This window comes from Vipera berus (assembly GCF_964194415.1).
Source record: "Vipera berus genome assembly, chromosome: 5".
In the NCBI taxonomy this organism is placed as follows: Eukaryota; Metazoa; Chordata; class Lepidosauria; order Squamata; family Viperidae; genus Vipera; species Vipera berus.
This window is the reverse complement of record NC_138207.1, coordinates 1,457,305-1,601,072: the sequence shown is the minus strand read 5'-3', so window position 1 is coordinate 1,601,072 and position 143,768 is coordinate 1,457,305. Positions and strand designations below refer to the sequence as shown.

At 47.6% G+C, this 143,768-nt stretch overlaps 1 protein-coding gene across 2 annotated transcripts; it reads left to right on the top strand.

Moving 5' to 3' along the window:
• Window positions 1-29,458: 29,458 nt before the first annotated feature.
• Window positions 29,459-121,871, top strand: IL1RAP (interleukin 1 receptor accessory protein; the record flags this gene model as incomplete). 2 transcript variants are annotated; one of them, XM_081329449.1, is made up of 12 exons in its annotated part: window positions 29,459-29,488; window positions 29,744-29,823; window positions 63,027-63,097; window positions 72,182-72,467; window positions 76,736-76,928; window positions 84,222-84,390; window positions 89,725-89,796; window positions 92,685-92,814; window positions 94,155-94,303; window positions 95,498-95,647; window positions 102,088-102,231; window positions 121,147-121,871. In XM_081329449.1, exons 3-12 carry the CDS (start codon window positions 63,028-63,030, stop codon window positions 121,869-121,871), a joined length of 2,088 nt encoding a protein of 695 aa, XP_081185575.1. In that variant the 5' UTR covers window positions 29,459-29,488; window positions 29,744-29,823; window position 63,027. The 2 variants fall into 2 exon arrangements, with proteins under 2 accessions (XP_081185575.1, XP_081185576.1); XM_081329450.1 differs by lacking the exons at window positions 29,459-29,488; window positions 121,147-121,871 and adding an exon at window positions 105,465-109,964 and having other exon boundaries at window positions 29,683-29,823.
• Between the last annotated feature and the right edge of the window lie 21,897 nt (window positions 121,872-143,768).

Here is a 143,768-nt window from a genome sequence, read left to right as displayed (position 1 = left end):
TCTCTCTCTCTCTCTCTCTCTCTCTCTCTCTCTCTCTCTCTCTCTCTCTCTCTCTCCATCCATCCATCTGTCTATCCATCTGTCTGTCTGTCTGTCTGTCTATCTATCTATCCATATCTATATCTATCTATAAATCTATCTATCATCTCTTTCTTGCTAAGTATCTCTCTCTCTCTTTCTGTCATCTGTCTACCTATTGTCTTGTCCTGTCTATCATATCTATTTATCTATCTCATAGAATCATAGGGCTGGAAGGGACCTTGGAGGTCTTCTAGTCTAATCCCTTGCTCAAGCAGGAGTCCTTATACCATCCCAGACAAATAGCTAAAGTTGGCTACCACCCTTACAAAGCGAAGACTCTGGGAACTATTGGGGAGGAGCCGTCTTTACCCTCTTTCTACCACACAAACTCTCTGAGCTGAGTTGTCTCTTGCCCCTCCCTCTCTCCCTCCCTCCCTCCTGGGAATCCAGGCTACAACTTACTCCTGATTCACACTTCTTGGTGCACCTTACTTATTTTTATTTTGTACTTTGATAAAAACCTGGAATGTTTAAGCCTCCAAGAAATTTTTTAAAAAAATCAGAGAGGGAGAGAGAGAGAGAGAGAGAGAGACAGAGAGAAGGAGATAGAGAAAGAGAAAGAGAGACAGAAAGAGTGAGACACACAGAGAGACAGAAAGACACACACACAGAGAGAAAGAGAGAGACAGAAAGAGAGATAGATAAAAAGAGTGAGACACAGACAGAGAGAAAGACAGAAAGAGACATAGAGAGACAGACAGAAATAGAGAGAAAGACAGATACACAGAGAAAGACACACACACACACACACACACACAGAGAGAGAGAGAGAGAGAGAGAGAGAGAGAGAGAGAGAGAGAGAGATGTGTATCCCTCTCCAATACAAAACATTCAGATGGAAAAAAAATATGCTCTATTATTATTTTATTAAAAATTTGCACCAACCAGCTCCCAGTGACTGTGTGTTTACCCCTAAAGGAACATGGATCTGGGTTTAACACATAAAAACTCAACCACCAAAGAAACTTCAGATGGAAAAACAAATCCTTCTTGTGTTGCTGTGTATTCCATGCTCCACTGAGTGACCGCAATTCTGTTTCAAAGGTAAAAAATAGTTTGAAAGAGATGCGGGAGTTTCTTTGCTTCTTCTGACCTTGCAAGGCTGAAAATCACCGCGCAAAGCCCACTCGCCACTGCCCCAATCGGCCCCAGGTCCTTCTGCAAAAAGAACACAAAAAAAGGCAAGCGGATTCCCACCTGCCCCCGTCATGAAAGTGGAAACTAACATTCTTTGCTGGCAAATGCAGAGAGAGAGAGAGAGAGATCCCTATGCACCCTGCTGACTTCAGGGCATGGCGTATTTCCCCAGCCAGGTGCAAAATGGGCAGACTACTAGACCTTGTGTGCCGGGTGCCTGCACATAAAGGCACCCCAAACAGTGCAATTCCTGGTGCGCAAAAGAGATTTTTGCAGATTGGTGTGGATAGATGAGTAGTTTTGCCGCAAAGGGGGAAAAAAATCCAAAGATGCAGAATAGACACGTCTGGCGTTTTGTCTGCCGTCCACCGTAGGTTGATGCTCCAAGCTTTCGTTCCCACGGTTACCACGTCAATAGATCGAGACCAGACGTGAGCTTACATCAGGACATCCTCACGTTGTGAATTGTGGCTCCCAGCCTCGCCAGCTGCAGCCTTGGTGCCCTGAGAGGGGGCTGCAAAGCCCTCAAGGCACCATTCTTCTTGGGAGACCCAGAAGAGGCCAGGAGACGGGATGAGAGGAGGGGAGGGGGCTGTATATGGAGATCCTCAGTCCTCCAGATCCACGGTTGATCCCAAAGGTGCTGTTGACGCGGCTAACATCAGATGTTTTTTGCATTGACAACAGATGGAAATGTAGCCATCTTTTTCCCCTTTCGCTTTGAAAGTTAGATGATGATGGGATGTGAACGAGAGTCCAGCCTTCCATCCTTCCGAGGTAGGTAAAATGAGGACCCAGATTGTTGGGGGCAATTAAGCTGACTTTGTAATAATGCCGCTTGGGTGTGTGTGTGAAAGCCCTAATAAGCAGGCATATACATAGAATGAAGGCTACTGCTAAGCTTGTAAGCCGCCCTGACTCTTTGGAGAAGGGCGGGATATAAATGGTATTAAAATAAAATAAAAATAAATAACAACACTAAACTTGGCTCGGGAATCAAGGTTACTGAGACCAGAGCTGATAAAGAATTGGCGGGCTGGAGAGCTGGAGAGGAAGCTGGCGCTTCAAGCTAATTGGGGAATGTGATTTATGACCGTTAATTGGAGGAGGGAATTGTGCTTTGATACTATGTGCCTGGGGGGGGATTCAGTTTTTGGCTTTAAGTATGTAATGCCGATACTTTGTTTCTCGAATAAAAGATCCTTTAAGGTAAACAATGCCTCAAAGTTCTTTTGAAGAGTTTCATCTGTCGGAACCAGGACAGCTGCTTTTTCTTTTGTTTTTTTCTATGAAGACGTTTCAGCTCTCAGCTTCTTCAGCTCCGACCGGATGGTGGAGAATGGAAGGATTTATACTCCTTGCAGACAGCTGGGCGTTTGCCTTCTTTTTAGGGAGTCGTTGAGGCCACTTGAAAATTATCTGTGTCCTGGTTTGAAAGAGGGGGTCAAAGAGGCCATCTGAGTCAAAATTGAACAGAGGGGGAGGGATACGAGGTCATCCATCTCCAGTCTACAACACGGTCCTTTCAGCGGGTCCAAGAAGGCTCCAGACCCCCATGCCCCACCCAGGTGACCCCGAGGACACAGGTCGACTTCCAGGTGGCCTCAATGACTCTCAGAAAGAGTGCAAACGACCAGCCTTCTGCAAGGAGTATAAGTCCTCCCATTCCCCACCATCCAGTCAGAACTGAAGAAGCTTCTTGGAGGAGAAGTGAAATGCCTTCAAAGGAAAACAGAGGAAGTCCAGCTGTCTGGTGAAAAAGCATCTTTTGGAGGGGAGGGGGCTGCAAATAGTGTAGCTGCCACATTTTGGAATGAGAAGAGCTGACTTTTGGAAGATGCTGCAGCCAAGCCAGAAAATAACGGGCTCAGTTCCACAAGGTGGATCACACACTTCGTTTTTATTGTCAGTGCCGAGTCCTTGAGTTCGGACGCCCCCGGCCTTGTTTGTCGATGGGAGGAACGGTGCGCCTGGGCGTCAGAGAGGGAAGTTGCCGCAAAGTCCCATCAGCCCAAACACAGACATGGAAAAATAGAATCTTAGAATTAGAAAAGCAGAGTTGGAAGGGACCTCGTCGGTCATCTAGTCCAACCCGCCGCCCAAGCAGGAGATAATAATAATAAGTTGGAAGGGACCTTGGAGGTCATCTAGTCCAAACCCCTGCTCAGGCAGGAAACCCTATACCATTTCAGGCAAATGGCTGTACTTTTGGAAGATGCTGCAGCACCATTTACTACACCATTTCTTCCTGAAAGACTGTCAGGCATTTAGAAGGAATGTTTAAAACAAAACTCGTACAGGTCGTCTTACAAGAAGAGTGACAAGTTCAAAATGACATAGGCACTGACCATTTTTCACACTGGCGACCATTGCAGCCTCCTTTGGTCACGTGATCCACGGCTTTCCGTTGACTCTGCTGGTCAGAAGGTCGCAAAAGGGGATTGTGGGATTCTCTGGGACACTGCAACCATCATAAGTACAGTTGCCAAACTTACGCCGCCTCCCCACGGTCACGTGATCCAAATTCAGACGGTCCCAGCGTCCCGTGGGTCACGTGATCCCCTTTTGCCAAAGGGGGAAAGCCGGATTCACTTAACAGCCGGGTTATTCACTTAACGGCTGCAGGGACTCACTTAGTAACTGTGGCAAGCAAGGTTGTAAAACGGAGCAAAACTGTGGCCGTAAGTCGAGGACTCTCTGTAGAAAAAGAGAAGCCGAGAAAGCTGAATATCAAGAGACGAGAACGAGGGAGTCAAAAGAGGATCTGGATTTAGGAACCTTTTTTAAAATTTTCCTCCGAGAAGAGAGCAATGGGGCTGACCACCTTTTGCAAACGGGGCTTGTTTTTCATTTTCACAAGCAACGCACCCAGTTTGTGGCTTTCTCCCGTCGCGGCCTGGGCCTCCCTTGCCAATCAAGCAGGCGAAGACAGCAAATGCTGCTGAATTATTATCTGCCTTTGGAAGAAGCCCGCTCATCCTAAACAGATTCCAGATGGATTCTCCTTTCTTTTCTTTTTTTCTTTTTTCCTTTTTCAATTATTTCTCTGCATGCTGTGTCTTCTAATGGCCATCTGGAATGCCAGTCACAGAATCGTAGAATAACAGAGCTGGAAGGCACTTTGAAGATCATCTAGTCCAACCTCCCTTGTTAAAGCAGGGGACCCTATTCGGTTCTGGACAAATGACCGTCTGGTCTCTTCTTGAAACCTTCCAGTGTTGGAGCATTCACAGCTTCCGGAGGCAGGTTGTTCCACTGGTTCATTGTTCTGACTGTCAGGAAGTTTCTCCTTAGTTCTAGGTTGCTTCTCTCCTTGATGTGTTTCCATCCGTTGCTTCTTGTCCTGCCTTCAGGCGCTTTGGAGACTAGCTTGACTCACTCTTCTTTGGGGCAGCCCCTGAGAAACTGGAACACTGCTATCATGTCATCCCCTCGTCCTTCTCTTCATTAAACTGGACATACCCAATTCCTGCAACCGTTCCTTATATGTTATATGTAACACCAGCTGCCTGCAATTAGTGCAGGTTCGCATCCCACCAGGCTCAAGGTTGACTCAGCCTTCCATCCTTCCGAGGTAGGTAAAATGAGGACCCAGATTGTTGGGGGCAATTAAGCTGACTTTGTAATAATGCCGCTTGGGGTGTGTGTGAAAGCCCTAACAAGCAGGCATATACAGAGAATGAAGGCTACTGCTAAGCTTGTAAGCCGCCCTGAGTCTTCGGAGAAGGGCGGGATATAAATGGAATTAAAATAAATAAATAAATAAATGTTTTAGCCCCCAGTCCCCTGATCATCTTTGTTGCTCTTCTCTGCACTCTTTCCAGAGTCTCAACATCTTTTTGCATCGTAGTGACCAAAACTGGATGCAGGATTCCAGATGACCAATTTGGCTAGTTCCCAAAAAGGGACAGAGCACTTCATGAAAATCCTGCGTATCAGTGGCTCTTCTAATAGCATGGGGCTTCCTCTGAAGGTCATCTGCTCGGAGATGAGTGGACTTCCTCGGGTCGCTGGAAGAACTGGCTGCTGGACTAGATGGGCCGGGGATGTGTGTCTCCCCCAGCAGAGAGAGCATAGCTGATGTTCTGATGAGACTTAACGAGACTTCAAGATTTCATGGTCTCATGTCAACTGCTGATATTCCCGTCTGTTCAGAATAGAATAGAGCTGAAAGGGACCTTGGAGGTCTTCTAGTCCAATCTCCTGCCCAAGATCATAAACTCATAGAAAGATAGGGCTGGAAGGGACCTTGGAGGTCTTCTAGCCCAACCCAACCCCCCCCCCCGTTTGAGTAGGAGACCTTATTCCATTTCAGACAAATGGTTCTCCAATATCTTCTTGAAAACCTCCATTGTTGGAGCATCCACAACTTCTGGAGGCAAGGAGTTCCACTGGTTAATTGTCCTCATCGTCAGGAAATTCCTCCTTAGTTCCAGGTTGCTTCTCTCCTTGACTAGTTTCCATCCGTGGCTTCTTGTCCTGTTGCTTCTATCATATCACCCCTGGTCCTTCTTTTCATTAGACTAGGCCAGGGGTAGGCAACCTTGGCTCTTTGATGACTCGTGGACTTCAACTCCCAGAATTCCTGAGCCAGCACGGCTCAGTTTGGAAACCTGTCCCTTTCCCCTCAGCATGGCTGGCTCAGGAATTCTGGGAGTGGAAGTCCACGAGTCATAAAGCAGTATAGGCCTAGGCCAGGGGTAGGCCACCTTGGCTCTTTGATGACTCGTGGACTTCAACTTTGATGACTCGTGGACTTCAACTTTAAGGAGCCTTGGTGGCGCAGTGGGCTAACGCCTCCTTAAGTAACACCAGCTGCCTGCAATTAGTGCAGGTTCGCGTCCCACCAGGCTCAAGGTTGACTCAGCCTTCCATCCTTCCGAGGTAGGTAAAATGAGGACCCAGATTGTTGGGGGCAATTAAGCTGACTTTGTAATAATTTATTTATTTATTTATTTGTTTTATATACCGCCCTTCTCCCGAAGGACTCGGGGCGGTGTACATAGTAAGGTAAGTATACAGTAAAGCAATAGTAAAACAAGTGAAACCCCAAAATCTATCAGGCCAGGCCGGCTTGCTGGAATAGGTAGGTTTTTAAGTCACGCCGGAAGGTGCGAAGGTCGGGGGCCATCCGGATTTCGGCTGGCAAGCAGTTCCAAAGGGTTGGCGCACCCACCGAGAATGCTCTCCCCCTGGGGGCCACCAGCCAGCATTCTCTGACCGGTGGCACCCTGAGGAGGCCCTCTCTGTAGGAGCGCACAGGACGGAGGGGTGTTGACGCTGGCAGTAGGTGCTCCCGTAGGTAATCCGGACCCACGCCATGTAGGGCTTTGTATGTCATCACCAGCACCTTGAATTTCACCCGGAAGGCAACTGGAAGCCAGTGCAGCTCACGGAGGAGAGGTGTAATATGGGAGTATCGGGAAGCCCCCAAAACTGTTCGTGCAGCTGCACTCTGTACCAGCTGAAGCTTCCGAGTGATTCTCAAGGGCAGCCCCATGTAAAGAGCGTTGCCGCTTGGGGGGGGGTGAAAGCCCTAATAAGCAGGCATATACATAGAATGAAGGCTACTGCTAAGCTTGTAAGCCGCCCTGAGTCTTCGGAGAAGGGCGGGATATAAATGGGATTAAAATAATAAATAAATAAATAAATAACTCCCAGAATTCCTCAGCCAGCCTGGCTCAGCTTGGAAACCTCTCCCTTTCCCCTCAGCGTGGCTGGCTCAGGAATTCTGGGAGTTGAGGTCCACGAGTCATAAAAGAGCCAAGGTGGCCTAGCCCTGGCCTAGACATACCCAGTTCCTGCAACCGTTCTTCATATGTTTTAGCCTCCAGCCCCCTAATCGTCATTCATGGATTCATGGAGGCTTTCACGGATGTGTTATTTCCGTGAAGCTCCAGCAGTCCTTTCAAAGGCCGGATTCATGGAGAGATGGTGGGAAGCTTTCTTCAGCTAATGAAAATATCGGCTGGTCAACTTCCAGTTCTCCTTGGTCCTTAGCCTGGAAGAGTCATTTCTCTCTCGCTTGCTCAATCAATGCCTGTATCTAAGCTCCAGATGGCTGCCTTCAGATTTTCAAGCTACTCTCAAAGTTGAATTCCAAATGTGATGTCTGAAACGGTTTCAAATTTAGCCCTGTGAAGTTTGGCTGGATGTCAGGGAACTCAAGCACAATGGCGCCTCTGAATATGGGGCAATCTGCTTGACGGTTTTGAATGAGATCTTTGTATAAAAGTCTGGATGTCATCACCTGAATTTGTCACCACGAAGATGGCGATCCCGTAGGCCAGCTTGGAAAACAGCCATTCGTTTAACACAGGGGTCTTCAAACTTGGCCCCTTTTATGACTTGTGGACTTCAGCTCCCAGAATTCCTCAGCCAGTGTGACATGCTGGCTGAGGAATTCTGGGAGTTGAAGTCCACAAGCAGGGATCTTCAAACCTGGCCCTTTTATGACTTGTGGACTTCAGCTCCCAGAATTCCTCAGCCAGTGTAACATGCTGGCTGAGGAATTCTGGGAGTTGAAGTCCACAAGCAGGGGTCTTCAAACTTGGCCCCTTTCATGACTTGTGGACTAGATGGCAGCAAGAAGATATATTCACTCTGAAGACTTTGCTAGCAAGGGTGACCATCCGGATTTTCGCAGCCTCAAGTTCCAGGCCAGAAAAGCATTGTCAGGAGGTACGGACCGTCTTTATTTATCAATAAATTTAGACATTGCCCATAAGCGACACTGGATAATATTCAGATAAATTTACACTTTTGTCGTGTGTGATGTTTGAGACTCCGAAACTCAAACGCAATGCAAATTCTGAGGTTTCCAAAATAGCTTCTCCGGAAAAACCGTCCTGCCTACTCAGAGTCTGTAGCGTCGCCTTTTCGCAGCCGTTTGCAGAAGATTGATCCGTCTGTCTGCTGTCATCGCTCTTCTCACCGGGGACGTTCAGATAGCGTGTGTGTGTGTGTGTGTGTGTGTGTAGTGGGGTGGGGGGAGCTGCAGACTCACAGAGCATCAGGAGCCCAGAGGATGAGAGGAGAAAGATGGAAGAGAAGCTTTGTAGCACAGGATTGGACTGTGCGGCCCTTGTGGGGTTTGCTCCCTTTTTCTGTACAATATAACCCCACTCCGTTTAGCCCTGATGATGTTGCCTAGTGGGGTCATGAAACGTCTGCAAGAAAACCACCAAGCTCAGAGAGCACCAAGGACCCCACAGTCCTAGTCCTCCTCCTCCTCCTCCTCCTCCTCCTCCTCCTCCTCCTCCTCCTCCTCCTCTTCCTCCTCCTCCTCTTCTCCACTCACCTCATTCCATTCTAGCCCTGATGATGTTGCCTAGTGGGGTCATGAAACGTCCACAAGAAAACCACCCAGCTCAGAGAGCATCAAGGACCCCACAGTCCTCCTCCTCCTCCTCCTCCTCCTCCTCCTCCTCCTCCTCCTCTTCTCCACTCACCTCATTCCATTCTAGCCCTGATGATGTTGCCTAGTGGGGTCATGAAACGTCCACAAGAAAACCACCCAGCTCAGAGAGCATCAAGGACCCCACAGTCCTCCTCCTCCTCCTCCTCCTCCTCCTCCTCCTCTTCTCCACTCACCTCATTCCATTCTAGCCCTGATGATGTTGCCTAGTGGGGTCATGAAACGTCCGCAAGAAAACCACCCAGCTCAGAGAGCATCAAGGACCCCACAGTCCTCCTCCTCCTCCTCCTCCTCCTCCTCTTCTCCACTCACCTCATTCCATTCTAGCCCTGATGATGTTCCCTACTTGGGTCATGAAACATCTGCAAGGAAACCACCAAGCTCAGAGAGCACCAAGGACCCCACAGTCCTCTTCCTCCTCTTCCTCCTCCTCCTCTCCCTTCTAGCACTGATGATGTTCCCTAGTTGGGTCATGAAACGTCTGAAAGGAAACAGCCAAGCTCAGAGGCACCAAGGACCCCACAGTCCTAGTCGTCGTCCTCCTCCTCCTCCTCCTCTCTGCAAACCCCATTCCCTTCCATCACTGATGATGTTAGCCCATTTGGTAATGAAAACGTCTGCAAGAAAACAAAAGAGTTCAGAGAGCATCAAGGACTCCACCGTCTCCCCCCCCTCCCTTTTAGCACTGATGATGTTACCTAGTTTGGTAATGCAACCTTTGTGAGAAAACCACCCAGGTCAGAAAGCACCAAGGGCCCCACAATCAAAGAGACTAACCAGCTGCTGCCCAACTTAGCAACACAATTAATAACGCAAGAACTAGGTTATAAACTGAAACCAAACCAAGATCAGATGCCAAAAAGGGGGATGGAAATTAAGTAAATGATTTGCTGAAATGCTTAGCCACCTAGAAAATTTCAAAGCCGGTCAGCTGAAAAATGGAAAAACAAAAAGTGTGAAAAAGGGACACAATTGGGATCACAAAGTGATTGAAGAAGTGGTAAAATTGGGCTGGTGACTTTTAAGAAAATTTGTAGGACGTGGATGTGGGATCAAGGAATCTCAAGCAAACAGGCAATTTTTTAAAAAAAAATCAATGTTGGGGTTTAAAAAAAAAGTTTAATTAAAGACACCACACTAATTGAACCTCTAAACATAAGGAAGAATTATTGTAATTTTGGGGGAAAAAATCATTTGGGATAACCAGACCAAACTCATAGATACAAAAAGAGAAGCAGTGTTTATACACATGCAAAATACTATACTTAAACGCAGGAAGGGCTGAAGAGCAAACTGTGAAAAGGAAAAAAAAAGAATTGGACGGCGGCAGGAAAACGTGAGCATGGTTGATTTGATTTCATTTAAATGTTTCTTTTGAGTATTGCAAATCATTTCAATCAAACGTGGCAGCAAGATTTAATAAGATGGCTGGCTTACTGTGGTTCAATGTTTCATGGAAAAGTATAAAGAAAGGACAACATGTTGTCATTTTACAATATTCAAACCCTTGACAACAATCATTGTCAATAATAATTTCTACCAACCCCTGATCTCAGCTTTGGAGCCAAAAGAGAATTTCAAACATTGCAGAGATTTAAAAAGAGAAAAAAAGGGGAGAGGGACTTTTAAGTGATAAAACAATCTTCAAAAAAGGGGAAAAAAACAGATCCAGGAAACTACAGACCTATCAGCCTGACCTCAATACCTGGGAAGATTCTGGAAAAGATAATCAAACAACAAATCAGCGAACACCTTGATGCGAACAAAGTTATCACTAAAAGCCAACATGGGTTTGTCAAAAACAGATCATGCCAGACAAACCTTATTGCATTCTTTGACCAAGTGACAAAACTAGTGGACCAGAGGAATGCTGTAGATTTAATTTACTTGGATTTCAGTAAGGCATTTGATAAAGTAGATCACAACCTACTACTTGATAAGATAGAAAAATGTGGGTTAGACAGCATCACCACCAGATGGATTCGTAGCTGGCTGACAGGCTGTACTCAGCGTGTGGTCCTCAATGGAACCGCATCTACATGGAAGGAAGTGTGTAGTGGGGTACCCCAGGGCTCTGTTCTGGGCCCAGTGCTCTTCAACATCTTCATCAACGATTTGGACGAGGGGATAGATGGGGAACTCATCAAATTTGCAGACGACACCAAGCTGGCAGGAATAGCCAATACTCCAGAAGATAGGCTTAAGATACAGGAGGATCTGGACAGACTTGAACACTGGGCACTATCTAACAAAATGAAATTCAAGGGTGAAAAAAGTAAGGCTCTACATTTAGGCAGGAAAAATCAAATGCATGGGTATAGTATAGGTGGTACCTTGCTCGATAGTAGTAACTGTGAGAAAGATCTCGGAGTCCTAGTGGACAATCACTTCAATAGGAGCCAGCCGTGGGCTGCAGCTGCCAAAAAAGCCAACACAGTGCTAGGCTGCATTAACAGAGGGATAGAATCAAGATCAAGTGAAGTGCTAATACCACTTTACAATGCTTTGTAATTCCACACCTGGAATACTGCATCCAGTTTTGGTCACCACGATGTAAAAAAGATGTCGAGACTCTAGAAAGAGTGCAGAGAAGAGCAACAAAGATGATTGGGGGACTGGAGGCTAAAACATATAGGGAATGGTTGCTGGAATTGGGTATGTGTAGTTTAATGAAGAGAAGGGTGAGGGGTGGCATGATAGCAGTGTTCCAGTATCTCAGGGGCTGCCCCAAAGAAGAGGGAGTCAAGCTATTCTCCAAAGCCCCTGAAGGCAGGACAAGAAGCAACGGATGGAAACTAATCCCTGTGAACCGCCCTGAGTCCCTAGGGAGAAGGGCGGTATACAAATCAAATAAAAACTAAAAAAAAAAAACTAAAACTAATCAAGGAGAGAAGCAACCTGGAATTAAGGAGAAACTTCCTGACAGTTAGAACAATTAACCAGCGGAACAACCTGCCTCCAGAAGCTGTGAATGCTCCAACACTGGAAGTTTTTATGAAGAGACTGGACAGCCACTTGTCCGAAATGGTAGAGGGTTTCCTACCTGAGCAGGGGGTTGGACTAGATGACCTCCAAGGTCCCTTCCGACATCATCATCATCATTATTATTATTATTATTATTATTATTATTATTATTATTATTATTATTATTATTATTATTATTATTATTATTATTATTATTATTATTATTATAAAAAACTACAAAAGGAGAAGAAAAAAACCACCCTTTATACATCCTGTATTAATGACAAAAAAGCATTTGATTGTCTACCCCATAACTGGATTAAAAGGAACGTGTAATTAAACTTAAAATTAAGAATTTTTTTAAAAAACCCCTGAAAGCAGCACAGATGTAAATGAAGGAGAACTTGGAGGAATCGGAAGAAGATTGAGGTTTTTTTATGGGAATTTTTTTTGTTTTTATTGCTTTTTAATATGCCTGGGATTCCACTGACAATAGTTTTGAATAAAATGTTGCCGGGCTATGAATTATTCAAGCCAGGGAACGATGTTTCACACGGGCTTACATGGATGATTTGACACTAGAAACAAAATCGTCTAGAGGCATAAAATTGGTTTTAGATACAGTTCAAACCTTGGGGGACGACATTAAAACAGAATGGGATCCGTGCGCAATCAAAATGGAAAAAATTGAACACTTAAAGTGGAATTGAGCTGTGGAATGCGAAAATCAAAGCCCTGATAAATGGAGAGGAGGCGCAAACAGCTGGCATAACTTTTAACAACTGAGAATATTTTGAACGACCAAGTGGAAAACTGGATGTGTAAAACAAGTTTGCAACAGAAGCTAAATTTCGACAATAAGAACAACACAATGCACACTTGAGTTGGCTCTGCAAAGCAGTCCCCAACTTATGATTGGTCACTCAGTGACATTAGAAGTTGTGACAGACCTCACAACCGGGATCATATAGCAACAATAACCTTGTGAGGTGGGCTGGAAGAGAGACCCAAGGTAACCCAGCCGGCTTTCATGCCTAAGGCAGGACTAGAACTCCCCGTCTCCTGGTGATTGGCCCAGAGTCACCCAGCCAGGTTTCGTGCCTAAGGTGGGACTAGAACTCACCGTCTCCTGGTGATTGGCCCAGAGTCACCCAACCAGGTTTCGTGCCTAAGGTGGGACTAGAACTCACCGTCTCCTGGTGATTGGCCCAGAGTCACCCAGCCAGGTTTCGTGCCTAAGGCAGGACTAGAACTCCCCGTCTCCTGGTGATTGGCCCAGAGTCACCCAGCCAGGTTTCGTGCCTAAGGTGGGACTAGAACTCACCGTCTCCTGGTGATTGGCCCAGAGTCACCCAGCCGGCTTTCGTGCCTAAGGTGGGACTAGAACTCCCCGTCTCCTGGTGATTGGCCCAAAGTCACCCAGCTGTTCATGCCTAAGGCGGGACTAGAACTCCCCGTCTCCTGGTGATTGGCCCAAAATCACCTCACTGGCTTTCATGCCTAACGAGGGACTAGAACTCGTGGTCCACATTTTACGATGTTTTTGCCGAAAAGCAGCATCTGCGTCTGATTGTCAGCAAAACCAGCCCGTAGCTAACACTTGGCTCACTTTAAAACTGCTGCGTTCGCTTAACAACCCCTGGGAAACCGGTCACAAAGTCGGTCAGGTGGCTGACCCATTTTATGACCGTCACAACGCACCGAGCATGGGCCGCTTCCATAAGGGTTGAAAGTTCAGGATTATCCGACCTGCGCTCCTTCCGACGTGACCTAAAAACCTATTTATTTGAACAAGCCGGCCTGGTCTGATGGGTTGAGGGTTTTAATGACTGTTTTTAAGTAATTTATTTATTGTATTTGGGCACTAGGGTTTAATCTGTTTTTAATTTTTGTATTCTGTATTTGGTATTTATTGCCCTGTACACTGCCCTGAGTCCTTCGGGAGAAGGGCGGTATACAAATAAAATAAAATAAAATAAATAAATAAATCTGCCAGAAGTTCTCCACAGCAGAGATGCTTGACTAAGCCCAAGTGGAATTAACTCCTTTCGGTTGCCAGACCAGGAAATTTATGATCGCGCGCCGTGTGCTGCACAGATTGTTCCTCCCGAGACGCAGCGAGGGTTGTGTGTGTTTGGTGGCAAGGGAAGCAGAAGGCGGAGGATACAATCCGAGGCCAAAACGAGTCCATAAAAGCCAGCAAAGAAACGAGGCTGATAAATGGTGCATGGAGAACGTTTGGGAGAAAATCAAGGCTGGCCGTCAAAATTGGGACAGTTACAGTCCCTAATGAAACCTTGGAAGAGGGACAGGTAAATAGAGAAGCCCCCGGCTTCAGAATGGCAGAGTTGGAAGGGACCTCGGAGGACATCTAGTCCAGCCCCCTGCTCAAGCAGGAGACCCTATTCCATTGCAGACAAAGGGTTGTCCAGTCTCTTCTTGAAAACCCCCAGGGATGGAGCACCCACAATTTCTGGAGGCAAGTCGTTCCACTGGTTAATTGTTCCCCTGTCAGGAAGTTTCTCCTTAGTTCCCCCTCTGACGTAACCCCTAGAATTCCCCAGCCAGCATGCTTTAAGATGGCTGAATATAGAATCCTATGGGCTAGAAGGGACCTTGGAGGTCTTCTAGTCCAACCCTTTGCTCAAGCAGGAGACTGTTGCAAGAAAAGTCTTCATCAGGGTCCAGTCCAATCTGGGAAGAAACAACATGGAGACCGCTTTAAAAAGAAGGTTGCAGTTTATTGAAGAGGAGAGCCAGACAGGAAGATGGCTCTGGGGAAAAACCTGACCACATGTAGTAGGGAGTGGTGGGTTTTTATCCCTGCTTGGGCTTTTGTTTGGAGTTGTTCCTGTGGCACGAACTTTGACCTGAGTCTGAGTCTGCCTTTCTGGTATTCTGATGGCGGTGGGTTAATCCTATTATGTCCCCAAAGGTCATATCCTGCTGCCCTGGGGCTGGGGCTGATGACGGTTGGATTTTTGTTGTGAGGGATTGTTGATTCTAGGGCTCTTTGTCTTTCTAATCCCAGCCTTTTTAATATTTCCCAAAATATTTCTTTCTCTGGATTCTTCCCACAAGACCCTACCTAGACCATTTCACACGAATGGTTGTCCAGTCTCTTCTTAAAAACTTCCAGTGTTGGAGCATTAACAGCTTCTGGAGGCAGGTGGTTCCACTGGTTAATTGTTCTAACTGTCAGGAGGTTTCTCCTTAATTCCAGGTTGCTTCTCTCCTTGATAAGTTTCCATCCGTTGCTTCTTGTCCTGCCTTCAGGTACTTTGGAGAATGGCTTGACTCCCTCTTCTTTGGGGAAGCCCCTGAGATATTGGAACGCCGCTATCATGTCTCATCTTGTCCTTCTTTTCTCTAGCCATATCCAAATCTTGCAACTGTTCTCCGTACGTTTTATTCTCCAGCCCCCTGATCATCTTTGTTGCTCTTCTCTGCACTCTTTCCAGAGTCTCAACATCTTTTTTATGTTGTGGTGACCAAAATTGGATGCCGTATTCCAGGTGTGGCCTTACCAAGGCCTTGTAAAGTGGTTTTTTTTTTAAAATCCTATTTATTAATCCCGTTTAATTACATTTATATGTATTAAGACTTCACGTGATCTTGATTCTCTCCCTCTGTTCATGCAGGCTAGGATTGTGTTGGCTTTTTCGGCAGCTGCAGCACACTTGCTGGTTCAGCCCTTGCAGTAGCTATAAAAAGCATGATAGGCTTTGGAGTCTCGAGGGCACTTGCTACGAGAAAGAAATCATTAAAATGGTCTACCCTTTGCCTGCCTTCTCTTCTCCAGACAGCTGTGCCCATTTTTCTGTCTCTGGAAGATCATCCCCTTCCCTCCCCCATCCCTCTTTCTCCCCTTTGAACCTTCCCCTTTTCCTCGGGAACATATCAAAGCCTGCAAAACCTAATATTTTTGTCCTTTATTCAACTTACTATGTCCCCGCAGGGATCTGCTTCCACCTTTGTCTCTCTCCTTTGCTGCTGCTTTGATTTTCCCCCAAATTAATCTGCATCTCGGGGGGTCTGTGGGCAGCAGAAAAGCCCCCCGACTTATGTAAATGCACCCCTCCCCGCCGCCCCTTTTGCTTCCATTACCTGCCCAGCAAAAATAATAATAATAATAATAATAATGCAGCCCCGCTGAGCTCTCCAAGGGAAAAAAACAGGCCGGTTTGAAAACAGGTTGCAAACCCCTTAAAAGCGACCAAGTTGGCAAGGAGGCCCCTTTCTTAAGCTCCTCGGCCGCACAAAAGTGGCCGTTGCGAGGAATTACGCTGACTGCTTGACCCAAAAGCCATTTTGCACTTTCTATTAAGTGTGCATTTGGGCCATGGAGCTCTTAAGGCTTTTCGCTTCCCAGAGGTTGAGCCCCTCCCCCCAAAAAGAGCCTGCAAAATTAATCTCTTTGAATGTATTTTTTTTAATTTTATTTTATTTTTGCAGGGGCTATTAATGGCTTATGTTTTTAGCAACCCTGTGGGGGGCGGGAGGCGGGGAGATTTGCTAATTGAAGGTCAGGAGCCCCCTCTTGCTAGATGGCCGTTGGGTCCTTTGAGCGGAGGGAGGGGACTCTGGAGCCCTTTGGAGAGCCGGGGGGGGGGGCAGAAGGTTGAAACCCGGGGGGGGGGAACAGTAGGAAACTTTGGGGTTAGGTTTGGATGGTCGAAAGGGATTTTTTGCAGTGGTGGAAAAATGGCTTGGCACGCAAAGTCCCGGAGGTTGAGGCCGTCTTGCCTTTCCTTCCCTTCTTCCGTCAACGCACTTTTCCCTCCTGTTCGCCTAATGTTTGTATTTTTTAAATCTCTAACGAAACTCAATAAAAATTTATGATTTTTAAAAAGAGAGTTCAGAGGGATAGGGGTGCTTCCTCCCCCTCCCCCTCCCCCCCCAAAAAAAAGTGGGGAGGGAGGCCTCGCAAGGTCACCCCAGCGGCCTCCCCAAAGGAACCGGAGTATCTCCAGGAGAGCCAAGATGGCAGCCACAGAGCAGCAAGGGAAGCGCATCAAAACAGGCGCTTCTGCTTCCCTCCTTCCTTCCTTCCTTCCTTCCTTCCTTCCTTCCCTTCCTTCCGTTTTCTGCCTCACTTCCTCCCTCCCTTTTTCTATCTTCCTTTCTGCCTGCCTGCCTGCATGCCTATCTATCTATCTATCTATCTATCTATCTATCTATCTATCTATCTATCTATCTATCTATCTATCTATCTATCCATCCTTCTCTCTATCTATCTATCTATCTATCTATCTATCTATCTATCCATCTATCCATCTATCCATCCTTCTGTCTATCTGTTTGCCTATCTATCTATCTATCATCTATCTATCTATCTATCTATCTATCTATCTATCTATCTATCTATCTATCCATCTATCCATCCTTCTGTCTATCTGTCTGCCTATCTATCTATCTATCTATCTATCTATCTATCTATCTATCTATCTATCTATCTATCTATCTATCTATCTATCTATCTATCTATCCATCCATCCATCCATCCATCCATCCATCCTTCTGTCTATCTGTCTGTCTGTCTATCTATCTATCTATCTATCTATCTATCTATCTATCTATCTATCTATCTATCTATCATCTATCTATCTATCTATCTATCTATCTATCTATCTACATCTGTCTATCTATCTATCTATCTATCTATCTATCTATCTATCCATCCATCCTTCTGTCTATCTGTCTGTCTGTCTGTCTGTATCTATCTATCTATCTATCTATCTATCTATCTATCTATCTATCATCTATCTATCTATCTATCTATCTATCTATCTATCCATCCTTCTCTCTCTCTCTCTCTCTCTCTCTCTCTCTATCTATCTATCTATCTATCTATCTATCTATCTATCTATCTATCTATCTATCCATCTATCCATCCTTCTGTCTATCTGTCTGTCTATCTATCTATCTATCTATCTATCTATCTATCTATCTATCTATCTATCCATCCATCCATCCATCCTTCTGTCTATCTGTCTGTCTGTCTATCTATCATCTATCTATCTATCTATCTATCTATCTATCTATCTATCTATCTATCTATCTATCTATCTATCTATCATCTATCTATCTATCTATCTATCTATCTACATCTGTCTATCTATCTATCTATCTATCTATCTATCTATCTATCTATCTATCCCTTTGAGTCCCTTTGGGAGAAGGGCGGTATACAAATCTCAATAAATTAAATTAAATTAAATTATCCATCCTATCTATCCATCTATCTATCTATCTATCTATCTATCTATCTATCTATCTATCTATCTATCTATCTATCTATCTATCTATCTATCTATCTATCTATCCATCCTTCTGTCTATCTGTCTGTCTATCTATCTATCTATCTATCTATCTATCTATCTATCTATCTATCTATCTATCTATCTATCATCCAACCATCCTTCTGTCTATATGTCTGTCTGTCTATCTATCTATCTATCTATCTATCTATCTACATCTGTCTATCTATCCATCCTTCTGTCTATCTGTCTGCCTATCTATCTATCTATCTATCTATCTATCTATCTATCTATCTATCTATCTATCTATCTATGTCTGTATCTATTTATCTCTGTATCTATCAATCCATCTATCTTCATCTGTCTATCCATCTTTCTGTCTATCTATATCTGTCTATCTATCCATCTGTCTGTCTATCTATCCCTTTCTATCTATATCCATCTATCTGTCCATCTATCTGTCTATCATCTATCTAATCTATCTAATCTATCTAATCTCTCTCTCTCTCTCTCTCTCTCTCTCTATCTGTCTATCTATCTATCTCTTTCTATTTATATCCATCTATCTATCCATCTATCTATCTGTCTGTCTGTCTGTCTGTCTGTCTGTCTGTCTATCTATCTATCTATCTATCTATCTATCTATCTATCTATCTATCTATCTATCTATCTATCTATCTCTGTTTTTCACAGTTACGACCTTTGCAGAATTGGTCACGTGATCAAAATTTGGACGCTGACTCTTATTTATGATGGTCACATTGTCTAGGGATGTGTGTGTGTGTGGGTGTGTGTGTGTGTGTCACAAGATCCCCCTTTGCAACCTTCTGACAAGCAAAGTCCACGGGGGAAGCCAGATTCGCTTAATGACGGTGTTAATAACTTAACAACAGCAGCGATTCACTTAATAACTGTGGCACGAAAGGTCGTAAAATGGGGCAAAACTCGCTTAACAACTGTCTTGCTTAGCAATGGAGATTTTGGGCTCGATTATGGTCGTAAGTTGAGGACTTCCTGTTACAAAGCATGTGTTTCTCGACAAGGTCTCTGTGGGGAGGGTCTTTCGGGGCTGAATTGGAGGAAAACCTGAAAGGATCCACAGGGAACAGGCGCTCAGCCAGCGGAACCCATTAATTAGCACATAAATATTGAAATGGCCTTTTTGATGCAAGGGGACGCTAAGAAGGACAGCCAAGTTTGGGGTTTTGGGGGGGGTTGTTTTAAGTCCTGCTTGAAAAGTACATCCTCCTTCAGTCCAAATGTTATTTCCATTCACCGGGAACTGGAGGCGATCCGGAGCCAGCCTTTGTTCCCGAGCGGAGCAGGAGGGCAGAGGAGGCATTGCAACTGGCCTGGTGCAGCTTTGCAGCAGTGTAAGGAGAGGGCAAGCGTGTCCATCGGTTGCGGTCAAAATGGAAGGGGATGCACAAAAGTACAATAGTAACAGCATAACAAGGTTGGAAGGGACCTGAAGCAGGAGGCCCTGTGCCATTCCAGACAAATGGCGGACCAGTCTCCTCTTGAAAGCCTCCATTGTTGGGCACCCGCAACCTCTGCTGGCAAACGGTTTTTATTGATGAATTGTTCTCACTGTTGGGAAATTTATCCTTAGTTCTAGATTGGATGTCTCTCTGAGAAGTTTCCACTCATCGTCCTTCCTTCCTTCCTTCCCTCATTCTATTCTATTCTATTCTATTCTATTCTATTCTATTCTATTCTATTCTATTCTATTCTATTCTATTCTATTCTATTCTATTCTATTCTATTCTATTCTATTCTATTCTATTCTATTCTATTCTATTCTATTCTACTCTACTCTACTCTACTCTACTCTACTCTACTCTTTGGCCCTAGCCAGCTAAAGCTTCTTGGCTGCCGTTCAAATCCGGGTGGATGAGTCCACGTAGTCCTTGACTTGCAACCATTCATTTAGTCACCAAACAGCACTCCAAGAAGTTACATATGTCTGGTCCTCGCACTTACGTCTGTTGCAGCATCCCTAACGCCACAGGATCAAAGTTTGGGTGCTTTGCCTACTGACATGTATGTGTGAGGGTTGTGGTGTCCTGTGGTCACCATTTTTTTAAAATCCCATTTTATATCCCACCCTTCTCCGAAGACTCAGGGCGGCTTACAATTTAAAGCACAACTCAATGTGCTTAGCAATAGCCTTCATTCTATGTATATGCCTGCTTATTATTAGGGCTTTCGCCCCCCCCAGTGGCATTATTACAAAGTCAGCTTAATTGCCCCCAACAATCTGGGTCCTCATTTTACCTACCTCAGAAGGATGGAAGGCTTGAGCCTGGTGGGACTCGAACCTGCACTAACTGCAGGCAGCTGGTGTTACTTAAGGAGGCATTAGCCCACTGCTCCACCAAGGCTCCACCATTTGCCACCTTCCCACAATAATAAGAGTTGGAAGGGACCCGGGAGGTCATCTAGTCCAGCCCCCTGCTCAGGCAGGAAACCCTCTACCATCTCAGACAAATGGCTGTCCAGTCTCTTCTTAAAAACGTCCAGTGTTGGAGCCTTCACAACTTCTGGAGGCAAGGAGTTCCACTGGTTAATTGTTCTAGAATAGTTGGTAAGTGACTTTTGCCCCATTTTACGACCTTTCTCATCACAGTTGCTAAGTGAATCACTGCAGTTGTTAAGTTAGTAACCAGGTTGTTAAGTGAAATCTGGTTTCCCCCCCCCCCCGTTGACTTTGCTTGTCAGAAAGTCACATGACCACGGGATGCTGCACCGGTCCTAAGTACATGCCAAGCCTCTGAATTTGGATCACATGACCATGGGGATGCTGCAACGGCCGTAAGTGATAAAAACGGCCGTCAGTCACTTTTTCCAGTGCCAGTGGAACTTTTAATGGCCACTCAGCAAACTGTTGTAAACTGAACCCTAACTGTACTTAGTGTGTGTGGGGGGGGGGAAAGCAGGCCTTGGACACTAGAGGGCGCCATCGCCTCTGAAAGCGTCTCATTCCCCTCCCTTTCTTTTCCCCATTCCAGAAATATGTAATATAAATTGTGCTAAAAATTATGCTTTCTCAGGCTTGTTGCTTGTCATTAAGCTCTTTAATAAAATTATTCCCGGGATGGGGGAGAAGAGGGAGCCGGGCTAGATGACCTCCAAGGTCCCTTCCAGCTCTATTCTATTCTATTCTATTCTATTCTATTCTATTCTATTCTATTCTATTCTATTCTATTTCATTATTCTATTCTATTCTATTCTATTCTATTCTATTCTATTCTATTCTATTCTATTCTATTCTATTCTATTCTATTCTATTCTATTCTATTCTATTCTATTCTATTCTAATTCTATTCCATATTCTATTCTATTCTAAATAGATCTTCCAACGGGACTCCCAACAGTACTGTGCTTATTCAAACATCGAATGAGAATTTAGACCATTATGCAGTTAATGCAGGCTTAATATGTTTTTGGCCTTGTAACATTAACTTTTTTCTGCATTTCTGTTACCTTTCTGTCAGTTCCCAACCCAGTAATATATATATATTATATATATGGTGATAAATCTTAGGAAAGAAAATTAAGATGGAAGAGTTTTTGGGATGCAGCTTGTGTCTCATTTCTCAAAAACAAAACAAAGCAAAAAAATAACCCCCCAAAGACAATCAGAGCAGTCAACAGATCCCAGCATTGAGCTGAGAATAAGCTGCGGTGTCCTTTTTCTGAACTATGAACTGCCTGTATTACAAAAAGAGGAGGAACATTTGCACAAAATGCTCCCAAGAAACGCTGCCTAAAAAGGGCACCGGATCACAGATCTGCCCACATTCCCAGGATATTCCGAAGACTTTATTCTCTTCTATTTGTTTTCTAGATATTTTTTTTAATGTTTTATTTATAATTGATTTGGGTAGGGTTCTGATGGCTTGGTAACGGGAGTATGGAAAGCTACCCAGACTCATTGGTTAGTAGCTACAGAAATTGACTGAAATAAATCGATGGCTTTTGAAGAGCAAAGTCCCTCTCTCTCTCACTCAGCCCAACCTACCTCACAGGGTTGTTGTTATGGGGGAAAAAAGGAGGAGGAAGCGGTTTTGGGTATGTTCGCTGCCTTGGACTACGAGCACAATTCAGCCCAAAATTTCTGTTGCTAAATGGGACAGTTCTTAAGTGAGTTTTGGCCCATTTGATGACCATCCCAGCCACAGTAGTTCAGTGAATCCCTGCCGTCTCACACACACACATACACACACACAAAACACACACCCCTGGGACACTGCAACTGTCACGAGTCATTTGCCAAGCGTCCAAATTTTGATAACATGACCAGGAGGAGCTGCAACGGTCATAAGTGTGAAAAATGGACTTAAAGCCACCGTTTTCAGTGCTGTTGTAACTTCAATCACTAAACAAAGCATTGTAAGTCCAGAACCACCTATAAAGGCAGGATAAATCTAAATGATGATGATGAAGAAGAAGAAGAACAAACAGATATGGAGCTTTGATTGGTGTCTTTTTTCTGACCACCGTTTGTCGGAAATGGAACAGGGTCTGCTGCGCAGGGGGTTGGACTAGATGACCTCCAAGGCCCCTTCCAACTCTGTTATTTCTTATTTTTTTTTCCCCTGCGGCAAAACCTCGCCTTGTTTCCATTTTCTTCTTTAATCATACTCTTCCATTTAAAGCATTTGGGCATTCAAAGGTGGTGGTGGGGGGGGAAACAACAACAACCACCCACAAGCTGGACGTTGAATTTTGCTGCTGCTTAAAAACTGCTCCTGAATCCGTTGAAATCCCGGATTTATTTCTGCTGTTCCTGACAGTGGGAGAATTTAGCTTCTTTTCATGCAGGACTGGAAGACCGTATCTCTGGCGTATCTAAGGCGCCTTTTTTTTTATAAAGGTGCAGCTCATTAGTGGATTCATCAAAGCACCGAGTACAAAGTGAGTCTTCTGCCGGAAAATCAGAAGTTGGGAATCTCGAGGCCACAATTTATTTATTTATTTCAATTTCTCTGCTGGCGAGAGGCACTTGTTGTTTAATTTAAAATAACGTGAGCTCCTCCGGTTTCCTCCTGGCAGTTATCTCCGCAGGAGCGCCGAAAGGAGAAAGCGGAGTAAATCACGGATGGGCTTTTAATTGCCTTGATTTCCCATTCTTTAATTTAATACTTTGCATGAGGGAAGCCATAGAGGTTGACAACCAGCATCCAGCTCGCTCCAAGGAGAGGGAGGGGGGGACACCCAAGGCTGGATTGAGTTGCAATTTTGCACCACCTCTTTAAAGAGGGGATCGGTAGCTGGGCCAAATGACCCTTCCTGAACTTGAGGAAGGGTCATTTTGCTAAAATGGGGCGCCCAATCAGCAATCCTGGGAGGGAGACCCCCAAATCCATGAATACATGCCTCTCAGTCGCTCCTGTGTTGGGATTTTTAAGGAGAGGATGAGGAATATTTAATATAGGTAGTTCCCTCAGCTACAAGCATTAGAATAGAATAGAATAGAATAGAATAGAATAGAATAGAATAGAATAGAATAGAATAGAATAGAATAGAATAGAATAGAATAGAATAGAATAGAATAGAAAATATGAATGGAATAGAATAGAATAGAATAGAATAGAATAGAATAGAATAGAATAGAATAGAATAGAATAGAATAGAATAGAATAGAATAATAGAATAGAATAGAAAATATGAATGGAATAGAATAGAATAGAATAGAATAGAATAGAATAGAATAGAATAGAATAGAATAGAATAGAATAGAATAGAAAATATGAATGGAATAGAATAGAAAATATGAATAGAATAGAATAGAATAGAATAGAATAGAATAGAATAGAATAGAATAGAATAGAATAGAATAGAATAGAATAGAATAGAAAATATGAATGGAATAGAATAGAATAGAATAGAATAGAATAGAATAGAATAGAATAGAATAGAATAGAATAGAATAGAATAGAATAGAATAGAATAGAAAATATGAATGGAATAGAATAGAATAGAATAGAATAGAATAGAATAGAATAGAATAGAATAGAATAGAATAGAATAGAATAGAATAGAATAGAATAGAATAGAAAATATGAATGGAATAGAATAGAATAGAATAGAATAGAATAGAATAGAATAGAATAGAATAGAATAGAAAATATGAATGGAATAGAATAGAATAGAATAGAATAGAATAGAATAGAATAGAATAGAATAGAATAGAATAGAATAGAATAGAAAATAGGAGAAAGAATAGAATAGAATAGAATAGAATAGAATAGAATAGAATAGAATAGAATAGAATAGAATAGAAAATATGAATAGAATAGAATAGAATAGAATAGAATAGAATAGAATAGAATAGAATAGAATAGAATAGAATAGAATAGAATAGAATAGAATAGAATAGAATAGAATAGAATAGAAAATATGAATGGAATAGAATAGAATAGAATAGAATAGAATAGAATAGAATAGAATAGAATAGAATAGAATAGAATAGAATAGAATAGAATAGAATAGAATAGAATAGAAAATATGAATAGAATAGAATAGAATAGAATAGAATAGAATAGAATAGAATAGAATAGAATAGAATAGAATAGAATAGAATAGAAAATATGAATGGAATAGAATAGAATAGAATAGAATAGAATAGAATAGAATAGAATAGAATAGAATAGAATAGAATAGAAAATAGGAGAAAGAATAGAATAGAATAGAATAGAATAGAATAGAATAGAATAGAATAGAATAGAATAGAATAGAATAGAATAGAAAATATGAATAGAATAGAATAGAATAGAATAGAATAGAATAGAATAGAATAGAATAGAATAGAATAGAATAGAAAATATGAATGGAATAGAATAGAATAGAATAGAATAGAATAGAATAGAATAGAATAGAATAGAATAGAATAGAATAGAATAGAAAATATGAATAGAATAGAATAGAATAGAATAGAATAGAATAGAATAGAATAGAATAGAATAGAATAGAAAATATGAATAGAATAGAATAGAATAGAATAGAATAGAATAGAATAGAATAGAATAGAAAATAGGAGAAAGAATAGAATAGAATAGAATAGAATAGAATAGAATAGAATAGAATAGAATAGAATAGAATAGAATAGAATAGAATAGAATAGAAAATATGAATGGAATAGAATAGAATAGAAGCTGGAAGGGACCTTGGAGGTCTTCTAGTCCAACCCCCTGCTCAAGCAGGAGAACCATCCTATACCATTTCAGACAGCTGACTGTCTAGCCCCTTCTTAAAAATCTCCAGTGACCGTTTGAACTTACACCACCACTGAAGAAAGTGGACCTACGACCAGTCCTCTCACTTATGACCATTGCTGCATTCCACCCCCCCTCATGGTCACGTGGTTCAAATTCGGACACTTGTCAACTGACTCGTATTTATGACTGTTGCAGCATCCTGGGGTTTAGGGATCACCATCTGCAATCTTCCCAGCCGGCTTCTGACTTGTTTAACAACTGAGCAATTCACTTAAGGGCGGCGTTTTGCTTAACCGCCGTGAAATGGGCCGTGATTGACTTAGTGACGGCCTTGCTTAGCAACGGAAATTCTGCTTGGAATTTGAGGCCGTAAATCGTCGGGCTACCTGGGCATATACAGCCTATAAGGAGAGAGAGAATCGAAACGTTGAAATATATTAAGGGTGTGAATAAGGCTGCAGAGGAAAGCAGCATTTTCAATTATTAAGCAAAATTCAAGAAAAAACAGGCAGAACCAGGAAGTTCAAAAGCCATAAATAATGTCATAAATATTATTTTCGTAACTGCAGAAGGTCACTAAATGAATGGAAAGTTTGGATGTTTGGATGATTAATATCAGGCAAATTATGACCGATAAGAATTATTTGAATATTAAGGGGAAACAAAGCTTAAATAAGAACTAGGGTAATAGGATATATGGTGAACTAAATAAGACGAGTTTTAGAAAAACAACACAAGTTGATAAGAAAATATGTCATACGCGGACGTTATTATTATCTGTACGAACCTGGAAAAAAATATTTATATTTAACCATTGATGCATTGAAAATATTAAGAAGGAGATTTGTTTAAAGTTGAAGAAGGAGAATATTACTGGGAGAAGGGAAGATCAGAGAAATATACTATTAATTGACATGCTAATTATGGAATTACAAAAATTATCATTGACTGTTAATTAACTACTCTTGACTGTTTTCACACACACACACACCCAAATATATGAACCAAGACAACACACTGTACACTTAGGCACTAAGGATTTTTATTGTAAAAAATCAATAAAACATTCCTTTTTTTAAAATTGAAAAGTTTTATAAAAGTTACAATATTATCCCATCCCCAACCCACCCCTAAACCCCCCCTCCCCCTCCCCCACTTCCCAAAGCTGATTACAGGGTTACAAATATAAAATAATCATAATCTAACTAACATTAAACAACTATATAAATAACCAAATACATAATGCACTTTAACCCGTCTATAACATAATTACAAACATAACAATCTAAAATTTACTCATAAGCTAACATTCCTATTAAAAAAAAACAAAAAACAAAAAAATGAACCGTTGTCCGTTAAGGACTGCCCATTGTGGAAGCTTGGAGCCATCGTCAAAAATTAAACTACAATTAAAAATAAATAAATAAATAGAAAAACATGATCACTTCCCTGTTTGTTGTCTCCTTTCTTCGAGTGAGTTTTCCCCTGGCTTGCCTGCCCTGCCAGACGTCTGTCACGAGGACAGAATCACACGATGTGAAAGCGGGAAGGTTCCCCAGAGACCATCTAGTCTGACCCTTTGCCAGGGCAGCCATCCGATCCTGGCAGAGGCCCGTCCAGTTTCTCCTTCCATCCTTCTGGCAAGGAGAGCCAGCTCCCTCCACGGGGATTTTCCCGAGACCTTCCCACGATCCAGCTGGAATCTACTTCCTTGTGATTTAAGATGATCAGGGGACTGGAGGCTAAACCACACGAAGGACGGTTGCTGGAATTGGGGGTGTCCAGTTTAATGAAAAGAAGGACGAGGGGGGACACGACAGCAGCCTTCCAATATTTGGGGGCTGCCCCAAAGAAAAGTGTGTGTGTGGGTCCACCTATTCTCCAAAGCATCAGAAGGCAAGACAAGAAACAATGGATGGAAACTTAAGAACTGCCTCGCTTAACGATGGAAATGCTGGGCTGATTTTGGTCGTAAGTTGAGGACTGCCTGTATGCAAAATAAAGAAGGGGTGTTAAACATTAACCCGAGCAAAGTATGAGTTACTCACTGCAAAAAAATCAACACTTACTGGGAGGATCTGGAAAGTTGCCACTAAGGATCCACAAAGGGAAAAATGGGGTTTCTGCCCTCTGCCCCCCCCCTCGAGTTTTGCTTTCAACGTTAGCCATAATCAACGTTTCAAACACGTCCACTGAGAAGGGTCCAAAAAAAGCAGGTAGGTCTGACCACGAAAGTTCCCCCTTTATGAGTGTGGCACACAAACCCCAGGCAGAGCTGGGATCACTTCATTACGGCTGCCATTTTGACTTTTTTGACCTCCCCCAGGGGACCCTCTGGCCTGCCTGCAAGCCATAGAGTCGGCGTCCCCGCCCTCTTGGTTTCTGAGCTTTTAAGTGAAGAAAAGGATAAAAGATTTCCAGGGTGAATTAAAATTAAAATCTTTTGATGTTCGGTGATGGATGTCCCCAGTGGGTTCCCTTCCTAGAGGTCCCCTTGATCTCCCGATCACGTGACAGGCTCCCCACCCCACCCCACCCGGCAGCTCCGTTTAGGACAGAGATGGCGAACCTTTTAGAGAGCGAGGGCCCAAACTGCAACCCAAAACCCACTTATGTATCATCGGGTGCTGGGTGGGTGTGGATCACGGGGTGGCTGCGGTGGTGACGGCAGACTGGGTGGGACTAAAAAGTTCAATCAATCAATTCCAACTCTGCAAGATCTTCCCCCCCCACCCCCCGCGAGAAGTTGAAATTGATTGATGGATTGAACCTTTTTTCTTTTTTTGCACACGGCGGCGGAGGCCTAAAGCGAAAAGGTTTTATAAAACCCAGCTGAAGGCCTGGGACTGGGACGGCAGCGTGCGTGCCCACGGAGAGGGCTCTGCGTGCCGCCTGTGGCACCCGTGCCCTAGGTTCGCCACCACGGGTTTAGGATCTCACAGGTTCAGGGGGCAAAGCTGGTAACTTTTAGGTGACTTATATAAAGAGGGAGAAAACCTCCTTCCTTCTAGCACTGATGACGTTCCCTAGTTGGGTCATGAAACGTCTGCAAGAAACAACAAGCAAGTTCAGAGGGCACCAAGGACCAGCAGTTGTCCACCTCCTCCTCCTCCTCCTCTCCACAAACCTTTCTAGCATTGATGACGTTCCCTAGTTGGGCTATGAAACGTCTGCAAGGAAACCACCCAGCTCAGAGACCACCAGGGACCCCACAGTCCTTTTCCTCCTCCTCCTCCTCCTCCCATCTAGCATTGATGATGTTCCCTAGTTGGGTCATGAAACGTCTGCAAGGAAACCACCCAGCTCAGAGAGCACCCAGGACCCCACAGTTGTCCTCCTCCTCTTCCTCCTCCCCCTCCCCCCTCTTCCTCCTCCCTGTACATCCCACTCCCTACTAACACTGATGACGTTTCCTAGTTGGGCTATGAAACGTCTGCAAGGAAACAACCCAGCTCAGAGACCACCCAGGGACCCCACAGCTGTCCTCCACCTCCTCCTCCTCCTTCTTCACTTCATTGATGATGTTCCCCAGCGGGGTCCTGAAACATCTGCCAGAAACCCCCACCCCACCTGAGAGCCCCCATCCCCACCCCCACCCCCACCCCGCCGGCATCTGCCCGGGATCCTCTTTCTCCGGGATCTGCTTTGCTGCTTAAAAGCGGATCCGCCTCTCCGGTGTCAGGAAGTGCTTTTGGGGTTGTGCAAACTCCAGAAGGCGGTGCGGGCACACCCACAGACATAAACACACACAAACACACAGACACACAGACACACACACACGCTCCGCCTGCCCTGAGACCGCGCATTCATTCTTCAGCCTGGAACTCTGGCGGTGCGGACCCTCCCCGCGCCTCCCCCGGGCCAGGCAAGTCTCGCGTCGCCCCTTCCCCGGGGTGGGGGGGGGAAGCAGGGAGAAATCGACCCCTCCCAACACCACCACAGGGACCCCCCCTCTTTCCCCGCCCCCGCGACGCCCCCTGCTGCGGACGATGGGCGCTGTAGTCCAGGCGCCGTCTCCTTCCCCGCGCGGACTTGCGCCTTGCGCAACCGGTGCCAACAGCTGAGACGCCCCCGCCGCCCCCCCCCGCCTCTGGGCGGGGGCGGGGGGGAGGCGGGTCGGGGGCGTGCCGCGGGCGGGCCCTCCTCCTCCAATCCCCGGCGCCCGGGGCGGGGCCGGCGGCGGGGAAGTGGGGCAATTGCCGAGGCGGCGCTCGGGGGGTCGCGGGGTCCGTCGGGCGGCTGAGCGGCGCCTCTTTCTCCGCCTGCCATCCCGGCTGCGGGCCGGAGGAGCGGCCGGCGGCTCCGGCTTTGGCCTCGCCGGAGGGGAGAAGCGCCTTGTTTCGGGGACGATCCGGCTCTCCGGACCGGCTGGTAGAAGCGAAGGCGGCGGCGGGAAGGGGAAGAAGGTCTGGGGGGGGGGGCGGCTGTGCGACTGATGGGCAAAGGAGCCGTCCGGGCTTTCCCGGACGGCGTGGGGCTGGAGGCAAGGTCGGGAAGCGGCCCGCGGGGCCGCTGAAGCTGGGAGGCCCGCGGGAGACTCCTAGCGGCGGGTGGGAAGGGACCCGCCGAGGTCTTCTAGTCGGACCCCTCCACCCCCCCTCTCCCCCTCTTCAGCTCCCACCTCGGGGCTGCCGCGTTGAGCGGCTTCCCTCCCCCCGCAGCTGGAGTCTCAGCCCCGGGGATGCCGCCGCCGGAGCCTTCGCCTTGATGCGTCCGGCGCTCCCGAAGACAGCTCCGCCAGGTAAGGTGCCGGGAGCTGCGCGGCTGGGGACGATGGGAGTGGTGGTCGGAGCCCTGGCTGGCAGCCAGCTGCGGGAAAGCTTCCGTCCGTCGGCTCCGGGAGGATGGTTTGTGCTAACCTGGTTAAGGCTGGTTTAGAGCAGGGGGTCTATCCTTGGCCACTTTTAAGACTTATGAACTTCAACTCCCAAAATTCCCCAGCCAGCCTTGCTGGCTGGGGAATTGTGGGAGTTGAAGTCCACAGGTCTTTAAAGTGACCAAGGTTGGACATTCCTGCTTTTTTGGGGTGTCTGCAAAAGGGGGGAAGGCAAGAACTGGATTGAGCATATCGTGTGAAGAAGACTAACGGGTCACAAATGAGCTGGCTGGGGTCCTTTCTCCCCCCCCCTTTCCTTTCCCTTTTACCACCTGTTCAACCTCGCAGAGGCGTTGTGTGCGCCTAGGGAAGGGGACCTTGTGCCTTGCTTGGGGATTCTAGGACAAGCCAGATGCAGAGCAGGGAAGAGGCACATCTTCGTGGTTTTGACCTCTGGTCTTGGGCAACAGGTGGAGCTGTGGCTTGGCCCCACGGGATGGCTTTACCGGGGCCACGTAAACACACACCAGTCATTACTCGGGTTAGCTTGTTGTGCGAATGCAGCCGTGAGGTCTTCAAGTGACCTCATTAGGAGGGGGCCTCCTGAGATGGAGGGGGTGGGGGTATTCTTCCTGTTCTGGGCTGGCTGACCTTGCATGGGGGGGGAGAAGGTTGCTGGTGCTGTAGGGGTTCACACACACACACACACACACACACACACACACACCATATGTTCATCTTGTACATGTGGTAGGGGTCTTCTCCCGCTTCAATTGCATGGATGTGGCCACCATCTTAGTTTAGGTCACCACGGTGTAAAACAGATGTTGAGACTCTGGAAAGAGTGCAGAGAAGAGCAGCAAAGATGATCAGGGGACTGGAGGCTAAAACATACAAAGAACCGTTTCTGGAATTGGTTACGTCTAGTTTAATGAAGAGAAGGACGAGGGGGGACATGACAGCAGCCTTCCAATCTCTCAGGGGCTGCCCCAGAGAAGAGGGAGTCAAGCTGTTGTCCAAAGCGCCCAAAGGCAGGACAAGAAGCAACAGATGGAAACTCATCAAGGAGAGAAGCAGCCTGGAACTAAGGAGGAATGTAATGACAGTGAGAACAATTAACCATTGGAACAACCTGCCTCCAGAAGCTGTAAATTAAGAAGAGATTGGGCAACTATTTGTCTGGAATGGTAGAGGGTTTCCTGCCTGAGCAGGGGGTTGGACTAGATGACCTCCAAGGTACCTTCCAACTATTGTTATTACTGTTAGTGTTGGATTTATTTTATTTATTATTGTATTTATATTATGTTCTATTTATTTTATGTTATATTTATTTTTATTTTATTATTTTTATTTTATAATTATATTTATTAAATTTATCCACCACCCATCTTCGATTTAAAGCTGACTCTGGGCGGCTTACAGCGTAATAAACATTGGGGGGAGGGGAAAAAACCAACGGCTGAATGTCAAATGACAGAGCAGAGCAAATGAAAGCCTTACCGCAAGATGGAAAAAGGAGGGAGAGGGATACACGGGGGAGGAAGGTGGGATAAGTTTTTAATTTTATTTGCAAGGCAGACTTATATACAGGGCCTGCCTCCCTTCCTCTCCCTTCGATACAGGCATTCCTCGACTTACGACGACGATCATTTGTGTCGCTAAGTGAGACAGTTAAGCGAGTTTTGCCCCATTTCACGACCGTTCTCGCCACAGCTATTAAGTGAATCCCTGCAGTTGTTAAGTTAGTCATGCAGTCGTTAAGCGAATTTGATTTCCCCATTGACTTTGCTTGTCAGAAAGTCGCAAAAGGGGATCACGTGCCTCCCCCCCCCAGGGACACAGCGACCGTCACGCGTGCCTGGCTGAGGAATTCTGGGAATTGAAGTCCACAAGTCTTAAAAGGGCCGAGTTTGAAGACGCCTGTTTTAGAGTTTTTGCAGTGGAGACAAAATCCTTGCGGGTCCAATCACCCTTGGCCAAATAAAGTATTCTCAGTCAACCAGAATAGAGCTGGAAGGGGCGTCGGAGGTCATCTAGTCCAACCCCCTGCTCAGGCAGGAAACCCTACACCATTCCAGACAAATGGCTGTCCAGTCTCTTCTTAAAAACTTCCAGTGTCCAGTCTCAACATCTTTTTTGTAGCATGGTGGCCAAAACTGGATGCCGTATTCCAAGTGTGGCCTTACTAAGGCTTTGTAAAGCAGTACTTATAGTTCAGCCGATTTTGATTCTATGCCTCTCTTTATATACTGTCTATTCCGCTCTGTTTTTTCTTTCCGGCTTCCCCCGCCAAAGCTTCTCCATGGGTCCCACTTCTGGGGCAGCCAAACCCCTTGGTTTTCTGGCCTGTTTGCTGGGCACAGGCGGCAGGGCTGAAGGGGAGTTGTGTGTCTGGGCTGGGTTGTGTGAGATCAGGGTCTGCAGTCTGCAGCTCACAACCACCGCCATTGCACCAGGTCAGTTATGCAACGTACGAGCCTGTCTGGGGGGGGGGTTGTCTTTTTTTTCTTTCCCCTCTTCTCTTGATCCTCCTGCGATGCTTTTAGAATCTGCAGAGAGTCTTAGCTGCCGTATTTCAGGTCTGGGGGAGGCTAAAATCCAGCAAATTGCAATCCGGGGGCCGGTGATTCAGTTTATTCATGCCCAGATTTTCTCTCTCCCTTCCTCCCCCACCCCACCCACCCCCCGGCGCTTTCGGCAGTACCTGTAGTTGGAAATGGGTCACACGGATGTGTTTTATTTCGGCTGAATTGGTAGAGCCGAGTCTTTGCATGGGCTCACGGCCCCGAGTGAGCCCAGAATTTCTTAAGTATGTTTCGCCCTGCTTTACGACCTTGCTTGCCACGGTGGCTAAGTGGGTCACGGCAGTGGTTTTACGTTAGTAGCACCCTTGTTAAGTGGATCTGGGCTCCCCCTTGACGTTGCTCGTCAGCAGGTCGCGAAAGGGGATCACGGGACCCCAGGACACTGTGACCGTCGTACTTATGAGTCAGTTGCCATGCTGCCACGGTCCTTAAGTGTGGAAAAGCAGTGGCCTTTTTCAGTGGCGTTGTAATGAACTGTCATTAATGATGATGATGGTGGTGATGTCGGAAGGGACCTTGGAGGTCATCTAGTCCAACCCCCTGCTCAGGCAGGAGACCCTCCACCATTTCAGACAAAGTGCTGTCCAGTCTCTTCTTGAAAACCTCCAGTGTTGGAGCACCCACAACTTCTGGAGGTGAGGAGTTCCACTGGTTAATTGTCCTGACTGTAACTCTCGTCAGTTGAGGACTACCTGTACACCTGTACATGTTTTGTGGTTTGTGCTGGTCCTCACAGCGGATAACATTTGTGTCTTTTTTCATGGTGCTGTCGTCTGTGTGTGTGTGTGTGTGTGTGTGTGTGTGTGTGTGTGCTTTCAAAATGGTCAGGAATAACACGGATGATTTTAAGAGATGCATTAACCTCTCTGGGGCAAGAAGACCTTGCAGGCAGGCGAACATTGCCACACGCAAGATGTTGTTGTGACGTGTGTCAAATGGCTCCGGCTCCGGTGTTGGTGACTGTTGCTTGGGCAGGCCCGTCATAGAGCTGTGGAGTTGGAGCCGTAAGGGAAGCCAGAGGTCATTTAGTCTGACCCTTGGAAGGGTGCAGAAAAAAACTATTAAACTTTCGGCAAAGGGGATTTTCCAGACTCTGCTTAAGAACCTCACAAATGAAGAACAAACACTGTTTGCTGTGTTTCTCAATCTCTGCCACGTTTAAATGGGTGGACTTCAATTCCCAGCTGGCTGGGGAATTCTGGGAGTTGAAGTTCACCAAGCTAAATGTTGCCAGCCAGCTGGGGAATTCTGGGAGTTGAAGTCTACCCATCTTAACATTGCTAAGGTTGAGAAGCACCAACTTCACCAGATGTTCAGACAGCACATCAGGATATGCACAAGTCCCTGAAGTGCCCATACAGGTAGTCCTCGACTTATAACTGCTTGTTTAGTGACCGTTTGAAATTACAGTGTCGCTGAAGAAAGGGAATTATGACAGTTTTTCACGCTTAGCGACCGTTGCAGCCTCCCCGTGATCACGCAATCAAAATTCAGAAGCTTGGCAACTGATTCATATTTATGACGGTCACAGGGTCCCGGGGGTGTCACGTGATCCCCTTTTGCGACCTTCTGACAAGCCAAATCAATGGGGAGGTCGGATTCATTTAACAACCGGGTCACTAGCTTAACGACTGCAGCGATTCACTTAACAACTGAGGCTGTTAAATTGGGGCAAAACTCCCTGAATTGGCTCGCTTAGCAACAGAAGCTTTGGGTTCGGTTGTGGTCGTAAGGCGAGGACTTGCCTGTACTCCATGCTGGCTGGGGAATTCTGGGAATTGAAGTCCGCCCCTCTGAAAGTTGCCCAGGTGGAAAAGCTCAAATGCTCTAATAACTGATCTGCTATTGCACAGATTTTACCTTTTAGGAAGTTTTCCATAATATAAAAAAAAATGTAGGCAGCTGCAAACTTATTATTTCTTGTCCTACTTTCGGTAGCCATGGAAAAGGCCTTCCCCAAGGCTTTCTTATATATATCTAAATCCGGCTATAATTTCTCAGGTCAGTTTGCTTTTCTCTTCGCTGAAAAGTCCTCATGGCTGTCCTGGGAATCTGCCCTAACAGGTCAGTGCAGTCATTTTTGGGAAAAGTGTGCCCAAAACTGTGGAACATGGAACATAGAATGATAGAGCTGGAAGGGACCCTGGAGGTCTTCTAGTCCAACCCCCTGCTCAAGGAGGAGACCCTTACGGGATCATGGAATAACAAGGGACCCTTGGAGGTCATCTAGTCCAGGGCTTTTCAACCTTTTCACCCATTGTACCACTTTTAGGATAGGGCAGCATCCGAGGACCACCAGTCGCCTAGCAAAAAAAAAAAAAGTGATGAAGTACAGGTAGTCCTCGACTTACAACTGTTCGCTTAGTGACTGTTCGAAGTTACAATGGCCCTGAAAAGAGGACCCCCCAAGCCACAGCCGAGCAAGACTCCTGCCCGCCCGCCCGGCGGCGCTCTTCCTCCTGTCCGAGGGTTTCATTGTTGTGAGCATTTCTGTTGAGGATTGGCAGCGGGGGTGGGGGTGTTTGGTTTTTATTTCCCCCCCTCTGCTGGGTGGTTGCAGCAGGTTTTGGTCACTGCACATGACCCTGGGACACTGTGACCGTCATAAATATGAATCGGTTGCCAAGCGTCTGGATGTAAATCACAAGACCCTGGAGATGCTGCAACATTCCAGCTGATTGATGCTTCTTCTGGGCTCAGCGGAAGTGCCAGGATTAGCGCTGAGCTCCAGCTGATCCTGGCACTTCTGCTGAGCCCCGACAGCCCTGCAGCTCCAGCCGTCTCTCACTCCGGCTTGTGCGGTGCTGCCACCGGTTCAGCTCATTCCCCTCCCCCGCTACCACTTTTCTGGGTCGCGTGCCACCTGCCAGTTGCCAAGGTACCACAGGTGGTACCCGTACCACTGGTTGAAAAGCCCTGATCTAGTCCAACCCCCTGCTCAGGCAGGAGACCTGTACAATTCTAGACAAATGGCTGTCCAATCTTTTCTTAACAGCTGCAGTGATTTGCTTAACAACGGAGGCAAGAAAGGTCGTAAAACGGGGCAAAACCTACTCAACAAATGATCAAAATTCAGATGTTTGGCACCCGACTCAGATTTACAAAGGTCGCAGCGTCTCCCTGGCTCACGTGATCCCCTTTTGCGACCTTCTGACCAGCAAAGTCCACGGGGGAAACCAGATTCGCTTAATGACCGGGTTACTGACTTAACAGCTGCAGTGATTCGCTTAATGACGGAGGCAAGAAAGGTTGCAAAACAGGGCAAAACACCCCTAGCAAATTACTTTAACAATAGACATTTGGGGCTCGGTCAGAGTCACTCGTCTGTTGATTGTCCTCGGCTTACGACCAGAACTGGCACCCCGAATTTCACTTGCTAAGCAAGGGGGCGGCCACTTGAGTTGTCCCCAGTTTTTACAAGCTTTTGGGCCCCGTTTGTGAAGCAAACCCCTTCGGTTGTTAAGCAAATCACGCCATCGTTAAATGAATCTGGCTTCCCCTGTTTGATTTTGCCGACCGGAAGCCAGCTGGGAAAGTGGCAAAGGGTGATTGGTACAACCTTGGGACTCTGCAACTCTCATAAATACATTTCGGTGGCCAAGAGTTCGAATCCCGCGCTCGTGACTGCAGTGGTCGTTGGTAACCAGTCACGAGTCACTTTTTCAGTGCCGTCGTAACTTCAGTCACTAAGTGAATGGTGGTAAGTTGAGGGCATCCTGCACAGACAGTCCCCAACATACCACCACAAGGGAGCCCAAAATTAAGTACTAAGTGAGATATTTGTTAGATGAGTTTTGCTAAGTGAATCCCTGCGGTTGTTACGTTAGTCACGCAGTCGTTAAGTGAACTTGGCTGACTTGGATCAGGGGGTCTTCAAACTTGGCCCTTTTATGACTTGTGGACTTCAACTTCCAGAATTCCTCAGCCAGGCATGCTGGCTGAGGAATTCTGGAAGTTGAAGTCCACAAGTCATGAAGAGGCCATAGTTTCCCCCCTGCTGGCTCAGGAATTCTGGGACTTGAAGTCCACAAGTCATAAGACAAGACTGAATGGCTGTACATACCGGCATGTCAGGATATTCAGAGTATTCCATCCCTTAATATTGGGGGCGAGTTACTGCCCCCCGTAGATAGGGCTCGCAACCTGGGTGTCCTCCTAGATTCACAGCTCTCCTTAGAAGATCACATAGGAGCTGTGACTAGGGGGGCTTTCACTCAGGTTCGTCTGGTGCGCCAGCTACGACCCTATCTGGACCTGGATGCCTTACGTACAGTCACCCATGCACTTGTGACCTCTCGTCTTGACTACTGCAACGCTCTTTACATGGGGCTGCCCTTGAGAACCACTCGGAAGCTTCAGCTGGTACAGAGTGCAGCTGCACGGACGCTTTTGGGGGCTCCCCAATACTCCCATATTACACCTCTGCTTCGTGAGCTGCACTGGCTTCCAGTTGCCTTCCGGGTGAAATTCAAGGTGCTAGTGATGACATACAAAGCCCTACATGGCATGGGTCCGGATTACCTACGGGAGCACCTACTGCCAGCGTCAACACCCCTCCGTCCTGTGCGCTCCCACAGAGAGGGCCTCCTCAGGGTGCCACCGGTCAGAGAATGCTGGCTGGTGGCCCCCAGGGGGAGAGCATTCTCGGTGGGTGCGCCAACCCTTTGGAACTGCTTGCCAGCCGAAATCCGGATGGCCCCCGACCTTCGCACCTTTCGGCGAGATTTAAAAACCTATCTATTCCAGCAAGCCGGCCTGGCCTAATAGATTTGGGGTTTTATTTGTAGATCTGGGGTTTTATTTGTTTTATTGTTGGTTTATTGTATACTTACTTTGCTCTGTACACCGCCCTGAGTCCTCCGGGAGAAGGGCGGTATATAAAACGAATAAATAAATAAATAAATAAATAAATAAAAGGGCCAGGTTTGAAGACCCCTGACTTGATTGTCAGGAGGCCGCAAAATGGGATCACGTGACCTCCCAGGACGCTGTAAGCCGTCATAAACACGAATCAGTTGCCAAGCGCCTGAATTTTGATCGTGTGACCGTGAGGGAAGCTGCGACGGTCGTAAGTGTGAAAAATCATCGTAAGCCCCTTTTTTCAGAAGGTCGCTAAAGTCGAGGATTCCTAGTACTGCCGTAACGGCTGTTTTCTGGAAGGGAGCAACGAATTCACACCTCATGCCTGACTTGCTGAATTACCGGTAACTTCTTTTTCTTGGTTTGTGCACAACGTTAGCCCCAAAATTAACCAAACGGTTCACACCACAATTAACCACATAGATTATTTGAGGACAAAAAAAAAACAAACACCCACCCCAAAGTCAACCTCAGTTCAAGATCCGGAAATGTATTGGTTAGATTTTGCAAACGATGTGGCTTGAAGAGACAGCTCTTCAAAAAAAAAAAAAAGAGCTTTAAAGGAAAAAAACGAAAATAAAAGCCTGCAAGATGCAAACTATGGTAGGCCAATCCTCGTTCTGGTTCTGGGAAAATCCAAATAAATTAGAAATATTTTTTTTTTAAAAAAAGCCCGTTTTAATGATTTTCACATGTGTAGTACATTTTTTGCCATGTGCTACGGGTGTGCATTGAGAAAACATTTGAAGGAGGCTGGGGAGGGGGTGGTAAATGGTGAAAAGGGAATGCCTTGAGGGTGTGACAGATCGACAAAGGTGTTGCTGGGAATCCCATAACTTTTTACAAAGTTGGCACATTGTGGGTGGTTGAATGGTACTTACAGACACACACACAGAGAGAGACCACAATCGTAGACGGCAGAAAAATCCCCAGTGCAAAAAAAAAAGATAGAAAAATCCCTGTGGCAAAAACTAATTGATGCATTTCACTTTTAAAATAATCCCCATCAAGAAGAGGATTTTTCAGCCACAGATTGTGGGTTTTTCAGTACTCAGATTCCAAAAATACTGTGTGCTAAAACGAGCAGAGCTGATAACGCACGGATAAACATTTTGGAAAACACTGCTTTTATTTATTAATTTATTTTGGGGTGGTGTAGTGTGTGTCTCAACATGTTTGAACCCAACCCTTTTGGTGAAAATTATGATTCGGCACGTTATTCAAAACCAGACGGTAGATTAATTCTATATGCTGAAGATCTGATGAATCTGGAAGAGCCGGTAGGGCGTGATCTAAAGAGAGCGTAATCTTGGTGGAATTTCATTATAATAAATCAAAGTGTTTCCATTCTGCATAGAGTCGCCTCAAATCATATAAGATGGGTGGCGAATAAATTTAATAATAACGGAATAACAGAGTTGAAAGGGGCCTTGGAGGTCATCTAAGTTTGTAAGCCGCCCTGAGTCTTCGGAGAAGGGCGGGATATAAATGGAATTAAAATAAAAATAAATAAATAAATCTAGTCAAGCCCCCTGCTCGAGCAAGAGATCCTATACAAGTGGCTGTCCAGTCTCTTCTTAAAAACCTCCAGGCATGGAGCTCCCACAACTTCTTCTTCTTTTATTTTTTTTTTTTGTATAAATTTTATTAGTTTTTATAGGGTTAGGAATGAGGTGGGATCAGGATTGGGGTTAGGGTTCAGGTTTTTCCAAATAGCATTCTCAATATTTAGCAAACAGCATGACGTCTGGGTTCATGTGTTTAACAAGAAATAATAGATAATAGTTAATTATCATAAACAACATGTTAATTAATCTCTCAATAGCCGCCTTCTTGCTAATCTATATTCAAAATTACATATCACGTTCCTTTCTCTCTGACTCGTTTCTCTAGCCATTGATAGAAATTATCCCATGTTCTAAAAAGCACTGAGTCTTTTTTCTCTTTAATCTTAAAAGTCAATCTGTCCATTTCTGCATACTCTAAAATTTTCTTAATTAATACTTCTTCAGTTGGTAAACTTCTGAAGGCAAGCCATTCAATCAATCATCAATCAATCAATCAGGATGGAAGCTGGAAGGGACCCTTGGACCGAGTGCCCAAACTGCAACCCGAAATCCACTTATGCATCGCTGGGTGCCGGGGGCGTGACCACCGAGTGGGTGATGCTCCAGCGACCTGATCCGAGCGTCGGAGGCCTGCAAAATCGGCCGTGGGGGGGGAAGCAAAATCGCTCTGCGGCCCTAGATCTGGGCAGCAGAAGCGTTTTGCAGGCCTCCGATGCCCGGATCGGGCCTCTGGAGCATTTTAAATACCGTATTTTCCGGCGTATAAGATGACTGGGCGTATAAGACGACCCCCCCAACTTTTGAGATGATTTTCATGGGTTAAAAAGTCGTCTTATACGACAGAAAATACGGTAATTTCTGGAGGCCAGCTGTTCCACTGGTTGATTGTCCTCACTGTCAGGAAACTTATCTTTAGTTCCAGGTTGCTTCTCTCTTTGGTCAGTTTCCAACTGTTGTTTCTTGTCCTGGTGAACAACCTGGCCCCCTCTTCCTTGTGGCAGCCCCTCAGATACTGGAATAACTGCTATCATGTCTCCCCTATTTCTTTTTTTCTTTAGACTAGCCAGACCCAAGTCCTGCAGCCGTTCTTTGTATGTTTTGGTCTCCAGGCCTTGGATCATCTTGGTTGCTCTTCTCTGAGTTTCTTCCAAACTCTCAACATCTTTTTTGTGATAGGGTGACCAAAATTGGCTGCAGTATTCCAGGTGTGGCCTCACTAGGGCTTTATAAAGCGGTACTAATACCTTGCGTGATCTTGATTGTATGCCTCTGTTTACCCAACTCAGGATTGTATTAGCTTTTTTGGCTGCTGCTGCACACGGCTGGCTCATAGTCAAGCGATCGTCCACCAGGACTCCAAGGTCCATCTCACAGTCGCTGTTTTTGAGGCAGGTCTCACCTAATCTGTACATATGCTTTTGGTTTTTCCTGGCTAAATGTAAAACTTTGCTTTTCTCCACACAAACTCATTTTGTTGCATAGCACCCATTGTTCTAGTCTGTCAAGATCTTGTTGGATCCTGAGTTTTTCTTCTGGGATGTTGGCTACTCCTGACAGTTTGGTGTCATCTGCAAATCTGATGAGTTCCCTTCTATTTCCTCATCTAAGTCATGGATGAAGATGTTGAAAATTTTACTGGGCCTAAGACGGAACCTTGTGGTGCTCCATTGCTTACTTCCCTCCATGCGGATGTGGTGCCGTTGAGGACTACTCATTGAGTACGGTTTGTTAGCCAGTTACAGATCCATCTGGTGGTGATGTTGACTATCCCACCTTTTCTTTGATTACCAAGGAGTGGTCTAATTTATCAAATGCCTTAAAAGGTAAAGGTTCCCCCGCACACGCATGCTCGTCGTTTCTGACTCTAGGGGCCGGTGCTCATCTCCGTTTCAAAGCCGAAGAGCCAGCGCTTGTCCGAGGACGTCTCCGTGGTCATGTGGCCAGCATGACTGGACGCCAAAGGCGCACGGAACGCTGTTACCTTCCCACCGGAGTGGTGCCTATTTTTCTACTTGCATTTTTACGTGCTTTCGAACTGCTAGGTTGGCAGAAGCTGGGACGCGTAACAGGCGCTCGCTCTGCTACGCGGCACTCGGGATTCGACCCGCCAAACTGCCGACCTTCTGATCGACAAGCTCAGCATCCTAACCCACTGAGCCACTGCGTCCCTCTATCAAATGCCTTACTGAAGTCTAAATATACAATGTCCACTGAGTTTCACTGGTCTCTGTTATTCTGTTAACCTCTTCTCCAAAGCTCCTGAAGGCAGGACAAGAAGCAACGGATGGAAAGCAATCAGGGAGAGAAGCAACCTGGAACTAAGGACAAACTTCCTGACAATGGGAACAATTAACCAGTGGAACTCCTTTCCACCAGAGGTTGTGGGTGCTTCAGCACTGGAGGTTTTTAAGAAGAGACTGGACAGTCACTTGTCTGAAATGGTACAGGGCAGGGGTCCTCAAATTTGGTCATTTTAAGATTTGGGGACTTCAACTCCCAGAATCCCCCAGTCTCCGGCCTGAGCAGGGGGTTGGACTAGAAGACCTCCAAGGTCCCCTCCAACTCTTACATCGAGTTATGTTATTGGATTGAGTCCTTGACTGTTGTAACCAGAAATGTTGAGTTTCGGATGGGGTAGCATTAAGAGAAATTGGGGGGGGGGGACAGCCCTCCCCCCCAGATTTCCCCTAGCATGTACCCCACAGGCTGCCAGAAGGTTTTTCTGTGTGCAGTAATCAGCTCTCTTCCAGTCAGTGCGACAAATCCAATCTTCACTTGTAGGTTATCACCCGTTTCCGTCACGCATGTTTGAGGCATCTGGACAGTGTGTTGCTTACCGCAGAAGGAAACCTAATTCTCTCTCTCTCTCTCTCTCTCTCTCTCTCTCTCTCTCTCTCTCTCTCTCTCTCTCTCTCTCTGTGTGTGTGTGTGTGTGTGTGTGTCTGCAGGCACACAAGGAGAAATTGTGTGCACGGCTCCGGGTTTTTTCCACACTCATCAGAATAGAGGCTGAGTTTGTGCAACAGGGCAGATGCTGAACTTGGCTGAATGGCTTTGCTCACACAATACATCATACCCCAATCATAGTTAGATGTTGCGGTCTAACCGGAACATCTGTTTCCTGCTGTCAGAGCACGGTTCAAACTTGGTCTGAAATGTCGGAAGGCCAAACGAGGTGGCGAGATTTGTTCATTTATATGCTGAATGTATTTTAAGAAGAGACTGGAGAGTCACTTGTCTGAAATGGTATAGGTTCTCCTGCTTGAGCAGGGGGCTGGACTAGAAAACCTCCAAGGTCCCTTCCAGATCTGTTCCTTATTCTATTCTATTCTATTCTATTCTATTCTATTCTATTCTATTCTATTCTATTCTATTCTATTCTATTCTATTCTATTCTATTCTATTCTATTCTATTCTATTCTATTCTATTCTATTCTATGGATACGTTCTCCATTCAACAGCAGTGATTCGTGAGAGGGTCCTTGGAGTCCTGGTGCATCATGGTTTAAGTGTGAGCCAGCTGTGTTGCTGCAGCTGCCCAAAAGGCCAACACAGTCCTAGGCTGCATTAACAGAGGGAGAGCATCAAGCTCACGTAAAGTGTTAGTATTGCTTTATAAATGCCTTGGTGAGGCCACACTTGGAATCCTGCATCCAGTTTTGGTCGCCACGATATAAAAAAAGATCTTGAGACTCTGGAAAGGGTGCAGAGAAGGTGATCAGGGGACTGGAGGCTAAAACACACGAACAACAGTTGCAGGAATTGGGTAGGTCTAGTTTAATGAGAAGAAGGACTGGTGTGTGTGTGTGTGTGTGTGTGTGTGTGTGTGTGTGACATGATAGCAGTCTTCCAGTATCTCAGGGGCTGCCCCAAAGAAGAGGGAGTCAAGCTATTTTCCAGGCAGGACAAGAAGCAACGGATGGAAATTCATCTAGGAGAGAAGCAACCTAGAACTAAGGAGAAATTTCCTTTACAGTGAGAACAATCAACCAGTGGAACTCCTTGCCTCCAGAAGTTGTGGGTGTTTCAACACTGGGTTTTTTTAAGAAGAGACTGGACAGCCATTTGTCCGGAGTTGTATAGGTTCCCCTGCTTGAGCAGGGGGATGGACTAGAAGACCTTCAAGGTCCCTTCCAGCTGTATTCTGATTGATTGATATGAAGAACAGTTTCAGGAACTGGGTATGTCTAGTTTAATGAAAACAAGGACTAGGGGTGTGATGTGAAGCCCGTTTGCAATTCTATAATAAATTAAATAAATAAAGTAGAATAAAACCCCATTGGAGTTAGGCAACCAATCCATTTAAGCAAACAACTAAAAAACCCCTGGACTGAGGGGTTTTAAATTTTTAAATTTTAAATTAAATTTTAAATTTGGGCTAACGTTATTTAATTCTAGTTTAATTTTAACTGTATTCTAACTTTTGTACTGTTTTAACTGTTTTTAACTTTGCCCTGTAAACCGCCCTGTAAGTCCTTCGGGAATAGGGCAGTATAGAAATCAAATAAATAAATAAATAAATGAATGAATGAATGAATGAATGAATGAATGAATGAGTGAATGAATAAATAAATAAATAAATAAATAAATAAATAAATAAATAAATAAATAAATAAATAAATATTAGAATTACTCAGCCCTGGGTGAGTTGGAAGGTCAAGGCAAGCTTCCCAATTAAATGCTCTTTAAACAGCTAAGCTGGTGGAGTTTGCACTTATAGCCCACAATGGCCTGAGACATTTGAGAACAATCCGTGGCATCAGAGCCAGAACGAGTCACAGATTCCCACTAGATAGAAGAACAATCTTGGCTTTGGGCAAATTGGAAGACGGTTCCTTTGGCCCGGTGGGTTGGCTGGCAAGCCCAAAGCTTAGAAACTCAGTTGAGTCACTGCTCTGGCTTTTAAGAGATTACGTTCCTTGGCTCTTTTGGAGAGCCGTCCCCCCCCCCTGCTTCCCCTCTGCAATTCATCAAAACAGCTGAGATTTCTCTAGAAAAGAAGGGAAAACAGCCAGGCCAATTGTCACAGGGTGCGTTTTTCCGGGGCAAAGCCAAGGCCTTGTAAAAAGGCCACACAGGATCTTTGTAGCCAAAATCAAGGAGCAACTTTTCCAATGAAAGGAGGCATGTCTGGACAGGAAGGAAGAGAACTAAGGCAGAAAGGAGTCCCTCGGATCTGGTCCTGCTAAATGATGCAGAAGGATCTCCCAGCTGATGATCTATCTATCTATCTATCTATCTATCTATCTATCTATCTATCTATCTATCTATCTATCTATCTATCTATCTATCATCATCATTTCTCTCTCTATTTATCTATCTATTTATCTATTCATATCTATCTAACTTCATCTCTCTCTCTCTCTCTCTCTATCTATCTATCTATCTATCTATCTATCATTTCTCTCTCTATTTATCTATTTATCTCTCTATCTATTCATATCTATCTATCAATATTCATATCTATGTATCTATGTATTCATCCATCCATCCATCCATCTATTCATATCTATCTATCTATCTATCTATCTATCTATCTATCTATCTATCTATCTATCTATCTAACTATTCATATCTATCTGTCTGTCTGTCTGTCTGTCTCTGTCTCTATCTTATTTTCTCCTGGCGATTGGCCCAAAGTCACCCAGCCCTCTTTCATGCCTAAGGCGGGACTAGAACTCACCGTCTCCTGGCAATTGGCCCAAAGTCACCCAGCCGACTTTCATGCATAAGACGGGACTAGAACTCCCCGTCTCCTTGTGATTGGCCCAAAGTCACCCAGCCGGCTTTCATGCATAAGACGGGACTAGAACTCCCCGTCTCCTGGTGATTGGCCCAAAGTCACCCAGCCGGCTTTCTTGCATAAGATGGGACTAGAACTCACCGTCTCCTGGTGATTGGCCCAAAGTCACCCAGCCGGCTTTCTTGCATAAGATGGGACTAGAACTCACCGTCTCCTGGTGATTGGCCCAAAGTCACCCAGCCGGCTTTCATGCATAAGACGGGACTAGAACTCCCCGTCTCCTGGTGATTGGCCCAAAGTCACCCAGCCGGCTTTCATGCATAAGACGGGACTAGAACTCCCCGTCTCCTGGTGATTGGCCCAGAACTCACTAGAACTCACCATCTCCCATTTTTTACCCTGGTGCCTTAACCACTCCCTGCATCGGTCTTGCAGCATAGATTATCTAACAAAACAACCCTGGCTGCCTTCCGGGCAGAACCTTCTGGAACTCCCGATGAAATGGTCCAGAGAGTCAGTTTCATGAAGATGCCCCCCCCTCCCCCGAACTGGGTGCTCAGCAGTTTCTTAGACATCCTGACCATGTTTGAGGCTGGCCTATAATTAAGAAGAGCTGTTGAGTCTAGGAGGGTTTTTTATTTCTTTAATTCAGGGTCTCCTAAGTGCCTTCAGGAAGCATCTCATATGGAGACATCAGCGCGGGTCCTGGGGGGTCTCTGAGCTGGGTGGTTTTCTTGCAGATGTTTCCGGACCCAACTAGGGAACATCATCAGGGCTAGAAGGGAGGGGGGGTTGCTCTCTGTTTATAACCCCCCTCCCTTCTAGCCCTGATGATGTTCCCTATCTGCAAGAAAACCACCAAACTCAACACTAAGGACCCCACAGTGGTCGTCCTCGTCCTCCTCCTCCTCTTCTCGCTCTCTGCAAACTCCTCTCCTTCTAGCATTGATGATGCTACCTAGTTGGTAACATCTACACCAGGGGTGTCAAACTCAATTTCATTGAGGGCCGCATCAGCATTGCGGTTCCCCTCAAGGGGCCGGGTGGGTATGGCCAAGGTGGGCGTGGCCTACTGGGTGGGCGTGGCTAGAGTGCGTATGGCCTACTGGGTGGGCGTGGCCAGCTCTACATTGTTCGCATCAAGGGTGCCTATGGGGGCCTGGGCAGGAGTGGGACAGATCTGGGGGTCTCTGGCAGGAGGAGGGTCTCTGGGCCATGGCCAAGGCAGCGGGGGCCGTTCCCTCACTGTTTCCAGGATGGCTTCGCGGGCCGCATGAAACCACTTCGCAGGCCGGATCCGGCCCCCGGGCCTTGTGTTTGACATGTCTGATCTACAAGAAACCCACCCAGCTCAGAGAGCACCAAGGACCCCACAGCCCTCCTCCTCTTCCTCCTCCTCCTCCCTTCTAGCACACAGTTCAATCCCAAGCTACAAAAATCCTCTTCCGTTTTTCCCCCCTTCCAGCCTCTTGATGGGGAAAGCCTGCCTTTTCACCGGAGAGCATCTTTGCTACTTGACATCCACTTAAGACCGTCAACACAAGAAGCAAACAAAAATTATGACTCTGGGAGAGGCCGTTGCTGCATTCCCAGCCCGGTTTAATCAAGGGACTTCCTTTACGAACACCATCCTCCCACACACACACTTCGTCTTAGAGTGTTTCGTGCAGCTGGCCAGCCTCAGCGCAGCCTGACTTATTTCCGCCTGCCTAATGCACCATCTCGGCTTCTTCGTCAGGCTAGGGAAATGGTGGGAGGGACCTCCTGCCAGCTTCTGGAGACCCTCTTGGTGGGGAGAGAATTGCTGGCTTGCCTGGCGGCCAGAGACGGCGGGAGGCAAGGTGGCACCATCTGTCACTCCGGCATTGCCATGCCTGCCCTCTGGCCACCGATTTGCCGCCCATGGGGGGGCGGGAGCCAATCCTCTTGGCAAGGGTACCTCCACCAGGTCCAGAGACATGAGCTCATTGCGTCCACCTGCCTTTCGGCGTCTCTCCTTGGCCTAAATGTGGTTTGGGATTGTTCTGCGCTCCTGGCCACTTGCCTTCCTGACCAGAGACGAGCTCGCCTGACCAATAACCAGCCAAGACACAGCGAAGGCCCTTCGTTTCCTTTATTGCAATAAGCGGGGAGAGAAGCTATCAAAACTTGGTTTTCTCCAAAGTTTCAACCCCAAATATTCCCATTTTTATAGATCCCCGGCTGCCCATCCCTCCTCTTTCCCCATTGGCTGAGGTACTACGAGGTTACACTCTTTCCGACCGCTTCCTACATATTTCCTGCTACATGCTAAATCTTACATCCCGTGTACATGAAAATTAAGAGATAATTTATGCAAGGTGTGTCAGTGAATATGAATCAACTAATTGCACGTGCGCAGTTGCTTGAGTCCCAGCCCCCTTTTTGTGACCTTTTGCTACTTATCTTCTCTTACAGACGTATTGATAGCTTCGTCGTCTTCCTTTGCCACTCTTAAGACCCAGCTAATTTTTGCCTACGTGTTTCACTTCCATCCTTTCTTTCCTGGTTCTCGTCTTCTTAGTAAATTCAGTTCTAAATTTCTCTTTCAGTATTAAAATTTGGAGACCTTTCATTTACTTCTATCAGGATTGAGGCGGCCAAGTTGGGACACGGTTAGACCAGTGGGCAAGGAAGGTCGGCAGCAATGTCCGTGGCGCTGGAGATCAGGAGTCTTCAAACTTGGCCCTTTGATGACTTGTGGACTTCGACTCCCAGAATTCCTCAGCCAGCGTGGGGGAACTGTGGCCCCTTCATGACTTGTGGACTTCGACTCCCAGAATTCCTCAGCCAGTGTGGGAGAAATATGGCCCCTTCATGATTTGTGGACTTCAACTCCCAGAATTCCCGAGCCAGTGTGGGAGAAATATGGCCCCTTCATGACTTGTGGACTTCAACTCCCAGAATTCCTCAGCCAGTGTGGGGGAACTGTGGCCCCTTCATGACTTGTGGACTTCGACTCCCAGAATTCCTCAGCCAGCGTGGGGGAACTCTGGCCCCTTCGTGACTTGTGGACTTCGACTCCCAGAATTCCTCAGCCAGCGTGCCTGTCTGAGGAATTCTGGGAATCGAACTCCACAAGTCATCAAAGGGACAAGTTTGAAGACCCCTGCCACAGATGGACCACCAGCTCCTGCTGCTTTTGGTTGTTGAAGGCCTCCATGGTGCACATGGGCCCCTAAGGTCCCACACTCAGAAAAACCTGGTTTAAACCGGGTTGAGTGGGTAAAGAAGGTCAGCTACAATGTCCTTGGGGCTCTAGGTCAGGGGTCTTCAAACCTGATCCTTCTATGACTTGTGGACTTCAACTCCCAAAATTCCTCAGTCAGGCATGCTGGGAGTTGAAGTCCGCGAGTCATGAAGGGGCCATAGTTCCCCCATGTTAGCTGAGGAATTCTGGGAGTTGAAGTCCACAAGTCATGAAGAGGCCATAGTTCCCCCACGTTAGCTGAGGAATTCTGGGAGTTGAAGTCCACAAGTCATGAAGGGGCCATAGTTCCCCCACGCTGGCTGAGGAATTCTGGGAGTTGAAGTCCGCAAGTCATGAAGGGGCCATAGTTCCCCACGCTGGCTGAGGAATTCTGGGAGTTGAAGTCCGCAAGTCATGAAGGGGTCATAGTTCCCCACGCTGGCTGAGGAATTCTGGGAGTTGAAGTCCGCAAGTCATGAAGGGGTCATAGTTCCCCACGCTGGCTGAGGAATTCTGGGAGTTGAAGTCCGCAAGTCATGAAGGGGCCATAGTTCCCCCACGCTGGCTGAGGAATTCTGGGAGTTGAAGTCCGCAAGTCATGAAGGGGCCATAGTTCCCCCACGCTGGCTGAGGAATTCTGGGAGTTGAAGTCCGCAAGTCATGAAGGGGCCATAGTTCCCCACGCTGGCTGAGGAATTCTGGGAGTTGAAGTCCGCAAGTCATGAAGGGGTCATAGTTCCCCACGCTGGCTGAGGAATTCTGGGAGTTGAAGTCCGCAAGTCATGAAGGGGTCATAGTTCCCCACGCTGGCTGAGGAATTCTGGGAGTTGAAGTCCGCAAGTCATGAAGGGGCCATAGTTCCCTCATGCTGGCTGAGGAATTCTGGGAGTTGAAGTCCGCAAGTCATGAAGGGGCCATAGTTCCCCCACGCTGGCTGAGGAATTCTGGGAGTTGAAGTCCGCAAGTCATGAAGGGGCCATAGTTCCCCCACGCTGGCTGAGGAATTCTGGGAGTTGAAGTCCACGGTGCAGATGGACTTTGGCTTCCCACACGCAAAAGGTCCCGATTTAAACTGGCTGGCCTGCAAAGCCCTTCCCGAGACTGCTCAGAGCCCGGACTTTGGTGCGCAGCCTGAGACTTGTAAAAAATAAAGGCCCTAACATGTGACAGGCACACAAAGACCCACAACCAGTCCTGTCCTGTGAAGGAATACTAGCCTAGAATGTCTGTGGAGAGTCATCCAGCTCATGGTTGTCCCAAAGGTGTTTTTTTTCCCCCAAAAGGCAGCTGGATTTTCTTGGTGTGAGGTTTTCCGCTTAGCCTCACAATTGCCCCAGCGTTACTCAGGAATGTAAAAAAGCCAAAGAAACGCCTGAGCCGGGGTTTCAGCAAGCAAACAACTTTTATTTTGATCAAAATAGAGTTGGGTGACCCCCCCCCCCAACTCTCTTCGTGGCTGGTAGAGAGATGAAGGCCACAACCAGGAAAGATGTCTTCCACCTTTTATACCTTTCCAGAAGAAAAAGTTCAGGTCCCGGTACCGGGCACAAGACAGCACAAAAAAATTATTCCTAGATGATGACTCGTACACAACAACGCAGGCTCCATCCTTAACTCCTTTTCCCTCTCCCCTCACCCTGCTCTTTTCATGCAAGCAATCCCCGGTACCTAAAGCATGAAACATTTGCTTCTATATAACTAAAGCACCTACAGAGCTGCTTGCACACACACACACACACACACACACACACACACACACACACACACACACACGTGAAATCATTGGAGTGGGGAGACTGCATTTATAACATCGGTGTGTGTGTGTGTGTGTGTGTATGATTTAATTGTTCCAACTGTCAGGAAGTTTCTCCTTAGTTCCAGGTTGCTTCTCTCCTTGATTAGTTTCCATCCGTTGAAGACATTTCGCTTCTCACCCAAGCAGCTTCTTCGGTTCTGACTGAATGGTGGACAATGGAAGGACTGATATTCCTTTCAGTCCTCTGGATGTTAGTACTCCAAGTACTAGGGCACTTGGAGGTGAATGGTGGAAATGAGTGTGGATTTGGTTTTTTTTTACAACAGGGGCCTTTCAGCAGTTCCAACAAAGCTCCACACTATTTGCACACTATTTGCACACCAGTCCCACATTATTTGCTTGCACTGAGGGCACAGATAAACTCTCAAGTGGCCTCAACGGCTCTCAGAGAGAGCGCTAATGACTGCAAGGAATATAAATCCTTCCATCCTCCACCATTCAGTCAGAACTGAAGAAGCTTCTGGGATGAGAAGCGAAAGATCTTCAGGACCAAAAAAATAGTCCAGCGTCTTTCTTGAAAAAACAAAAACAGCAAAAAAAAATCCCACCTTTGGCTCTGCCCTGGAATGTGACTCTTTTTTTTCCCATCGTTCGGAACGGCTTTGACTTGGTGCTTGAACCGTGTTCCTTTCCTGCTGCTTTTGAATTTTAATTTGTGGAGGGGGAGGAGAGCTGGCTTAATCAGCGGCGGCTGTGAGACAGAAGGCACCTGGTGGCGCCTTTTCCGGCTGGCTAGTTTTATTCCAAAGCAGAAGCTCACACAAGCTGCGGCATTGGGATAAAACTGGCCAGTTGGAAAAGGTGCTTAACAACCTCCTTCTGCGCCTTTGAATTCCAAGGTGCATGCATCTCTTTCCATCGGGACCCGAACGGGCGTTTCATTCAAAGGCCTTGGATAAGAGTTTCAATGATGGATTCAGAATTAGGAATAAATGGAGTTATGTTATGTCCAGCCTAACGAAGAGAAGGATAGTAGTCTTAGGAAAATATACGAAGAACGGTTGCAGGAACTAGGTATGTCCAGTTTAATGAAAAGAAGGAGTAGGGGTGACATGATAGCAGCGTTCCAGTATCTCAGGGGCTGCCCCAAAGAAGAGGGAGTCAAGCTATTCCCCAAAGCGCCTCAAGGCAGGACAAGAAGCAACGGATGGAAACTCGTCAAGGAGAGAAGCAAGCTGGAATTAAGGAGGAATTTCTGGGCAGGGAGAACAATCAACCAGTGGAACTCCTTGGCTCCAGAGGTTGTGGGCGCTCCTGTTCTGTACCAGCCTGCTACCGGCCCTGCAGAAAAGGCAACCCTTTTACAAACGGCAAGAGGCTGGAATTACGCCTGCCAAATTTATTACTACAAAAACAAACAAGGCACGAACCAAGAAACAGGAGCTTTGAAACACTATCCGAGCGGTTGCCTTCAGCAAACCAGCCCTCCCCACACATTCCCCTTATATAGAGTTCAGGGCATGGCTTCTCTCTGCCTCCTTCCGAGAAGCCCCATTGCCTTCCTCTGTTTACTCCTACTTGACTGCCTCCTGCGTCGGGCGTCCTTGAACAGGGCCAGCTGTGGGTCATCTTCATCCACACTGTCAGGCTCACACAGCTGGGTCTCCGTGGTGACCAAGTGGGAGGGGCCTGGCTGAGGGCTCTCATCAGCAAGATCTTCAACCGCCTCAGCAAGGTCTTCAACACCCCCCTCCTCCTCTGAGTCGTCCGACCCAACTGCCGAACCCACAGGCTGACCCTGAATCACAACAACTCCATCACTGGAGGTTTGAAAGAAGAGATTGGGCAACCCTTTGTCTGAAATGGCGTAGGATCTCCTGCTTGAGCAGGGGGTTGGACTCGATGACCTCCAAGGTCCCTTCCAGCTCTGTTCTGATTGGCTGAGTGAGTGGGTGCTTCCTTTCCATTCGTTCTGCAATAAAAACGCCTCTGTGCAAAAGCAGAATTTTACCGTGGGCAAGGCGAATGCAGCTGGGGTTAGTTGAGTTCTCATCCTAAACTTTGTGAAAAGTGATTCATGACTCTCACCACTAGGCAGGCTGGCTTCTTTCCTGCTGCTCGGGCATTTTCCCAATCTTTGTAGGGAGGAAGTGACTCCTGGCTGTGTGCAACAACGTGTGCCTGAATCGCATCTTTGCCTTGTGATTCAGAGAGAGGCCCAAACGTTTTGTTTTGCAATACAGGCAGTCCTCGCTTTACAGGTAGCCCTGGACTTCTAACCTTCTCCTCCCTCTCATTCCCTTCCCTTCCTCCTCCTCCTCCTCCTCCTCCTCCTCCTCCTCCTCTTTTGCTGGCACCACCTTTCCTCCTCCTCTTCCTCCTCCCCTCTCCTTTCCCCTCCCCCTCCCTCTCCTCCTTTTTCTCCTTCTCCTTCTCCTCCTCTTTCACTGCCACCGTCATTCCTCTTCCTCCTTCTCCCGCTATACCTCCTTCTCCTCTTCCTCCTCTTCCTTTAACCCTTCCCCCTCTCCTTTCCTCTCCTCCTTCTCTTCCTCCTCCTCCCCCTTCTTCTTCTCCTTCTCGTTCACTGCCATTACCATTCCACCTTTTCCTCTCCCTCCTCCTCCTCCTCCTCCTCCTCCTCCTCCTCCACCTCTTCTCCTGTTCTAATCTACGTTCTAATCTTTTACTCAAAGTAGCAGTCAATGGGTGGCCTTCCTAGACATACAAATCATGAGATACCAGTGCAACTATTGCAAAAACAGGATGTTGGGGAGGGAGAAATCCTGCAACTCTCCCGGGTTTCTTCCCGGATTGCACAGTTCAGACTTTCTGGCAATCACTGGAAGATTTTAAGCAACACTGGAAGTTTTTAAGAAGAGACTGGAAAGCCATTTGTCCGGAATGGTAGAGGGTTTCCTGCCTGAGAAGGGGGTTGGACTAGATGACCTCCAAGGTCCCTTCCAACTTCATCCTCATCATCCTCATCATTATTATGGCTCTTTGAGCTTTCTGGCCAGGACTGAGAACTTTTAATTTTTAACCTATTGTAATTGGGTTTTTTAATTAGAGTTAAGGGTTTTAGATTTTAACTAAGGATAGTTTAATTTATTTTAATTTGTTATTAACTTTTGTATTGTTATATTGTTTTAATCGCCTTGTGAACCGCCCTGGGTCCTACGGGAGAAGGGCGGTATATAAGTTTAAATAATAAATAAATTATTATTACTATTATTATTATTATTATTATTATTATTATTATTATTATTATTATTATTATTATTATTATTATTATTATCCTGTTCCTCCGTGTCACGAAGGCCCCCAATTAGGGTGGCTTCAAAAAGTGTCTTTTCAGACTTGAGCGTTGTTAATATCCCGCAGTCTCTCTTGATTTTTTATTTTTTTTTAAGTCTGCTGACAGCCTCTCTGCTTCTTCTTCTTTAGCTGGGAGGATTTTGAGACTTTTCCCTGAGCTGTTTGGCACCGATTCCTCTGCTCTTTCGTTTGATTTTCAACCTGCCTGGAGGGGGTCCTTTGGGAGCCTTGGTGGAGCAGTGGGCTAATGCCTCCTTAAGTAACACCAGCTGCCTGCAATTAGTGCAGGTTCGAGTCCCACCAGGCTCAAGGTTGACTCAGCCTTCCATCCTTCCGAGGTAGGTAAAATGAGGACCCAGATTGTTGGGGGCAATAAGCTGACTTTGTAATAATGCCGCTTGGGGGTGGGTGAGCAAAAGCCCTAATAAGCAGGCATATACATAGAATGAAGGCTATTGCTAAGCACATTAATTTGTGCTTTAAATTGTAAGCCGCCCAGAGTCTTCGGAGAAGGGCGGGATAAAATAATAATAATAATAATAATAATAATAATAATAATAATAATAATAATAAGAATAAGAATAAGAAGAAGAAGAAGAAGAAGAAGAAGAAGAAGAAGAAGAAGAAGAAGAAGAAGAAGAAGTTGGAAGGGACCTTGGAGGTCATCTAGTCCAACCCCTTGCTCAGGCAGGAAACCCTATGCCATTTCAGACAAATGGCTGTCCAGTCTCTTCTTAAAAACTTCCAGTGTTGGAGCATTCACCGCTTCTGGAGGCAAAGAGTTCCACTGGTTAATTGTTCTAACTGTCAGGAAATTCCTCCTTAGTTCTAGGTTGCTTCTCTCCTGGATGAGTTTCCATCCGTTGCTTCTTGTCCTGCTTTCAGGTGCAGGATGGGATTGGATTGGATTGGATGCTCTTCATGTGCGACTTAGTTGTTCCTGATCTTTTCCCTCTTTCTGATAAACGCTCTGCAGTTTTGGGCCGCGCGCTTCCTTTTTCACCCCACGTCCCTCCTGTAAGTTTCCTCTAATCGTTTCCGATCTGCATTTTTTAATGCTACAGAGGCTCGTTGGGAAGCTGCTCATTTTTCATTTTTCCTCGGCCTTGACCTGCAACTTGGCTTTCGTATCCCCTTTCTGGGGAATTCCCCGTTCCCGTGTGTCTTTCCCCATTACTTTCTCCTGCTCGGAAGCCCTGCTTGGCGCTGCTCTGAGTTAATTAAAATCTGCTTTCCTGCAATTCAGCCGCCCTCCGTTTGACTTGGCCACCGAAAGCCAGGGTTGCAGGAGGGCTGAGAAGCCCGAATTCTAGGTTGGCTCAGCTCCAAGGTTCTTTTTCAACTTCTCTTTATTTTTTTTAATCCCTTCCTTTCCCACCTTTGTTTCTTTATAAGGAACTCAAAGAGGCGAACACATCCGAAACTCCTTCCTCTTCCGATTTTCCCTACAACAACAACAACCCTGTGAGGTGGGCTGGGCTGAGAGAGAAGGGCTGGCCCAAAGTCACCCAGCCAGCTTTCATGTCTAAGGCGGGACTAGAACTCACCGTCTCCTGGTGATTCTCACAAAGTCACCCAGCCGGCTTTCATGCCAGACGGAACTAGAATTCACCGTCTCTTGGTGATAGGCCAAAGTCACCCACCAGGCTTTCATGTCTAAGGCAGGACTAGAACTCACCGTCTCCTGGCGATTGGCCCAAAGTCACCCAGTTGGCTTTCATGCCTAAGGTGGGACTAGAACTCACCGTCTCCTGGTGATTCTCCCAATGTCACCCAGCTGGCTTTCATAGCTAAGATGAGACTAGAACTCACCGACTCCTGGCGATTAGCCCAAAGTCACCCAGCCGGCTTTCATGTGTAAGGCGGGACTAGAACTCACCGTCTCCTAGTGATTGGCCCAGAGTCACCCAGCAGGCTTTCATGCCTAAGGTGGGACTAGAACTCACCATCTCCTGGTGATTGGCCCAAGATCAGCTAGCTGACTTTCACGCCTAAGGTGGGACTAGAACTCACCGTCTCCTGGTGATTGACCCAAAGTCACCCAGCATGCTTTCATGCCTAAGGTGGGACTAGAACTCACCGTCTCCTGGGGATTGGCCCAAAGTCACCCAGCCGGCATTCACGGCAAAGGTGGAACTAGAACTCCCAGATCGCCTGGTTCCTAGCCTTCTTACACCACTAGACCCAACATCAAGCCCAGCATCTTACGATGAACCAAAATAGCGCCTCCAGCCGTGGTGTCGCATGTCGGTGTTGTGAAACACCCGGCCCAGCCTGCCCCACCACATTCTGGCGCTGCGACAGCTTTGGTTCTTACCTTTGCACGCTCGTCGCCTGAGGAGATCGCCGGAAGCCTCCTCACAGGCCTCGCAACACATTCGGGGGAGAGCGAAAGTTGCATTCGCACATTAGGAGGCCTCCCTCCCAAAGAAGTTTCTTCAAAGGGCAAAACACTTTTGCTGTGATTTATCAGCCCCGCTGCTCCTTATCTGCCCTCGGCATTTGGGACTTTTGCTTAGCCACTTGGATTGCAAAATTAGGAGCCAGAAGAATTAATCACAGCCTAGAGATAGTCTGCAAAAGTCTTATTTTAATTTTTTTGCAAGGTGACCTTGAGAAGTTGCTGCCTTTTCATTTTATAGGGCCTTTTGGAGAGGTTTTCTGCATTGGTTGCCCTGTCTTGGGGGCTGCCAAAGCAAAGTCTTTTCGTGGGGGGGGGGCACGGTCTAGAACAGGGGACTTCAAACTTGGCAACTTAAAGACTTGTGGACTTCAACTCCCAGAATTCTGGGAGTTGGAAGTCCACAAGTTTTCAAGTTGCCAGGTTTGAAGACCCTTGCTCTAGAAATACCCAGTCAACTTTTAATAAAATGGGGGGCATCCCTCTTAGGGGGAAGGAAGGGGGGTGAGCAGAAGCCACTTCATAGCCCCTCACTCAAGGAACCCCAATGGGCCCCTGCTATTTTCTCCAATAGTAAAAAAAAAAAGGCAAAACCTCTCCAAAAACAGCCGAATAACTTTTTTTTACACTCGTGAAATCCTGGAAACCTCCATACAGGCGGTCCTCGACTTACAACGCTTTGTTTAACGACCGTTCAAAGTTACAAGGGCGCTGAAAAAAGTGACCGATGAGCATTTTTCACGCTTGAAGTCGGTTGCAGCAGCCACGGCGGTCAAAATTTAGACACTGGGCCATTGATTCGCATTTACGACGGTCACAGTGTCTTGGGGAGGGTCACACGATCCCCTTTTGTGACCTTCTGAGGAGCAGAGGCAGTGGGGGAAAGGCAGATTCGCTTAGCGACCGTGTGACTGCAGTGATTCGCTTAACGACTGTGGCAAGGAAGGTCGTAAAATGGGGCAAAACTGACCCAGAGACCGTCTCGCTGAGCGATGAAAATTTGGGTTGAATTGTAGTCGTGAATCGAGGGCTAGCTGTGTCCTTTTCCTTTGTACTGCTTCTTCTCCAAAAATTATTTTAACAGAATAAGAGAGCGGGAAGGGACCTCGGAGGTCTTCTAGCCCACCCCCCCCTCCCGATGCAGCAGGAGAGGAGAGGCGTTGAAGCATTTGACACAAAGGGCTGTCCTGTCTCTTCTTAAAAGTCTCCAGTTGATTTCGCCGTTTCCTTTCCAAACTTCAGTCCCTCCGGCACCCTGCTTTCAAAGATAGTGTGCAGACCTTGGTTCAGTTGCAGCGTTGCCGTAAAAAGAGGATTTGACCTGAATTCTGGAGCAGAATCCCTTGCTAATGTTTGCGCGCACACACACACACACACACACACGAGTCCTTCTTTTCATTAAACTACACCTACCCAATTCCTTGCTGGAAGAAATATCAACAACCTAAGATACGCAGATGATACCACTCTAATGGCAGAAAGTGAAGAAGAACTAAAGAGCCTCTTGTTGCGGGTGAAGAAGGAGAGTGCAAAAGTTGGCTTGAAACTTAACATTAAGAAAACCAAGATCATGGCATCCGGCCCTCTCAATTCCTGGCAAATAGATGGGGAAGAAATGGAGGTAGTGACAGATTTTGTTTTCCTGGGCTCCAAGATCACTGCAGATGGGGACTGTAGCCAAGAAATTAAAAGACGCTTGCTCCTCGGGAGGAAAGCCATGGCAAATCTAGACAGCACACTAAAAAGCAGAGACATCACCCTGTCAACAAAAGTGCGTATAGTCAAGGCTGTGGTCTTCCCAGTTGCAATGTATGGCACTGAAAGTTGGACCATAAGAAAGGCTGAGCGCCAAAGAATTGAGGCCTTTGAACTATGGTGCTGGAGAAGACTCCTGCGAGTCCCTTGGACTGCAAGGAGATCAAACCGGTCAGTCCTAGAGGAGATCAATCCTGACTGCTCTTTAGAAGGCCAGATCCTGAAGCTAAAACTCAAATACTTTGGCCACCTAATGAGAAGGAAGGACTCACTGGAGAAGAGCCTAATGCTGGGAAAGGTCGAGGGCAATAGAAGAAGGAGACGACAGAGAATGAGGTGGCTGGATGGAGTCACTGAAGCAGGAGGCGTGAGCTTAAATGGACTCCAGAAGATGGTAGAAGACAGGAAGGCCTGGAGGAATGTTGTCCATAGGGTCGCGATGAGTCGGACACGACTTCGCAGCTAACAACAACAACCCAATTCCTGCGACTGTTGTTCGTGTGTTTCAACCTCCAGTCCCCTGATCATCTTTGTTGCTATCGTGTCACCCCCTGCCCTTCTCTTCACAGGCTTGTTCTCCTGGGTTGTGCCAGGCATTTGTGAAGGGATTGTTTTGTTTCCCCAGTGTACAGATCTGCACACGGCTCCCTGCGTTGTAGCCAGCAAAAATAGACAATAAAATAAAATAAAATAGACCTTTAGCCTATGGTGCGTAAACGTCATGGGAACCCAGTGGGTTAGATGCCTTGCAGAAGCCACGACCCTTTCACCTGGTTGAATGTCTCATCTTTTGAATCCAACGGAAAGGGACAGGAAGTCAAAACCACAGCGACTCCAGTTGCTCCGATGAGGAAGACACCAGTCCCTCGGCTTCCTTTCCAGGAAGGTTACACAGAAGTGGCACCATCCGGGACTCAGACTGCGTTCAGGATGGCGTAAGGCCAAAGCATGACGAATGATCCTCCGGAATGCAAAACAACCTCGCCGGGCTTCAAATGCGCCCTGCAAACTCTCCGGAGAATGAGCAAGTAGAAGATCTCTGGAGCTTGTCAGTCCTCCAGATCACGGTCAATCCCAAAAGTGTTTTGGTCCAAAAGGCAAACAGGGCTTTCTGGCTCATTCCTGGCTTTCTGGCTGCTTCGGTTTAACTGAAGTTGAACTGGACTTTTTTTCTTTTTTTTCCTTTTTCTTTTGTTTTTCTTGATAACGTTTTTGCTCCTTATCCAAGACGCTTAAACTTCTCCAGTTAAACTGAAGAAGCTTCTTGGATGAGAAGCGAAATGTCTGCAAGGGGGAAAAAACCCAACCAGGTTCAGTTGGAAAAAAGCACCTTTGGGACAAACAAAGATAGAATCAAGATCACCTGACTTGTTAATGCCGGTTTACAAGGCCTTGGTAAGGCCACACTTGGAATACGGCATCCAGTTTTGGTCGCCACGATGTAAAAAAAGATGTTGAGACTCTGGAAAGAGTGCAGAGAAGAGCAACAAAGATGATTGGGGGGTGGAGGATAAACCATAGGAAGAATGTTTGCAGGAATTGGGGATGTCCAGTTTAATGAAGAGAAGGACGAGGGGGGACAGGATAGCAGTCTTCCAGTATCTCAGGGGCTGCCCCAAAGAAGAGGGAGTCAAGCTATTCTCCAAAGCGCCCGAAGGCAGGACGAGAAGCAACGGATGGAAACCCATCAAGGAGAGAAGCAATCTGGAACTAAGGAGGAATTTCCTGACAGTTGGAACAATTAAATCAGTGGAACAACCTGCCTCCGTAGCTTGTGAATGCTCCCTCACTGGAGGTTTTTAAGAAGAGACTGGACAGCCATTTGTCTGAAATGTTGTAGGGTTTCCTGCCTGAGCAGGGGGTTGGACTAGATGACCTCCAAGATCCCTTCCAGCTCTATTCTGATTGATTGATTGAAAACAGGTCGCCAGCCCAATCAGGAAATCTCTATGGGGAATCCTGTTGCTGCTGCTGCTTTCAGCCAATTCAGAGGCAATTCGGAGAGAAATGTGGCTCTCTCTGGCCACAGCTGAGGTCCATAAAGGTCTGGGTCAGCCCTTCTGCTTTTCCTGCTGCCTCTAACTGCCCAGCTGTGATAGCTTCTCCAGCGCTTTACAGCTCCCTGATGAAATCTCAATTGTGCGTAGCTTAGTGGTCCAGCCGCCAGCATGATTCTGCTATTTATTCCTTGATTAGAGCATTTCATCTCCATTCCTTTCAGAGCGCAAAAAAATAAATGAAAAAGCAGAGGTAGATCGCCCCATGATATGCAACGAAGGAGCTCGGGCTGTGTGTGTGTGTTTGTGACCCCCTTAATGTTTGTGACCCCCTTAGTGTCCCACCCAGCAGGATGAAATTCTTCCTGTCTTATCCAAGAAATGGCCTTGCAGATACCAAAAGCCCAAACAGCTGAAGTTTTGAGGAGGAGATACCTTGGAAATTTAACAAGTTTGGAAGGGATCTTGAAGGTGTTCTAGTAGTCCAACCCCCAGACCTTTTAAGAGAAAGGGTTGTCCAAATTTCTCCTTAGTTCCAGGTTGCTTCTCTCCTGGATGAGTTTCCATCCGTTGCTTCTCGTCCTGCCTTCTGGTGCTTTGGAAAATCAGTTGACCCCCTCCTCAAATACTGGAACACTGCTATCATGTCTCTCCCCATACCCAAATCCTGCAATGTTTTAGCCTCCAGGCCTTTAATCATCTTAGCTGCTCTTCTCTGCACGTTTTCCAAAGTCTCAACATCTTTTTTTGTAGTGTTGCGACCAAAACTGGACGCCATGATCCGGGTGTGGCCTCTTCTTTGTGGCAGCCCCTCAAATATTTGAAGATGCTATCATGTCCCCCCCCTCCCCTAGTCCTTCTTTTCATTAAACCAGACACACCCAATTCCTGCAGCCGTTCTTCGTATGTTTTAGCCTCCAGGCCTTTAATCACTTGCTCTTCTCTGCACTCTCAGAATAACAACAACAACAACAACAATAATAATAAGTTGGAAGGGACCTTGGAGGTCATCTAGTCCAACCTCCTGCTCAGGCAGGAATCCCTATCCCATTTCAGACAAATGGCTGTTCAGTCTCTTCTTAAAAACCTCCAGGGATGGAGCAGCCACGATTTCTGGTGGCAAGGAGTTCCACTGGTTAATTGTTCTCCCTGTCAGGAAGTTTCTCCTTCATTCCAGGTTGCTTCTCTCCTTGGTCAGTTTCCGTCCGTTGCTTCTCGTCCTGCCCTTCAGGTGCTTTGGAGAATAGGGGGACCCCCCTCTTCTTTGGGGTAGCCCCTCAAATATTGGAAGGCTGCTATCCTGTCACCCGAGGACCTTCTTTTCGATAAACCTACTCAATTCCAGCAACCGTTCTTTATACTGTATATTTTAGCCTCCAGTCCCCTGATCATCTCCCTTGCTTACCTTTGCTGTCTTTCCGGGCTCTCAACATCCTTGTTTGCATTGCAAGGTTTAAACTGGTTTAAACCAAGTCTGCATAGCCACATCAGAGATGTTTCAGCAGCTCTTCCAGAGAGGGGATGGACTAGATGACTCTGTGGTCCCTTCCCCACTGACCCATTTGATTGTGTTTTAATTCACGCAGTTTTAGTTTTTGAACGCCTGGTTTAGTTTTTGTCAAAGGCCTGAATTAATAGATTTCCCCCCCCCATACATTTGATTTGATTGTATCTGCTTTTATTCAAAATGTATTTTTAAGGGCGTTTTTGGTCTTCAGTGGCCCAGAACGCTTTGACTATCAGTTGGCTTAAATGTTTGAATAATCAGTAATGATAAATAAGCAATTTTTCTTAGTTTGGGCAACCCAGAGCAGCCGTGGAGGACTACAAGCCTCAAGGAAAGAGGTTTAGACTAGAGTCATTAGAAGGAATCTCTTGATTGCTGGATTTTTAAAAGAACTTCTTTAATTATTTAAGAAAATTGATTTAATTCTTGTTTATTTAATATCTTCATGTTTTATGATATTTTTATGCTGCCCAGAGTGACTTGACAGTGAGATGGGTGGCATATAAATTTAATAAATAACACATTTTTTCTTTTACTGTCAGAAGCCTTCTAATAGAGCCTGAACTTGGTAGGGGGTTAGACTAGATGACCTCTAGAGTCTGTTTCAAGCTGCATCCAATTATTGTGAAAATCCAGACAGTCGGTTGACTTAGGAACTTGCCGCATGGATCGGCAACCTTCCCATTGCAAAATGAATATGCCGGATCATATTTAACACTCCCCCCCCCAGAATATCTGTGCTTCTCGATAATATAGCAGAAGGTAAAATCCAAAATATGCATCCTTTTTAATTTAATTACCGTCTTGACGATGTCTTCTTTTCGCCTGCTTGTGTCTGCTAAACAAAACAAAGGCAGGCCCGCATTCCTTTGAATCCCAGTTTATTGCTCTGCAGCCATAAGTAAAACATTTCCTAGTAAATTTGATTTATCAGCGCGTTTGCGCGTTTTACACTCCCAATGCACTTTTATGAGCGATCCGAATTATACAATGTACTGAATATCTAATAATCAGAGTCCCTTTGTGTATTTGTAAAAGAGTGCTTCTCAACTCCCAGAATTCCCCAGCCAGCACTGCTCTCTTGTAATCCCCTTCCTCTGCAATCTCTCCGCTTTAGGGGGAAAGGGAAAAAAAAACACAAAACGAAGCGTGGCTGGATGGGGAATTCTGGGGGTTGAAGTCCGTACAGTGTTAAGCGGCCAAGGTCGAGAGGCAGTGCGGTAAAGAATGCAAAAATAAGTAGTGCAGGGTTTTGTTTTTTTTAGTATTATTTCCCAAAGAGGACCCCAAAAAATGAGCTCGGGGCTGGTTGGACTGGTTGATTTTTCAGTTGCTTTTAAAAAAATTAATAAATCAGAAATATCGCATTGCTTCTTCTGCCGAACGTGCTGAGAAGTGAGTAATCCTGGGTGAGGGTTAAGTTTTGAAGCATGTTGTGCATCGCACTTTTTTTTTTAAAAAAAAAAAAAGTAGAGAAGGGTCGTGTAGACCCCGTGCCTGGTGGGTTTTGCCCACCACCAACCAGGGGTTTTGTTTTGTGTTTTTTTGACTTTGGCTCCGGGTATCGGTTTGAGAAATAGGAAGGACACCCGGGTTGTGTAAGCCCAGAAGAGGGGAAGGACAGAGAGGGTTGTGTTGCAAGCTTGGGGCAAGCCGGTGGTGAGCGGAAGCTGTTTGCGTTGCCTTCCGTTCCCTGGGGGGTCTTCTTCTTCGGCTGGGGGGCGATTGGGGGGGGCTCCGCTAAGGAGGCGGTGGGGATCTTAGGGAAAGCTTCCCCAGGAAGAGAAAAAAGGAGGAAGGGTCCTGGGATGGGGGTGGGGGGCAATCAGGCCCTGCCTGCAAAGTCTGGGAAGGGTTGAGGAGGAAGGAAGAGGTTTCCTAGGATCTCCTCCTCTTCCTCCTTCTGTCCTCCTGTCCTTTTCCTTTTCACCTTCCTCCTCCTCGTTGTCTATCTCCTCCTCCTTCCTCCTCCTTCCTCTCTTCCTCCTCCTCCTCCTTCTTCCTCCTCCTTCCTCTCTTCTTCCTCCTCCTTCTTCCTCCTCCTTCCTCTCTTCCTCCTCCTCCTTCCTCCTCCTTCCTCTCTTCCTCCTCCTCCTCCTCCTTCTTCCTCTTCCTCCTCCTTCCTCTCTTCCTCCACCTTCCTCTCTTCCTCCTCCTCCTTCCTCTCTTCCTCCTCCTCCTCCTTCCTCTCTTCCTCTTCCTCCTCCTTCCTCTCTTCCTCCTCCTTCCTCTCTTCCTCCTCCTCCTTCCTCTCTTCCTCCTCCTCCTCCTCCTCCTCCTCCTCCACCCCCAGTTCTCCCTTCCCCTGGGGGGCCCCTGTGGCTGGCACTGCACGGGACCCCCAAGTCGGCTGGTGGTCTTTGCTTTCCGCGGAGGCCGCCAGGGAAGGCCGGGGACTCTGCCCTCACTCTGTTCTTCTTTCCTCCGCAGGATGAGGCCCCACCATGTCGTCCTGGTCGCGCTCTGCCTCTGGGCGCCCAGCCTGCTGGTCAGCACCTCCGGTGAGTGAGCCCCCGAGCTGGCGTCATGTGTGTGAAAGGGGAGGCTATGCAGGTAGCCCTCGACTTACCACGGCTCATTTAGTGACCGTTCGAAGTTACAACGGCACTGGGGGAAAAAGGGACCTATGACCGTGTTTCACACGACTGTTCCCGCATTCCCGTGATCACGTGATCAAAATTCAGACGCGTGGCAACTGACTCATAGTTATGACGGTCGCAGCATCCCGAGGTCCTGTGATTCCCCTCTTGCGACCTTCTGACAAGCAAAGTCAAGGGGGAGGTCAGATTCGCTCAATGACCGTGTGACTCACTGAACAACCGCAGTGGTTCGCTTAACAACCGTGGCACAAAGTCGTAAAATGGGGCAAAACTCACTTAGGGTATTTTTCTCTTAGTGACATAAATTTTGGGCTCAATTACAGTTGTACGTCGAGGACTACCTGATTCAATGTTAATAATGATGATGATGATGATGATGATGATGTTGGAAGGGACCTTGGAGGTCATCTAGTCCAACTCCCTGCTCAGGCAGGAAACCCAATACCAAATAATAATGATGATGATGATGATAATGATGATGATGATGATGATGCAAGGGTAGGGCCAATAGCAATAGGCACCTTGGGTGCAATCCCCAAATAACCAGAACAGGACTTGAACACCATCCTTGGTTGTTAAGTTAATCCTTGCAATTGTTAAGTGAACTATGCGGTCGTTAAACGAATCCGGTTGACTTTGCTTGTTGGAAGCCATCTGGGAAGCTCACAAAAGTTGATTACCCTGACCCATGGACGCCACAACCATCACAACTGCGTTGCTGGTTGCCAAGCGCCTGAATTTAGCTCACGTGGCCATGGGGATGCTGCCACAGTCATAAGTGTGAGGACTAGGTGTTAGTCACTTTTTCCACGTCATTCCCTTATGAGCTAGAAAGCGGAAAAATCACGTGGTTTCCCACTTAGTGACCGCTTTTGCTTAGTGATCCCGATTGTGGTTGCTAAGCGAGGACTGCCTGTATTGAGAAGATGCAGCCTCTCACAATCTCCGTCCAAATTTGCTCTTGATCCACTTTTTCATCCTGGGAAAAGCTTTGTGGGTTGCGACGCTGAAATCAAGATCAGGCTAAGTGTTAGTATCGCTTTACAAAGTGCCTAGTATGGCCACACCTGGAATCCTGCAGCCAGTTTTGGTCACCATATCACAAAAAAGACGTTGAGAGTCCAGAAAAAGTTCAGAGAAGAGCAACTAAGATGATCCAAGGCCTGGAAATTAAAAGATACGAAGAACGGCTGCGGGACTTGGGTCTGGCTAGCCTAGGGGAAAAAAGAAATAGGGGAGACAGGATAGCAGTTATCCCAGTATTTGGGGGGCTGCCGCAAGACAGAGGGGGGCGGGTTGTTCACCAAAGCGCCAGAGGGAAGGACGGGAAACAGTGGTGGGAAACTGACTACTAAAGAGAGGACAATCAACCAGTGGAACAGCTTGCCACCAGAAATCATGGGCGCTCCATCACTGGAGGTTTTTAAGAAGAGACTGGACATTCACCTGTCTGAGGTGGTACTTTAGGTTCTCCTGTTCGAGCTGGGGGCTGGACTAGAAGACCTCCGAGGTCCCTTCCAGCTCTATTCTATTCTGCTCTGTTCCATTCCATTCCATTCCATTTTTTCTATTCTATTCTATTCTATTCTATTCTATTCTATTCCATTCCATTCCATTCCATTCCATTCCATTCCATTCCATTCCATTCCATTCCATTCCATTCCATTCTATTCTATTCTATTCTATTCTATTCTATTCTATTCTATTCTATTCTATTCTATTCTATTCTATTCTATTCTATTCTATTCTATTCTATTCCATTGCATTCCATTCCATTGCATTCCATTCCATTCCATTCCATTCCATTCCATTCCATTCTATTCTATTCTATTCTATTCTATTCTATTCTATTCTATTCTATTCTATTCTATTCTATTCTATTCTATTCTATTCTATTCCATTGCATTCCATTCCATTCCATTCCATTCCATTCCATTTTTTCTATTCTATTCTATTCTATTCTATTCTATTCTATTCTATTCTATTCTATTCTATTCTATTCTATTCTATTCTATTCTATTCTATTCTATTCTATTCTATTCTATTCTATTCTATTGCATTCCATTCCATTCCATTCCATTCCATTCCATTCCATTTTTTCTATTCTATTCTATTCTATTCTATTCTATTCTATTCTATTCTATTCTATTCTATTCTATTCTATTCTATTCTATTCTATTCTATTCCATTGCATTGCATTGCATTCCATTCCATTCCATTCCATTCCATTCCATTCCATTCCATTCCATTCTATTCTATTCTATTCTATTCTATTCTATTCTATTCTATTCTATTCTATTCTATTCCATTCCATTCCATTCCATTCCATTCCATTCCATTCCATTTTTTCTATTCTATTCTATTCTATTCTATTCTATTCTATTCTATTCTATTCTATTCTATTCTATTCTATTCTATTCTATTCTATTCTATTCTATTCTATTCCATTCCATTCCATTCCATTCCATTCCATTCCATTCCATTTTTTCTATTCTATTCTATTCTATTCTATTCTATTCTATTCTATTCTATTCTATTCTATTCTATTCTATTCTATTCTATTCTATTCTATTCTGTATTTTCTATTCTATTCTATTCTATTCTATTCTATTCTATTCTATTCTATTCTATTCTATTCTATTCTATTCTATTCTATTCTATTCTATTCCATTCCATTCCATTCCATTCCATTCCATTCCATTCCATTCCATTCCATTCCATTCCATTTTTTCTATTCTATTCTATTCTATTCTATTCTATTCTATTCTATTCTATTCTATTCTATTCTATTCTATTCTATTCTATTCTATTCTATTCCATTGCATTCCATTCCATTGCATTCCATTCCATTCCATTCCATTCCATTCCATTCCATTCCATTCTATTCTATTCTATTCTATTCTATTCTATTCTATTCTATTCTATTCTATTCTATTCTATTCTATTCTATTCTATTCTATTCTATTCCATTGCATTCCATTCCATTGCATTCCATTCCATTCCATTCCATTCCATTCCATTCCATTCCATTCCATTCCATTCCATTTATTCTATTCTATTCTATTCTATTCTATTCTATTCTATTCTATTCTATTCTATTCTATTCTATTCTATTCTATTCTATTCTGTATTTTCTATTCTATTCTATTCTATTCTATTCTATTCTATTCTATTCTATTCTATTCCATTCCATTCCATTCCATTCCATTCCATTCCATTCCATTCCATTCCATTCCATTCCATTCCATTCTATTCTATTCTATTCTATTCTATTCTATTCTATTCTATTCTATTCTATTCTATTCTATTCTATTCTATTCTGTATTTTCTATTCTATTCTATTCTATTCTATTCTATTCTATTCTATTCTATTCCATTCCATTCCATTCCATTCCATTCCATTCCATTCCATTCCATTCCATTCCATTCCATTCCATTCTATTCTATTCTATTCTATTCTATTCTATTCTATTCTATTCTATTCTATTCTATTCTATTCTATTCTATTCTATTCTATTCTATTCCATTGCATTCCATTCCATTCCATTCCATTCCATTCCATTTTTTCTATTCTATTCTATTCTATTCTATTCTATTCTATTCTATTCTATTCTATTCTATTCTATTCTATTCTATTCTATTCTATTCTATTCTATTCTATTCTATTCTATTCTATTCCATTCCATTCCATTCCATTCCATTCCATTCCATTCCATTCCATTCTATTATCTGCAGGGAGGCCATAAGATCTTCCTGCCAATTTTGATTAACGCTCCTTTTCCTGGAAAAGCCGCCCCTGACAACGGTGGTCTTCCTTCTTGCTCAAAACTGCCTTTCTGCTTCCAGGAGCTTCGGCATCTGCCGAAGTGAGGAAGCTGAGCATCCTGTTCCACACGGGTGTCATGGCAACTCACACAGCATAACCGAGTCACAGAGCTGGAAGGGACCTCGGAGGTCTTCTAGTCCAACTCCCTGCTTGGTGAGGAGACCCTAGACCATTCCAGACAAGTGGCCGTCCAGTCTCTTCTTAAAAAACTCCAGTGATGGAGCAACTGAAGGCAACGTCCATCCCACCTGTTAATTGTTCTCATTCTGGGGAAATTTCTCCTTAGTTCCAGGTTGCTTCTCTCCTTGATGAGTTTCCATCCATTGCTTCTTGTCCTGCCTTCAGCTGCTTTGGAGAATAGCTTGACCCCCTCTTCTTTGGGGCAGCCCCTCAGATACTGGAAGACTGCTATCATGTCACCCCCTCGTCCTTCTTTTCACTGGAATATAGTTGTAAGGGACCTTGGAGGTCTTCTAGTCCAACCCCCTGCCCGTAGCAGGAGACCCTATAAAATTTCAGACGAGTGACAGTCCAGTCTCTTCTTAAAAACCTCCAGTGATGATGCAGCCACAACGTCTGGTGGCAAGCTGTTCCACTGGTTAATTGTCCTCACTGCCAGGAAGTTTCTCCTTAATTCTATTCTATTCTATTCTATTCTATTCTATTCTATTCTATTCTATTCTATTCTATTCTATTCTATTCTATTCTATTCTATTCCATTGCATTGCATTGCATTCCATTCCATTCCATTCCATTCCATTCCATTCCATTCCATTCCATTCCATTCCATTCCATTCTATTCTATTCTATTCTATTCTATTCTATTCTATTCTATTCTATTCTATTCTATTCTATTCTATTCTATTCTATTCTATTCTATTCTATTCCATTCCATTCCATTCCATTCCATTCCATTCCATTCCATTTTTTCTATTCTATTCTATTCTATTCTATTCTATTCCATTGCATTGCATTGCATTGCATTCCATTCCATTCCATTCCATTCCATTCCATTCCATTCCATTCCATTCTATTCTATTCTATTCTATTCTATTCTATTCTATTCTATTCTATTCTATTCTATTCTATTCTATTCTATTCTATTCTATTCTATTCTATTCTATTCCATTCCATTCCATTCCATTCCATTCCATTCCATTCCATTCCATTCCATTTTTTCTATTCTATTCTATTCTATTCTATTCTATTCTATTCTATTCTATTCTATTCTATTCTATTCTATTCTATTCTATTCTATTCTATTCTATTCTGTATTTTCTATTCTATTCTATTCTATTCTATTCTATTCTATTCTATTCTATTCTATTCTATTCTATTCTATTCTATTCTATTCTATTCTATTGCATTCCATTCCATTCCATTCCATTCCATTCCATTCCATTCCATTCCATTCCATTCCATTCCATTCTATTCTATTCTATTCTATTCTATTCCATTGCATTCCATTCCATTCCATTCCATTCCATTTTTTCTATTCTATTCTATTCTATTCTATTCTATTCTATTCTATTCTATTCTATTCTATTCTATTCTATTCTATTCTATTCCATTCCATTCCATTCTATTCCATTCCATTCCATTCCATTCCATTCCATTCCATTCCATTCCATTTTTTCTATTCTATTCTTCTATTCTATTCTATTCTATTCTATTCTATTCTATTCTATTCTATTCTATTCTATTCTATTCTATTCTATTCTATTCTATTCTATTCTATTCCATTCCATTCCATTCCATTCCATTCCATTCCATTCCATTTTTTCTATTCTATTCTATTCTATTCTATTCTATTCTATTCTATTCTATTCTATTCTATTCTATTCTATTCTATTCTATTCTATTCTATTCTATTCTATTCTATTCTATTCTGTATTTTCTATTCTATTCTATTCTATTCTATTCTATTCTATTCTATTCCATTCCATTCCATTCCATTCCATTCCATTCCATTCCATTCCATTCCATTCCATTCCATTCTATTCTATTCTATTCTATTCTATTCTATTCTATTCTATTCTATTCTATTCTATTCTATTCTATTCTATTCTATTCTATTCTATTCTATTCTATTCCATTCCATTCCATTCCATTCCATTCCATTCCATTCCATTCCATTTTTTCTATTCTATTCTATTCTATTCTATTCTATTCTATTCTATTCTATTCTATTCTATTCTATTCTATTCTATTCTATTCTATTCTATTCTATTCTATTCTATTCTATTCTATTCCATTCCATTCCATTCCATTCCATTCCATTCCATTCCATTTTTTCTATTCTATTCTATTCTATTCTATTCTATTCTATTCTATTCTATTCTATTCTATTCTATTCTATTCCATTCCATTCCATTCCATTCCATTCCATTCCATTCCATTCTATTATCTGCAGGGAGGCCACAAGATCTTCCTGCCAATTTTGATTAACGCTCCTTTTCCTGGAAAAGCCGCCCCTGACAACGGTGGTCTTCCTTCTTGCTCAAAACTGCCTTTCTGCTTCCAGGAGCTTCGGCATCTGCCGAAGTGAGGAAGCTGAGCATCCTGTTCCACACGGGTGTCATGGCAACTCACACAGCATAACCGAGTCACAGAGCTGGAAGGGACCTCGGAGGTCTTCTAGTCCAACTCCCTGCTTGGTGAGGAGACCCTAGACCATTCCAGACAAGTGGCCGTCCAGTCTCTTCTTAAAAAACTCCAGTGATGGAGCAACTGAAGGCAACGTCCATCCCACCTGTTAATTGTTCTCATTCTGGGGAAATTTCTCCTTAGTTCCAGGTTGCTTCTCTCCTTGATGAGTTTCCATCCATTGCTTCTTGTCCTGCCTTCAGCTGCTTTGGAGAATAGCTTGACCCCCTCTTCTTTGGGGCAGCCCCTCAGATACTGGAAGACTGCTATCATGTCACCCCCTCGTCCTTCTTTTCACTGGAATATAGTTGTAAGGGACCTTGGAGGTCTTCTAGTCCAACCCCCTGCCCGTAGCAGGAGACCCTATAAAATTTCAGACGAGTGACAGTCCAGTCTCTTCTTAAAAACCTCCAGTGATGATGCAGCCACAACGTCTGGTGGCAAGCTGTTCCACTGGTTAATTGTCCTCACTGCCAGGAAGTTTCTCCTTAATTCCAGGTTGCTTCTCTCCTTGATGAGTTTCCATCCATTGCTTCTTGTCCTGCCTTCTGGTGCTTTGGAAAGTAAATTAACCCCCTCTTCTCTGTGGCAGCCCCCCCCCCCCAAATATTGGAAGGCTGCTATCATGTCCCCCCTGGTCCTTCTTTTCATTAAACTAGACCAGGGGTAGGCAACCTCGGCTCTTTTATGACTCGTGGACTTCAACTCCCAGAATTCCTGAGCCAGCTATGCTGGGAGTTGAAGTCCACGAGTCATAAAAGAGCCGAGGTTGCCGACCCCTGAACTAGACAGACCCAATTCTGCAACCGTTCTTTGTATGTTTTAGCCTCCAGTTCCCTAATCATCTTGGTTGCTTTGTGGTAGTCTTGGGAAACGTCAAACCGTGCCAGCTGGGGAATTCTGGGAGATGAAGCCCACCCCTCTTTAAAGTTGCTGAGGCAGAGAAACAGTGATCTGAACCCTTGCCCAGAATATAATGCAAGGAGGACATGTTACCGAAGCGACTGGAAACCGCGAGGAAATTTAATTTATCTAATTGGAAAATAGTCAGGAATCTCTCTAGCGCAGTGGATTTTGGCTTCCGAAGAGAACTTGTCTTTGAAGCCGATAGAGAGGCGATTAAAAAAGGGAAAACAAAAAGCTGATAGAGATTAGAGGGGAAAGGAAAGATATATGGATACCATCATGCCTGGGGAATTGTAAAAAGGTCGCTGTGGAATCCAGGAGCGCAGAAGGACAATTAGCGAGCCGGTCGTTAAGGGGGAACAGAAGGCTGGCTTTTGGGAAACGGGAGGGTTGCCCAAAGGGGCCGAGCCAAGAGAACCCATCTCGCACTCCCCTTAATGAGTCTGCTGCAATCATCTCTCTCCCCTCGGCTTGCAGCACGGAGAGGAGGACGAGCAAAAGGGGCCCTATTTGCTCACCATCGGCTGAGGTGTATGGGTATCGTAGTTCAAATTTCATTTGACTCCACATGAAATAGCATAGCATAGAATAGAATAGAATAGAATAGAATAGAATAGAATAGAATAGAATAGAATAGAATAGAATAGAATAGAATCAGAGTTGGAAGGGACCTTGGTGGTCATCTAGTCCAACCCCCTGCTCAGGCAGGAAACCCTGTACCATTCCAGACAAATGGTTGCCCAATCTCTTCTTAAAAGCTTCCAGTGTTGGAGCATTCACAGGGGAAGGGAAGGGAAGGGAAGGGAAGGGAAGGGAAGGGAAGGAAGGAAAGCCCGCTTGCCTCATGAAGAAGCACCTTTGGGATAACTAAGACCTGCTGACGGAGAATCTCTATAGACCAGTGGTGGCGAACCTATGGCACGCGTGCCAGAGGCGGCACTCAGAGCCCTCTCTGTTGGCACGCGTGCCACCGCCGTCAGCAGCAGGTCCATCAGGCTGCCACCGCCGCCCGGAGCAGGAGCCCCGCCCAGCACAAAGGAGGCGGCGCGGCCGACTAGCCAGCTCGAGTAGAGGCGGTAGAGCAGAGGTCACCAGGCATTGTCGATTGGTGGGCTGGAAGAAAAGGGAGGGGCTGCAAATGGGGCGGGGCTAGCGCCTGCGTGCTCCTAACTAGCCCTGCCCTGTTCTTGCGTGGTTCTTGCGCCTTGCATCTGCACCCCGTGGCGTGGCGGCGGCCATTTTTGCGCCTTGCAGCACGGTGGCCCATTTTTGCACCCCTGGTTTTTGCGTGCCAAAGCGGCCCTCAGGGACGCTTCCCTGCCCCCCCTTGCCCCCCCAATGGCACCACAATGCTGATGCGGCCCTGACACTTAGGGATAAATAAGTGGGTTTGGGGTTGCGGTTTTGGCACTCGGTCAAGGTTCGCCATCACTGCTACAAAGAATCTTCCACCAGTGGACTTCAGTTCCCATAAGGCCCCAGCCTGCAGGATCTGTGTGAGAATTCTGGGAAGGGGCCCTCCTCTCTGCAGCTGGGAAGGAGCAGGGCATCTGAAGCAAATGACCGCCATTTGACCCTCTGTTTTTGGGGGTGTGGGGCTCTTCCAGAGCGCTGCGACGACTGGGGGGTCGACACCATGAAGCACAAGCCGGTGTACAGCGGGGAGCCGGCCAGGATCACCTGCCCCCTCTTTGTGGCTTTTGTGAAGCACAACTACAGCACGGCCCACTCGGCCGGCCTGACCCTCATCTGGTACTGGATCGGGCTGGGCCAAGACCTGGAGGAGCCCATCAACTTCCGCCATCCCGACAACCACATCAGCAAGGAGAAGGACATGCTCCGCTTCCGCCCGGCGCTGCTGAACGACACAGGGAACTACACCTGCATGCTCAGGTAGCCCCGGCCGAGTCTCCCCTCCCGGGCTGGCGGGGGGGGGCGGTGGAGGGGGGGGCTGCCCCCGCTCGGATGGGCTGCTCCCCACAGTGGCTTCGAGGCAATTGCAGCCATAAAGGAGAATATTTGCAGCTCAAGGCGGAAATGGGGTGGGGGGTCTGAGCTGGGTGGTTTTCTGGTTTCATGACCCCAATGTCATCATCAGGGTTATGAGGAAGGGGGTTTCCAAGGGGTGGGGGGGAGGAGGAGGAGGAGGAGGAGGAGGAGGAGAACTGTGGGGTCCTTGGTGCTCTCTGAGCTGGGTGGCTTTCTGGCAGAGGTTTCATGACCCAACTAGGGAACATCATCAGGGTTAGAAGGGGGAGGAGGAGGAGGAGGAAGAGGAGGAGGAGGAGGGAGGAGGACTGTGAGGTCCTGGATGCTCTCTGAGCTGGGTGGTTTTCTGGCAGAAGTTTCAGACCCAACTAGGGAACATCATCAGTGCTAGAAGGAGGAGGAGGAGGAAGAGGAGGACTGTGGGGTCTCTGGTGCTCTCTGAGCTGGGTGGTTTCCTTGCAGACATTTCATGACCCAACTAGGGAACATCATCAGGGCTAGAAGGCAGGGGGGTCTATGGGAAGGAGGAAGAGGAGGAGGAGGGAGGACTGTGGGGTCCTTGGTGATCTTTGTGCTTGGTGGCTTTCTAGTTTCATGCCCCAGCATCATCAGGATTATGAGGAAGGGGGTTTCCGAAGGAGGGAGGGAGGGAGGAGGAGGAGGAAGAAGAGGAGGAGGAGGAGGAAGACTGTCTGTGGGGTCCTTGGGGCTCCAAGTTTTCTTGCAGACGTTTCAAGACCCAGCTAGGTAACATCATCAGGGTTATGAGGAAATAGGTTTCCAAGTGGGGGGAAGGAGGAGGAGGAGGAGGAGGAGGAGGAGGAGGAGGAGGAGGAGGAGGAAGGACTGCGGGGTCCCTGGTGCTCTCTGAGCTGGGTGGTTCCCTTGCAGACGTTTCATGACCCAACTAGGGAACGTCATCAGTGCTGGAAGGGAAATAGGTTTGGAGGGAGGAGGAGGACGAGGAGGACTGTGGGGTCCTTGGTGCTCTCCGAACTTGGTGGGTTTTATAAGCAGAGACAATGCAAAGGGGGGTCAAACCGGTGTAGAAAGGGAGTGAAAGGGGTGATGGCCAGAGCCTCCAACACAGCAAAAAAAGGAGAAATTCAAGACAGGATCAGGCCAGGGAGTTGAACCGATGTGAGGAAACAGCTGGAAGGAATATTTATATGGAAATGAATTGTCAGAGAGTGGAACTGAAATAAACGCAATAAATTTGAGTGCCGGGGTGGGGCGGGGGGGGGGGGAAACATTGATTAAAAGAAGTCATAAATGCGGTGAGAAGATTGAAAAAAATATTGCGAGTTAGAGGGTGGAATGGGGGTAAATAATAAAATGGGGAGGTGGGTTGCCTGTTGGGAGGGGCTGTGTGATTTATTTAAGGTTGTGTCTGTGCCACCACGATGGGAAGCGTCGTAGGTGTAACATTCCTCGGCCCTTTTTTTCCACGCAAATGTTTTGTTTGTGAAGGCTGCTGGGAAAAGGGCTGGCTGAATTTTTCTTGAAAGGGTTCGGCAGGAGGTGCATAAATTTAATAAATAAAAATAAATACAATGAGCAAAAAATGAAGTTTTATGCACTGGGTTTTATACCCGAGCTGTGCAGACCAGATTTTTTTTCCTTTTTTTTTTTTGCTGAGCTCCTTGAGAAATGATTGGATGCAAGAAAAAATTATGTATTTGGTGATTTAGGACATTTTTAATAGGGTGGAACAATGGGAAATGTGGGATTTGATTGCAGATGGCAACAAGTCTAGAAGAAGGGGGGGAAGGGGGGGGGAAAGCAGGCCTGAAAATGAATTGCAAATGATTTTTTTTTATTCCATTTATATCCCGCCCTTCTCCGAAGACTCAGGGTGGCTTACAAGCTTAGCAATAGCCTTCATTCTATGTATATGCCTGCTTATTAGGGCTTGCACACACACCCCAAGCGGCATTATTACAAAGTCAGCTTATTGCCCCCAACAATCTGGGTCCTCATTTTACCGACCTGGGAAGGATGGAAGGCTGAGTCAACCTTGAGCCTGGTGGGACTCGAACCTGCACTAATTGCAGGCAGCTGGTGTTACTTAAGGAGGCATTAGCCCACTGCTCCACCAAGGCTGACACCTTGGTTTGATTTGACACCAAGCAGGGAATAAAACTATTAACAAAACAACAGAGTTGGAAGGGGCCTTGGAGGTCTTCTAGTCCAGCCCCTCTGCTCAAGCAGGAGACCCTATTCCATTGTGGACAAATGGTTGTCCAATCTGTTCTTGAAAACCTCCAGTGTTGGAGCACCCACCATTTCTGGAGGCAAGTAGTTCCACTGGTTAATTGTCCTCCCTGTCAGGAAGTTTCTCCTTAGTTCCAGTTTTGATTCTCCTCTGACTTAACCCCTGGAATTCCCCAGCCAACATGCTTTAAGATGGCTGAATACAGAATCCTATGGGCTAGAAGGGACCTTGGAGGTCTTCTAGTCCAACCCCCTGCTCAGACAGAAGACGCCCAAACCATCCCAGTTAAATGGCTATCCAGTCTCTAATTAAAAGCCTCTAGAGATGGAGCACCCACAACCTTTCGAGGCAAGCACTGATTAATTCTTCTTGACTCCATTTGGCTTGAATAATAGAATAACAGCGTTGGAAGGTACCTTGGAGGTCATCTAGTCCAACCCCCTGCTCAGGCAGGAGACCTTATATACCATCCCAGTCAGATGAGCTTTCTTAAAAAAAAAACCTCCAGTGTTGGAGCACCCACAACCTCTGGAGGCGAGGAGTTCCACTGGTTAATTGTCCTCACTGTCAGGAAATTCCTCCTTAATTCCAGGTTGCTTCTCTCCTTGGTGAGTTTCCATCCCTTGCTTCTCGTCCTGTCCTTCAGGGGCTTTGGAAAATAAATTGACCCCCACCCCTCTTCTTTGTGGCAGCCCCTCAAAATATTGGAAGGCTGCTATGCTGTTTCCCCCACCCCACACACCACCCCGGTCCTTCTTTTTATTAAAGTAGACATTCAAGTAGACCCAATTTCTGCAACCGTGCTTTATAACCATTCAAGGCTGTTTGATGTGCCCCTTTTTTGGATAAAATGTAAGAGGAATGCTTGTGAATGAGTATTCATTCATTTATTCATTCATTTATTCAATGTGTAATCCCTCCATTCCCTGGCGTGCGGGATATTGGGAGGCTTATAGTGTAATCCAGGAAGTCCTCTACTTACGACAGTTAGTTTAGTGACCCTTTGAAGTTACGACGGCACTGGGGAAAAAGGGAGTGATGACCGTTTTTCACGCCTAACGACTGTGGCAGCATTCCCAGAGGGGTCACGTGATCAAGATTCGGCGGCTTGGCAACCGGTTTCATATTCAGGATGGCCGCGGTATCTCCCGGGGATCACACGATCCTCTTTTTGCGACCTTCTGACAAGCAAAATCCACAGGGTACCTGGATTCGCTTAACGACCGGGTTGCTAACTTCACAGCTGCAGCAGTTCGCTTAACAACTGTGGCAAGGAAGGTCATAAAATGGGGCAAAATTCCCTTAACAACTGTCTCGCTGAGCAACGGAAATTTTGGGCTCACTTGTGGTAAGTTGAGGACACACACACACACACACACACACACACGCACACACCGTATTCTGTGCCGTATAAATCCTCAAATAGTTAACCAGGGGATTAACGATGCCAGTTTTGCCAAGCATCCGAATTTTTGATCGGGTGACCTCAGGAGCGCTGCGATGGTCGTAAGAGTGAGGACTGGCCGTAAATCCCTTCTGTCGTGACTTCGAAACGGTCACTAGATGAATTTGCTGTAAGTTGAGGAGCCCCTGTAGTGCGGAGGGAGAGAAAGCGAGCAAGCGGCGTCGGTTTGAATCTGAATCCGTTCCTTCGTCCGTTTTCTTCGCTCCTGCATTAAATTTTGCGGACTTCCTCTTTCCCACCCTTTCCTCTCGCCCGGTGGAATGGGGCTCCCTTCGAAAGGGACTAATGTGCGTGGATGTGGGGGGGTGGGGGGGGTGTTTGTCAGTCTGCCCTCTCCGAACGTAGCATCTTTTCCAACCCCCTTTCTGCTAGTTTCCCTCGGCGGGATCTTGTGGCCTGGAGTTCCACAGTATCCGGTCTTCCGCTTGGCCTGGAACTGTTACCATTGTGTCTCTTTGGCCTTTGGGGGGTGGTCTTCCATTTTCCTCGCAGGAACGCCAGCTACTGCAGCAAAATTGCCGTCCCCCTGGAGGTGGTCAGCAAGGACCCCGGATCCTGCCTCAGCCAAGCGGTCAAGCCGGAAACGGTGCTCATGTACTTCGACACGGTCAAGCAGAACCTCACCTGCCCGCAGGTGGAGAGCTTCCTTCCCGCCGGCCTTGAGCCCCAGGTCCGCTGGTACAAGGTGAGTGGAGGGGAATCCGGGGGTCCCGGCAGGACCTTGGCGTGGGGGGAGACCACCCCCCCTCAGCCGCCTGGGGGGGGGCAACGTTTGCAAGATGGAGGGGGGGTTGTAGACATGGGAAAAAAACACGGAAAAATTGGGGGGAAACACAGGTATTTTTCCCATTTTCCCCCAAAACAGCTTTTGGGGGGGGGAAGGGGGGGGGGAAACTGTTTTTCCCCCAATTTTTCTGGGGTTTTTTTTCCATGCCTGCCCGGGGGTCTCCAGCGGGATGGGGTTTCCTGGTGGGTTGGGGTCTGCAATTTCCCCCCCCCCCTTCATTTACCACAAATTGCTTATCAGAAAGTCTTTAATAAACTTCAAGGACCAGTCAGAAGTCCCTCCTTTGGGTAGTGGCGTAACATGGAACCAATGGGACAGGTAGTCCTTGACTTACAACGGCTCGTTTAGTGTCCGTTCGGAGTTACAATTTCACTGAAAAAGGGACTTAGGGACAGTTTTTCAGATTTAACAACTTTTGCAGCGTCTCCGTGGTGACGTGATCCAAATTCGGAAACTTGGCAACTGGCATGTACTTGTGACGGTTACAGCGTCCCGGGGGGAGGTCATGCGATCCCCTTTTTGCGACCTCCGGATTTGTGTCTCCCTATGCTCCATGGGTTAGGACGCTGAGCCTGTCGATCTGAAGGTCGGCAGTTTGGCGGGTCGAATCCCGAGTGCCGCATAACAGAGTGAGCGCCTGTTACTCGTCCCAGCTTCTGCCAACCTAGCAGTTCGAAAGCACGTAAAAAATGCAAGTAGAAAAATAGGGACCACTACGGTGGGAAGGTAACAGCGTTCCGTGCGCCTTTGGCGTCTAGTCATGCCGGCCACATGACCACGGAGACGTCCTCGGACAAGCGCTGGCTCTTCGGCTTTGAAACGGAGATGAGCACCGGCCCCTAGAGTCGGAAACGACTAGCACACGTGTGCGGGGGAACCTTTACCTTTACCTTTTATGCTCCATCACTGGAAGTTTTTAAGAAGAGATTGGACAGCCATTTGTCTGGAACGGCGTAGGGTTTCCTGCCTCAGTGTGTGGGGGGGGGGGTTAGTTGGACTAGATGACCTCGGAGGTCCCTTCCAGCTCTGTTATTCTGTGGTGTTCACTAACTTTTAACACCTGCAGTGATTCACTTAACAACTGTGGCAAGGAGACTCGTAAAACAGGGCAAAACCTTGGGATGGGTTTGTGTTTCCTTCGCCAAATGAGAAACACTTTTGCCCAATTTGGGGTAATTTCCCCAGATTTTGGTAGCACCGGCTTATGCTATCGGTGGTTTTCCAAGGAATCAGTCAGAGAGACAGCCTGGTCTGGCCATTTAGCCAAGATCCAATTCCTGCTTTCTGATCGGCCATCAAATTGTGGCTGAATCTCAAATGCCTCTTTTCTCAGCCCTGCATCCTGTTACTTGAACTGGAAAGATGGGCGGGTGTGTGTGTGTGTGTTTTTATAGTTTCTTGCCCAGGCAGAACGGATGATAGGCAGCCCTCGTTGCCTCATCTCCCCTTCTTCCCAGCCCACCCCACTTTCTCCCCACTTTAACAGAATAGCAGAAAAACAGAGTTGGAAGGGACCCTGGAGTCCTTCTAGTCCAGCCCCCTGCTCAAGCAGCAGACCCTATGCCATTCCAGACAGACGGCTGTCCAGTCTCTTCTTAAAAATCTCCAGTGATGGAGCACCCACAACTTCTGGTGGCAAGTTGTTCCACTGCTTAATTGTTCTCACTGTAAAGGAAATTTCTCCCAGGTTGCTTCTCTCCTGGAGGAGTTTCCATCCGTTGCTTCTTGTCCTGCCTTCAGCTGCTTTGGAGAATAGCTTGACTCCCTCTTCTTTGGGGCAGCCCCTGAGATACTGGAAGGCTGCTATCATGTCCCCCCTCGTCCTTCTCTTCATTAAACTAGACATTCTCAATTCCAGCAACCGTTCCTTATATGTTTCAGCCTCCAGTCCCCTGATCATCTTTGTTGCTCTTCTCTGGACTCTTTGTAGAGTCTCGACGTCTTTTTTACCTCGTGGTGACCAAAACTGGATGCCGTATTCCAAGTGTAGCCTCACCAAGGCATTGTAAAGTGGTATTAGTACTTCACGTGATCTTGATTCTATCCCTCTGTTAATGCAGCCTAGCACTGTGTTGGCTTTTTTGGCAGCTGTAGCGCACGGCTGGCTCATATTTAAGGGATTGTCCACTAGGACTCCAAGATCCCTCTCACAGTTACTACTATTGAGCAAGGTATCACCTATAGTACTATACTGGTGCATTTGGGTTTTCTGGCCTAAATGTAGACCCTTACTTGTTTTAATTCAGGGGTCTTCGAACTGGGCCCTTTAATGACTTGTGGAATTCAGTTCCCAGAATTCCTCAGCCAGGCACATGTCCCTGGCTGAGGAATTCTGGGAGTTGAAGTCCACAAGTCATCAAAGGGCCCAGTTCGAAGACCCCCATTTTAATTCTAAGTGCTGGAGATTTTTGTAAGCCTTCGCAGTGCCATCTCATGTCCAGTGAGGAGGTGGGGGGGAGCTCAGAGCTTATCCAACGCTAACTTTCTGTTAACTGAAGGTCACTTCCTGCCTCTAATCACCCCCCCCCCACTTCATTTCCACCAGTTGCAGCGGTGGGACTTGGCCCCTGCCACTGGTTCCCAGAGTCGGTCCCCAGACGAGAGATACTCTCCAAGGTTTTCAGAGGTTGCCGATTTGATTGATTGATTGACAGACTCATTGGGCTTAAATGCCACCATGGTCATGCCTGGCTCTGCAGCAATTAGTCCAAAAGGGTAATGAGATTAGAAAGCCAGGCGTCCAACTGTCACGGCTGATGTTTCCCAGGGCGGGTGGACAATTAAACCCCTTTATAGTCAGCCTCTGAGAACAATCTTTGAGCTGCCTAAAACCGCAGCTCTTGGGGGGGGGGCTTGATGACCAGCCTGGGGGTCCCTTCTCTATCTCGGGGCCAGAGAAGTCGGGACAATGATAGAGAAAGCCTAGGCCAGGGGTAAACAACCTTGGCTCTTTTATGACTGGTGGACTTCAACTCCCAGAATTCCTGAGCCAGCATGGGGGAACTATGGCCCCTTCATAACTTCTGGACTTCAACTCCCAGAATTCCTGAGCCAGCATGGGGGAACTATGGCCTCTTCATGGTTTGTGGACTTCAACTCCAAGAATTCCTGAGCCAGCATAGGGGAACTATGGCCCCTTCATGACTGGTGGACTTCAACTCCCAGAATTCCTGAGCCAGCATGGGGGAACTATGGTCCCTTCATAACTTCCGAACTTCAACTCCCAGAATTCCAGCCATGCTGAGGGAAAAGGGAGAGGTTTCCAAGCTGAGCCCTGCTGGCTCAGGAATTCTGGGAGTTGAAGTCCACGAGTCATGAAGGGGCCAAGGCTGCCTACCCCTGGCCTAGGATATGTAGTCCTTGACTTATGACCAATTATTTAGCGATCGTTCAAAGTTACAACAGCATTGGGGAGGAAAAAAAGGACATCAGCGCAGTCCTGGGACTTAGGACCATCAAAGCGACCCCCTAAAATTATGTTTTCAAAATTGGGGCGTTTGGCAAAACTGGAGTGTATTGACGATGGTTGCGGCATCAGATGGTCTCCACCGGTGGCTTTCCTAGCTGGCCTCCGACAAGCCAAGTCTCAATGAGGGCACAGGGATTCGTTTCATGATCCCATGGATTGTGAGAGGGACCTCGGAGTCCTCGTGGACGATCACTTGACTATGAGCCAGCTCTGTGCAGCAGCAGCCAAAAAAGCTAACACAATCCTGGTTTGTATAAACAGAGGCGTAGAATCAAGATCACACAAAGTATTAGTACCGCTTTGTAAAACCCTAGTGAGGCCACACCTGGAATACTGCAGCCAGGTTTGGTCACCATACCACAAAAAAGATGTTGAGAGTTTGGAAAAAATTCAGAGAAGAGCAACTAAGATGATCCAAGGCCCGGAGACCGAAACATACGAAGAACGGCTGCGGGACTTGGGTTGGGCTGGTCTAGAGAAAAGAAGAAAAAGTTTCATTTAGCATTTGAATGAGTATTAGATTTGGAAGATTTGTTATTATTTAGTTATTTTTAAGGAGAGTTAAAGTGCGATAGGACTTAAAGTGTTATTATAGTTAGTTTGCATATTATAGTTTAAGATTGTTACCGTCAATACCCTGTGTTTGCTCTGGGAAGTCGGGGGGGGGGGAGGGAGGGGAAATAGGGGGGGGCGGATGGGTTTTTATGTTTTTTATGTTTAAAAAGTATCTGTAAAACTCTTTAATTAAAAAAAAAGAAATAGGGGAGACATGATAGCAGTTATTCCAGTATCTGAGGGGCTGCCCCAAAGAAGAGGGAGTCAAGCTATTCTCCGAAGCGCCTGAAGGCAGGACCAGAAACAACAGTTGGAAACTGACCAAGGAGAGAAGCAACCTGGAATTAAGGAGAAACTTCCTGACAGTGAGGACAATCAACCAGTGGAACAGCTTGCCACCAGAAATCGTGGGCGCTCCATCACTGGAAATTTTTAAGAAGAGACTAGACAGTCACCGGGGTGTGTGTGTGTGTGCCACGTGATCCCCTTTTGCGACCTTCTGGCAAGCAAAATCAACGGAGAAGCCAGATTCACTTAAGGACTAACTTAACCACTGCCGTGATTCGCTTAACAACCGGGCCAAAAAAGGTCATAAAACGGGGCAAAATTCACTTGATGAATGTCTCACTTAGCAAAGAGACATTTTGGCCTTGATTGTGGCCGTAAGTCAGGGGACTAACTGTATCACTCACTCCGGTGATCAGCCGGATGTCCGGGCCGCCTCTGGTTCGGCTGGGTCTGTGTGGAAACCTATTGTATCTTTCGATCGGTCCCTACTTTCCTCCCAGGAGGGAAGACGGATTAGCTCGTTAGGCTGAAGGGCATCGTCCATTAAAATTCAAATCTCCGCCATCTATTAGCCCAACGCAGCTAAATCCCCGTTGGAAATAAATTTCCAGATGACAGCTCGTTTATGCCGCTAATAAAACTCTTTATCAGGAGTGGCGTCAAGCCTCTTTCTCCTGCGCCCCCCACCCAGAGATGGAGGAGGATGTGACAGGCAGAAGCTTGCCACTCACCGGGGACAGCATCAATGACAGCGCCAATCTAAGGGGCTGCCCCAGAGAAGGGACAGGGGGGCGGGTTCTGCCTATTCCCCAAAGCAACTCAAGGCAGGACAAGAAGCGACGGATGGAAACTCATCAAGGAGAGAAGCAACCTGGAATTAAGGAGAAACTTCCTGGCAGTGAGGACAATTAACCAGTGGAACAGCTTGCCACCAGAAGTTGTGGCTGCATCATCACTGGAGGTTTTTAAGAAGAGACTGGACTGTCACTCGTCTGAAATTTTATAGGGTCTCCTGCTACGGGCAGGGGGTTGGACTAGAAGACCTCCAAGGTCCCTTACAACTATATTCCAGTGAAAAGAAGGACGAGGGGGTGACATGATAGCAGTCTTCCAGTATCTGAGGGGCTGCCCCAAAGAAGAGGGGGTCAAGCTATTCTCCAAAGCAGCTGAAGGCAGGACAAGAAGCAACGGATGGAAACTCATCAAGGAGAGAAGCAACCTGGAACTAAGGAGAAACCTCCTGACAGTGAGGACAATTAACCAGTGGAACTCCTTGCCTCCAGAAGCTGTGAATGCTCCAACACTGGAAGTTTTTAAGAAGAGACTGGACAGCCATTTGTCTGAAATGGTATAGGGTTTCCTGCCTTAGCAGGGGGTTGGACTAGAACACCTTCAAGGTCCCTTACAACTATTTTCCAGTGAAAAGAAGGAGTAGGGGTGACATGATAGCAGTCTTCCAGTATCTGAGGGGCTGCCCCAAAGAAGAGGGAGTCAAGCTATTCTCCAAAGCACCTGAAGGCAGGACAAGAAGCAACGGATGGACACTCATCAAGGAGAGAAGCAACCTGGAACTAAGGAGGAATTTCCTGACAGTGAGGACAATTAACCAGTGGAACTACTTGCCACCAGAAGTTGTGAGTGCTCTGACGCTGGAGGTTTTCAAGAAGAGACTGGACAGCCCCTTGTCTGGAGTGGTCTAGGGTCTCCTGCTTCAGCAGGGGGTGGGACACTACAACTGTCACAAGTACATGCCTGTTGCCAAGCTTACGGCCATTGCGGCATTCCCCCGGTCACGTGATCAAAATTTGGATGCTCGGCGACTGGTTCTCATTGATGATGGTCGCAGTGTCCCCGGGGTGTCCTGATCCCCTTTTGCACCCTTGCGACCAGCCACGTCAATGGGGAAGCCAGGTTGACTTAACAGCTATGTAGCTAACTTCAGGACTCCAGCGATCCACTTAACAACTGTGGCAAGGAAAGTTGTAAAACGGAGCAAAACTCACTTAACAACCGTCTTGCTCAGCCGTGGAAATCTCAGTCTCCAGTGGCGTAGCGTGGGGGGTGCAGGGGGGGCGGGCCGCACCGGGCGCAACATCTGGGGGGGGCGCGCTCGCACTGAGCTGCTCAGGGAGCCCCAAGGGCTGCACAGAGTCGGCTTGGCTCCGCTCTCGAGCTGCTCTTTCTTGCAAAGCGAAACGAGTCCGGCAGGTGAGATGGGCGGCCACATAAACTGAATAAAATAAATAGAAGCACCCAACTCTCCGCCCAGGCTCAGGCCAACCGCAAGCGCCCCGCAGGCGCCCCGGCAGGCTTGGCCGAGCAAAGACGGACCCGCCGGCCGGCTGGCCTAGCTTCATGCGCATGCCTGGCTTTATTTAGCGGGGCTCACGTGCGAGCTTGAATGCAGCGGCTCTTGCAGGTCGGAGCCCCGCCCAGCCGCCCTCGAGAGGGACCCGGAAGCATCCCTCATGCGCGCGACTCTTCTTGGAAAGTCTACGCCGCTGCGGGGCGCGTCTTTTCGGCGGTGCCATGACGTCACCGGGTTAGGGGGCGCAAATTGCCCCGGGTGCTGACAACCCACGCTACGCCACTGTCAGTCTCTGTTGTTGTTGCTGTGAGTTGAGGACTCCCTTGTATTCTGTTTTCACAAAGTTGTGTAATTGTTTGAATCTGGAGGCCCTACTTGGCTTCCTGCCTCCTGCTAGCCGACATGAAACCGATCAGAGTTTAATCAGAATATAAGCTTCTTGTTACCTGGGGGTTCCGCACGCCATTCAGTCTTTACCTAATCCGCTTCGTCTGGTTGTCTGAAATACCAGTTGCTCCGCCCTTCTGTAGATTTACACACACGTCTTTTTGCCCTCCTCTCTCTGTTCCAGGAGTGCCACCTCATGAAATATGACTATCCTGATCGGATCCCCAATGGCCTCAACCTGACTTTTGGCATTGTCCTAGAAGCATACGAGGGCGAGTACACCTGTGTGGCGAGTTACCGAGAGAACAGCCGGGATTTTTCTCTGACGCGGACGATGAGAGTCAAGGTGGTAGGTAAGGAAAGTGCAGGGCAGGGGTCCCCGAACCTGGCCACTTTTAAGGCTTGTGGGCTTCAACTCTCAGCATTCCTGGACAGCAATGCATTCTTTTTTTTTTATGTGTATCCTCATTGTGTATCCTTATTCTCTTGTAATCCCTTCCTCTGCAATCTCTCCACTCTAGCGGATGGGAGAAAGAAAGAAAAAATCAGGCTAGGGCAGGGGTAGGCAACCTGGGCTCTTTTATGACTCATGGACTTCAACTCCCAGAATTCCTGAGCCAGCCTTGCTGAGGGGGAAAGGGAGAGTTTCCAAGCTGAGCCATGCAGGCTCAGGAATTCTGGGAGTTGAAGTCTGCAAGCCATGAAGGGGGCCATAGTTCCCCCATGCTGGCTCAGGAATTCTGGGAGTTGAAGTCCACGAGTCATAGTGTTTAGTGTTTCTTATTATTTTTATTGTTCGATCTGTATACCTTCCTTCCTCTGTACACCGCCCCGAGTCCCTCGGGAGAAGGGCGGTTTATAAAAACTAATAAATAAATAAATAAATAAATAAAAGAGCCAAGGTTGCCTACCCCTGGGCTAGGGAATTTTGGGAGTTGAAGTCCTCCCATCCTCAAGAAGCCAAGGCTTGAGACACCTGATCCGGGGGAAAGGCAAGGGGTGGGTTGCGGTGGAGGTGGGGGTGAGGGGCCACTGCTTAAGGCTCAGCCTTGCTCCAGGTCAGCCTCAGCTTCTCTCCAGCCTGACAGCGAGAGGCTGGGGTTCCCATAACTTGACCATTAGAAGCAAATAACTAAAGAACAGAGTTGGAAGGGACCTTGGAGGTCATCTAGTCCAACCCCTTGCTCAGGCAAGAAACCCTGCCTAGACCATTTCAGACAAATGGCTGTCTAATAATAATAATAAACCTTTATTGTCAAAGTACAACATGTGTACATTGAGATTAGCTGAGCCTCCCCCCGTGCTCTCTCCCCCCAACACACAGTGACAACAAACCCTCCCTCCTACCACACCATGTGAACCAACAACACCACACACCGGCCTCCCAAGTCAATCCTGCATAAGATTATGTCCCGTTTAAAAGCCTAGCAGCCCACGGATAAAAGCTATTTTTCAGTCTGTTGGTACGGCTGGCTATATTCCTGTATCTCCTACCGGATGGTAGGAGAGTAAAGAGACACCGTCCAGGGTGTGAGTCATCCCTGAGAATCTTCCTCACTCTTCCAAGGCAGCGAGCCCTGGCGAGGTCATCCAGTGGTGTCAGGGAACAGCCCACAATGTCTTGTGCTGTGCTCACTACCCTCTGTAATACTTTCCTATCCGCGGCTGTCAGACCAGCATACCAAACCACAATACCATACGAGAGGACGCTCTCTATGGTAGACCGGTAAAAGAGGGTCATTAGCTGTTGTTCTACCCTGTTCTTCCGCAAGATCCTAAGAAAGTGAAGCCTCTGTTGGGCCTTTCTAGCCACCTTGGTTGTGTTAACTTTCCAGGTCAGATCTTCACAGAGGTAGACTCCCAGAAATTTAAAGGAGGAAACTCTCTCTACACAGTCCTCCCCGATGTAAAGTGGGGCAGGTTCCTCCTTTTTTCTCCGGAAGTCTAACACCATCTCTTTCGTCTTGCCGATGTTTAGGTGCAAGTTGTTGTTACTACACCATATGGATAGTTTTTGTACCTCCGCCCTATATGCTGTCTCATCCCCACCTGTAATAAGACCCACCACAGTTGTATCATCTGCGAACTTGATTATCGCGGTCAGATGATACACAATCATAAGTGTATAAAGTGTACAGGTACGGGCTAAGCACACAGCCCTGTGGCGTGCCGGTGCAAAGCTTCAGGGGGGTGGACAAAGCAGAGCTGACCCTCACTGTTTGTAACCGGTCCCTAAGAAAGTCTTGAATCCAATCGCAGATGGCGGGGGAGAATTTCAAGTCAGTCAGCTTCTCGATGAGAATGCTCGGCAAAATGGTGTTGAAAGCCGAGCTGTAGTCAACAAAAAGCATCCTGACGTAACTTCCAGGTTTCTCCAGATGACTTGCTACAGAGTGTAAAACAGTAGCTATGGCATCGTCTGTCGACCTATTTCCCCTGTAGGCAAATTGATGTTTATCAAAGTCCAGTGGGAGGCATGTCCTAAGAATGTGTTGGAGCATTCACAGCTTCTGGAAGCAGTTTCTTGGCCTTCCACCTTTAATTTTTATCCATTTATTATTATTTTTATGACACCCTATAATGCGACTCTGGGCAGTTTTAAATCTCTCCCCTGGCACAATTGTTTGTTTGTTCTTATTCTGCCTTTGGGTTGGCCTAGATTAGAAGACCTCCAAGGTCCCTTCCGGCCTTAGGATTCTATGATCTTGGGCAGAGGTCTTCAAACTTGGCCCTTTTATGACTTGTGGACTTCAACTACCAGAATTCCTCAGCCAAGGAATTCTGGGAGTTGAAGTCCACAAGTCATAAAAGGACCAAGTTTCAAAACCCCTGATCTTGGGCATCGGGTTGGAATAGTAGAAGACCTCCAAAGTCCCTTCCAGCCCTAGAATTCTATGATTCCATGATCTTGGGCAGCAGGTTTGACTGGAAGACCTCCAAGGTCCCTCCCAACACTGTTATTCTGCTATTCATGCTTCAGGCAGGACTAGAACTCATGACCCACTCCCACCCCCACGCGCCTGCCTTCTCAACTGGTGCTTTAAGTCAGGGGTAGGCAACCTCGGCTCTTTTATGACTCATGGAGTCATAAAAGCAGAGCTGACTCAGGAATTCTGGGAGTTGAAGTCCACGAGTCATAAAAGAGCCGAGGTTTTCCTACCCCTGCTTTAAGTAATAGGAGAAGAAAACTCTTTGCCTTTTATTGGCTGAAGCGGGTGGGGAAACTGGGACCCATAAGCCAGGATCTTGAACTATCACCGATGCTTTGCACCTTGTTGAAAGCGTGAAAACAGCTGTTGTGTTTTCCTGGGTGTGCAGTTTGCCTGCTTGCCTTCCTGGCAAGCCGTGTTCTAACAGGTGCCTCATTTGCTGGCGTGATTTGCAAAGGTGCTCTGCTTTGGGTTGTCTTGGGGAGGTGTTGGACATCCCATCTGGACACAGAAATTGAACTTCCCCTTCATCCGGGCAAAGCAGACAGCCTCAGGAACATGGGCCATGTGATCCTGATGGTTGTAGACCACCTTTTTTTTTTTTTTTGCAGAAACACAATCCACTGTGAGTCACCCGAGACACACCCAGTCAGCCTCGCTCTGGCTTTCCCCTGCTTTCAAATCCTGACTCGATTCGATTTGAGCTGCTACGCCTTTGTTGCCAGCCTCCCTGCCCGCTTCCCCATCCTGGTGCCCTCCGGCTCCCTCCACATCTGGAGCCTCCCAGCTGGCAGAAAAGTTGCTTGCGTCTGGGGGTGTCGTGGCAACGTCGCAATCCTCGGTTGCTATGCTGCCCTGCAGAAATATTTCGCATCAGGCAGTTTAAAAAGCTCAGCCCCCTTGAATGGATGCTTACAAAACACAGTTTTTGTGTGTGTGTGTGTGTGTGTGTGTGTGTGTATATATATATATATATATATATGTGTGTGTGTGTGTGTGTGTGTGTGTGTGTGTGTGTAAATTACTAACAAAGAATTAAAGGGAAACTGAGATGCATTTCTGACTCCTTAGTCGTCCTCAGTCAGCTATACCCTTCTGAGATTCGAACCTGGGCTGATTGCATACAAGGCAGTGTTATCAGCCCAGGTTCGAATCTCAGAAGGGTATAGCTGACTGAGGACGACTAAGGAGTCAGAAATGCATCTCAGTTTCCCTTTAATTCTTTGTTAGTAATTTGCACAAATATATGAATTGTCCGGTGTGACTACTGCCTGTTTGATAGCCTTCAAGATAGGCTGAAAACAGGAAATAAAGATTTGCCCCATGTTTGGGGCCTAGCAAGGTAATCTAAATAGTTAACATTTGAAACATATATATATATATATATATATATATATATATATATATATATATATATATATATATATATATATATATATATATATAATTTTTATAACCACATGAATTAGAGAGGCATCTGTCGGAGACATTTGCACACATGTTTCCTGGCTTGATCTACATTTTTTTTCCTTCTCATCTCTTTGGTAACGGTTCGCCCCTCTCTTCCTCAAGGCCATCCTCTCCGTTCTCTGCCCGTTGGGTGCCAAGGAGCCAATAAAAGAACTGGCAACCTTGGGAAATTGGGCGTCTGACGTTGCACCGAGGTCCCTGCTTTGATTTTTCTGCAAGCCCCGTAGTAGCAAAGATGCACACAGCCTGCAGCAACCTCCGGGCCCTTGGTATTTGGACAGTTCTTATCCTCTTTGGATTGCAGTTGTGTAGGGGGGCTGGTGTGGAGAACGTGCTGAGGCAGGAAGGTCCAGTGGTAGGAGAACGTGGCTGGACGTGGTCCTTCAGTTGAGTTGAGGTGTAGGATCTGCCCGGTGACTAGAATTCCTGGAGTTCTGTCTAAAGCTATGGATGCGCCCAGGAAACAGTGAACAGAGATACGGAAAGATGTGTATCCCATCTTTTAACTCATCCAGTGTCCAGATGTGTTCAACCGCTGGATCTAAAGCAGTGTTTCTCAAGATTGGCTGCTTGAAGATGGGTGGACTTCCACTCTTAGAATTCCCCAGGTTTTTTTTTTCCTCCTATTCCCCTAGAGCGGAGAGACTGCAGAGGAAGAGATGACAAGAGAGTCAGCAGGCCACAATGGGGATACACGTCAACAGGAATGCAGGGAATTATGGGAATTGAAGTCCACACATGTTGGCTTGGGGACTCTGGGTGATGAAGTTCACCCTTGCTGGCTGAGGGATTCTGGCAGTTGAAGTCCACCGATCTTAAGCTGCTAAGCTTGAGAGAAATACTGTCCTAAAGATTAAAGTATAGAAGGCCCCAAAGAAATTGGGGAGTTGTGGAGGGATAGGGTTAGGGTTCCAGACAGATGTTGAGGATGAGAGGCAATGCAGTCCAGGGAAGAGAGAAAGAGAGAAGCAGTTGGAGGTATGAAAGAGAAGAAATAGCCAAGAGGAGAAGAGATGCAAAGCACCTGGATATCTGACTGGAGAAAACCCAACTCCTAGAGCAGAGAGGCTGCAGAGGAAGGGATGACAAGAGAACAAGCAACCCACAATGAGCCTACATGTCAAAAGGAACGCAGGAGTGCCAGGGAATTCTGGGAGGTGAAGTCTACCCAAGGTTGAGATACGCTGATCTAAAGACTGAGCAGATAATGGAGGCTACAGGACGAAAGGAATTCCACGCACCTCTTTTGTTGACTTTATTTTATTTTATTTTTAACTCGGTCTCCAGGATTACCAGAAAAATCAACGCCCCCCGTGATCATCTCCCCAACAAAGCGGATCGTCTACGAACTCAAGCCAGGTAATGGTCCAGCCGTGGCCCACCTGTTCATCAGATTCAAATTCAATTCGATTTCAGCTCAGGATATTGCTGGAAGGGACCCTGGAGGTCTTCTAGTCCAACCATTTCCTAGCTCTCCAGGTCAGCCTCTGCCTTATAAAGGAGGGGGTGTCTTTCCTAAAATCTTAGGATGCTTCTGCAGATTTAGGGACCTCATCCTTCCATCAGGATCCTTCCACCCTCTCTCTTCCAACTGTTGCCCCCTCCCCCCCCCAGCAATTCCTGTTTTTCTCAGGCCCCGGCTGGCGTTGTTGCGAGACTCAGTCTAGAATCCGTGGCGGCAGAAACGCAGGCCTCTCGCCCCTGTGTTCGTCTAGCACACAGGTCTGCAACCCGCGGCTCCCAGTCTTCTGCCATGTGCAGTCAAAAGAAAAAGGGACTAAAAAAGTTCAACCAATCAATTCAAATATGCAGGGTAGGTGCATAGCTCGCCTTGGCTCCTCTTCAGTCAAACCCTGTTCTGCACATGCGCGCATGTACGCACATGCGCACACATTTTTGCGGCTCCCAGTTTTTCCTTTTGTGAGGGAACCGGTTCCGAGTGGCTCTTTCACTGTTTCAGGTTGCTGACCCCTGGTCTAGCATTATTTTATTTCTTTTATTTACTTTATTAAATGTATAGGCTGCCCCCCCTCCCCCCCAACCAATATGGTGACTGACTCCTATCTTGCATTGACGGGAACGGACACTTTGATACCGTAGCTTCTTCCGTGGTGGTTTAATTGCTTTTGAGCCTGGCTTAAGTCACGTGGCTGCAAACCACACCCTGGGCTTTGCATCCCGTCAAATCCAGGACCTCAAGCAGTCCTCGGCTGACGGCTATTTGTTTAGCGACCGTTCGAAGTCACAGTCGCGTAGAATTTCTCACATTTGCAACCGTGGCACGTGTCCCTCTACTCACGTGGTCAAAATCCGGACGCTTGGAAACTGACTCGTACTTGCGACGGCTGCAGCGTCCCGGGAGGTCACGTGACCATCCCCTTTTGCGAACTTCTGACAAGCACGGTCAATGGGGGGAAGCCATATTCACTTAACGAGCGTGTTACTAACATAGCAACTGCAGGGCTCCACTTAACAACCGGGCACAGGAGGTCGTAAATCTCACCCAAAAGTGTTTCACTTAACAGCAATATAAATTTTGGGCTCAACTGTGTTCGTAAGTCGAGGACTACCTGTATCCCAAACTGGGCAGAACCCGCTCTTTCCCCCCCCAGCCCCCTTTTTTTTATTAAAAAGTTTTAGAATAAATTTTAGCTTTAACAAACAACAAAAACAAAACAAAAAAAGGGGGGAAAAAGAAACCCCCCCCAGCCCCCTTCCCTCCCACCCTCCCCAACCCCACCCTCCCTTTCCCCTCCCCCCCCCCCACTTCCCAGAGCAGAATACAGGGTATAAAAATACAAACAATCATAATCTAGCTTACACAAACAATCCTGAACTATATAGACTATCGAACTTTAACTCATATAGATAAACTCCAAACATATATAATATCATATCAATAATTATTCTAAAACAATATAATACTTTTCAATCTACCCAATAAAAACAATCACAAATAAAACAATTTATATCAATTGTCTAAAGCTGTTCTTCTTCCCAACTAAGCTTTAAATTCATATTATCCTGATATATTATACAAATTAAAATACCATAGATTACCATAGCTGACTCAGGAATTCTGGGAGTTGAAGTCCATGAGTCATAAAAGAGCCGAGGTTGCCTACCCCTGGTCTAGTTTAATGAAGAGAAAGACTTGGGGTGACATGATAGCAGTATTCCAGTATTTGAGGGGGCTGTCACAAAGAAGCGGGGGAGCCAAGCTATTCCCCAAAGCCCCTGAAGGCAGGAGAAGAAGCAACGGATGGAAACTCATCAAGGAGAGAAGCAACCTGGAACTAAAGAGGAATTTCTTGGGCGTTAGAACAGTTGCAGGAATTGGGTATGTCCAGTTTAGTAAAGAGAAGGACGAGGGGAGACATGATAGCCAATGTTCCAATCTCTCAGGGGCTGCCCCAAAGAAGAGGGAGTCAAGCTATTCTCCAAAGTGCCTGAAGGCAGGACAAGAAACCAATCAAGGAGAGAAGCAACCTGGAGTTAAGGAGAAATTTCCTGACAGTGAGGACAATTAACCAGTGGAACTCCTTGCCTCCAGAAATTGTGGCTGCTCCCTCACTGTAGGCTTTTAAGAAGAGGCTGGACAGCCACTTGTCTGAAGTGGTGTAGGGCCGTGGTGGCGAACCTATGGCACGGGTGCCACAGGTGGCACACAGAGTCCTCTCTGTGGGTTCACGCACCGTCGCCCCAGTCCTAGGCCTTCAAATAGGTTTTATAAAACCTTTTAGTTTTAGGCCTCCGCCGCCGTGTACAAAAAAAAAGGTTCAATCAATCAATCAATTTCAACTTCTTGCGGGAAAATAAAGATCTCACAAAGTTGGAATTGATTGATTGAACATTTTAGTCCCACCCAGTCTGCCGTTACCGCTGCAGCCACGCCCACCCAATGGGCCATGCCCACCCGGCACCTGTCTGTACATAAGTGGATTTGGGATTGCAGTTTGGGCACTCGGTCTCTAAAAGGTTCGCCATCACTGGTGTAGGGTCTCCTGCTTGAGCAGGGGGCTGGACTAGAAGACCTCCAAGGGTCCCTTCCAGCTTCCATCCCGATTGATTGATCTCCAGGAACCTCTGAAGCTGATGGTGCAGCAAACTCCCTTCGTTGGGTGCCTGGGTCGGGAATGGGATGGGGTCACCCCAAGCTCCTCGGAGATGCCAGGCTGGTCCAGGAGGTGGTCCCGATTCCAGGTGGGCCTTACGAGGGATAACCTTCCCATTCTTTCTCCTGCTAGGTGAACAACTGTTTCTCCATTGTGAGGTGATGTTCACGTTCCTGGAGGACTCTCCCCAGGAGGTCTGGTGGGGCATTGATGGAAAACACTCGGATGACGTCACCGACCTCAAGTTCAACGTGACCCACACGTAAGAGACAAGGACTCTCCGCTCGTCTAAGCGGGGAAGGTCTTGACTTTCTCTAGGCCAGGGGTGGGCCACCTTGGCTCTTTGATGACTGGTGGACTTCAACTCCCAGAATTCCTGAGCCAGCACGGGGGAACTATGGCCTCTTCATGGTTTGTGGACTTCAACTCCAAGTATTCCTCAGCCAGCATAGGGGAACTATGGCCCCTTCATGACTCATGGACTTCAACTCCCAGAATTCCTCAGCGGAGGGGAAAGGGAGAGGTTTCCAAGCTGAGCCATGCTGGCTGAGGAATTCTGGGAGTTGAAGTCCATGAGTCATGATGGCTATTTTATGACTGGTGGACTTCAACTCCCAGAATTCCTCAGCCAGCATGGCTCAGCTTGGAAACTCTCCCTTTCCCCTCAGTGTGGCTGGCTCAGGAATTCTGGGAGTTGAAGTCCACCAGTCATAAAATAGCCAAGGGTTGCCTACCCCTGGCCTAGGCCGCTTTATGACTCGTGGACTTCAACTCCCAGAATTCCTGAGCCAGCCACACTGAGGGGAAAGGGAGAGTTTCCAAGCTGAGCCATGCTGGCTGAGGAATTCTGGGAGTTGAAGTCCATGAGTCATGATGGGGCCATAGTTTCCCCACACTGGCTGAGGAATTCTGGGAGTTGAAGTCCACCAGTCATGAAGGGGCCATAGTTCCCCCATGCTGGCTGAGGAATTCTGGGAGTTGAAGTCCGCAAGTCATGAAGGGGCCATAGATCCCCCATGCTGGCTCAGGAATTCTGGGAGTTGAAGTCCACCAGTCATAAAGGGGCCTTAGTTCCCCCACGCTGGCTGAGGAATTCTGGGAGTTGAAGTCCACGAGTCATGAAGGGGCCATAGTTCCCCCACGCTGGCTCAAGAATTCTGGGAGTTGAAGTCCACAAGTCATAAAAGAGCGGTTGTTAAGTGACCCTTCTGGTCATTAAGCAAATCTAGCTTCCCCCATTGACTTTGCTTGTCTGAAACTGGTTGGGAAGGTTATAAATGGTGATGACGTGACCCCGGGGATGCAGCAAACATCATAAATACGAGTCAGTTGCCAAGCGATCGTCTGACTATGGGGACCCCGCAACAGTCATTAAGTGTGAAAAAGGGTCACAAGTCCCTTTTCTCAGCCCCGTGGCAACTTTGGTCGCTAAACGGACTGTTGGGAGTGGAGGCCTGTCTGCACAACTCCGAGACTTCCCACCCAGCGGGTCTAAAGGCTGCACAAGGGCGCGTTGTGAATGCTGAAAAACGCAACCCGTGTTTTGCCAGTGGGGGGCGCTCTTCTACTTGGCTTTTCCTTTCCCTCCCGGACCTCCTCTAGGGAGACCCCCTTATCGATCGGAGGGACCAAGATCGAAAAGAATCTGATTGTGCCCCGCGTGACGGAGAAGGATTTGAAACGCAACTTCACCTGCTTCGCCCAGAACAACCGGGGCCTCGTGCACGCCCAGGCGGTCGTGAGGATGAAACGTAAGGAAATTTCCCCTCCCCTCCCCCCAAAGCAGCCCCTGGTTTTTCTGGGAATCCGGCAGCTAGCTCTGGTCTCTGCCAGGAAGAAGGATTTTTTTTTGGGGGGGGGGGCTTCTCATTTGGGAACCTCTGCTCAGCTGCCACAAAGGTGAAGGAAATGCCTTCTTGCTTTCTCCAGCCTCCTCAGAGAGGAAAAAGGGGAGTAACGCAGCTGGAAGGGGGACTTAGAGGTCTTCTAGTCCAACCCCCGGCTCAGGCAGGAAAACCTATACAATTTCAGACAAGTGACTCTCCAGTGTCTTTTTAAAATACATTCAGCATATAAATGAACAAATCTTGCCGCCTCGTTTGGCCTTCCGACATTTCAGACCAAGCTTTCTAGGAAGGAAGGAAGGAAGGAAGGAAGGAAGGGAGGGAGGGAGGGAGGGAGGGAGGGAGGGAGGGAGGGAGGGAGGGAGAGAGGGAAGGGAAGGGAAGGGAAGGGAAAGGAAAGGAAAGGAAAGAAGGAAAGGAAAGGAAAGGAAAGGAAAGTCAGAATAACAGAATAAAAGAGTTGGAAGGGACCTTGGAGATCTTCTAGTCCATCCCCTTGCTCAGGCAGGAGATACCACTTCAGACACGTAGCTGACCAAAAAGAGATTGCAGCAAAACCAGGGTTAGTACAGTGGTTTCATAGAATGCTAGAGTTTTGTCGGCCCGTTCAGATCAGAAACCTCAACCTTGCTTGACTCAACAAGAAGCAGGTGACCTGCTGGAGGCCAGTCCAGAACTTCTGGCACGCTGCTTGGGCTTAGCTCCTAGTCCTTATTTAGTTTCTAGTCCAGGAACTGAGGAGGTGGCTTGGAATCAGAAGCAGGAGACAAACTCTTGCAGAGGATCCGTCAAGGTGACGGAGGTGCTCCTGGTTCTGAACCAGGTTCGGGAAGGGAGCCCAGGTGATTTTGGGTAGAGGTCCCGATGCCCCCACATCTCCCCAACATTCGTGTCCATCTTCTCCTTCCTCCAGGGAAACTCTTACTTGTTTTAAAAGTCAGGGGTTGGCTGGGGTGCTTCTAGAAACAGCCATCTTGTGTTTCGCCTTTGTTGTGAAAATAATCTCCTCCTCCTCCTCCTCTCCTTCCTCCCCTCTTTCTCCTCCTCCGTCCCTTCTTCTTTCTCTTCCATCCCTCCTCTTCCTCCTCCTCTTCCCTTCAGCCCCAGTGTTGAGATACACCGTGGAGCTCGCCTGTGGTCTGGGGGCCACCGTGCTGCTGGTGGTCATTCTGACCGTCATTTACCACTTCTACTGGCTGGAAATGGTCCTCTTCTACCGCGCTCACTTTGGGACCGACGAAACCATCCTCGGTAAGGGAGCTTCGGCCGCCGGCCTTTGCCTCTGGACCTCCAGAGCTGCCTTTCTCCTGCCATGACCGGGACCTTCTTCTTCCTCCTGGCGATTGGCCCAAAGTCACCCAGCTGGCTTTCATGCCTAAGGCGGGACTAGAACTCACCGTCTCCTGGTGATTGGTCCACAGTCACCCAGCCGGCTTTCATGCCTGAGGTGGGACTAGAACTCCCCGTCTCCTGGTGATTGGTCCACAGTCACCCAGCCGCCATTCATACCTAAGGCGGGACTAGAACTCACCGTCTCCTGGTGATTGGCCCAGAGTCACCCAGCCGGCTTTCATGCCTGAGGTGGAACTAGAACTCCCCGTCTCCTGGTGATTGGTCCACAGTCACCCAGCCGGCTTTCATGCCTGAGGTGGGACTAGAACTCTCCGTCTCCTGGCGATTGGTCCACAGTCACCCAGCCGCCATTCATACCTAAGGCGGGACTAGAACTCACCGTCTCCTGGTGATTGGCCCAAAGTCACCCAGCCGCCATTCATACCTAAGGCGGGACTAGAACTCACCGTCTCCTGGTGATTGGTCCACAGTCACCCAGCCGGCTTTCATGCCTGAGGTGGAACTAGAACTCCCCGTCTCCTGGTGATTGGTCCACAGTCACCCAGCCGGCTTTCATGCCTGAGGTGGGACTAGAACTCTCCGTCTCCTGGTGATTGGTCCACAGTCACCCAGCCGCCATTCATACCTAAGGCGGGACTAGAACTCACCGTCTCCTGGTGATTGGCCCAAAGTCACCCAGCCGCCATTCATACCTAAGGCGGGACTAGAACTCACCGTCTCCTGGTGATTGGTCCACAGTCACCCAGCCGGCTTTCATGCCTGAGGTGGGACTAGAACTCCCCATCTCCTGGTGATTGGTCCACAGTCACCCAGCCGCCATTCATACCTAAGGCGGGACTAGAACTCACCGTCTCCTGGTGATTGGCCCAAAGTCACCCAGCCGCCATTCATACCTAAGGCGGGACTAGAACTCACCGTCTCCTGGTGATTGGCCCAGAGTCACCCAGCTGGCTTTCTTGCCTAAGGCGGGACTAGAACTCTCCGTCTCCTGGTGATTGGCCCAAAGTCACCCAGCCGGCTTTCGTGCCTAAGGCGGGACTAGAACTCACTGATTGACCCAGCCGGCTTTTATGGCTAAGGTGGGACTTGAACTCGTTTCCTGAGGATTGGCAGAAAGGCAGGGGTCCTGGCATCCTAGGCCAGCTCTGGTGTGCAAAGGACTGATTGCCAGAGTCACAGGGCAGGGGTCTTCATGGAGACCCCTAGCTGGGCTCTGCTGGGACAGGAGACCTGGATTTGGCCTGTCCAGCTAGTCCTGGTCAGTTTAACCTCTGCCTTGAATGACTTGCGTGGTGGGCTTTAATGCGAGACCTTCTCCCCGTCCAGTCTGGGGGGCTCCTGCAGGATCCTGGTTTAAGGGCCCAGCCTTGCCAGAGCAGAGACCCTCTTGCGATAGTTTACGTTTACGTTTACGTTTACGTTTTATTTAATTTGTATACCGCCCTTCTCCCTAGGGACTCAGGGCGGTTCACAGGGCATATAAATAACAATACAATACAATACCATACAAAAGTTAAAACAAAGATTAAATCAATGCCCAATTAAAAAACAATAAAACAATTCTAAAAACAACAATTTAAAACCCAACTCCCCCATCAGGCCAGACCGGCTAATTCAAATAAATGGGTCTTCAGCCCACGACGGAAAGTTCGGAGGTCTGATGCCATCCGGAGCTCCACCGGCAGTTGGTTCCACAAAGCCGGGGCACCCACAGAGAAGGCTCTCCCCCTGGGGGCCGCCAGTCGGCATTCCCTGACCGGAGGCACCCTGAGGAGGCCCTCTCTGTGGGAACGCACAGGGCGGAGGGGAGTTGAAGCCGGCAGCAGGTGGTCCCCGAGGTAACCCGGACCCATGCCATGTAGGGACTTAAAGATCATAACCAAGACCTTGAACCTCACCCGGAAGACAACTGGCAACCAATGCAGCTCGCGGAGCAAAGGTGTAACATGGGAGTACCGGGAAACTCCCAAGACAACTCTCGCGGCCGCATTCTGTACCAGTTGGAGCCTCCGAGTGGTCTTCAAGGGAAGCCCCATGTAGAGAGCATTACAGTAGTCAAGGCGAGAGGTCACGAGCGCATGAGTGACCGTGCACAGGGCATCCCGGTCCAGATAGGGCCGCAACTGGCGCACCAGGCGAACCTGGGCGAAAGCCCCCCTAGTCACGGCCACTACATGATCTTCCAAGGTAAGCCGTGAATCTAGGAGGACTCCCAAGTTGCGAGCCCTATCCACGGGGGGTAAGAGCTCACCCCCCATAGAAAGAGATGGAACATTTTGAATGTCCCGGGATGCCGGAATGCACAGCCACTCAGTCTTGTCAGGGTTGAGTTGAAGTCTGTTCCTCCCCATCCAGACCCGAACCGCCTCCAGGCAACGGGACATCACAGCGAGGGCATCACTGGGGTGGTTTGGGGTCGAAAAGAAAAGTTGGGTATCATCGGCATATTGATGATACCCAACTCCAAAACCACGAATGATCTCACCCAGCGGTTTCATATAGATGTTGAACAGGAGAGGCGAGAGAACCGACCCCTGAGGAACTCCACAAACGAGAGACCTAGGGGCCGATCTCTGCCCCCCTGTCACCACCGACTGCGAACGTCCCAGGAGATAGGAGGAGAACCACCGAAGAACTGTGCCTCCCACTCCCAATCCCCTGAGACGCCGCAGCAAGATACCATGGTCGATGGTATCGAAAGCCGCCGAGAGGTCTAATAGGACTAGGACAGAGGAATATCCCCTGTCCCGAGCCCTCCAGAGATCATTCACCAGAGCGACCAATGCCGTCTCCGTGCTGTACCCGGGCCTGAAACCCGATTGGTAGGGGTCCAAATAATCCGCTTCATCCAGGACCAGAGGGAGCTGATGCGCCACCACACTCTCAACAACCTTCGCAAGAAAGCGAAGGTTGGAGACTGGACGAAAGTTGTTCAATACAGCTGGGTCCAAGGCAGGCTTCTTGAGGAGAGGTCTCACCACCGCCTCCTTCAAGACGGTGGGGAAATAACCCTCACTCAAAGAAGCAGATATAACTGCCTGGAGCCAGCCTCGTGTCCTCTCCCTAGCTGCATAGACCAGCCAGGAAGGGCACGGGTCCAACAAACATGTGGAGGAGCTCAGTCTCCCCATAATCCTGTCCACTTCATCAGGGGTCACAGAATCAAACTCTTCCCAGATAACATTGACAAGACCGCTCGTGTCCTGATCGCCAGACTCTGCCCAGTTGGAGTCCAAACCGGTCCGAATCCGAGCGATTTTATCCGACAGATGTTGACTAAATTCCTCGGCACGACCCTGCAAGGGATCCTCCCTCACCTCCTGATTAAGAAGCGAGCGAGTCACCCTAAACAGGGCGGCCGGGCGATTATCTGCGGACGCGATGAGGGTGGAGAAGTAATTACACCTCGCCACCCTCATCGCTGCGAGATAAGACCTAATATAGGTTCTTAACCGCAACCGGTCGGGTTCGGATCGGCTCGACCTCCAACAGCTCTCTAGGCCCCGTTTCCGACGCTTCATCTCCCGGAGCTCCGCGGTAAACCATGGAGCTCGCTGGGATCTGCGCCGGGTCAGGGGCCGCAAGGGTACAACCCGGTCAAGTGCCTCAGTGGCTGCCCTTTCCCAGGTTTCCACTAAGGCATCCACCGAGCTGTGAGCAATGGAGGCAGGTGGGGACCCCAGCGCCGCTTGGAATCTATCAGGATCCATTAAGCGTCTGGGGCGGTACCATCTGATTGGCTCCGTATCCCCACGGCGGGGGGTGGCAAAACGGAAGACCATCCGCAGGAGGTGATGATCGGTCCATGACAGGGGCATAATAAATGGAGAGCCCCCACCAAGATCATCCAACCACCGTCTAGATAAAAAAAATCAGGTCAAGGGTGTGGCCTCCCTCATGAGTTGGTTCTGAAATTACTTGCGTCAGGTCCATGGCCGTCATGGAAGCCATGAACTCCCGAGCTAGCTCAGATGAGCCTCCCAGAGATGGTAGATTGAAGTCTCCCAAAACTATAAGTTTGGGAAACTCAACCACCAATGGGGTTGAGTTTTGTTGGTAACTCAGTCAGTGTTGACTGAGTTACCAATCCACAGAGTGGGGAGGGCTGCTACTACCGCTGCCTTTTGTCCAGCTACTATATGTTGATTGCATTTTAATTGCCATGTTAATTGGGCCTGGCTGCTTCCAAGGATGATCACAAATCTCTGTTTGCTTAAACACTATATCTTCTTAGCTTCTCCTGCAAGGCAGCGTGTAGAAGTTGCCTTTCACTTGAACTAGAACAGGGGTAGGCAACCTTGGCTCTTTTATGACCCGTGGATTTCAATTCCCAGAATTCCTGAGCCAGCTGTGCTGGCTCAGGAATTCTGGGAGTTGAAGTCCACGGGGTCATAAAAGAGCCGAGGTTGCCTACCCCTGAACTAGAAGCTTCAGCCAGAAAAGTCTCCTGTTTTGTTGGCAATATATGTTTAGCATAACACAAGAAGAGAGCTGGAAGGGACCTTGGAGGTCTTCTAGTCCAACCCCCTGCTCAGGCAGGAGACCCTATGTGCCATTCCAGACAAAGGGAAGGGACCTTGGAGGTCTTCTAGTCCAACCCCCTGCTCAGGCAGGAGACCCTATGTGCCATTCCAGACAAACGGTTGTCCAGTCTTCCTTGAAAGCCTCCAGCACCCACAACTTCTGGCGAGAAGTGGTTCCACTGAATAGCAGAATTGGAAGGGACCTTGGAGGTCTTCTAGCCCAACCCCTTGCTCAAGAGGAGAACCTATACCATTCCTGGACAATGTCCGTCCAGGATGACCTTAAAAGTATAGGTCATCCTGATCCATGCCCAGCTACAATGGAGAAGCCCAGTTGAAGCACCCACAACTTCTGGAGGCGAGGAGTTCCACTGGTTAATTGTTCTGCCTGTCAGGACGTTTCTCCTTAGTTACAGGTTGCTTCTCTCCTTGGTTAGTCCTCCACTTATGACTATAACAGACCCTGCCCATTACGGCCATAAGTCATGATGGTCGTAAAGCTGGTCCCTCACCTGACCTACCTGACTACAGGACCTTCTTTGCAGCGGTCGTTAAGAACCGTTAGCCCGTGGAACCACCTGCCTGCCTCCAGACGTTGTGGGGGCTCCAACACTGGAGGTGTTCAAGAAGAGACTGGACAGCCGCTTGTCTGGCATGGTCACAGGGCCTCCTGCCTGAGCAGGGGGTTGGACTAGAAGACCTCCCAGGTCCCTTCCAGCTCTGTCATTCTGATTTGCAACCCAGGAATGCAGATTTAGTGAGTGGACAAGCGAAGTCTGGAGGGACCAGAGACAGTGGTTGCCCCTAACTCTTTCTGCTTCTCTCTCTCCCCCCCTCTCTTTTTCTCTTCTCTCTCTCTTCTCTCTCTTCTCTCTTCTCTTTCTTTTCTCTCTTCTTTCTCCTCTCTCCCTCTTTCTTTTTCTCTTCTCTCTCATCTCACTTTTCTCTTTCTTTTCTCTCTCTTCTTTCTCCTCTCTCTCCCTCCCTCCCTCTCTCTTTTTCTCTTCTCTTCTGTCTCCTCTCTTTCCTTTCTCCTCTCTCTTCTTTCTCTCTGTTCTCTCTCTCTCTCTTTGTCTCTTCTCTTCTCTCTCCTCTCTCCCTCCCTCTCTCCCTCTTTCTTTTTCTCTTCTCTCTTCTCTCTCTTCTTTCTTTCTGTTCTCTCCTCTCTTTCTTTTCTCCCTCTCTGTCTTCTGTTTCCTCTCTTCTTTCTCTCTGTTCTCTCTCTTTTCTCTTCTCTCTCTCTCTTCTGAAACGTCTGTCTCTTTCCTCTTCTTTCTCTTCTTTCTCCTCTCTCTTCTTTCTTTCTTTCTGTTCTCTCCTCTCTCTTTTCTTTTCTGCCTCTCTTCTGTCTTTCTCTCTGTTCTCTCTCTCTTTTCTCTTCTCTCTCTCTCTTCTCTCTCATCTCACTTTTCCTTTTCTCTCTTCTTTCTCCTCTCTCTCCCTTCCTTTCTTCCTCTCTTCCTTTTTCTTCTCTCTTCTGTCTCATCTCTCTCTCTTCTTTATCTCTGATCTCTCTCTCTTTTCTCTCTCTCTCCTGTCTCATCTCACTTTTCTCTTTCTCTTTTCTCTCTTCTTTCTCCTCTCTCTCCCTCTCTTTCTCTTCTCTTCTCTCTCCTCTCTCTTCTTTCTTTCTGTTCTCTCCTCTCTTTCTTTTATCCCTCCCTCTCTTCTCTTTCCTCTCTTCTTTCTCTCTGTTCTCTCTCTTTTCTTTTCTCTCTCTCTCTCTTCTGAAACATCTGTCTCTTTCTCTTCTCTCTCTTCTTTCTCCTCTCTCTCTCTCTCTCTCTCTCTCCTCTCCCTCCCTCCCTCCACCAGATGGGAAGGAGTACGACGTCTACGTCTCCTACGCCAGGAACACGGAGGAAGAGGACTTTGTGCTGCTGACCCTCCGGGGGGTTTTGGAGAATGAGTACGGCTACAAGTTGTGCATTTTCGACCGAGACAGTCTGCCCGGAGGAAGTGAGTATCCCAAACCCCTCCATCTTCTCTCTCTCTCTGGAGTGGGGAGGCTGGGCTGCCTCCCACTTCCTCACTCACCCCTGCGCCCCCCCCCCGTGTGCATGCACAGCTGTGGCTGATGGGGCCAGAGAAGAATCCCCAGAGCAGGTCCCTCCTCCAGAGAGAGAGAGAGAGAGTTGTTAGCTCTGCAAGGGAATTCTGATCGGAACAAACGGTTTTTGAGTTGGCAGCTGTTGCCTGTTTTCCAACAGAGGGGCTTTTGATCGCTTGGGCTTCCTTCCCCCCCCCCCCACCAAACCTCCTGGCGGGAGAGCTGAGGACACAAGAAGGAGTTTTTGCAGAGAAAGCTTAGGCCAAAAGGGAAAAAGAAGGATGGGGTGGGTGGGGGGGGGTGGGGGTTTCAGGGTCCTGTGCAAACGGTGGCTTTCCTTTTGGGGGGAGTTTTGGAAAAAAAATTGACCGAGGGGAACATGGGAACCTTAGCTGATGCTTTATTCTGCATCACTGCCGATTCTTTTTTGGGCTCCTAAATTATTCCTGGTCAGCCACAAATGCCAAACGTTGCCCCATTTTTGTTATTCAACCTCACTTTAAGATGGGAGGACTTTAACTCCTTGAATTCCTCTGTCAGCTGTGCCTGTATTATTATTATTTTTTCCTCCTGCTGCCTAGAGCAGAGAGGTTGCAGAGGAAGGGATGACAAGAGAGTAAGCGGGCCACAATGGGGATACACAGGAACGCGTTAGTGCCATAGAATTCTGGGAGTTGAAGTCCAGAGGTATTGGCTTGGGGATTCTGGGTGATGAAGTTCACACCTGCTGGCTGGGGAATTATGGGTGTTGAAGTTCTCCCAGCTTAAAGTTCCTGAGGTTGAGAAACACTGTGTCGGAACCCACTCCAATCCACACCTTAAGAAAGCAAAACTCTTGGAGAGGAGATTGTCCAAGAAGGAACTTTTACTAAGACATAGATGACAGAGGAGATAATAGACAGGATCTGAAAACTGTCTCACAGATCAATATTTTTAAAGTCTCCCCGAGCAAAACCCCACCCCTCAGTCCATTTGGTCAGTCCCAGATCAGTCAAGTCTCAGGTGTCAAACCCCTCGTGGGAAAGGGAGAACCATCAGTCCATTCGCAGCACGATTGCTTCCTCCCCTTCACATTCCATCTGGAGATACAAGCTAGAATTCTCCCACTACCACCTTTCTTGTTTGCTTGTAAATCAGATAGGGAGAAGATTTCCTTTCGTCAATCCCACCCCCCTTTCTTAGTTGTTCGTAGTTCGGAGGGAGTGGGTTTCTTCCATCGGTCTGATGGCCACCAGGCAGGCTGAATAAACAAACATTACATCTGAGGGAAAGAGGTGAGGGCAATAAAGTCCCCTGTCTATTCTCTTTCCTTAATAATAATAATAATAATAATAATAATAATAATAATAATAATAATAATAATAATAATAATAATAATAATAATAATAATAGAGTTGGAAGGGACCTTGGAGGTCATCTAGTCCAACCCCCTGCTCAGGCAGGAAACCCTATACCATTTCAGACAAATGGCTGTCCAGTCTCTTCTTAAAAACTTCCAGTGTTGGAGCATTCACCACTTCTGGAGGCAAGGAGTTCCGCTGGTTAATTGTCCTCCCTGCCAGGAAGTTTCTCCTTAGTTCTAGGTTGCTTCTCTCCTTGACTAGTTTTCATCCGTTGCTTCTTGTCCTGGGAACGGCAGAATCCAGGAAGCGGGGTGGGGTGGGGTGAGATTTGGGTTTGCAGAAAGAGGGAGTTAGAAATGAAATATAAATGGATTCTGACACACTGAACTTAAAAGTATAGCAATTTCATGGCGGAGCGATCTCGCTTTAATTGTCCAGCTTATTGTTTTCCAGCTTATGCTGCAATGTGAACGGTGAGGAAACCCGTTTGATTCCAGATGTACAGGTTTTTTTTCTCAGTTGGGGTGTTGCTCCCAACAGCTCTAGACTCAGAGGGGATCCAGGGATGCGCTGAAGTCAGAACTGCCCATCTTTAATCTCTGGAGAGATCTAAAGACAATTTAGATTAAGAGCACAGGGTAGATTTGGGGATTCTTGAAAAGCTTCCCCAAGCTGAAGTCCATTGAGACACCGACTCCCATGGTTCCCAGCAGCAGAGACCAACAAGCAGTTAGACTGGACGTACCAGGGTTAGCTCCCGTCACATCTGGACAGGAGGTCGTGTTGGGGACAGGGGAGAAGCCCAGTAGCCTGGTTCTCCTACCAACGTTTTACATTTCTGTTGATATCCCTTATATTTTAGCCTGTTAGGCGGCTTTGATCCCCTTTAAGCGAGTCTATATCGCAGGGAGGCCCCCTCAGAAAAAAAAATCAGGACGCCAACTGCACAACTGAAGCAATCCTTTTAACCTGGGCAAAAGTGCCGCCATTTTGAGTCCACAACTCCTTCCTCTGGAAAGAGTTGAGAGAAAATTGTAGGGGGCAAAGAGGTCACCACGGAGAGGAGACTAGCTCTTGAGGAAAGGAGATGGAAACACAGCCATCTTTTGCTCCGTGGATCTGGGGGTGGGTCTGAAGGAAGCTGCTTATGGAAGGAAGAACTTGAGCTGGGAAGTCAGTAGGTCTGTGACGTTGGCCTTTCTCTCAGCCTCTCTTGAAGAGCATTGAAACTTTGGGGCAGGCTCTGGTCATCTGGGCAGGCAGAGTCAAGGTCATCCTGATCCAGGCCCACCTACGATGGAGAAGCCCAGCTGAGGTCCACTGATGGAGCACCCACAACTTCCACCCCACTGGTTAATTCTGCTCCCTGCCAGGACATTTCTCCCGAGTTCTACGTGGTTCCTTTCCTTGATTAGTAAATAACGGCTGTGACTATTCCAGTTGTCCCAACACAACAAAACAATCTGGGCTGTTTCCTAGTTGGACATCTTTGATCCAAGCTGGGAGGGAAGCATGAGAACAAGACCGTTGCACGGTTGACAGAGCAGGTGCCAGATATGAAAAGGGTGTATGGGGTGGTGGGAGGACGTTGCTGGTGTCCACAAGAAGGGAGGTCTTCTTCAGGGTAGATCCTGACTCCTCCAAGCCTACCTCGTTCTCTTGAAGGCCAGGAGCTTCAGAAAGTAACGTTTGAGAAACGAGAAGTGTGACGTCCTCGGCCGAGTTCTTGAATTTCCTTGCTCACAGCTGCGGGAGAGTTCTCGCCCGCCGGTCGCTAACCTGCCTGTTTTCTCTCCCAGTTGTCACGGATGAAACTCTGAGCTTCATCCAGAGAAGCCGGCGTCTCTTGGTTGTGCTGAGCCCCAACTACGTCCTGCAGGGCACCCAGGCCTTGCTGGAGTTTAAGGCCGGCCTGGAGAACATGGCTTCGCAGGGCACCATCAAGGTGATCCTGGTCCAGTACAAGCCCGTCAAGAAGAGCAAGGTGAAGGAGCTCCGGCAAGCCAAGGCGGTACTGACCGTCATTAAGTGGAAAGGCGAGAAGTCCCGATACCCATCGGGAAGGTTTTGGAAGGAGCTGCTGGTCAAGTTGCCGGTCAAGAGCAGAACCAAGAACCTTTTGGGTCAACAGGATCTCATCGACCTTTCACCCAAAAGCGTCTAAAGGAAAGGAGAGGCCAGGAACCCAAAGCCGGGCTGGAGAGGAGAGGAGTGGGCTTGCGCTGGGGTCTCTGGGAATCCGTGCCGCGCCTCCGGCACGGCTCCTGAACTCGGCCTGTTTGAAGGCGCCCCATCTGCAGAGTTGTCCAGCGCCTCTCATGCAAATTGCATCCACCTGGCTTGCAGGGGGCTGAGGCAAGGTGCACAATGGGGGTCACTTGTGCAGTGAGAGCAAGGACGCACGTGGTGTCGCTTGTCACCCCTTTCCCACTCTCTCGGTGTGGTGTGCCCCCCCCCCCCGTGTTCTTCGTCCAGAGACAGAAGAACAGAAGTCCTCCCGGGGCCCCAATGGTGCTTTTTTTCGGGAAGCAACCGGACATTCTTGTTTTTCTTGGAAGAGCTTTCGCTTCTCCTCCCAGAAGCTTCTTCAGCTCTGGCTGAAGGGAAGGGAAGGATTTATACTCCTTGCAGACAGCTGGTCATTTGCCTTCTTTTTAGGGAGTCCTTGAGGCACCCTGGAGGTTTTACCTGTGTCCTCGGGGGTCACCTGAGTGGTGCAAATGGGTAGGAAGCCTTCTTGGCTGCAGGATGTTTTCCGCCCTGGGTCCCTTCCCGGTTGAAGACAGGAGCAGGCTGTTGGGCATGGTTTTGTGTTGTCTGCATCTCAGACTGAAGCCCAAGCGGTTCCTGTAGCCTGCGATGTTTTCTGGAAGTCCGTCCATCCTCCCGCACTATTCAGACGGCGTTCATCCCAAAAGGCATCTATGGAGATTCTCAGTCCTCCAGGTCCTGGTTGCCCCAAAGGCGCTTTTTCAGGAGGCAACTGGACTTTCTCGTTTTTCCTTTGGAAACATTTCGCTCCCTCCTGGCGCCTTTTCACCTCGGTCCAAATTGGCCGGTGTAGAATTTGAGCCCGGCCTTCCTCAACCTGGGCCAGGGCTAGGCATAACCTCGGCTTTTTTTTATGATTGGTGGACTTCAACTCCCAGAATTCCTCAGCCAGCCTCGCTCAGGTTGGAAACCTCTCCCTTTCCACTCAGCATGGCTGGCTCAGGAATTCTGGGAGTTGAAGTCCACGAGTCATAAAGTGGTCTAGGCCTAGGCTAGGGGTAGGCAACCTTGGCTCTTTTGTGACTCATGGACTTCAACTCCCAGAATTCCTGAGCTAGCAGGGCTCAGCTTGGAAACCTCTCCTTCCCCTCAGCGTGGCTGGCTCAGGAATTCTGGGAGTTGAAGTCCACGAGTCATAAAAGGGCCAAGGTTGCCTACCCCAGAGTCCTGAGCCTTTCCAAAGGTGCCATATTTCGGCTCCCACGACCCTCAGCCATCGCAGACTTTGCAATTCAAACATCTACAGGGATCCGGGCTGGGGACAGGAAACCCGTGCTGGCTTTGGGCCTCGTTCGCCGAGAAACTCAAGGTGGCATTTTGTGCTCCGCATGTGCACTGCGACAGCTCTTGCGCAGAGCGCAGGGAAGTGTGGGGCAGCCCCTTTGCTGTCAGAACCAGCCTGCCGAGGAAGGAGAGACTTGGGGGTTTCTGACCCCCATAATCCCAGAGCTCATGTAGGCAACCGCTGTGATGAAATGGGGGTTTTACTACTTAAGAGCAGTGAATCTTGAAAGATTCCCAAGGAAGAAGCAGACAGTTGTAAGCCAGGCAGTCGGAATGCAGTAGTAGTAGTGGTAGTAGAGTGGTAGTAGTAAGTAGGGAGGAGGAATAGGAGGACTGAGGGATCCTTAGTGCTCTCTGAGGTTGGTGGTTTTCTTGCAGATGTTTCATTACCCAACTAGGTGCTAGGAGAGAGTGGGATTTGCAGAGAGGAGGAGGAGGACGATTAATCCTTGGTGGTCTCTGAGCTTGGTGTTTCATTACCCAACTAAGTAACATAATTGGTGGTGGAAGGGAGAGGGGTTTGGTAGTAGTAGTAGTAGGAGGAGGAGGAGGAGTGGAATCTGGAATGTCACATTTCTTCAACTCCTAGTACAAGATCTTCCTTCTCTTCTTCAAGATGGAGACATCAGGTTAAGGACATTTCACCAGCTGTGGGGTGCAATAGTGCGCAAAATGGATCCCTCTGGAACCATTTTGAATTGTTTTGTTTAACGCTCGAGGTCCTTTTAAGGACAGAGCAGGTGCTCTTTCCCTTTGGACACTAAGGCAGCTCTTTCGCTCTCCAAGGTTTTCCAAAATGGCCTGCCTGGAACGGACCAGGGCCCCTCCGCCCTGGGGGGGGGACCGCTGTCGGTTCGGCTTCTGCATTGGCACACCGTTTTTCAGGGCTCGACCAGGGTAGGAAGGGATGGTCCTGCTGACCAGCCTGTGACCTGAGCTTCTGGCACGGTTGACCTCGAGCGTGGTCAGGATGCAGTGCTTGCCCTTGGGGGTGGCGGGCGAAGATTTATCCGTCGCGGAGCAAGGAGGCTGGGGGCACAATCCCACCGCAGAAGGTCCCAAACTGTTTTTGGTCTCTGTATTACCGGGCGAGCTATGGGATGGTGGCAGATCTGGAGACTCAGTGGTGTGTGAGTGTGTTTGTGTGTGTGAGCTTGTGTGTGTGTGAGAGAGAGAGAAAGACAGAGAAAAGAGACAGAAAGAGAGAGAGAGAGAGAAAGACAAAGAGAGACAGAGAGAGATCACAACCCAAATACTTTAGTTCACTGGGTTTCCCTACCAACTTAAACCTGCTCCTCTTGCCAGCCCCAAAGATTGTTGGGGGGTGTGTGGGGTTAGAGGTGGAAGCCATTCAGGAGATCCTGCGGATTCCATTCAGAGGTGTAAATCAATGAGGATCAACAGGCTTTAGGGCCATCTGACTCATCCAGAACCACGGTGCTTTCCGAGGTTGCAGATTTTATTGCAGACGTTTCATGACCCAACTAGGGAACACCATCAGTGCTAGAAGGGGGAGGGGGGTTTGTAGAGAGGAGGGGAGAGAGGAGGAGGAGGACTGTGGGGTCCCTGGTACTCTCACACCTTGGTGATTTTCGTGCAGACGTTTCATGACCCAACTAGGAACACCATCAGTGCTAGAAAGGAGAGGGGGGGGGGGTTTCTCCCTATTTATACACAGTATTTCCTTGTTTTCTGCTTGATTGTTCCTCTGGTGTTATTCCCTGCTTATTCCTTGAAGATGTTACCTAGTTGGGTCATGAGACGTCAGCAAAAAAATAAGCTCAGAGAGCACCACAATCCTTCTCCTCCATGTTTACACACAGCTTTTCATTACGATTAATTATTAATTATGAACCTGGGGAGGGAAAAATTTCTTGTCCTCCTGAATCCTCCCCTCCCCGTATGCACGTGGCATTTGCACTGACCTTTATCGCCCTGCCTTATTTATTCTGCTTTTTTTATTTGGTGCGTGAACTGGCACACAAAGAAGGCCTGTTTGCACATTTTTCCCAATTAATGGCAAAAGGTACTTTGGAATGAGGGTTGTGCAAATGTTTGGACAGGCAGGCATGTCAGTGGCTAAGGCCGAGCTGTCCAGCTGCCCAAAAGTCGCATCAACTTTGCAAAGAGAGACCACTTTTCAATCCCAGACTGCGCTCATATCACAATCCTCAACTAGCTGTTAAATTCACCCATTTCTCTGGCTAATCTGATATAATAAATTATCCCGTTGAAGCAAAAGCTGATCAGGTGGGCTGGGTTTGATTAAGAGGCTAGCGCCTCACAAAACAACAACACCAAGGATTGTATCTTGTGCAAATTGCCAAGGTTGGAGTTGTGTCTGGTGAGAGGAGGGGAGGTGAGAACAAGGTGTGGTCCCCCAAAGATAAAATGCATCAACCTTTTACCTTTTATCAACACCCTTCAGTGTCATGAATTATTCTGGCTTCCTTTGATGTAATTCTAACATTTGGTTTTATATATGGTTGTTAATATTTTAACTTTTGATTGTATAAAGTCCAGAGTCCCACTTTGAGGAAGCTTGGCTCTTCAGAAAGGAGGGGATGGATGGATGGATGGATGGATGGATGGATGGATGGATGGATGGATAGATAGATAGATAGATAGATAGATAGATAGATAGATAGATAGATAGATGATAGATAGATAGAGACAGAGGTAGAGAGATACACAGATAGATATAGACAGAGATAGATAGATAGATAGATAGATAGATAGATAGATAGATACTGTAGATAGATAGATGATAGATAGATAGATGATAGATAGATAGATACAGATATACAGAGATAGATTGAGATAGGCAGATACACTGACAGATAGATAGATAGAAGAGAGGAAGAGAGAGAGAGATGGAGACACCATGCACATATACCTTGCACATAACGTACAGATAGTCCTTGAGTTATGACCACAATTGAGCTCAAAATTTCCGTTGCTAAGCGAGACAGCTGTTAAGTGAGTTTTGCTCCATTTCACATCCTTTCCTGCCACAGTCATTGAATCCCTGCAGTTGTTAAGCTGGCAACCTGGTCGTTAAGCGGATCTGGCTTCCCTGTTGACTTGGCTTGTGGGAAGGTCGCAAAAGGGGGGGGTCACGTGATCCCCCTGGCATGGGACACCGTGACCGTCATAAATACGAGCCCGTTGCCCAGATCAGGCGACCACGGAGAGGCTGCTTCGGTTGTTAAGTCGCTTTTTTCAGTGCTGCTGTAACTCCGAGTGGTCACTAAATGAACGCCTGTAAGCCGGGGGCTACCACCTGCACCAATGGGGCTTCGATGGCAGGGTTGCAGTTGACCTCTTGACCTTTCTGACCGGTCCCTGCATCCCCACAGCTGGAAGAGGAAAAGGGAGAGAGAGAAATTGAAAAGGGCTCCCAGCCCCAATGAAGGCCAAGACTTCCCAGGAAAGCCATTAGAGGCACCGCAGTCCTCTGCAGCCCCAAATTTATGTTGCTAAGCGAGACATTTGTCAAGGGAGTTTAACCAATGGGGGGGGGGCTTTTCCCTTGTGAGGTTGGCCAGGGAGACCCCATTCCCCTCGACTTAACAACCGTTCATTTAGGGATCGTATTTCAACAGCGCTGAAAAAAAGGGACTTGGAATAGAATAGAGCCGGAAGGGACCTTGGAGGTCTTCTAGTCCAGCCCCCCACTCAAGCAGGAGGCCCTCTACCATCTCAGACAAGTGACTGCCCAGCCTCTTCTTAAAAGCCTCCAGGGATGGAGCACCCACGATTTCTGGTGGCAAGCTGTTCCACTGGTTGATTGTCCTCCCTGTCAGGAAGTTTCTCCTTAATTCCAGGTTGCTTCTCTTTTTGTTCAATTTCCAACCATTGTTTCTCGTCCTGCCCTCTGGTGCTCTGGTGAATAACGTGACCAATTTTCACAGTTACGACCGTTGCACCATCCCCGTGATCGAAATTCAGACGTTTTGTCAACAGACTCATATTTATGACGGTCGCACAGTGTCCCCGGGATCATGTAGCCCCATTCTGCAACCTTCCGACAAGCAAAGTCTATGGCAGGGGTGGGGAACCTTGGCTCTTTTATGACTGGTGGACTTCAACTCCCAGAATTCCTGAGCCAGCATGGGGAACTATGCCTCCCTTCATGACTGGTGGACTTCAACTCCCAGAATTCCTGAGCCAGCGTGGCTCAGCTTGGAAACCTCTCCCTTTCCCCTCAGCATGGCTGGCTCAGGAATTCTGGGAGTTGAAGTCCACGCGTCATAAAAGAGCCAAGGTTGCCTACTTCTGGTCTATGGGCAAGCCGGATTCACTCAGCGACTGTGTGTGGCTGACTTGGCCACTGCAGTGATGTGCTTAACGACCGCAGTAAGAAAACTGACCGTGACTCGCTTAACAACTGTCTCACCCAGCAGTGGAAACGTTGCCCTCGATTGTAGTCGTAAGTCAAGGACTATGGGTATACCGTTTGCAGGTTGCAACCCAGGAATCGGGACTGCCCGTCTTTGCCCCCCCCCAAGACCCCCACTCCGTAGGTAAGGCCTCCGTGCTGAGCTCCCCACGGGGAAGGTGGGGCAAGCAGGGCCTCATCCGTGGTGCAGTTGGGCAGGGTGGGGGGCCCTTTGGCTTTGGGCCCCTGCAGGGAGCAAAGGGGGAATCGTGGAAGTTGGGGCCACCAATGTTGCTTTGTGTTGCTTGTTCATATTTTTCCATTCCCTCCCTCCCCCCCCACTACCACCTTCGCTTATTGAACCCCAACATCATTATTACTGTCTTATTTTGATCCTTTTTTTGTTTGTATTTTAATAAAACGCTAATTTTGATACACCCCTCTGTTGTTTTCAGTTGCTTCTCCCTTTCCTTTCATTGGGTGCCTGTGTGTGTGTGTGTGTGTGTGTGTGTGTGTGTGTGCGCGCCTGTGTGCCTGTGTGTCTTGTGGCTGTGTGAGTGGGATGTCAAAAGAGCCAATTTGACAATTAAGCCCCCTCCTCTTTTGCTGCATCTTGTACGGTAAAGGAGGCCGGGCTCTGATCGCACGGCGGTGGCTGCCATCTTGACTTTTCTGACCTCTCCAGTCCTACCCAGAGGGGGTAGATTAGAACCATCTCCAAGATCCCTTCCAGTCCTAGGATCCTGTGATCTTAGGCAGGGAGACCTCCAGGGTCCTTTTCCATTCTATGATCTTGTGCATAGAAGCCCTCTAACTCCCTTCCAGCCCTATGATTCTATGATCTTGGGCAGGGAGATGGACTAGAAGACCTCCAAGGGCCCTTCCAGCCTTGGGATTCTATGATATTGGTCAGCAGGTTGGACTAGAAGACCTCCAAGGGGCCTTCCATCCCCAGGATTCTATGATCTTGGTCAGCGGGTTGGACTAGAAGACCTCCAAGGGCCCTTCCATCCCTAGGATTCTATGATCTTGGGCAAGGAGATGGACTAGAAGACCTCCAAGGTCCCTTCCAGCCTTGGGATTCTATGATCTTGGTTAGTGGGTTGGATTAGAACACCTCCAAGGTCCCTTCCAGCCCGAGGATGCCATGAAATGCTGTTAGTAGCTGGTGGAGAAGCAGAGTGCCGAGAAACTGGTTGGACTTGCCTGCAAGGCCCCTTTCTGTCTCAGCGTCGGGTGGACCATGGGCAGCACCCCGTAGAAAGTCTCCTCCTCGGAGTAAAAGGAAGACCTGTATGGCTCTCCTAGGCATGTTGACCCCAGAGCAGGTCCTGTGGATGGCAACTTCCACGGAGATCCTCCGTCCTCCAGGTCACGGTTGTCCCAAAGGTGCTTTTGTGCCAAAAAGGCAACTGGACTCTCTTTGTTTTTCCTTGAAGACATTTCCCTTCTCATCCCGGAAGCTTCTTCAGTTCTGACCAAATGTATTCCTTGCAGCCATCTGGCCATTAGTGCTTTCTCTGAGAGCGGCTGAGGCCACTTGGAGTTTATTGGTCTCCTGGTCAAGAACAGGGGTAAGCAAACTTGGCTTTTTTATGACTCGTGGACTTCAACTCCCAGAATTCCTGAGTCAGCTATGCTGGGAGTTGAAGTCCACGAGTCATAAAAGAGCCGAGGTTGCCTACCCCTGGTCAAGAACGTGGACTTTGCTGTCTTCAAAAGAGTGGCCTTTGCCTTTACCAGCCCATCAGAACTGGAAGGTCGTTTTCTTGAAGACAGCAAAGTCCAAATTTTGGACAGGGAGGACCGCTGGTTTGAAAGAGGGGTCAAAGAGGCCCTCTAGGTCGAAACTGAACACCCCTCCCTCAACCGAGGGGGAGGGACACAACATCGTCTACCTCCAGTCTACAACACGGTCCTCTCAGCAAGTCCAAGAAGGCCCCACCCCCATTTGCACCACTCAGGTGACCCTGAGGACGCAGATAAAACCTCCAGGTGGAGAGTACTAACGACCAGATGACTGCAAGGCATATACATCCTTCCATTCCTCGTCGTTCAGTCAGAACTGGAAGAAGCTTCTTGGACGAGAAGTGAAATGTCTTCAAGAGGAAAAAAACACAAAGAGAGTCCAGTTGCCTTTTGAAAAAACACCTATGGGACCCGTGGAGAACAGTGAAGCTCCATCTGAAGTAGGATGAGATTCCAGAAAGTGTCTCTCACACTTAACACAAAGCAGCCTTGGCTCTCTCAGTCTGTTCCCGCCATGTTGCCAGCCTCTGAGCTCCAGCTGAAGAATTTAGAATAGAATAGAGCTGGAAGGGACCTTGGAGGTCTTCTAGTCCAACCCCCTGCTCAAGCAGGAGACCCTATGCCATCTCCGACAAGCGACTGTCCAGTCTCTTCTTGAAAACCTCCAGTGATGGAGCGCCCATGATTTCTGGTGGCAAGTTGTTCCACTGGTTAATTGTCCCCACTGTTAGGAAGTTTCTCCTTAATTCCATTTACCTAGAGCTATACCAAGATTTAAGCCAGGGGTCTTCAAACGTGGCCCTTTGATGACTTATGGACTTCAACTCCCAGAATTCCTCGCTGGCTGAGGAATTCTGGGAGTTAAAGTCTACAAATCATAAAAGGGCCAATTTTGAAGAGCCCTGGCTTAAGGTGATATGTTTCAAACGTGAGCACTATAAGACCTGTGGACTTTAACTCCCAGAATTCCCCAGCCAGCCGTGCCTATTTTTTTTCTCCTCCTCTCTAGAGTGGAGAATTGCAGAGGAAGGGATTACAAGAGAGCAAGCAGGCCAAAAGGGACTCTGGCTGAGGAATTCTGGGAGTTGAAGTCCACAAGTCGTAAAAGGGCCAGGTTTGAAGACCCCTGATTTAAGCCCTCTTTTTCCCCTTGTGGGACATCAACCTCGAGAACCTCAGGATGGGGGACATCGCTTAAGCTGGGCCACATTGGGAGGCTGGCAAAAGAGGGATCAGCAATGGGGCAGCTTCTTGTAGGCCCGAGATGGTCCTTCCTGCCTTGCATCTACACACCACCAAACCACACCACAGCAGCCATTTGTGTCCTCATAATGTTGACTCCAGCTGGTCGACCATTCTTACACCAGACAGCCTTGACTTTCCTCCAGCCTGTGCAAGGGTTAGTTAACACGATAGGTGCCTGGTGCTCTCTGAGCTTGGTGGTTTTCATGCAGACGTTTCACGATCCACCCAGGTTGGGTAGGTGTATAAACGTTTATAAACAGGGAGCACAGCTCACTTCCTTCTAGAACTGATGATGTTCCTTATCAGTTGGGTAAAGGAACGTCTGCAAGAAAACCACCAACCACAAAGAGCACCAAGGACCCTCCGCTCCTTCCTTCCTTCCTTCCTCTTCCTTCCTTCCTTCCTTCCTTCCTTCCTTCCTTCCTTCCTTCCTTCCTTCCTTCCTTCCTTCCTTCCTTCCTTCCTTCTACAAACCCCAGTCCTTTCTAGCACTGATGATGTTACCTAGTTGGGTCGTGAAAAGTCTGCAAGGAAACCACCCAGCTCAGAGAGCATCATGGACCCTCCTTTCCTTCCTTCCTTCCTTCCTTCCTTCCTTCCTTCCTTCCTTCCTTCCTTCCTTCCTTCCTTCCTTCCTTCCTTCCTTCCTTCCTTCCTTCCTTCCTTCCTTCTGCAAACCCCTCTCCCTTCTAGCACTGATGATATTACCTAGTTGGGTCATGAAAAGTCTGCAAGGAAACCACCCAGCTCAGAGAGCATCATGGACCCTCCTTTCCTTCCTTCCTTCCTTCCTTCCTTCCTTCCTTCCTTCCTTCCTTCCTTCCTTCCTTCCTTCCTTCCTTCCTTCCCTCCTCCTGCAAACCCCTCTCCCTTCTAGCACTGATGATATTACCTAGTTGGGTCATGAAAAGTCTGCAAGGGAACCAGCAAGCTGAGAATGCACCAAGGATCCCAGATCAGCTACAGATTTTCCCACAGTGAAATCTCCTGATAGAATGAGAACAATTCATCAGTTAAATAGCTTCCCTCCTGGAGTTGTGGGGTCTCCACCAGTGGAGGTTTTCCCAAGTCGATGACAATCATTGGACGGGGTATACAGCTCCTGCCTTCAGCAGGGGATGGACTAGAAGACCTCCAAGGTCCCTTCCAGCCGTAAGAACCTTTATGTCCTACGAATGTTCTCTTCTATTATTTAATAGCGTATGTTTCCTGCAAGCCCAACACCGGCTTCCCTGGGGCTGCATTTTGATGTGGGGGCTGAGATGGTCCTTGCAGTTGGACTTGGCCAGATGCAGGCTGGCATGAATGGGGTCCCTTCTCTCCAGACCCTCCGTTGGGCAGCTGGAGAGAGGGATTCCTGCAAACTAGGCACGCCCCCACAACCTCTGAACCTCCAAATTCGGGGCTGTCCAGCCGAACTGTCAAAAGGATCTGATTAGGGAGCTGGAGGCTAAAACATACGAAGAACGGTTGCTGGAATTGGGTATGTCCAGTTTAATGAAAAGAAGGACCAGGGGGGGCATGAAAGCAGCCTTCCACTAGTTGAGGGGCTGCCCCAGAGAAGATGGGGAGGGGGCTCAACTTATTCTCCAAAGCGCCTGAAGGCAGGACAAGAAGCAACAGATGGAAACTCATCAAGGAGAGAAGCAAGCTGGAATTTCCTGACAGTGAGGACAATTAACCAGTGGAACTTCTTGCCTCCAGAAGCGGTAAATGCTCCAACACTGGAGGTTTTGAAGAAGAGATTGGACAGCCATTTGTCTGAAATGGTATAGAGTTTCTTCCTTGAGCAGGGGGTTGGACTAGAAGACCTCCAAGGTCCCTTCCAGCTCTGTTATTCTATGTTCTAGTGAAAAGAAGGACCAGGAATGGTATGATAGTATCTTCCAATACTTAAGGGGCTGCCCCAAAGAAGAGGGGCTCCACCTGTTCTCCAAAGCACATGAGGGCAGGACAAGAAGCAAGAGATGGAAACTCATCAAGGGGAGAACCAACCTGGAACTAAGGAGAAACTTGCTGACAGTTAGAACAATTAACCAGTGGAACAACCTGCCTCCAGAAGTTGTGGGTGCTCAATCACTGGAGGTTTTTAAGAAGAGACTGGACAGCCATTTGCCTGGAATGGTATAGGGTTTCCTGCCTGAGCAGGGGGCTGGACTAGAAGACCTCCAGAGTCTCTTCCAACTCTGTTATTCTGTTGTTCTGCCTGACAAAGGGGGAAAGACCATTGACTTTTGACCATTCCATGCTGCATCCATCTTTGCTCTCATCAGTGCCTGCTGTGGAACATGGATTTGCTGCTCTTCTAGAATAGCGTTACACAAATGTTAGCATGTGGACCCTGAATTATTTATAAAACGTGTAGGAGTACAAATACTACGGCTGTAAGCCAGGATTCCTGCTTTAGGCAGGTCCTTGACTTACAAGAATTCATTTAGTGACTGCTCAAAGTTAGAACGGGGCTGAAGAAAGTAACTTATGACTGTTTTTCACACTTAAGACCATTGCAGCATCCCTTCATGGTCATGTGATCAAAATTCGGCCGCTTGGCAACTGAGTCACACTGATGATGCTTGCAGTGTCCCAGGGCCCCGGTGCTCACTCAACAACCGTGTTACTAACTTAACAACTGCAATGATTCGCTTAGCAACTGTGGCAGATGGGGCAAAATGGCTCCCTTCACCACTATCTTGCTTAGCAACAGAAATTTTGGGCTCGGCTGTGATCGTGTCAAAATCAAGATGGAGGAACGTTTAGGGCAGGAGTAGGCAACCTTGGCTCTTTTATGACTCGTGGACTTCCCAGATTTCCTGAGCCAGCCATGCTGAGGGGAAAGGGAGAGGTTTCCAAGCTGAGCCACGCCATCTCAGGAATTCTGGGAGTTGAAGTCCATAAGTCATGAAGGGGCCACAGTTCCCCCACGCTGGCTGAGGAATTCTGGGAGTTGAAGTCCGCAAGTCATGAAGGGGCCATAGTTCCCCCACGCTGGCTGAGGAATTCTGGGAGTTGAAGTCCACATGTCATGAAGGGGCCACAGTTCCCCCACCCTGGCTGAGGAATTCTGGGAGTTGAAGTCCACAAGTCATGAAGGGGCCACAGTTCCCCCACCCTGGCTGAGGAATTCTGGGAGTTGAAGTCCATAAGTCATGAAGGGGCCTTAGTTCCCCCACGCTGGCTGAGGAATTCTGGGAGTTGAAGTCCGCAAGTCATGAAGGGGCCATAGTTCCCCCACGCTGGCTGAGGAATTCTGGGAGTTGAAGTCCACATGTCATGAAGGGGCCACAGTTCCCCCACCCTGGCTGAGGAATTCTGGGAGTTGAAGTCCACAAGTCATGAAGGGGCCACAGTTTCCCCACCCTGGCTGAGGAATTCTGGGAGTTGAAGTCCGTAAGTCATGAAGGGGCCATAGTTCCCCCATGCTGGCTCAGGAATTCTGGGAGTTGAAGTCCACCAGTCATAAAAGAGCCCAGGTTGCCTAGCCCTGGTTTAGGGAATTTAAAAATAAATGAGAGACCGGGGACCACTTTCATAAAGCATTTTATGAGCTGTGTTTTTGGGGGCCACAGATTAATAATAATAATAATTAAATAATAATTAAATAATAATAATAATAATAATAATAATAATAATAATAATAATAATAATAATAATAGTGAAATGCCATTATTAAGAACTAAAATGGATATTGTCACTAAGTGCCTAAATCCCCAGTGGGTTGAATGAAGGCATTCAAAATTCACTATTTATTCCATTCTTAGAGACTGCAGGTTACCTTTCTTCCTCTCTGCTTTTTTTCTTGAATTATTTGCCCCGGGGAAAAGGCACTTACTCTTTTTCCCAAAGTCTATTATTTTGCTCATCCAGATGCATTAAGTTGGATGCCTTTAAGAATGCAGCCAACTCCTGCATTAACATCCGAAATTAAACCCGCAGTTCTTTCCTATTGACAAGTGGATTCGAATTGACAGGCTTTAGCTGGTAAGCACAGCTCAGAGGAATCTATAATATAAAATCCATTTCCTCTGGCTTTAATTTTTAATACTTGGAGGGGAGAAGGACGCAAAAACTGTTGGGCCTGTTTCAGCTCTTAGAGAATTTGTGCGTTTATTCCGCTTTGCCTCAGAATATGCATCAAACCGAAAGCGGGGGGGGGGGGGAAAGGAGCAGAAGAAAATAAGCTTTGGGGATATTATAAAACACGGGTTTAATTGCTTTAGCCTTTCCTTCTCAGCAACACTGCACTGCTTCAGGGCATTGTTTTCTCCTGTGCTGAGCAATTGGGGGGGGGGGGTGTTTGGCCAACCAGGTGCCTGGCTTCAACAGGTGCAGCTGGGGGGGGAAGATTCCTCTTCACTGGGTACCTGTGGCTGGGAATATTTGGAGCTCAGGAGTGGATTATGGGGTGCTGGGTGCTCTCTGAGCTGGGTGGTTTCCTTGCAGACGTTTCATGGCCCAACTAGGGAAGATCATCAGGGCTAGAAGGGAGGGGGAGGTCCCCTCCTCTTCCTCCTCCTCCTCCTCCTCCTCCTCCTCCTTTTCTTCTTCTTCTCCTCCTCCTCTCCTCCTCCTCTTCTTCTTCTTCTCCTCCTCTCCTCCTCTTCCTCCTCTTCTTCTCCTCCTCCTCTCCTCCTCCTCTTCTTCTCCTCCTCCTCTCCTCCTCCTCCTCCTCTTCTTCTCCTCCTCCTTCTCCTCTCCTCCTTCTCTTCTTCTTCTCTCCTCCTCTCCTCCTCTTCTTCTCCTCCTCCTCTTCTTCTCCTCCTCCTCCTCTCCTCCTCCTCCTCCTCTCCTCCTCCTCCTCCTCCTCTCCACAAACCCCTCTTCCTTCCTGAACATTTAGTGAGTGTTCAAAGTTAGGACAGCACTGAAAAAGTGACACAACCATTCCCCCCCACACACACACACACATTGTTGCAGCATCTCCATGGACACGTGATAAAAGTTCAGATGCTCGGCATATTTATGACAGTTTGGGGGGTCCTGGGGCTCACGTGATCCCCTTTTGTGATTTAATGACAAGCAAAGTCAACGGGGGGGGGAGGGCACACTCCCTTAACAAACGATGTCACTAACTGAAAAACTGCAGTGATCCAGACGCTTAGCCATTGGCTTGTATTTATGACAGTCGCATGATCCCCTTTTGTGAACTTCGCTTAATTCACTTAACAGATCCACTTAACAACTGTGTTACTAACTGAACAACTGCAACGTTCCATTTAACCACTGTGGCAAGAAAGATCATCAAAGGTCATCAAATGGGGGAAAAGCTGACTTAAAAACTCTCTCGCTTAGCGATGGAAATTCAGTTGTGGCCGTATGTTGAGGAGACGAGAAGCCACGGACACCCACACCCCCCTCCATCACCTTTGCAGGGACCCAGAGAATCCAGCCTTTTCATCCCTGACAGGTTGTTGAGGAATCTTGAACAACCGAGGAATCTTGTGGGGACGTAGAGTCGTTCAGGCGTCTCTTTTCACAGGTTGGATCCGTGGCTGAACTTTACGTGGCTTCCGGCCAGGGGTTCAAAGCAACCTTCTTCTACTTGATGGGAGTTCTGGTCCACGACGGGGGAGGAAACCGTGGTGTGGGAAAGCCGATATGTAGATTAATGACAGAGCTGGAAGGGACCGTGGAGGTCTTCTAGTCCAGCCCCCTGATCAAGCAGGAGGCCCTGTGCAATTTGAGACAAGTGGCTGTCCAGTTTTGTCTTAAAAATCTCCAGTGACGGAGCACTCTTAGGAAATTTCTCCTTAGTTTTAGGTTGCTTCCCTCTTTGGTTAGTTTCCATCTATTGCTTCTTGTCCTGCCTTCAGGGGCTTTGGAGAGCAGGTGGACCCCCCCTCTTCTTTATAAAGCCCCACTGAGGCCACACCTGGAATACTGCAGCCAATTTTGGTCACCGTATCACAGAAAAGATGTTGAGAGCTTGGAAGAAATTCAGAGAACAGCAACTAAGATGATCCAAGGCCTGGAGACCAAAACATACGAAGAACGGCTGCGGGACTTGCGTTTGGCTAGTCTCAGAAAAGAAGAAATAGGGGAGACATGATAGCAGCGTTCCAGTATTTGGGGAGCTGCCACAAAGAAGGGGGTCACATTATTCTCCAAAGCACCAGAGGGAAGGACGAGAAACAATGGTTGGAAACTGATCAAAAAAGAGAAGCAATCAGGAGAAACTTCCTGACAGTGAGGACAATTAACCAGTGGAACAACCTGCCTCCAGAAGTGGTGAATGCTCCAACACTGGAGGTTTTTAAGAAGAAACTAGACAGTCACTTGTCTGAAATGGTATAGGTTCTCCTGCTTGAGCAGGGGGCTGGACTAGAAGACCTCCAAGGTCCCTTCCATCTTCTCTTCTCTTCTCTTCTCTTCTCTTCTCTTCTCTTCTCTTCTCTTCTCTTCTCTTCTCTTCTCTTCTCTTCTCTTCTCTTCTCTTCTCTTCTCTTCTCTTCTCTTCTCTTCTCTTCTTTGTGGCAGCCCCTCAGATATTGGAAGACACTATCATGATTTGGGCTCTCCTGCTCTAACCACTTGTCTTTCCCTCTTCTGCTTAGACCTCACCGAAGCCATCTTCGACTTCATCCAGAAAAGCCGGAAGATGATTGTGGTCCTCAGCCCCGACTATCTTCTGGAGAAGAGCATCAGCCTCCTGGAGTTCAAGCTTGGTCTCCTCTGCCAGAACAACATCGCCACCAAGCTGGTGGTGCTGGAGTACCAGCCTTTGCCCCAAGCCCACCCAAGCATCCAGCAGCTGAAGGAATCCGTGGCCTTCGTGATCTGGAAGGGCGAGAAGTCCAAGCACGCGGGATCCAAGTTCTGGAAAGCCTTACGTCTAGCCTTGCCGCTCCGGAGTCTCGGCGCCTGTGGCAACGCCGCCTGGAACGAAAGCTGCTCCTCACATTCGGACACCAGCTTGGACCAGGTCCAGAAGAAGAGGAGCAGGTTGAAAGGGCCACCAGCCAAGCCCAAGGGGGTCCCCGTCCGAAGAGGGCTAGCCTCTTTGCCCAGGAGGAAGACCAAGCATCCTCCCAAGCCGTTCCTGGCCTGCCGCTGCTGCGTGGCTTCCTCCTCCAAGGAGAAGCGCCATCTCAAGAGCCCTGGCCAAGCGGTAGCCAAGCCCAAGCAGGAGATGCCGTGCCAGAGGCCGCTGCTGGGAGACTCTGCGGTGGCCCACCTCCAGAAGAATGGCAAGAAGCATCCTCTGGAGTCCCAGGTGGCACCTCTGGGTCTCCAGAGGTTTGCCGATGTGTCCAATAACAATGACTTCTATGTCCTTTAACGGTGGGATCAGCTGCAGACGCCAGATCTGAGAAGGAAGGAAGGAAGGAAGACTGATCTCCATTGAGGACCCGGAGCAGGGGTCTTCAAACTTGGCCCTTGTGGACTTCAACTCCCAGAATTCCTCAGCCAGCGTCCCTTTTGGCCTGCTTGCTCTCTTGTAATCCCTTCCTCTGCAATCTCTCCACTCTAGAGAGAAGGAGGAAAAAAAATAGGCACGGCTGGCTGGGGAATTCTGGGAGTTGAAGTCCACAAGTCATAAAAGGGCCAGGTTTGAGGACCCCTGTATTAGACTTTCAGGGGAGGGGGAAAGCTTGTTCCATATTAACGGCAGCTGCAGAGGCAGCCACGTTCAGGATTCAGAATCGGGACCCTCTTCTCTTTCCGTGTAGTGGGAGAAGTCCACAAGTCATAAAAGGGCCAAGTTTGAAGACCCCTGACCTGGAATTTTTAGAAGCCATGGGAGCAGTCTACGAGTAGATTTACGTGGGGGGTGGCCTATGGAGGAGGCCGATGCTTGGGAACTGCCCCCCCCCAGGTTCTTACTTCGTGGCTCAAGTTGGAGATTTGAACTCTCTAAAAAACCAGGATCTTTCCTGAGAGAACGAGAAGCTTGGGGAGATGTGTCCACCATAAAGAGGTGCCCATCGCGGAGACTTGTGGAAGGCACGGTTCTTCCCTGTTTTAGAGGTCAGCGTCCCCCTCCTCTGGCACTCCAGCCATGTTGGGACAGGACGTTTGGGTACACTGGTTGGGAATTCTGGCTCTTGTAGTCCCAGCAGAAAGTGGGAGGGTCAATGAGGGAGAAGGTCAGGTGGCTTCAGTGGTGGGATTCAAATAACTGAACAACCGGTTCTCTTATTGGATGTAGGCCTGGCCCTCCGAAACCTAGAATGGACTTCCGGAAGTGGCATCCATGCACTTCCAGAGGGCCATTCGAGGCCTAGAACGGGCTTCCGGAAGTGGCATCCATGCACTTCCAATGGGCCGTTCTAGGCCTGGGAGGCCTCCTGGTTTCTGAGGCCCAGAACGGACTTCCGGAAATGTCATCCATGCACTTCTGGCAGGCCGTTCTAAGCCTGGGAGGCCTCCTCCAGGCCTCCAAGGCCTAGACTGGACTTTGGGAAGCCTTGCACATTCAGCCGGTTCTCCGAACTCAGCCAAATTTAGCTACCGGTTCTGCTGAACCGGTGCGAACCAGCTGAATCCCAGCACTGGGTGGTTTCATCCGATCTTTGGCTTTAGATCCAGAGCCTCAGACTTTGGGCAAGGGGGCTCAGTAGAAGAACTTAAACACAGCAACAGACCCCCCCCCACCCCACTTATTCGGGTGATGTTCAGAAAGTTTCTGGGGAAAATCTCAGAAGAACAAACAAATCCACGGTTTTCTTTTAAAAATATTATTGTTATGGCTGCTGTTGCTTTCCTTTACCAAGAACGTTTTCCAACTCCCTTTGGCTCTGTTGCCATCTGGAAAGACAATTTTAATTGTTTTTAAAGTGCTCTCTTATTTTGGTCTGTATTTTTTTTTAAAAAGAAAAGGGGCTGCGGTTTTTTTAATTTTTTATTCTTTTGAACAGAGCTTGGAAACCAAGGGGATGAAAATTAAATTTTAATTTCTGCGAATGGCTTTCGGAGCATCTGGGTCTGTGGGCTGCCGTGCCTGCGTGGTTCTTCCCCGCTTCGTGCAGAGATTTATGATTTATTCCTGCCTGCAGCTGTCGCGAAGCCCTCAGACGGGAAACAGGATGCAGCCCCCAACCCCCGTCCCCCTCCTGTCTCTGCCTCCCCCCTTCCGTCCTCTTGGAGCCCCCAACTTCTCCTCTGGCTCCAGGGAGGAAGGGGGCTGCCTCTTTCAGCTGGAAAAAGGAATCCAAGGTAGTCCTCAGTTTACGACCGTAATGGAAACTGCCCAACACCGTCGTAAGTCGTGACGGTCGTAAATCGTAGGAGCCACATTACCGACCTGATTTGATCACCTTTTTTAGCAGCGGTCATAAAGTGAATGCTGTAGTCCTTAAGTGGGCCGATGCTTTGCTCTGGGCCGGTTTTTTTTGCTGAAAACCCAAAACAAATGCAATGGTCCGCAAAACCGTCATAAAGTGAGGTCATTTTGGCGCAGAGACAGTCCTTGACTTACGGCGACCGCTGAGCCGAAAGGTTTCTGCTGTTAAGTGAGATAGATGGTGAACTGAGCTTTGCCCCATAATAGTGAAAAATGATCGTAAGCCCCATTTTCCACCCCCGTTGTAACTTTGAACATTCACTAAACGAACTGTTTTGAGCCGAGGACGAACTGCAGTGGAAACAGTTGTTAAGTGAACGGTCATAAGTCAACGATGGCATTTCAGGGATGGTTGTTATGAACTGCAAAATGAAAGGACTGCAGGGTGGAAGGAGGGTGAAAAGCATGAGTTTTAGTCCCGCCTCAGGCACGAAAGCCGGCTGGGTGACTTTGGGCCAATCACCAGGAGACGGAGAGTTCTAGTCCCGCCTTAGGCATGAAAGCCTGCTGGGTGATTTTGGGCCAATCACCAGGAGACGGGGAGTTCTAGTCCGGCCTTAGGCATGAAAGCCTGCTGGGGGACTTTGGGCCAATCACCAGGAGACGGGGAGTTCTAGTCCCGCCTTAGGCATGAAAGCCGGCTGGGTGACTTTGGGCCAATCACCAGGAGACAGGGAGTTCTAGTAACAGGAAAATGTTAATCACGAGGGAGGAAGACTCTTAATTCTACCCTTTTGTAAAGGACCTCAGTTTCTACTCAGGGACTGAGGTGCTTGGAAGAGCTTCACTAAAACTCTCTCAAAATATCACTGTGTCTAGTCACCACCACCCCCCCCCCGGTGAAGCCCAGACACTTGCTCTTTGGACAGGGTCCATCTCAAGGGTCTTCTCCTGCCCCTGGGTAGCGTCAGAATTCACACTCAGGACTCGAGAGAGCTGCAGAGCTGTGCAGAGTTTGCAGTCCAGCCTCCGGCAAGTGCCGTGAACGGCGGTCTCCAGGGTGGGTTTAGCGAGGGGAGGGTGGAGCCGCGATTAACTTCACTGGACTGAGACATTCACTGCAGTAGTCCTCAATTTACAACCACAACGGAGCCCCAAATTCCCGCGGCTAAGCAAGACCGTTGTTAAGCGGGTTTTGCCCCATTTTGCAACCTTTCCCGCCACCATGAAGGAGATCACTGCAGTCCTTAAGTCAGTCCCGCGGTCGTTAAGCGAATCTGGCTTCTTCCCCCTTGACTTTGCTCGTCAGAAGCTCGCAAAAAGTGGGGTCACGTGACCCCAGGGGACACTGCAACCGTCATAGGTACATGCCAGTTGCCAAGCCTCTGGGTTTTGATCGCATGACCATAGGGATGCTGCTACGGTTGCAAACTGTGAAAAAGGGTCCTTTTTTTTCAGCGACGTTGTGATTTCAAACAGTCACTAAACAAACTATTAGACTGGGGGGTCTTCAAACTTGGCCCTTTGATGACTTGTGGACTTCAACTCCCAGAATTCCTCAGCCAGGCACACTGGCTGAGGAATTCTGGGAGTTGAAGTCCGCAAGTCATGAAGGGGCCATAGTTCGCCCATGCTGGCTGAGGAATTCTGGGAGTTGAAGTCCACAGGCAGGGGTCTTCAAACATGGCCCTTTGATGACTTGTGGACTTCAACTCCCAGAATTCCTCAGCCAGGCACACTGGCTGAGGAATTCTGGGAGTTGAAGTCCGCAAGTCATGAAGGGGCCATAGTTCGCCCATGCTGGCTGAGGAATTCTGGGAGTTGAAGTCCACAGGCAGGGGTCTTCAAACATGGCCCTTTGATGACTTGTGGACTTCAACTCCCAGAATTCCTCAGCCAGGCACACTGGCTGAGGAATTCTGGGAGTTGAAGTCCGCAAGTCATGAAGGGGCCATAGTTCGCCCATGCTGGCTGAGGAATTCTGGGAGTTGAAGTCCACAGGCAGGGGTCTTCAAACATGGCCCTTTGATGACTTGTGGACTTCAACTCCCAGAATTCCTCAGCCAGGCACACTGGCTGAGGAATTCTGGGAGTTGAAGTCCACGAGTCACGAAGGGGCCAAGTTTGAAGAGCCCTGCCTGTGGACCAAGGAAAGTCAGAGTAAGCACAGATAGCATCGACTTAAAACAATTCATTTTGTGACCGTTCAAGGTTACAACAGCAGCGAGAAAAACGACTTACAACCATTTTTCACACTTAACGACTGTTGCTGCCAACCCCTGCTTCACGTGGTCCAAATTGGGACGCTCGGCCACTGACTCGTATTTACGACGGTCGCAGCGTCCCCCGGGCTGACGTAATCCCCTTTTACATCTTTCCGAACAGCAAAGTCAACAGGGCAAGCCAGACTCGCTTAACGGCCGCATGTGACTAACTGAACAAACGCAGTCGTTCGTTTAAGAACGGTGGGAACAAAAGGTCATAAAACGGGGCAAAAGTTACTGGATTTAACTGTCTCGCTTAGAGGGTCGTAAGTTGAGGACTACCAGGCCCAAGCCCTCCAGTTCCCAAAAGAGTCTTGTCTGCAGCCAGAGGCAGGGAAGGGCTCTGGATCTATGGCTTGCTTGTATTTGCAATTGTGGGGAAATAATTAGTAATTATGGAAAGGGGGGTTTCAGCTGGAGCTTCTCTCCTCCGGACGGAGCCCCTCGGAAGGGAGGAGGGATTGTGCTGGCTTCGCCTTTCAGTCTGCAGGCAAGCCAGGATAATTGGGCATTTTCAAACCAGCATCTGAGTCAAAATTGGCCCTTAATTCATTTTCGCAGATGTTATTCTCCAATTAAAGAAGGGAAAAGAAGGCGGCGATGGGGAGAATCCAAAGGAAAATGTCTGAATGTAGGGAAATAAGGGAGAAAAAGGCGGCCTTTGAGGGGGGAGGCAGAAAAAAAGTTTTGTTAGGCAATGCTGGAATTAAAAGCACATTGGGGGGTGGGGGGGGAGAGAAATGTGCACCCAAAGGGCAAAATATTACCGAGAGACATGAAAGGAAGGAAGGAAGGAAGGAAGGAAGGAAGGAAGGAAGGAAGGAAGGAAGGAAGGAAGGAAGGAAGGAAGGAAGGAAGGAAGGAAGGAAGGAGATGGAAAGGGAGGGAGGGAGGAGACAAGAAAGATGAGGGAGGAGAAAGGAAGGAAGAAGGGAAGGAAGGAAGAGAAAGAAAGAAGGAGAAAGAAAGAGAGAAAGAAAGAGAGAGAGAGAGAAGGATGGAGGCAGGAGACAAGAAATTGATGACGGAGGAGAAAGGAAGGAAGGAAGATCCTCAGAAAAGAAAAGAAATGGAATGGAATGGAAAGGAACTGAATAAGCAGCCATTTGCGAGACTTTATGGCTCACTTTAACTGCTGTATGGTGTCCACCTTGCCCTTCCTCCTCCTCCTCCTCCTCCTCCTCCTCCTTTCTTCTTTCTCCTTCCTCTTCCTCTTTCTCCTTCTCCTTCTCCTCCTCCTGTCTCCTCCCTCCTTCTCCTTCTCCTTCTCCTTCTTCTTCCTCTTTCTCCTCCTCCTCCTCCTCCTCTTCCTGTCTCCTTTCTCCTTTCTCCTTTCTCCTTTCTCCTTTCTCCTCCTCCTCCTCCTCCTCCTCCTCCTCCTCCTCCTCCTCCTCCTCCTCCTCCTCCTCCTCCTCCTCCCAGAAGCAGAAAGAAGCTCTCGGGCCCTTTGAATCCCACCCAGGAGACCGCAGGGACCTTATTGACTCTCCAGCTGACACACAGCCAACATATTTAATTCTTGTCAAATTGTTTGTCGCCGCTGCTGTTAGCAGCCCACGGGGTATAAACCTGGGGAAATTTCAAGGGTCCAAAAAAGAGCCCAAGTATTATTTTTTTTTTTTAAAAAAAGATATACTTTTCAAAACATTCCAAAACTACTTTTTTTCAAAAAATAGAAATCATACTTCGACGCGCACAATTGAAGCTATTCAAGAGTCCCAGAAATAGAAATTTGGGGGAAAATGGAAGCTATTTAAAAATAGATCAGGGGAGAATTGTGGCTCCACAAGAGTCTTTTTTTTTTTTGCCTGCAGACTGGGTTGCCTCTGAGAATGACCCTAATTTATTAAAAGAAAGACAGAAAGGCCCTTTTTTTTGAGCCATCAATTCAGTCCTTTTTTTTTTTTTGTCCCTGCTGCAAAGATGACAAATAATTTCCGACACGGCTGCTGATAGAAACGGTTTTGCTTTGAATGGACAATGACTGCCAAACGTTTTCCCCATATTTTGGGAGCCAAAAGTGGCGCTGCTATAATTACCCTTCCTCCTCCTCCCCCCCCCCCCCCGCTTTTCCCCAAAAAAGTGCATTTTCACAGCCCAGACACACGCAGGCCCTGGAAATAGCTCGGGTGCCTCTGACCGAGGAAACGGGCTGGAGGCTGCAGCTGTTCCCTGGGTTAAAAAAAGACGCCAAAAGGAGCATTCGTCAGAAGAGATCCCGCTCCCCGCCTTTGGCCAGATGCCCCGCACCCCAGGACGGCGCTGGGGTGGGTGGGTGGGAGCCATGGAGGGGCCCCCACATGCCAGCCTGGAATCCCGCCGGAGGGGCTGTGCTGCCAGTGTCCCCCAACCCTGGCCACGTTAAGGTGGGTGGACTTCGACTCCCAGAATTCTCCAGCCAGCTATGGGAGTGGGTACACCCCCTCAAAGCAGGCTGGCTGGGGGATTCTGGGAGTGGAAGTCCACCCCTCTCAAAGCAGGCTGGCTGGGGGATTCTGGGAGTGGAAGTCCACCCCTCTCAAAGCAGGCTGGTTGGGGGATTCTGGGAGTGGAAGTCCACCCCTCTCAAGGCAGGCTGGCTGGGGGATTCTGGGAGTGGAAGTCCACCCCTCTCAAGGCAGGCTGGCTAGGGGATTCTGGGAGTGGAAGTCCACCCCTCTCAAGGCAGGCTGGCTAGGGGATTCTGGGAGTGGAAGTCCACCCCTCTCAAGGCAGGCTGGCTGGGGGATTCTGGGAGTTGAAGTCCACCCCTCTCAAAGCAGGCTGGCTGGGGGATTCTGGGAGATGAAGCCCACCCCTCTCAAAGCAGCCAAGCTTGAGGAGCACTCAGCTGGAATGCAAAGTGCCATCTTTAGAAATGGTTTCTGGAAGTGGCATTTTTTGCAAAGGTTTCCTGGGTGGGTGGAATCTCTCCTGGCTGCGTCCATGAGACACACAACGCCTGCGCCTTTTTAAGTCAGATCAGATTTTGAGACTGACCATTAAGTCAGTCAATGTACAGGCAGTCCTTGACTTACGACCACGGCGGAGACCAAATTTTCTGTCGCTAAATGAGGCAGTTTTTCAGTGGGTTTTGCCCCATTTTACAACTTTTCTCGCTACCGTTGTTAACTGAACCCCTGCAGTTGTGAAGTTAGCAACACGGTCGTTAAGTGAATCTGGCTTCTCCCCATTGGCTTTGCTTGTCCGGAGGTCGCAAAAGGGGATCACGTGACTCCCGGGGGCACTGCGACCGTCGTAAAGATGAGTCGGTTGCCAAGCGTCCAAATTTTGATCCCGTGAACACAGGGATGCTGCGACGGTTGTTGTAAGTGTGAGCAACAGTCACAAGTCACATTTTTCAGTGCTGTTGTAATTTCAAACGAGTGGCTGTAATTTGAGGACCGCCTGTATTGTGTGAATCCAGAAAGTGAGTCGATTCAGGAATGAGATTAAGTACCCGGTGTGGATAGAAACAAGAGTTTTGGGTGACGTGAATGACGCAAACACACCGCCCGCCTACACAAACACAGGCAGTCCTCGACTTACAACAGTTCATATAGCGACCGTTCGAAGTTACAGTGGCACTGAAAAAGGGGCTTAGGACCGTTTTTCACACAGCATCCCCTCATGGTCACGTGATCAAAATTTGGACACTCGGCCACTGACCCGTAGCTATGACGGTCCCGTGATCCCCTTTTACGACCTTCCATCAAGCAAAGTCAAGAAAAACATCTACCTCTGCTTCATTGACTATGCTAAAGCCTTTGATTGTGTGGATCATAACAAACTCTGGCAAGTCCTTAAAGAGATGGGAGTACCAGACCATCTTATTTGTCTTTTGAGAAACCTATATGTGGGCCAAGAAGCAACAGTGAGAACTGGACACGGAACCACTGATTGGTTCAAAATTGGGAAAGGAGTCCGGCAAGGCTGTATACTGTCACCTTGCCTATTTAACTTATATGCAGAGCACATCATGAGAAAGGCAGGGCTAGATGAATCAAAAGTTGGAATTAAGATTGTCGGAAGAAACATCAACAACCTAAGATATTCAAGGTTGACTCAGCCTTCCATCCTTCTGAGGTAGGTAAAATGAGGACCCAGATTGTTGGGGGCAATTAAGCTGACTTTGTAATAATGCCGCTTGGGGTGTGTGTGAAAGCCCTAATAAGCAGGCATATACATAGAATGGCTATTGCTAAGCTTGTAAGCCGCCCTGAGTCTTCGGAGAAGGGCAGGATATAAATGGAATTAAAATAAATAAATAAATAAAATATGCAGATGATACCACTCTAATGGCAGAAAGTGAAGAAGAACTAAAGAGTTGTTGCGGGTGAAGAAGGAGAGTGCAAAACTTGGGTTGAAACTAAACATTAAGAAAACCAAGATCATGGCATCCGGCCCTCTCAATTCCTGGCAAATAGATGGGGAAGAAATGGAGATAGTGACAGATTTTATTTTCCTGGGCTCCAAGATCACCGCAGATGGGGACTGTAGCCAAGAAATTAAAAGACGCTTGCTCCTCGGGAGGAAAGCCATGGCAAATCTAGACAGCACACTAAAAGGCAGAGACATCACCCTGCCAACAAAAGTGCGTATAGTCAAGGCTATGGTCTTCCCAGTTGCAATGTATGGCTGTGAAACTTGGACCATAAGAAAGGCTGAGCGCCAAAGAATGGAGGCCTTTGAACTCTGGTGCTGGAGAAGACTCCTGCGAGTCCCTTGGACTGCAAGGCGATCAAACCGTTCAGTCCTAGAGGAGATCAACCCTGACTGCTCTTTAGAAGGCCAGATCCTGAAGCTGAAACTCAAATACTTTGGCCACCTAAGGAGAAGGAAGGACTCACTGGAGAAGAGCCTCATGCTGGGAAAGATTGAGGGCAAGAGAAGAAGGGGACGACAGAGAAGGAGGTGGCTGGATGGAGTCACTGAAGCAGGAGGCGTGAGCTTAAATGGACTCCAGAAGACGGTGGAGGACAGGAAGGCCTGGAGGAACGTTGTCCATGGGGTCGCCAGGGGTTGGACACGACTTTGCAGCTAACAACAACAAAGATATGCAGATGATACCACTCTAATGGCAGAAAGTGAAGAGGAACTAAAGAGCCTCTTGTTGCGGGTGAAGAAGGAGAGTGCAAAAGTTGGCTTGAAACTCAACATTAAGAAAACCAAGATCATGGCATCCGGCCCTCTCAATTCCTGGCAAATAGATGGGGAAGAAATGGAGGTAGTGACAGATTTTATTTTCCTGGGCTCCAAGATCACCGCAGATGGGGACTGCAGCCAAGAAATTAAAAGACGCTTGCTCCTGGGGAGGAAAGCCATGGCAAATAAAGTAGAATAGAATAGAATAGAATAGATATTGGATCTAGAATAGAATAGAATAGAATAGAATAGAATAGAATAGAATAGAATAGAATAGAATAGAATAGAATAGAATAGAATAGAATAGAATAGAATAGAATAGAATAGAATAGAATAGAACAGAATAGAGAAAATGAATAGAATAAAATGAATAGAACAGAGAAAGAATAGAATAGAATAGAACAGAACAGAATACAAAATGAATAAAAATAGAACAAAAATAGAATAGAATAGAATAGAATAGAATAGAATAGAATAGAATAGAATAGAATAGAATAGAATAGAATAGAATAGAATAGAATAGAATAGAATAACAGAGTTGGAAGGGACTTTGTAGGTCATCTAGTCCATCCCTCGGCCCAAGCAGGAGACCCAACACCATTTCTCCTCGGTCGAGAGAGGGCCGTTCACTTTGGACCTAGATGGCCTCTTTGACCCCTCTTTCAAACCAGCGGTCCTCCCTGTCCAAAATGAACAGCCTCAGTCTTTGAAATGCAGATGGACGGCTGAATCTGGTCCCTTCTGTGTTGTGCCAGGCGTTTGTGAAGGGGTTGTTTTGTTTCCCCAGTGCACAGACCTGCACACGGCTCCCTGCATTGTCCTGCATATTGAAACGTCTTCAAAGAGAGAGAGAGAAAAGTCCAGTTGCCTCCTGAACAAGCTTCTTTGGGACTGAGAGCCTCCATCCACACATAGCTGCCTTAGCCCTCTCTGCTGAACCCTTGTGGTTTTGGGACCCGCCAGCAGGTGTCGCTGTGCCCCCAGCAGGAAAGTCAGACGTGGCTGGGAAGGGCAGTGTCTTAACAGAATGATGGAATTGGGAAGGGGCCTTAGAGGTCTTCTAGTCCAACCCCCTGCCCAAGATCATAGAATACAAGGTCCCTTCCAGCCTTAGGATTCTATGATCTTGGGCAGAGGGTTGGACTAGAAGACCTCCAAGGTCTCTTCCAGCCCTGTTATTCTATGTTCTGCATGGACTGGATTGAAAAGACACACTTAAGGGCAGCAGGAGGCAAGGTGGCTGGGAGAGGGGCCAGGAAGCTGCCCCTTCTTGATCCCCAATCTTTTGGGGGTCCCTTCCTTCCTTCCTTCCTTCCTTCCTTCCTTCCTTCCTTCCTTCCTTCCTTCCTTCCTTCCTTCCTTCCTTCCTCTCTTCCCATCTTCCCATCTTCCCAATCCCATCCTTCCTTCCCAGACCAGGAAAAAGGACTTCCCAGCTGCCCCCTCCCCAAAAGCTGCTCAAACACACCCTCCGGGTGCAGGGACATCCCCCTCCCCTTTTGCACCATCCGTTCTGTTGTGGGGGGCAAAAATAATGAAAAAACAGGAGACAGCAACAGGAACAATAATTCTTGCTTTAGGATTCAGAGGTTTATTTTGGTACTAATTTGGAACATAAACAAATGTCACAACATCACTTACATTAGCAACCCATTGCAATGAGGACTAGTGACACCACAGATCCAACCAGGACTGCGATTGGCCAATGGCCAATCAATCAGGTCCAGTCCCAACCCTTTATACCCTTTTTCAGGGGACTTCAAACTGGGTCCTTTGATGACTTGTGGACTTCAACTCCCAGAATGCCTGGCTGAGGAATTCTGGGAGTTGAAGTCCACAAGGCATGAGGAGGCCACATTTGAAGACCCCTGCTATAGACTTTCTGCTGACCATCATTTTCCTCACACCCATGGGCATCTGAACCCACACCCCTGAACCACTTTCTGATCCCCATTTCTCACTGTTCCAGTCCTTATGGTCTCCATATATTTGAAACAAGCAAGCTTAGCAAAAACAGACTGATTAAAATAGAATCAAGATCACGCAAAGGGTTGTTACCACTTTATAAAGCCTGAGTGAGGCCACACCTGGAATACTGCAGCCAGTTTTGGTCACCTTATCACAAAAAAGATGATGAGAGTTTGGAAAAAGTTCAGAGAAGAGTAACTAAGATGATCCAAGGCCTGGAAACCAAAAGATACGAAGAACGGCTGCGGGACTTGGGTTTGGCTGGTCTAGAGAAAAGAAGAAATAGGGGTGACATGATAGCAGTTATTCCAGTATCTGAGGGGCTGCCACTAAGAGGAGGGGGTCATATTATTCTCCAAAGCACCGGAGGGAAGGACGAGAAACAACGGATGGAAACTGATCAAAGAGAGAGAAGCAACTGATGGAAACTCATTAAGGAGAGAAACTCATTAACGGATCAAAGAGAGAAGCAACCTGGAATTAAGGAGAAACTTCCTGACAGTGAGGACAATTAACCAGTGGAACAGCTTGCCACCAGAAATTGTGGACACTCCATCACTGGACGTTTTTAGGAAGAGGCTAGACAGTCATTTGTCTGAGACGGTATAGTTTCTCCTGCTTGAGCAGAGGGCTGGACTAGATGACCTCTGAGGTCCCTTCCAGCTCTATCCTCTCCTCTCCTCTCCTCTCCTCTCCTCTCCTCTCCTCTCCTCTTCTATTCTATTCTATTCTATTCTATTCTATTCTATTCTATTCTATTCTATTCTATTCTATTCTATTCTATTCTATTCTATTCTATTCTATTCTATTCTATTCTATTCTATTCTATTCTATAACACAATTCAGAGAGAAGCATTTGAACAGCTGCCGTTCCCAGCATCAGCTCCCGATCATTGTGTGGACCTGGCACCACTAACCTGGCGCTGCTCCAGGAAGGTGTTTCTGGTGGGCGACTCCCTCGAATTATCCAGCCCCTTCCCCAACCCCCTGCGTGGGATGGTAGGTGGGGGGCAATTGTCGCGACGGGAGATTTTTTTGTCTTTTTCCCCTGACAGTTCAATGAAAAGAGAGAAATGCAGAAAAACCAGCTGTCAGTATGCTCCCCTGGGGGTTGCGCTGGGTGGACCCGGGCAGGATGCTTCCTCCTTCGGAGTGGCATCCCGGGAGGTTGCTTGGCCTGATAAGGATCTACATTCTCGGCCTGGTTACAGGGATTGGCACGGAATAAATCGCCAGCTGATCCTGACGGCTGGCTATAAACAAATTACACAGCTTCCAGTCAGAGGAAACAGAGCAGAAATCCATTTCTTTTCCTAAATAGCCACTTGTCTGAAATGGTCGAGGCAGGTCTCCTGCTTGAGCAGGGGGGGTTGGGATAGATGACCTCCAAGGTCCCTTCCAGCTCTGTTATTCTGTTATTTTTTCCTCCCTCCCTCCTTTCCTTAAGAAGGCTTTTAAGAAGAGACAGCCACTTATCTGAAATGGTCTAGGGTCTCCTGCTTGAGCGGGGAGGGTGGGGGTTGGGCTAGATGACCTCCAAGGTCCCTTCCAACTTCTTCTTCTTCTTCTTCTTCTTCTTCTTCTTCTTCTTCTTCTTCTTCTTCTTCTTCTTCTTCTTCTTCTTCTTCTTCTTCTTCTTCTTCTTCTTCTTCTTCTTCTTCTTCTTATTATTATTATTATTATTATTATTATTATTATTATTATTATTATTATTATTATTATTATTATTATTATTATTATTATTATTATTATTATTATAACAATTGAGTCCAAAGAAAGCCAACATGAAGGAACTCCAAAATGAAAATATTCACCAGGTTTGTGAGGTCAAAACAGGCATGTTTAGACCTGTGACAGGTGCGGTGCGGGGGAAAAAAAAGGTTGTGAGTGTTTGTTTGCGTGTGCATGTGTTCGTTCTCAAAACAGAAAATTCACCCACTTTAAGTCGGTTTGGAGTCAGCCAAAATCGAAACAAATCAATAAACCAATAAACAATTGTTAAACCAAAATGTATTGATTGATGAGGGCGGTCTAGATGTCAGGACCCTTAAGGGGGAGGATATGATGAGGCTGCTGCTGAGAGTCCCCCCCCATCAAATCTGGTTCTCTTGTCCTTTGCCCACCCTTCTCTGCTGAAGAGCACAGAAACGGCAGCAGGATTTGAACCCAGAGGAAAACAGGCATTTCCTTCCTCACCTGTGGAGCCTGGTCATTGGTGAGAAATTCTGGGCCGGTTGCTTTGATGATCCGTCGGTTTGTTTCTTGGCTGTCCGTGCTCTTCTCGAAATATCCCAAAGGTGCTTTTTCCAAAAAGCAGCTGGACTTTCTTGATATTTATTATAACAACAACAACAACAACAATAAAAGGAATACATCAGAAGAGTCTGCAAAATACTAAATTCAAAGCTGAATGGTGGAAATATAATTAAAGCCATTCATACATGGGCAGTCCCAGTGATACGCTACCCAGCTGGAATTATCAACTGGACACTGGCCGAATTGGAACACCTAGACCGGAAAACGCATAAACTTTTGAACGTGCACCACGCTCTGCATCCACGAAGTGACATCGACAGGTTGTACCTGCCAAGAAGAATAGGGGGCAGAGGGCTACTGCAAATCCACCAAACTGTAGAAGAAGGAAAACGAAGTTTGAATGACTATGTGAATCAAAGTACAGAAAAATTGCTGCAGGCTGTGAAAACAGAGAGCATTATCAAAATAGCAGAAACAAAGGCAGAATATAAGGAAAAACAGCTGGATGACAGATTAAATAGATGGAAAACCAAAGCTTTGCATGGACAACATTTGAAAAACATTGAAGGAAAATGTGATAACAACTTGACGTGGGCATGGCTTAAGATGGGAACCATCAAGGAAGACATGGAAGGCTTAATACTGGCTGCTCAAGGACAAGCACTACAAACTTATGCCATGAAAGCGAAGATACAAAAAACTACTGGCAATCCAAATGGCCGACTTTGCAACCACAAAGTTGAAACTGTTTCACATTTAATATGTGAGTGCAGCAAAATCGCGCAAACGGATTACAAAGCTAGACGTGACCGAGTTGCTAAACTAATCCACTGGGCATTGTGTAAAAAATACGACTTGCCTGTGTCCGAAAAGTCGTGGGAACATAGGGTGGAAAAAGTTGTTGAGAATGAGAGGGTGAAGATCTTGTGGGACCTCCAAAGACAGATCGCCATTTGGAACACAACACGCCAGATATCGCAGTTATAGAGAACCGAAGCATACAGTTGATTGATATCGCTGTACCAGGAGATGCCAGAGTCGAAGAAAAAGAAGTGGAAAAAATTATGAAATACCGCGACCTGGCCATCGAAACTGCGCGATTATGGATAAAACGCGTAACCGTGATCCCCATTGTCATCGGGGCCCTGGGAACTGTGTCCAAAAAATTTACAAAACATAATAATAATAATAATAATAATAATAATAATAATAATAATAATAATAATAATAATAATAATAATAATAATAGGAAGGGACCTTGGAGATCATCTAGTCCAACCCCCTGCTTAGGCAGGCATACCATTTCGGACAAATGGCCGTCCAGTCTCTTCTTAAAAACTTCCAGTGTTGGAGCATTCACGGCTTCTGGAGGCAAGGAGTTCCGCCGGTTAATTGTTCTAACTGTCAGGAAGTTTCTCCTTAGTTCCAGGTTGCTTCTCTCCTTGATTATTTCCTTGAAGACGTTTCACTTCTCTTCTGAGAAGCTTCTTCAGTTCCTATTGAATAGTGGAGAATGGAAGGATTTATACTTGAAATCATCTGGTTGTTATACACACATGCCCACTTTCACCACTTCTGGAGGCAGGTTGTTCCACTGATTAATTGTTCTTACTGTCAGGAAATTCTTCCTTAGTTCCAGGTTGCTTCTCTCCTTGATCAGTTTCCATCCGTTGCTTCTTGTCCTGCCTTCTGGTGCTTTGGAGAACCAGTTGTCACCCCCCACTTCTTTGGGGTAGCCCCTCAAATATTGGAAGACTGTTATCATGTCCCCCTTAGTCCTTCTTTTCATTAAACTAGACATGACCAAATCTAGCAACTGTTCTTTATTGTAGCCTCCAGTCCCCTGATCATCTTTGTTGCTCTTCTCTGTACTCTTTCTAGAGTCTCAACATCTTTTTTACAATGTGGTGACCAAAACTGGATGCGGGATTCCAAGTGTGGCCTTACCAAGGCCTTGTAAAGCGGTATTAAGACTTCACGGTATCTTGATTCTCTCCCTCTGTTAATGCAGCCTAGCACTGTGTTGGCTTTTGTGGCAGCTGCAGCCCACGGCTGGCTCCTATTTAAGGGATTGTCCACTAGGACTCCGAGATCCCTCTCACAGTTACTACTATCGAGCAAGGTACCACCTATACTATACCTGTCCATTTGGTTTTTCTTGCCTAAATGTAGAACCTAACTTTTTTCACCACTGAATTTCATTTTGTTAGATAGCACCCAGTGTTCGAGTCTGTCCAGATCCTCCTGTATCTTAAGCCTGTAACATCTGGAGTGTTGGCTATTCCTGCCAGCTCAGTGACAATAGACGCCCAGTTTAAACCCATGCATACACTAAAGCAGAAGTTTGTCCACCCCAAGGATAAAATTCCCACCCAAACTGAGCAATGTGGTATACGCAGCAAAACTCAGTGAGCCATGTACACATCTGTACACTGGGGAAACGAAACAACCCCTTCACAAACCGCTGGCACAACATAGGAGAACAAACCCATCAGGACAAGAGTCAGCCATCCATCTGCCTTTGAAAGACCAAGGCCGCTTTTTCGAAGACGGCAAAGTCCACATTTTGGACAGGGAGGACTGCTGGTTTGAAAGAGGGGTCAAAGAGATCATCTGTGTCAAAATTGATCAGCCCTCTCTCAGCAGAGGGGGAGAGAGACAACACCACCCACCTCCTGTTTACAACATGGTACTTTCAACAGTTCTAAGAAGGTTGCACACCCGTTTGCACTCCTCAGGTGACGCTGAGGGCACAGATAAACCTCCAGTTGGCCTCAGCGACTCTCAGAAAGAGTGCTAATAACAGATGACTGCAAATAATATGAATCTTTCCATTCCCCACCATTCAGTCAGAACTGAAGAAGCTTCTTGGACGAGAAGCGACATCTCTTCAAGGCAAAACAAAGAAGGTTTGAAAAAAGCCCCTGGGGGGACAACCAACCAACCACCTGGATGACTGAGAACCTTCAAAGATGTTCTTCTCAAAAAAAAAAATCTTCCCCAAATCAAGGTTGAAAGGCCTCGATATTCTCCTAGTTCTGCTTCTTGGACGTCCAGCTTTGGCCTCCATCGAGGCTCATGAGGAAGATCGTGGCCTGCCCTATTCAACCTTTGTAGGTAGAGCCTCATCAGAACATCTGAATATCTTCTCCAGGGTCTTCACGGCTGCTCTACCAAGTTTTAGTTTGGGGCATCTTTCTTCTCTGTGTGGTTCCTTTTCTACTGGTGGTTGATCCTATACGGCGGAAGCTCTCCGCCTCTTCAACGATCCGCTGGTTTGTCTTCCTGACTGTCTCTGGTCTTCTCAGGAGTCTTCTCCAACACTTCTTCAAAGGCCTCAAACACTCTTCTCCTCCTCCTGCATCTACAAAGTCCGACTTTGGCCTCCATCAAGAGTCACGGGGAACCTCGTGACTTGCCCAGTTCTAATCTTCTCCGACAGAGAAAACATGCTTTTCAGTGTAGGGAAAAGTGAAGTCTTTGCTCTTGGGCAAGACAAACCAGAAGGACACATAGAGGTTGGGTGAAACCAGTCTTAATAGCAGCAACGGTGAGAGGGATCTTGGAGTCTTAGTGGACAATCAGTTAAAGAGGAGCCAGCCGTGGGTGGCGGCCACCAAAAAAGCCAATGCAAGTTGCATTGACAGAGGGATCCAATCAAGCTCACGTGAGGTACGAACACCACTCTATAAAGCCTTAGTAAGGCCACACGTAGAATACTGCAAACCATTTTGGTCTCCACACTATAAAAAAGATGTTGAGACTCTAGAAAAAGTGCAGAGAAGAGCAACAAACAGGATTAGGGGACTGGAGGCTAAACCAAATGAAGAACAGTTGCGGGAACCGGGCACGGCTAGTCTAGCGAAGAGAAGGACCAGGGGAGACATGATGGCAGCCTTCCAATATTTGAGGGGCTGCCACAGAGAGGAGGGGGGGGGGTGTCAACCTATTCTCCAAAGCCCCTGAAGGCCAGACAAGGAATAACAGATGATCCAGGAGAGATTCAACCTGGAAATAAGGAGGATTTTTCTGACAGAACAATCAACCAATGGAACAGGAGTTGCCTTCAGAAGTTGTGGGAGCTTCGTCGCTGGAAGCTTTCAAGAAGAGACTGGACTGTCAGAAATGGTGTAGGGTCTCCTGCTTGGGCAGGGGGTTGGACTAGATGACCTGCAAGGTCCCTTCCAACTCTGTTATTCTATTCTAGATCCACATCAGGTCTTCTCCAAGTACCTTCTTGGGTGCTGTACCAAGGGCTCCTCCACAGAAGCCACCCACTGCTTTGACGTCTTCCTTCCCCACTCTAAACGGGGCAATTTCACCTGTTGCCAGGACTTTGGTCTTTCTGTGTCAAGAGGTGGAACTGGACCAATAATTAGAGCTTGGGAAGAAAGGCAGGAAGCTGGAAGGAAAGGGAAGGGAAGGGAAGGGAAGGGAAGGGAAGGGAAGGGAAGGGAAGGAAAGGAAAGGAAAGGAAAGGAAAGGAAAGGAAAGGAAAGGAAAGGAAAGGAAAGGAAAGGAAAGGAAAGGAAAGGAAAGGAAAGGAAAGGAAAGGAAAGGAAAGGATGAGTGAAGAGAAGGAAAGGAAAGGGAAGGGAAGGGAAGGGAAGGGAAGGGAAGGGAAGGAAGAGGGAAGAGAAGGAAAGGAAAGGAAAGGAAAGGAAAGGAAAGGAAAGGAAAGGAAAGGAAAGGAAAGGAAAGGAAAGGAGCATTTCCACCAGGGGGCGCCCTTGCCTTGGCTCCAGGCAAGACCCTTTCCCACCCTTTTCCAAGGCAAATTGTATACCTGTCCCAGGATAACAGGGCAGGGTGGTTGATGTGTTCACATTCTGCTGGGCAGAGGTTCCCTGAGGACAGGCTCCCCCACGTGTCCAAAAGCTCAGAAGACTAAGCCTCTAGTCCCTGCGATCGACTCAGATTGGATCCTGCAAAGGCCGTTTTGCAGCCTAGGGAGGGTATGGATGGGCCCAACCACTGGGTGCCTTCCTGGAGAAAGAGCAGCCCCACAGCTGGAAAAAGCCTCTCTCAAGCATTCAGACAATCGGCCTGGAGACCGCGTGTGTCCGCAGGAAGAACTGCAAACGATCGTGTCGAGATCAGGCAAAGTGTTAGGACCGCTTTATAAAACCCTAGTAAGACCACACCTGGAATACTGCAGCCAATTTTGCCCACCATATCACAAAAAAGATGTTGAGGGTTTGGAAAAAGTTCAGAGAAGAGCAACTAAGATGATCCAAGGCCTGGAGGCTAAAAGATATGAAGAACGGCTGCGGGACTTGGGTTTGGCCAGTCTAGAGAAAAGAAGAAATAGGGGAGACACGATAGCAGTTATTCCGGTATCTGAGGGGCTGCCACAAAGAAGGGGGGGGTGTCACATTAAGCACCAGAGGGAAAGACGAGAAAAAATAGATGGAAACTGATCAAAGACAGAAGCAACCTGGAATTAAGGAGAAACTTCCTGACAGGGAGAACAATCAACCAGTGGAACAGAAGTTGCCTCCAGAAATCATGGGCGCTCCGTCACTGGCGGTTTTTAAGAAGAGGCTGGACAGTCACATGTCTGGGATGGTATAGGTTCTCCTGCTTGAGCAGGGGGCTGGACTAGAAGACCTCTGAGGTCCTTCCAGCTCCTATCCTATCTTATCCTATCCTATCCCATCCCATCCCATTCCTTTCCATTTATTCTATTCTATATTATTCTATTCTATTTTATTTCATTCATTCTCTATTCTATTCTTTTCTATTCTATTCTATTCTATTCTATTCTATTCTATTCTATTCTATTCTATTCTATTCTATTCTATTCTATTCTATTCTATTCTATTCTATTCTATTCTATTCTATTCTATTCTATTCTATTCTAAAGATATCATGGCATCATTGCTTAAATACTGCAAATTTATAAATCACCCAAGGCAGTGACCATATCTGATGTACCTTCCTCCACCTGTTTTCCTCACAACAACTAACTTGCAAGGTAGGCTGGGGCTGAGGAGGAAGGACGGGCCTAAGATCACCCAGTTGGCTTTTACGGCTAAGCTCAAACTACAACTCACCGTGTCCTCGTGATTGGCCCAAAGTCACCCATACAACTTCTCTACTAAGGCGGAACTGGAACTCACAGTCTCCTGGTAAGTGGCCCCAAATCATCCAGGTGGTTTTTGTGCCTAAGGTGGGACTAGAACTCTCAGCCTCCTAGGAATTGGCCGAAAGTCAGCCACCCGGCTTTCAAATCTCAAGTGGGACTAGAACTCACCGTCGCCTGGTTTCTAGGCCAGCACATCCACCACTAGACTAAAGTGGCTCTCTTTACCAGTGTAGAATAGAACAGAATAGAGCTGGAAGGGACCTTGGAGGTCATCTAGTCCAGCCCCCTGCTCAAGCAGGAGAACCCATACCGTCTCAGACAGGTGGATGTCCAATCTCTTCTTAAAAATCTCCAGGGATGGAGCGCCCACGATTTCTGGTGGCAAGCTGTTCCACTGGTTGATTGTCCTCACTGCAAAGGAAATTCCTTCTTATTTCTAGGAGAGAAATAAGAGAGACGCAACCTGGAATTAAGGAGAAACTTCCTGACAGTGAGGACAGTCAACCAGTGGAACAGCTTGCCACTAGAAGTCGTGGGCGCTCCATCCCTGGAGATTTTTAAGAAGAGGCTGGACAGTCCCTTGTCTGAGATGGTGTCGGTTCTGCTGCTTGAGCGGGGGGCTGGACTAGAAGACCTCTAAGGTCCCATCCAGCTCTATTCTATTCTAAGGTTGCTTCTCTCCTTCATGAGTTTCCATCTGTTGCTTCTTGTCCGGCCTTCAGACAGCTCAGCAACGCTGCGCGGGAGATCCCGTAGAATCCACCCACCCCCTCCTGCTCTAGGGATACAAGGGGGTGATCCTGACACCCCTGCAGGTCCGGGCTGCTGTTTGTGGAGGAAGTGCAGAGTGCGAGGCGGGCGTGGGGCACTCCTTGCCCTGCCTTTGTTCAGCCCAGGCTGCCAAGCCCAGCTGGCAGAGCCCGGCCCTGCCACAAACGGGGCCATTAGCAGCCGATGGTTATTTCTGTAAGCTGAGCCGTTCCTGGGGCAGCGTCTCAAAGGAGGCTTAAGTCGAAGGCAAACAGTCTCCGGCCCACTCCTGTGTTTGTGTTACGCTCCGATTGTATAAGTGTTTTTTACGGTCTGACTTTTCGCAAAAGGACCTTCACGGGCCTTTGCCAGGTGGGTTTCTCCCATCCTCCAGAGAGCGGGTGATTGCTTCTGCCAGGCAGAAAGTAGAAGAAGAAGAAGAATCTACAGATGAATCAAAATTTGGGCTGGGCTGAAACTTTTGCCCCATTTAGGTGTGATCTACACAAGTTTATGGTTCACAGGGGCCGGATTGTGCAATTTGCTAAAAGACGGGTCCAGAGGCAGCACGTGGGATGGCTGGCAGCCCAGCAGGGGGTGCCCCAAAAGTGACTTCCCCGGGTGCCCTTGTTCTACAACCCCTTGGCACGCAAACACGCAGTTCCCCAAAGTAGAGGATCTTTGTAGCTCACGATTGAACTCTGGGGTCCTCGGGGGTCTCTGAGCTTGGCTGTTTTATGGGAGACGTTTCATGACCCAACTAGGGAACGTCATCAATGCTATAAGGGAAGAGGAGGAGGAGGACTGTGGGGTCCTGGGTGCTCTCTGAGCTGGGTGGTTTCCTTGCAGACATTTCATGACCTAACTAGGGAATGTCATCAGTACTAGAAGGGAGGAAGAGGAGGAGGAGGAGGAGGAGGAGGAGGAGGAGGAGGAGGAGGAAGACTGTGAGCCCCTTGGTGCTCTTTGAGCTTGGCTTTTTTTATAGGAGATGTTTCATGACCCAACTAGGGAACATCATCAGTGATAGAAGGGAGGGGCCTTTGGGGAGAGGAGGAGGAGGAGGAGGAGGAGGAGGAGGGCTGTGGGGTCCTTGGTACTCTCTGAGCTGGGTGGGTTTCTTGTAGATGTTTCATGACCCAACTAGGGAACATCATCATTGCCAAAAGGGAGGGAAGTTTGCAAGGAGGAGGAGGAGGAGGAGGAGGAAGGACTGTGGGGTTCTTGGTGCTCTCTGAGCTGGGGGGTTTCCTTGCAGACGTTTCATGACCCAACTAGGGAACATCATCAGTGCTAGAAAGGAGGGGCCTTTGTGGAGAGGAGGAGGAGGAGGAGGAGGAGGAGGAGGAGGAGGAGGAGGAGGAGGAGGAGGAGGAGAGGAGGAGGAGGAAAGGACTGTGGGGTCCTGGGTGCTCTCTGAGCTTGATTGTTTTCTTGCAGATGTTTCATGACCCAACTAGGGAACATCATCAGTTCTCAGCATCAGTTTGGTCATGAAACATG